This window comes from Myotis myotis, unplaced genomic scaffold, assembly GCF_014108235.1.
Source record: "Myotis myotis isolate mMyoMyo1 unplaced genomic scaffold, mMyoMyo1.p scaffold_m19_p_9, whole genome shotgun sequence".
NCBI lineage: Eukaryota > Metazoa > Chordata > Mammalia > Chiroptera > Vespertilionidae > Myotis > Myotis myotis.
In genome coordinates this window covers 87,690,738-87,796,839 of record NW_023416401.1, presented here as the reverse complement: position 1 = coordinate 87,796,839, position 106,102 = coordinate 87,690,738, and the positions used below count along the sequence as shown (strand labels likewise).

At 50.3% G+C, this 106,102-nt stretch overlaps 4 protein-coding genes and 1 pseudogene across 19 annotated transcripts; all 5 read right to left on the bottom strand.

The window, feature by feature from the left end:
* Positions 1–8,673: 8,673 nt before the first annotated feature.
* On the bottom strand, positions 8,674–37,916 carry RBM38 (RNA binding motif protein 38). Of its 3 annotated transcripts, none has more exons than XM_036322522.1 (4): positions 37,483–37,916; positions 36,671–36,794; positions 35,938–35,992; positions 8,674–10,225 (listed from the first exon to the last, which is right to left on the bottom strand). In XM_036322522.1, the coding sequence occupies exons 1-4, from the start codon at positions 37,717–37,719 to the stop codon at positions 10,195–10,197; spliced, it is 447 nt and encodes a 148-aa protein (XP_036178415.1). In that variant the 5' UTR covers positions 37,720–37,916; the 3' UTR covers positions 8,674–10,194. The 3 variants fall into 3 exon arrangements, with proteins under 3 accessions (XP_036178415.1, XP_036178414.1, XP_036178416.1); XM_036322521.1 differs by lacking the exon at positions 8,674–10,225 and adding an exon at positions 24,533–26,151 and having other exon boundaries at positions 37,483–37,914; XM_036322523.1 differs by lacking the exons at positions 8,674–10,225; positions 35,938–35,992 and adding an exon at positions 26,015–26,151.
* A 7,238-nt stretch (positions 37,917–45,154) lies between these two features.
* Positions 45,155–46,170, bottom strand: LOC118663611 (receptor-binding cancer antigen expressed on SiSo cells). The gene has a single exon (XM_036323416.1). It carries the CDS (start codon positions 46,130–46,132, stop codon positions 45,491–45,493), a length of 642 nt encoding a protein of 213 aa, XP_036179309.1. The 5' UTR covers positions 46,133–46,170; the 3' UTR covers positions 45,155–45,490.
* Positions 46,171–50,249: 4,079 nt separating this feature from the next.
* RAE1 (ribonucleic acid export 1) lies at positions 50,250–66,207 on the bottom strand. Of its 13 annotated transcripts, none has more exons than XM_036322482.1 (13): positions 66,007–66,207; positions 65,434–65,583; positions 63,466–63,562; positions 62,866–62,970; positions 60,525–60,617; positions 56,739–56,825; positions 55,730–55,816; positions 55,546–55,617; positions 54,293–54,400; positions 52,048–52,154; positions 51,890–51,965; positions 51,176–51,370; positions 50,250–50,486 (listed from the first exon to the last, which is right to left on the bottom strand). In XM_036322482.1, exons 1-13 carry the CDS (start codon positions 66,189–66,191, stop codon positions 50,400–50,402), a joined length of 1,449 nt encoding a protein of 482 aa, XP_036178375.1. In that variant the 5' UTR covers positions 66,192–66,207; the 3' UTR covers positions 50,250–50,399. The 13 variants fall into 13 exon arrangements, 12 of the variants coding, with proteins under 12 accessions (XP_036178375.1, XP_036178384.1, XP_036178379.1 ...); XM_036322491.1 differs by having other exon boundaries at positions 65,532–65,583; positions 66,007–66,087; XM_036322483.1 differs by having other exon boundaries at positions 50,368–50,586.
* A 9,274-nt stretch (positions 66,208–75,481) lies between these two features.
* SPO11 (SPO11 initiator of meiotic double stranded breaks) lies at positions 75,482–90,038 on the bottom strand. Of its 2 annotated transcripts, XM_036321084.1 has the most exons (13): positions 89,908–90,038; positions 87,680–87,793; positions 86,353–86,441; positions 85,885–85,951; positions 85,551–85,659; positions 84,893–84,976; positions 83,833–83,869; positions 83,397–83,506; positions 80,432–80,531; positions 79,867–79,904; positions 78,869–78,945; positions 76,107–76,218; positions 75,482–75,601 (listed from the first exon to the last, which is right to left on the bottom strand). In XM_036321084.1, the coding sequence occupies exons 1-13, from the start codon at positions 90,036–90,038 to the stop codon at positions 75,482–75,484; spliced, it is 1,188 nt and encodes a 395-aa protein (XP_036176977.1). The 2 variants fall into 2 exon arrangements, with proteins under 2 accessions (XP_036176977.1, XP_036176978.1); XM_036321085.1 differs by lacking the exon at positions 87,680–87,793.
* A 15,432-nt stretch (positions 90,039–105,470) lies between these two features.
* Positions 105,471–106,102, bottom strand: part of LOC118662507 — a 2,648-nt pseudogene continuing 2,016 nt past the window's right edge.

The window sequence follows — 106,102 nt, the reverse complement described above, 5'->3', positions numbered from 1 at the left end:
GCATGGGGTCCCTCAGAGTTGAGGGCCGTGCATGACTACTGGTGACACACCATGAAGCCAGCCTGCTGAGCACCTCTTCACCTTCCGAGAGTGAAACCAGAGACCAAGCCAGCAGATGCCGTCACCAAGCAGCCTGGCCCCTCCGGCCGCCCCCAATGGCTCCCCACTGGCTAATGTGTAAATCGATCTGAGGTCAGAGTGGCCCACACCATTATCAGGAAGGGCAGAGGGAGGCGGGGAGGGGCTCTGGGAGAAGTCCAGTGGTCATCAGGAGATAAGCCAGTCTCTGGCCGCTGGCCAGCCTGCTGCCAGCCTTTGCCAAGATGCCTGAAATGGCACTTCCTTGGTTCCTGTGTTCCTGGAAGGAACTCGCTCACATGGGGGACGTCTGTCTGCTCTGTTCCAGGCAGTGGGCGGGCACTTTGAGCCTCTACACTCCCCAACACATAGTGCAGGATGGAACTTGGCATTGCAGGTCACTGCGTCATGGGGGCACCTTCCCAGGACATCCTGGGATGCCTCTGGCCCATGGCAGCCAGGAGAACAGGCCCTGAGCCTGCAGACTCGGGGATGCCTCCTGGGGAAGGTTCCCGCTGATGCTGGAGGCCTCCAGATGGGAGCACACAGGGGAGGGAAAGAAGGCAGGCCCCTCAGAACAAAGCAAAGGAGCCCAGCATGGGCAACACCGCAGAGGCAGCCAGGGCCCCGTGGGCGGGGAGGTGAGTGGCAGGTGAGCGTGGGCATGCAGGGCACGGGATTAACTCACCTCTCCGAGGTGGCTGCAGACAGAGGCCAGGCCTCTTCTCATGTTGTTCAGACTCCAGCCTTTATAGATGAACAGTGCCCCACACCAAGCACGCCCCCCACCATGCAAAAGTTCTCCAAACAGACATGGCGACCAACCACAGAGCCCAGCCACACGCCCACCCCCAATGCCACCCCGTGTGGGCCCAACTAGCCTGGCAACAGTTCTGTAACAGGCCACTACCAGTATCTACATCCTGCGGAGGAGGAGCCCGAGGGTCAGAGAGAACCACCTCCCTGGGGTCACACAGCTGATCAGGGGCAAAAGCAGTGTTGAACGCAGCTCTGAGTCATGTTCAGGTTCTTCCGTCTTTGCAATGAGGCTCGGTAGCCCTCCCACCTGGCATAGCACATACGCCGAGAGCTGTGAATCATCGCCGAGCTCCCCTTTGGGCCTGGGACTCCGGGAGAGGGGCCTTGGCCTGTCTGGTTACGGCTGTGCCCCTGGGTCCAGAACCTGGCACGTGAGAGGCCTCAGTGTACACTGGCTGAACAAATGAATGCGTGAGTGAATGAGTGAATGAGCAAGCAAGCAATGAGGAGCCACTTGCTGCCTAGTTGCAGCTTTTGCGGGGAGCAGATAAGAATGTGGTTTCCAGAGTTCCGGTTCCTCTTGAGCAGCTGAAATACTCCTGTGACCTCTGTGGCCGGATCATGACATCCCCTCTCACGGTGCCTGCAGAGAGCCGGAGTTCAGCCTGCGTCCCAGGGCCCGCGGGGCCCCCACAGGCTGTGCAGCCCTGGGCTTGCTAACTGACCTTTCCATGCCTTGGTCTTCTTATCTATGAAATGGGAGTTTACCTGGCTCCCAGGGCTGAGGATTAAATGAACTCCTACGTGTCTAGGCTGGGAAGGGTCCCAGCAAGTGCTCAGTAAGCATCAGCAGTGATTATCACGGAACAAACTCGCAGAGCTCTGGAGAGGGTGGCTTCCCATCAGCCCCACCACCCCGTTCTCGGGCACGGCCAAGCTGAGCAGAGGGCACAACAGACGTTCCCATGATGACATGTCAGGGATGGGCAGAGGAGCTGTGTTAGCTGTCCAGGGAGCTGGTTTGCCAAGTTGATGCTTCGTCTTTGTGGGGGTTGCCTGGGAGGAGCCATGGTCCCCCCCTTTCCTGCCCTGAGTGGACCTGAGTCTCCCCACCCCCACTGCCAGCTTGACCGAGGAGGAAACAGAAAGAGATGAGTTCCCGGCCCCAACCAAGAGGTGAAGACAAAAACTCTTTGGGAAAGGCAGAGAGATTAGAGCCAGGAGGAGGGGGGGCGGGCTGCTGTGGATTCGCCTCGTGCTGACCGGCTGTGGCTGACCCTGGAGAAACAGTCGTCCGCCAGGCCCGTCTCTGGGCTCATGTCCCAGCAGGGCACCCCCTTCCAGGGCGAGGCATGGCCAAGGGGCCACAACCTCACACAGGGACAGAGAGGGGGGCATGAGTTTTCCGCGAATGGTGAGATGTGCAAGCCGAGCCCATCTCTTACTGGCTTCCACCCTGGCTCCTCCATGCCTCCTCCTCCACCTTCCTCCCTCGAACGGGGTTCCACAGTGCAGGGCAGAGGGGAAGTGTCCTGGAAGCAGCGTTGCCAGCACATTGCCCCAGACAGCTCACGTGGCCACTCGCACCCCCACTGCCAGGTCGGGCACCCAGTGCGTTTCGTCACCTGCCCCATACATGAGCTGCCCAGCCCTCAGAAGCTGCACTCACCGCCCTCGGAGGGAAAAATGCCCAGTAATGTGCCAGCACATTGATGCGGCCAAGTGCAACGGGGAGACCCAGCAACTCTCAAGTGACTCCTAAGCAAGGGACTCGAGGACGGGCTCCTCCAGGGAACCTGCTCTCACTCTGCTCCCCGCCCCCCCCAGCCCTCCCTGCCTCTCTGCAGCCAGTTCGTCACCCTCGATGCAGGGGCAAGAGCAGCTCCAGCCCACTGATGGCCAGATGTTGGCTGGTCATAAATCAGCCTAAGGCCACGAGGGCAGCTGCCCGATGCAGCTGGCTTATCGACCGCAGGAAACCTGAGAGCCGGGCTGCAGCTGCACAGAGTGAAGAAATGGGGCCTGTGGGGGGGGGGGGGAGTGGGGGGCAGGGGGAAGGGCACATGTGTCACCGGCAGCTGCAGGACCTTAGTTACACAAACTTGGCCCAGTAGGCTCCCTCCCTCAGGGTTATGTAACTCTCCCTGACCCTGCCGGACAGAAGCCTGCACCTTAGCCCAAACTTGGAGCCACCTAGGGAGCCCTAAAATGCAGACGCCCGGGCCCACTCCAGAGATTCTGGGCAACTGGTCTGGGGCATGGCCAGGCATCAGGACTTTATAAGTCCTTTGGGTGACTTCAAGGTCAGCCAAGGTCGAGAACACAGGCTCCAGATTCAGGAGCAAAACCATGGCCCATGTGCCTAAGGCTGGACCCCACCCAACTGCAAGGGTCACAGAGCCTGTTATGCGAGGGGGCCTCGGAGTTGCGCAGTCCACAACCTGTGCAGGTGGACACAGTAGCCCTGACAGGGACCGGAGTGGGTGTGTGGGGGTGTGGGGGGGGGGACGGGGGACGGAGCATCTAACCCTTTAGTTGAGGTTCAAATCCTGGTCCTGCTGTTTGTTCAGGGATTTGTACTCAGTCCCTCCAACCTCAGCTGGTGGTGTTGGGAGGCAAACAGACGGAAAACGAAGAATCTTGCAAATGGAAGTGTAATGACAAACTTGGTAAGTGCAAGTGTCGGGAAACACCCTCAGAACCTGTTTAGTTCTGCTGATAGAGGAACTGATAGCTGAGTTCTTAAAAGACTTTTTTTTCTTAATTTAAACACTGGGGACAGTTGGTATGTGTGACCATTTTATATGCATAGAATGGAAGGTCGGAAAGCTGTGGAGTCCCTTAGGAAGGAACAGAATAAAGAAATTTCTGAGAAATTATAAAGTGAGGGAAAGTGTCTAAGCAAATTAGAATGACCCACTCTGAAGGGAATGAGTGGAGGTTTTTTGTTGTGTTAATCCTCACCCTCGGATATTTTTTCATTGATTTTAGAAAAAGTGAAAGGGAGGGAGCGAGGAGGGAGGAGGGAGGAGGGAGGGGAGAGAGAGAGAGGAAGAAAGAGAGAGAGAGGAAGAGAGAGACATCGATATGAGAGAGGCGCATCAATCGGTTGCCTCCTGCATGCACTTGACCAGGAAGTAATTCCCTTGACTGGGAATCAAACTCAAGACCCTTCGGTGCACCAGCTTATGCTCTAACCACTGAGAACACTGGCTAGGGCAAAGATTTTTCTTTAATTTTACATTTTATTTTACATCGAGAAAAATATTTGTTTAATTTAAAATCGAGGTGTAATTGACATTTATATTGGTTTCAGGTGCACGACATAATGACTTGCTGTTTGTACACACTTGGAAACGGTCACCACAGTAAGCCTAGTACAGTGGTCGGCAAACTCATTCGTCAACAGAGCCAAATATCAATAGTACAACGATTGAAATTTCTTTTGAGAGCCAAATTTTTTAAAATTAAACTACATAGGTAGGTACATTCAACTTTAAATTCAACTTTAAATTCACGGTTTTCATCTTCCGTTTTTCTTTGCTTCTTCTTTGTAGCCATCTCAAACGGGGCACCTAAAAAATGTTTCATTTTATAATAATAAAGCCACCAATACAAAAGAATTACAATTCTTAAATTGATGACAAAAATACCTATAGGATTTGCAGCTGGTTGGAAACATACAGGTAACTTTATGCTTCGAGTAGGTACTTTTGTCACCTGCGCACGATTTGCGGACTCGACTAGCACTAACCACTGCACAGCGAGACTGCTGACTGGCTCACTCAACTCGTGCCCCGCGGCCGCCTGCACCATGTCTCCAGTCACCTGACCGACCAACACCCCCCACTTCTTCTAACGCCACTTCTTCAAAATAGACTCGCCCAGGCTGAAAACTGACTTCTGTGCATGGGCCACGAAGTTTCAATCGCACTGTACGTGCGCGCCTGCACGTGGTATTTTGTGGAAGAGCCACACTCAAGGGGCCAAAGAGCCGCATGTGGCTCGCGAGCTGCGGTTTGCCGACCACTGGACTAGTAGACACGGTCACCATGCATCATTACAGAAGGTTTTTCCTTCTTGTGGTGGCCATTTGAAGGTCCAGTCTCTTAGCACTTTTCAAATATGCAGCACAATATTATGAACTCTAACCCCCATTGTTCATCACTTCATCAGGACTTCTTTACCTAAACAGCTGGCCTTGCAGAGATCACTGGCACACAGTAGGTGCTTGGTGTCGTTGAATAAAAAGTGAAGACGCCTGCCCTCTGGAGGACAGATGGACAGTAGTCTGTGAGTCTTCATGAGCCTTTGGTTCTGACACCCGAGGCAGGCAGGCAGGCGGCAGAAATGTTTGCCAAAGGCTCCTGGCTCTGCTGGGTTTTCTGAGCGGGTGTTTCTCCGGAAAGCGGGCCTCTGGGGCAGGTTCCCAGAGATGGTGGCGGAGGGGCAGGAGGTAATCCCACCCCTCGAGGGACTGTGACAGCTCCCATCTTGAGCACTTATTCTCTACGAGCACTTTGCTAGTGACTTTACGTACATCACCTATTTAGTTGCCACAGCATCCATATTCTTCCCAGGTTACAAATGAGGAAACTGAGGCTCAGGGAGCTACGTGAGTACCCAGAGTGGTGCACTGATTCAAAAAAAAAAGGGGCCCAATCCCCATCCCTCCCTGCATTCAAAACCCTTTGCAAGGTGGCTTTGCAGCGGCAGCCATCAAAGGCCATGTATATTGCCCCACGGCTTGAATGTGAGTGGGTCTTGTGACTTGCTTTGGCCAACAGACTTGCTGGGAGTGGTGTTGCACCAAATCTCAGCTAAGGCCTCAAACAGCCTTGCATGCTTCTTCTCTCTCTCTCTCTCTCTCTCTCTCTCTCTCTCTCTCTCTCTCTCTTAGACTCCTATCTCCATCAGGAGACCAAGCCTGCCAGAGAGTGAGAGACACCTTACCCAGTTGCCCCCATCACCCTAGATAGCAGTCACTCCCCAGAAAAAGAGCCTCTAGCTTACCCAGCAGCTGAACATAAATGTAAGGGAGACCCCAGCTTACACCAGAACTATCCAACTGATGGTTCAGGTTATATTGTTCACTCACTGAGTCATATTGTTGTAAGCAACTGAGTTTGGGGTGATTTGTTACACGGCAGTAGCTAGCTGATACACCCACAATCATGCAGTTGTTACAGGCAGATTCAGGACTGAAAAGCAGGTTTGTTTGGCTGCATAATCCATGCTCTCAACCCCTGTATGTCCTGCCATCTCCCAGAAGGAAAATGAGTATAACAGAGCTCCGAGCTGCTAACATTTCCACTCCTCCCCTCCGAGGCTTCATCTACATCTTCGGGGAACATGCCTAAACCCTGTGGTCTCCTGACCTGGGAGCTCCTGCCTGGCTCTGGCTCTGTCACCCTCTTCTCTTCCCAGGGCCCAGGTGCGAACCGAGCACTGGCTGCAGCCTCATTCTTCCTGAGCCTCCACTTTGATCAGCACTATCCCTGCTTATTTGCAATGTTCGCTCTGAGTGTTGGCAGAACGAACCCAGAGTTTCCACACACACATAGCAGCAGCCACGATCAAAACCAGCTGTATGGTTTAAAAATAGCCTCCCCGGGCTGCCAGAGGTGCCAGGTCCCTGGCTGAGGAAAGAATCCAGCCCCAAGGTGGGGGCACCATCTTTAGGGAGGAATAACAGCTGTCACATTCTCAGGAGACTCCTGGGCCAGGCCCAAAGGCTTCCCTGAGAGCCGGGCCGAGCCTGAGTCCCGGGAGCAGAAGACCATAGAGAGGCAGGGATGAGAGGAGGATGAGGTGGGGTCCAGAAAGTCCTCCCGAGGGGGCTTTTCTCCTTCCCTGGTCAAGTCTCTTTCTCCTGTCCCCCTCTCCTTGTTTCTCCGCTCGTCCCCTCTATAATTAAAAGATTGGGCAGTGGAAGGATCCACCCAGGTTCCACTCTCATGAGCAGTGTGATCTTAAGCAAGTGGCTTCACCCGATGAGCCTCAGTTTCCTCATCTGTCAAATGGGGCTCCTGCCTCGCTGGGTAGTCCTCAGAGTCCACAAGACAGGACAAATGGAAAGCTGAGCAGAGTGACTGGCCAACTAGCGAGTGCCTGACAACTGTCATTTCTTCAGAGAGGATGATGATGGTGACGACCCCTCCTTCCTTCCTCTCCCTCATCCTTCTTTCTCTTTTGGGTCCCCCATCCTCTCTCTGTTCCCTTCTGGCCCCTGCCTGGCCCCCCCACAGCCTGAGGGCAGAAGAGGTCATCTCAGCTCTGGCCTGTTTTGCTAAATTCCACCTGCTGGCCTGTACAGGGGGCCTGGGCCAGGCATGCATCCTCAACTCTCACAACCCACGGGGGCTGCTTGGTTCGCGGCTGTACCCCAGTGCCTAGAATGGCCCATGGCGCATAGCAGATGCTCAATAAATACTTGCTGAGGAGCTGAAGGAATGAGCAGTACACTTAACTGTTCTCATTTTACGAATGAGAAACAGGCTACAAAAGGCTGGCTGGCGTGCGGCATAGAGTACAACCCTCGGTTCCAGAGGTGGGATTTTTTTTTTTTTTTAACTTAAAGAAATGTTTTTAAATTGATTTTTAGAGAGAGAGAAAGGGAGGACCTCTTCCATGAAACCGCATGTCAGGGCTAATCGTCCTTCGCCCTCCCGGGGCTTTGCTCTCTGAGGGTGGTCATCTTGGCTTTCTTTAAAAAATATATTTTTATTGATTTCAGAGAGGAAGTGGGAGATAGAAACATCAATGATGAGAGAGAATCGTTGATCGGCTGCCTCCTGTACATCTCCCACTGGGGATCGAGCCCGCACCCCACGCATGTGCCCTGACCAGGAATCGAACTGTGACCTCCTGGTTCATAGGTCGACGCTCAACCACTGAGCCACACCGGCCAGGCCGGCCTCCTCTTCTTGTGCAGGAGATATCAGGATATCCCGCTGCACCCGCCCACACCTCCAGGGCTCACTAGCTCTGCCCAGGCCACCCGTCCAGCCAGCAGAGCCATCCTGGCCACCTAATGGGTGTCCGCCCACACATAGCCTCGGCCGCAGCATCCGGCCGACCTGGCTGAAAACAAGAGCTACACAAACTCGATGCCCTCTGGTCTGCGGGGGAAAACCTCACCCTGGGCTTAAATGAGCGGCTGGGAAAGCACTTTTTTTAGGGGCTGCCTCCAAGTTTGGGGGGCGGTGGGGGGTAGCTTCATAGACTTTACAGACCCTTCCCGCTGACCCACCACCACTGCTGGGCTGGGTGTCCCGTGGGCCGGCCCAGGCTATACACCGAGCTGCCAGGGAGCAGAGACAGGGCTGGGCGGCCACACAGACTCCACGATCAGAAGGTCCTCACATGTGGTTTAAGGCTCTGCTGTTGCCATGTTTAAGTGGATACATTTTGAACAGGGGGTGCCCTGTTTCATTTGCACTGGGCCCCTAATTCTGTAGCCAATCCTGGGAGAGGGGCTCAGGGCCCAGCCGGCGGGCTCCAGCCCCCTGACTTCCCAGGATGGGTGAAAGGGCTTTGGAACTGGGCAACAGAGCCCACAAATCCCCCCCAGCATCCTCTGGCCCACACGGGGGCCCAGGCGCCCACACTCCTGCATATGCTCACACCTGCATAGCTGTGCTCACGGAGCCTCATGCATTCTCACATGCTGGTGTGTGTTCACATGTGCAATAGCTAGCCATTCCCAGACACAAATGCACCCTGGCACCCCGAGGCTCAAGAGAAAGCAGGGAGGGCATTGAAAAGCTAGGGACAGAGGGAGAGCCCTGGCCTCCCCCTGCCCCCCCACCCACCCGCATCTTCCCGGAAAGGAGAGGTGCCCTCCGTCACCCAGGATCCCACTTAGTCCTCAGCTCCCCACAGAGCCCTCCGCACGCTTTGTCCCATTGAAGTCCTGGAGGTAGGGCTTGTGTTACACGCATTTCAAGGATGGACAACTGAGGCTCCAAGAAGCAAAGTGCTTGGTGGAACCCTGGCAGGCGGACTTGGGAGCCCCATGCCCCATAGCAGCCCCCGAGATACCACAAGCCTCTGGCCACAGGTCATGCCCATCGGTTCCCCGCCTGCAGGGTGCTCCTCCCAGGTGCGGCTCCAGCTGATTGGGGGGGGGGGGCTCCCACTTTAGCTGGTGCTCACACCCCCTCCTGCCAGGGGACCTGTCACTGTCCAGGGGACCTGTTTTCTCTGGAGCCCCTGGCTGCCTACCTAGCCCCTTGGCCAGTCTTCCCTTTGACCTCACAGACCAGGCCCTGGAAGGGACTGACTGGTGTGACTGGTGACCCACAGATGATGCTGAGCAGCGGGACGCCCTGGAGACGTGGGAGCAGTGGGTGTGTGCCCTGTGGGGAGGGCGGCTGGGGATCCGGGAACCCCTGTCCACCTAGCCTCCTCTCTGCTCTGGTTCTGAGTGGTGCTCGCTGAATGTTCCCCATGGAACTTTCCAAAGGTTTGAAATGGAGGCTCCTCTTCCCCGGGGATGCTCACCAGCACGGCCCCTTCTGGGCCCCAGTTTCCTGATCTGAAAGTAGTGCGTACAGTGGGGCTCCTTGGGGTGGGTGGGCCTCGGAGCCTCGGGGGCGCTTTGCTAGGCACAACCCCGCGGTAGGCGTCTGAGCCGGTGCAGGCCCAGCGGCCCGGGCCTTATTTGGTAAGAGCCTGAGTTGGCAGCAAGCTGATGGGATGCCAGGGGCCCTGCATAGGCCGAGCCCTGCAGCCTGGCAGCCCGCTCTGCCCACCTGGCCTCCTTACCCCACCCCTGACCCATTGGCAGACCGTGATGGATTTGAAGGCGGGAGATGCGGGGTCAGGCCCAGGCACGGCGGCCCCCTGGAGCCCAGCCCAGGGCCAGCGAGGGATTCCCCGGCTTTTGCCTATATATGGCCGAGGAGAGGCCGCAGCGCTCAGCCAGAGGTATTGTTTTAAGAGGGTGTTTGGCATCGGGCAGTGATTCTTGGGTTCTTGTAAAACCCTGGCAGGGACATTGTTTGACAGCCTTGACAATGTGCTGGAGTCTGCAGGGGTGCACGCCCACCCCTGGGGGCGGAAGGCATGTGACGCGTCAGCTGCCTGCCTGGCAGCTCTGGCAGCCGGGGCCTCCTGGCCGGAGCACTGGGCAGCCTTGCTCGGAGACAGCAGCAAGCTCGGAGCTGCTGTGCTGGGCAACCGGGCAGCACGGCCCCTTCTGGGCCCCAGTTTCCTGGTCCGAAAGTACATGGTACCCACCGTACATGGGGTCCTAGGACACAGGAGTAGGGGCGGGTGGAGGGTGCAGTGGGGTCTCCGTCAGCAGAAGTGCCAGTCCCTGAGTCTTCCTCTGTACAGTCGCGGTTGCTCCCCTCATCCCTGCTGACAGATGCGGAACCTGAGGCTGGGAGAAGAAAAGGGGTTTAAGACTCTGGCTCTTTCTCCAGTGGGATCTCCGCAGACCAGCATTGATTCATTTATCCACTGGCCAACATGTCTAAGCTCTGCTCAGAGCCAGGCTTCATCCTAGGCCCTGGGACACCACAGTGAACCAGCTAAGACATGACCTGTCCCCAAGATGACAAATATGCCTTCAAATTAGGTAGACAGGGAGGGCCGCTCTGTGTAGACGACTTTTAAACTAAGGCCCAAAGATGAGGAGGAGGCCGATCCAGGAAAGGTGCTACAGGCAGAGGACACAGCACGTGCCAAGGCCCTGAGGCAGAGAGAGGTTGGTTGGGTCTAGGCCAGCCAGGCGGCCAGTATGGCTGGAGCAAAGTGAGCAGAGGGGAGCAGACAATGCAGCCAGAGATCGCAGGGGCAGACTATCGGGGCAGACTACAGGGTCCACGGGGGAGGGGTTGGACTTTATTCTACAGGTGGTGGAAAGCTGGGTTTTGAGAAGAAATCTAATAATATAATCCTGCATGCTCTTCTGTATCAGATGTCTATACCCGTGAGGGGAGAGGAATCGTATCCCCATTTTACAGGTGAGGAAGCTGGGGCTCTGAGAGTTAAAATGACTTTCTCAACTCTGATAGGGAAAATGAGACAGTTTCGGGGGGCTAGCAATCGGAATTAGTCCCGGTAACCTGCTGTCCACCGCAGGCAGCACTTGCTGGCCGATAATTAACTCCATTTGTGAAAGAACGTGGGAGACGGGTCTGGCCCGTCCTTGGTTCCTCCCGTGCCAGGTGTCTCCTGGTTATCTGAGCTGTGCTGTGCTCAAGGCTGCAGCTTTCTACAGGATATCTGTAGCACAACAAGTCTTTCTCTGACCCGTTTTGTTCTTTTTAACCCCTTCGATATATGGAGAGAAAATCTCATTGTCCAGGCTGTTCAGGATCTGGATCTTAGAGGCCCCTGAACCAGCAGCGCTGCTTTAATTAAAGGCTCTTTCCTGAACCTCACAGTGTCCGGCTGTCACTTCCGTGCCAATTTCACAAATTCCACATTCCGTAACAACTCATTACTATGGGACAGGACAGGGACTCTTCACTCAGTGCTGCCTGATGCCACAGCCAGGCCGGTATAAGACCCCAGGCAGCCGGGCTGAAAGGAGCAGCTCGGTGTGCCCTCAGGGGCCTGGCCTGTCCCCTTTCACCTGCTCTCCCACCCACTGCCCACCCACACTGTCTCCTGCCGGGTGGGTGATCGACGTGCCCTGGTGTGCCCAGGCCGCTCCTGGCTTTAGCATTGGAAGTCCTGCTTCCCGGGAAACGCCTCAGTCCCGCACGGACAAAGACAGTTGGTCACTTGTGCTGCAGGTGGCCCAGCCAGGGGCTCCAGGCACCACCAGGAGCTTAGAGAGAGGGGAGTGGACAGACAGATGCCCTTCCTTGCCAAACCCTCCCGCCTGCACGCCTGGCCCCATGCCCACCTGAGCCCAGGCCTGGAAGGAACCATGGAGAGGAAAGTAAATAACAACCTGTGTGTACCGCCTCACCCTCCCTCTGAGGAGGGCGACGCCACCTGCCCCGCACCGCCGGCCTACAGCAGAACAAAGGGAGGACCAGGGCTGCCGGCCAGGAAAGCAGAGCGCGGGAGCTGGCCCGGGAACTGGCCCAGCGGGGAGGGCGAGGCCCCGGGAGGAGACTCAGAATCGCACAGCCTGCCTTTGAGTCCAGAGGCTCTGTGACCTGGAGCATCTCTGGGCCTCAGTTGTTAATCCATAAAATGGGAGGGAACAATAGTTGGCAATAGCCAAGAGTGTGCCAGCTGCCAAGCTCTGTGCTCTTAGAGATGGAGAGCAGGGACCCCAAGAACAGGAGCCACTGTTCCCTGAGAGCTGGTAGCACAGCAACACGCCCACCAGCCTCAGACTGCCACCGAGACGTGTCCCCTCCAGCCCCTTCCCAGAGGATCGCCAAGCCTGCCCCATGCCATGGGCCTCTCCAAAATGTCACCACCTCCTTGAGGCTGCAGGTCCCTGGAGCTGTCCTCTATCCTCCCATTCCTCCAACCACGAGGCCACACACCGCTGCCCATAGGGCAGGGGTGGGCAAACTTTTTGACTCGAGGGCCACAATGGGTTCTTAAACTGGACCGGAGGGCCGGAACAAAAGCATGGATGGAGTGTTTGTGTGAACTAATATAAATTCAAAGTAAACATCATTACATAAAAGGGTATGGTCTTTTTTTTTTTTTTTCAGTTTTATTCATTTCAAACGGGCCGGATCCGGCCCGCGGGCCGTAGTTTGCCCACGGCTGTCATAAGGAAACACGGGTTTGGGGCATCGGTTCAACTGCTGGCTCCCGTCAAGGCAGCGTGAAGGGTGCTGGCTCTGCAGCTTGGGCCTGCCTGCCTCGAGACCAGCCACCAATGGCAGGTCCCAGAGATGGTGGCCCTCCCGCACTCTGGAACCATGGCCAGGCGTGCCTGCCGGGCAGCAGGCTCCCTTTACCACCCGGAAGAAGCAGAAAGAAGCCCTGGGTTTATTTTTAATCTTTGGGTCACATCCTGGTGACAGAATAGCCCCCCCCCCCCCCCCGCGCACGCGTGTGCACACACACACACACACACAGCTGAACGTCACTTCTGCCTTCATGGTACAGGGCAATCGCATGGGTGGGAGCCCCTACATGTCAGATGGGGCAGCCTGGGGTCAAGCCTCAGCTCCGCTTCCCAGCTGAGGACGGCTGGCTTCTGCAACCTCCTGATCTTCACCTGTGAGGTGGGGCCCGTAAGACACACTGGCAGAGGGGTTGTAAGAACTAAGGAGCCCCTGCCTGCTGGGCATCTCAGGTCGTGTGAGCTGCCCACAGGTGTTAGCACAGGCATCTGGGTGTTTGCTTGTTTGTTTTGTTTTATCTGCCTCCCACTTTCAAATAGCGCCCCTATGGATGTTTCTGTCCCCGAAGACACCGGCAAAGCATTTCGCCAAAAGACAACCTGCTGGGCCCAAGGGGCGTGGGGCTCACAGCTCCTGCTTCAGTCAGAGGACTGCGTCGGATCTGCCGTTTCCCCACACCCCTGCCAGCACCGGGCTTTTCCCCTTCGTAATTGTGTCTCATTTCATCGGCGTGGCATAGGGCTTCTGATCCATTTCTTTTTTGCCTACAAGGCTGGGCATTCGTCCATGTAACAGTTAACTGTCTGTTTCCTCAGGGATCCGTGGCTTGGTCCCTCCTTTGAATGCTTCTCCAGTGGCATCTGCCATGGTGCCTTGGCAGGCAGGTCCAGCAGGAAGGGAGCTGGGAGAGGATGCAGCTTGGAGAGGCAATGCAAGCCTCCGCCCCACCACCCCGCCTGCCTCCCACTCACCTGAGTGTCTTCAGAGCTTCCCCAGCTGAGGAAGTCCTTTCCCGGGACCAGGATGGCAGGCCCTGGGCCTGGGGGAGGGAGAAGAGAGGAGCCAGTGGAAATGACCACATTTTTGGAGCAGCAAGCTGGTCAGTGAGGCACCAGCACCCCCCTGCCCCCCAATGTCTCATTGTTGGCATTTTACACCCTCCAGCAGCCAGCGGAGGGGCACCTCTGACCACACTCCGCCCCCTCTCCACACCCCTCTCCCGTCCATCTCCCCGATTTAGGCTCCTCCTTGCCTTTTCTTAAATATCCTGTTTTCTGGTTTTGCTTACTGACGTGCTTATTTCCTTCTCAGCTCCGTGGTACAGGGGTCTTGCCTGTCCTGTTCGCCCTTGTCCCCCAGAGGCCAGAAGGCACTCAGGACGCCCGCGCCCCACGACTGAGCGAAGGAGATGGTGGGCTTCGCTCGGGTCCTGAGAAATGGATCTTGTCCACCCACGTGGCTGCAGAGGGGAGGGGCCGCCAGGGCAGCCGAGGAGGCCCTTCCGTGGGCCTCAGGCCCTGCGCACCCCCACACCCACGGCCCACAGGCTCCTCAGGGCCTTTGGGAAACGGTGGAAACCCCTCCCAGGGCCGGAAGCAGCCGGACCCAGATGGGAGGGCGAGGCCAGGTCTAATTATAGAAGGCAGGGTGTGAGAGGCCCCGCTCCTCCGGTGAGAGGAAGTGGCACCCCAGCTCTGATTAACACCCACGGTTTGTTCACTCCATGTTGAGACAGTCCCCACGGCGAGAGGAAATGTGGTGAAATGAATTCGGCTGCCGGGGGAGGTGGCCCTGACGGGACAGGGGACGCTGGCTCCTGGCTGTGGGGATGGCCCGGAGCCTGGCTGTGCGTCACAAGGGCCTCGTCCGCTTGAGCCAGTCTCTGTGCCTTGGTTTGAAAAGAAAGGGGGCTTGGTCCGGGTTCAGAGTGGGTGTCGCATGTAGTTTCAGGCGAGTCAGGAGCCCTCCGAGCCTCAGTTTTCCCACCTGCAGGATGGACTGATGAGGACAGTGGGTCTCACAGACTCTTTGGGAGGACTCATTGAGACCCAGGTCAGCCTGGCACAGGGCAAGGCACAGGGCAAGGCTCCAGAGGTGTTCGGTGTTGTCAGATGGCTGGGCGATGGGGTGGAGGGCCGTCAAAATGAGAACGTGGGCCCCTTGTTCAAGAATTACCAAGAATTTAACACACAGACAGCGGAGCGTTAAACCTGGCGAGGGGCCCTTCTGAGCCCCATGTGGCTGCCAGGCCCTCCGCCCGTGAGTGCTGTGGGTGGATGCCTGGGGTTGGGTGGGGGCTGCCGAATGGAAACACCATCAGAGCACCCCTCACAGAGGGGACTGTCCACATACAAGCTGCCTAAGCCAGACACAATGTAGGGAACATCAGGGCAGGACTCTAGCTCCCACTCCCTCTCCCATTGGGTTGGTTCTGGTGGAAATTACAGCAGAATTTCTGTGACCTTTTATTTCTTAAAGGAGAAAAAAAGTTAGTGACAAATGTTCATGTTTCATTCTGGGTAATGCTCAATTCCAGGTACTGGTAGTAGGGGGTTCATCGATTCTCTGAAGTTTTCTGTATATTTTAAAAAGTAGGCTCCAGGCTCTGGCTGATTTGGTTCAGTGGATAGAGTGCTGACCTGTGGACTGAGGGGTCCCGGGTTTGATTCCGGTCAGGGGCATGTGCCAGGGTGGCAGGCTCAATCCCCAGTGTGGGGCGTGCAGGAGGCAGCCGATCAATGATTTCTCTAATCATTGATGTTTCATCTCTCTCTCCCTCTCCCTTCCTCTCTGAAATCAATAAAAATATATAAGAAGAAGAAAAAAACAGGCTCCAGTGTTTTTAAAAGCTTGAAAGCCTGAGAAACGAGCCGTTCTCCACTAAGCTCCCGTGAGTCGGGGGCCTTGGGACGCAGTGTTAGCTGAGCGCCCGCTCTGTGCCTGGCACCGGGCTGGGTCCCAGGAAAGAAAAAGCAGGCATTTTCCCTCCAGGTGCCCAGAGCCCGGCAAGAGGGACAGAAAACAGACCTGCACATCCTGTTTGCTGGGACCCGCTCCCAGCGACCCCAACTCTGGCCTGGGGCTGCCGTGTTGCCATCTCCCCAGGGAAGCAGGACCTTGGGTGCTTTTCCCTCCTGCAGAAGGGCGGCTGGAGCCCTGCAGGAGTCGGGGTGGCACTGGCGGGTGCATTCGGGCACTGTCCTAGGTGGAGGGGAGCGCCCAGGGCCCTCCCAGCCACTACTGAGCCCCTTAGATCCGTGGTCGGCAAACTGAGGCTCTCAAGCCACATGCGGCTCTTTGGCCCCTTGAGTGTGGCTCTTCCTAAGCCTTAGGAGTACCCTAATTAAGTTAATAACAATGTACCTACCTATGTAGTTTAAGATTAAAAAATTTGGTTCTCAAAAGAAATTTCAATCGTTGTACTGTTGATATTTGGCTCTGTTGACTAATGAGTTTGCCGACCACTGCCTTAGATGAACAAGGAGAGGCGCTGCCCTGAATTTTCCGCAGCCCCTGCTGGCAGGCGCCCAGGTCCTGGCCAGCGTGGGCGGGAAGGGCTTCAGCGGGAGCCCTTGCCCTGCTGCCGGGCTGTTCTCTCGTCACTTTGTCTCTCTTGCTTGTTTTAACTTTTTATTTTGAAATAATTTTAGATCTACAGAAAATATGCAAAGATAGTCTGAGTTTTCATGCCCCCCACCAGCTTCCCCTACTATCAATATCTTACAGCATAGCACAGCTAGCACACTGAGATCTTTAGTGCAACGCCATGAGCTGGACTACAGACAGCCCTTGGATCTCCTCCCTGTGTCCTTCGCGTGGCATTTGGGCCTTGTCCCCTTAGTCTCCTGCAGCCGGGGAGGCCCCCACGCTCTCCTGGTCCTCCTTGGTCTCGCCGTATGTGATGAGTATCAGTCAGGTATTTTGTAGATTGCATGTCAATTTGGGTTTGTCGGATGTCCTCTCACGTCTTAAAATGCAAACTTTAAACGTGTACAATTCCCTGGCTTGGAGTGCAACCGGCACCGGGATCTAGCTCCAGACATTCCCATCACCCAGAAGGAAGCCCAGGCCGGCTCCTGTTCCACTCTCGCCCCTCTTGTCCCCGGTGTCTCCGTCCCCATCTCTCTCTATCTGTGACTCCATTTCCGTTTTTTCTTTCAGTTTCTCTTTGTATCTCTGCCTCTAAGCCCCTGTTTCTCTCCCACGCATTCTATTCCTACATCTGTCGGTCTCTCCCTCTCCCCCTCTCTCTCTAACTTGCCTTCTATTTTCTCCCTTCTCATTCTATTTTGCTCCATCTCTCTGTGTGCATCTTTGTCCCTCTTTTATCCTAAAGGGGACACCGGCAAGTCCCAAGAAAACAAACAAGAAGCACTGGTCAGGCAGCCTTAGCGCTCAGAGACAGCCGGGATAGGGACGATATCTGAGGGCTCCATGGTCAGGAGCCTCAGTTGGTTGGAGCATCGTCCCGTACATCAAAAGATTGTGGGTTCAATTCCCGGTCAGGGAACTTTCCTACATTGTGGGTTCGAGCCCCAATGGGAACACATCCAGGAGGCAACCAACCTCTCTCTCTCTCTCTCTCCCCCCCTCTCCCTCCCCCCCCCCCCCCCCCCCCCTTTCTCTCTCTCTAAAAGCAATAAAAACATATCCTAGGAAGAATAGCTGAGGGCTCTGGCTAGATGAGGCAGCATGAGAGCCCGCTCAGGAGGGGATGAGGATGCCAAAGCTCCTGGAACGAAAGCAGCCAGCCTGGAAGAGCTGCTGAGAGATGTCCAGGCAAGAGGGCAGTAAGAGCAAAGGCCCTGGGGCGGGAAGGAATCCCCGAAGCTGAGCCAGGGAGCGATGGGAAGCTGGACAGAGGTCTCTCGATGGCCAGACTCCCTTAGGTGGGAGCCCACATGCCTCCCCGGGCCGGGCTCGCAGGCTCTGAGGCAGAAGCCCCGGCCGGCTCAGGACAGGGCTTGTGGTAAGTCATGGCTGAACCTCCGAGACATTTCCAGCAGCCCCGCTGGGGGCCAGGCCACAGGCTCAGCACTGGGGGCCCTGAGCTGGACCCGCCCCGCCTCTGCCTTAGAAGGATCCTGCAGTGGAAAAGCACAACCCAGGCTCAAAAAAAAACAAACAAACGTGTGTGCATTGATTTATTCAACTATTTACTCCAGAAACACTTAATGAGCGCCTGCTGCATGCCCGAACCATAGACGGGCACGGGCAGTGCCCCGACTTCCCGGCTCAGAGTTTAGACAGAGAAGCAGCCTACCACCCGCTCACCCTGACCGGCAGGGGAGAAGGCTCGTGCTCAGATGGTCACTTACCCAGGGGCACGCAGCTCGTGGTGCCCACCACGTGGTGGACAAACACAGATGGCCCCGAGGAGATGACCCATGCTCACAGCAGAGCTCCTAGAGTAGAATGACATGGGTTCAAGTCCCCGCTCTGCAGGGTGTTAGCTGAGTCGCCGTGAGCATATTCCTCACCTTCTCTGGGCCTCAGTTTCCCCTTCTGCACAGTGAGAGCTGAATGAGAGACTGTGAGTGCTGACCCCCTCCCCCCCACACTCAGAGAGCCCTCCTTGACCCGAGTTGAGTTTATTAGCCCCGTGACTATTGTTCTTCCAGGATGGGGGGGAAGGAGGGGTCGGCGGGCCGGGTCAAGAGGATCCCAAGCAGGCTGGGGACCTACCAGGCATCAACACCCAGGAGTGTAGTTTAGGCAGCTGCCGGAGGGGCAGCTTTTGCAACAGCTGAATACTGGCTTGTGTCCTTAAGTCACCCAGGGCAGCAGCAGGCTAGCTGGCCAAGTCCAACAGCCTGACCCAGCCTCATTTGTGATGCAAATGGCTGGCAGTGGCTTGCTGCCAGGGCACATGGTCCTCATCCAGGGCCCTGAGCTTTTATTCTGAGAGAGCAAAGCCGGGGAAGGATGGGGCGGTAGGGGGGATCCTCCACCCTGCTCCCTTGCCATGGGGCTTCTGTGGCCATTTGCTGACTGACTCCAGATACAGTGTGACCCTAGTGGGTCCTCAGCTTGAGGTGGTGGAAAACCTGCAGGGCTGGGATCCTTGCCGGAGGCCCCGGGGAAGAATCGGCGTCCAGGCTCATTCAGATTGCTGGCTAAATGCAGATCCTTGTGGCTTCAGGACTGCGGCCTCCATTCCCTGATGACGGACGTCAGGGCGCAGGTCTTTGCTCCTAGAGCAGCGGTTCTCAACCTGTGGGTCGAGACCCCTTTGGCGGTCGAACGATCCTTTCACAGGGGTCGCCTAAGACCATCCTGCATATCAGATATTTACATTATGATTCATAACAGTAGCAACATTACAGTTATGAAGTAGCAACGAAAATAATGTTATGGTTGGGTCACAACATGAGGAACTGTATTTAAAGGGCCAGAAGGTTGAGAACCACTGTCCTAGAGGATATCCACCTTCCTTCTTCTCACAGGGCCCCTTCGGCAACAGCGGGCCAGGCCTTCTCACTCTGAATCTCTCCACCTCCCCCTTCTGCTGCCTCTCTGCCTCCAGCTGAAGGCAGTTCTCTGCTTTTAACGGTGCTTATACTGAATCCAGGCGAGACTCTGCCTGAGGTTCTAACCCTCATCCATCTGCAAAGTCCCTTTTGCCCTGTCATTTAACCCGTCACAAGTGGCGGGGACCACAGCGCTCTGACTTGGTTTCCTGGTTTTCTCTCCTTGGCAAAGGAGAGCCTCTTGACTGATCTGTCCTCCTGGAAAATGGCGACGTGGATGCGGTTGGCACACGCAGCTGAAAATCGCTGGCTTCACAGAAATTTTACTTGGTTTTACTTTCTGGGGGTGAAGCACTGTATGGGAGTCCCCAGGAATGTGCCTAAGAGCCCCCAGAAAACTCCTGCCCAGCCCAGCCCCTTGGACTGTCCCCTGTCCAGGGCCATGTTTCCAAATTTGTGCACCAGCCACCAGGGGAGCGTGGTTTGCTGGGACGCCGAGTAAATAAACCAATACTTACCCCAGAGCCCCACAGGCGGCCACTCGGCTCAGGGACAGATATGGTCAAACTTGAATTCCTCGGCCCTTGGAGGAGGGCCAGGCTGCCCAGGAGGAGCCGGGAGGGAGGCATCCCATCCCACACTCCCACGGGTGACTCTAATGATCCCAGAGGGCTCGGGTGGGGAGGGAGGTCACCCAGCCGCCTGTCCCCCTCATCAGTCTAGGTGGCCTCCTTCCCCTGGGCCTGGAGTCCTGCGGGCCTTTCCCAGGTCAGCGCCTCGCCGACTCCCAAGCCTGTGCCCAGGGCACCCACCTCTTCCTCCACGTGCATTCTCGCATGAAGACGCAGCCCTCACTGCCTCAAATGACTTCTCAGCCTGGAAGATCTTTTCATTAGAACTCTTTGGAATTCATATGTTCAGCAAGTATTAAAGTGCCCCTGCTCTGTCCCCGGCACTGGGCACCATGGCTGGGTACCATCAAGGATCAGGATGGGTATGACACACTTCTACCCCTCCCAGCTCACAGTCCAGGATGGGAGACAGGAAAATGCATTGAGAAGTACAAAACCTAATAGGTGCTTTGAAGGAGGCAGACAAGCAGGGTGCAGAGTGAGGGGAGGCAGCCTGGAGGCAGCAGAGACGAGCACACGGCCTGCATGTCTGCAGGAAGGCACTGTAAGCAGAGGGCACCCTGGGTCTCAGACAAGTGTGGCTCTTCAGAGAGGCAGCAGAGAGGTGGCAGGGCCAGCTCACCCCAGCCATGGAGGCCGTGGCAAGGACCTGGCATTTAATTCTAGGGCAATGGGGAGCCACAGAGGCTACTATGCCGGGAGCAGCACATTCTGAGTTCCCTTTTTAGAGGATGGAGTGAATTACCATAGTCAAGAGACTGGAGGCAGCAAGAACAGCCTCTGGACCCCACCCGGCTCAGGCCCATCAGAGACACAGGAGCCCGTACACCAGGCCCGGATGAGGAAAACACCCACCCTGCTCACATTTGGCTGTGTCCACACAACTGCAACATGGAACACACACCAAACATCACTTCCCAGTTTTTACCGCTCAGCTGTAAACCACAGAGCGCTGTGCTGAGAGAAGCTGAACTCCTGTGGCCCACTACTGCTCCTGCCTGCTCTGTTTCCTTCCTGCCGCGTCTTATACGCATATGGAGGTGATTTAACACAGTCCCCTTATTTTGAAAATATCCCCCCAGCAGTGTTAATTTTATAATTTAGGGGGGAAAAAAACCACCTTTATATTTAATTTCTCTAAAAATGCCCCACCAGGGGCCAGGGAACAGGGGAGCCAGTAGGAGGCCCCAGTAGCTCCGAGTTGTCTTGATGCATCCAGTTCAGCTGAGGGGCAGGCTGTGGGGGTTCCCCCCCTTGATCTCCAGGCTGCTGTGCACCCCAGTGTGTACACAGGTTTGGGGTAGAGCAGGCGAGAGAGTGGGGCTGATAAGCAGAGCCGGGCACTTATCAGGCCCCGCAGGAGGCCCGGGAGGTATCTGGAAGGCCAGGTGCCCACCCCGTGCCATGCCCCGTGCAGACACCCAGCCCAGAGCACGCTGAGCAGCTGCCTGGCTATTTTCACTGTATCTGGATGGTCCCCAACCCCAGGGGGTTCCCAGTTGGGTGTTTATGTCTCTGGGGGACAAACACAGTGTGACTCAGCAGCTGACGCGAGCTGGCTTTGGGGTGAGGGAGGTGGTGGAGCACTGGGTGGGGGTGGAGCCCTGAGCCGAGGCCCCAGGGAAGGGCAGCAGGCGGCCTCCAGATTCGGGATTCTCGGGTCCACATTCTGACTCCAGCTCTCTGGACGTGGGAAGGGGCTGAGCCTCCCCAGCCTCCGTTTTTCCATCTGTGAACTGGACTCAATCAACCTCCCACCAGTTGCTGGGAGCATTCAGGGAAAGAATAGACATAAAGCCACAGAAAGCACTCCATAAATGCCAGTTTCATGAGCTGACATTTAGCTCCAGGGGTGAGAGACTAAAGCAAGCGGGGTGGTGATTGTCCCGTTTGGCTGGAAACACGGGGTCCTTCACCCACAGGTGGACCCGGGTGGGTTTCACAGGAATGAGGGTGGCTTTCTCACCTCCACCCTCACTTACTTGCCCAGCTTTCCCTCTGGGCCCTGCGGGCCACCTCTCCTCGGGGGCTCAGGAATAGTGACTCCCTTCCTTGGGGTCGCCATTCCTCCATTTGTGCAATGGGGACACAGCGTTCCCCTCATGGATAGCGGAGGCCACCCTGAGAAATGCTGGCGCAGTGCCCGCCTGGGCCAGTGCCAAGCTAAAGCCCGTGGTCATTGTCGAAGTCTGTGACGACTACTGCAGCGACTGGTGGCTGCCTCCGGTGCTCACTGGCAAGGGCGACGTTGGAAGCTCTCTCCTGGCCTCACCACCATCCAGCGCCCTCAATCCCAGGCCCCAGGAGGATGTTTTTTTGAGGCCTCAAGGCATGTCCCAGAGGCTGCCACCGGCCGATAGCGACAGGAAATGGGCTGGCCGAGAGTGGCCCTCCAGATAACCCTGGCAGCACCCGCAACCCCCTCCCCGCCCCCAAACCCTTATCAGTTGCAGCAAATTTCTCTTCTGAGCCAGGAGCCCCATGAGGACCTCCCTGACCCTTGCCAGTGTTTGCAAACTGAGACCCAGACGGCAGGAGAGGACAGGCGGGGAGGGGCGGGCAAGGGTCCCAGTAAAGAAGAGGGAACCCTGCCTGGCAGGATGTTACCTGCCTTGACCCCAAGAACCCCGACCCTTCCTAGGCAGGGGCTGGGGGCCTGGACCACTGAAGTGGGGGTTTGCAAATCCCAAAGTCAAAGTGACTGGAAGAGGCCCCAGGAGCCCCTGGAGGGTCCCCGGACATGGTACAGGGAAGGTCCCAGGTCCACCACGAACCCCTCCAGGCATCAGGGTGACCCCATCTCACTTCAGTGCCAAGGGCTGACCACATGGAGTTGTCGTGGGGTCAGACTCAGTTGCCCAGCTCTGCGTGGCTGCTCCACTCTCCAGGAGTCCCTCTGCCCCGTTCCAGGTGGACACCGCAGTGACTCTGGTCTCGGTCCCCTCTCTCCATTCCAGGCCCCAGCCTCTCCAGGGTCAGATCTGCACAGCACACTCCAACCTGAATGGATGGCCCCAAAACTCCCACTTGTGTCCTCTGCTAGAAATCTCTGATGCCCACTGGCCATCGGCTGAACCAAGTTCAGAATGTTTGCAGGCCTCAGCTTCTCTGCTGGGCCTGGCACGGCACTAGATTCGGGGGAACAAGGCAGAAACCCCCACCCTTCTGGAGTCAGTGTTTCAATGAGGTGAGGGGCACAGAGACAGATGAGGACACAAATGAAAGGGAGGCTCAGTTCTGTTGCCTGAACCGAGACCTGGTCAGAGGAGGCTTCTGGAACAAAGAAACTTTTGGGCTGCGAGCTGGAGTTCAGCTGGTGAAAGCTAGAGGATTCAACAGCAAGTGCAAAGGCCCTGGGGTGAGTTGTGCCAGGTATGGGCAGGAGGCAACAAGGCCAGGGCCTCATAGGCCATAGTGACCACTTTGGCTTTTCCTGTGAGGACAATGGGGAGCCCCAGAGGGTTCTGAGCTGGGGGAGATGTGGATGTGAGGGTGAGAGGGAATTCAGGGCAACTTGAATCTCTGGCTTGACCACTGTGTGAAAGGTGAGTGAGTGAGACGGCGACACATTGCATGTTATGGGGCCCAGCCCTGTTCTGCAGGGTCAGAGGAGAACAAGCCTGATGCCTGGACAGTGACCGCCCCCAAGTAGGTCATACCCAGGACCTTTGAGCCTCTGCTCAGACTGACCTTAACAGGAGCGCCCATTCCATTCCTGGAGATCACTGGGAACCCTCACCCTGCAGTCCAGCTGCCATCCCCTCCCCGTCCCCCAGGTTCAGGGGACCTCCCACTGATAGAATCAGTCACACTGCACTGAGCTTGCCAGTGGCATCTGCATGCTGCTATCCCTCCCCAGACTGCGCTCACAGCAGACCGTCCTCTGGGTCTCGGCTGTCTCCCCAGCTCCAGCAACCACCTCCTGAAGTTCATCTACCTCTTCCCCTCACTGCTCCTTCTCCAGCTACCCTGGCCTCCTTGGCCTGTTCACCCTACCCCAGGACCTTTGCACTTGCTGTGCCCTCTGCCTAGAATCCAGTCATTCTCCATCACCTGTGATATTTCCTTCACAGTGTGAGCGATATTTGAAATTACTCCATTTGCATGTCTGTTGTCTATCCCACTAGACTGTTTAAGACTATCCCCAATGCTCTGCATGTGACCCAGCACACATTTCTTAGAATGAATGAATGAGCAATTTTAAAAAGTGACTGAATTAATATCCTCTCCAGCCTTAACACCTCCTCTGTGAGGCCTCTGCGATTTCCCCAGCACTGAGTGGGGCTCCAGCTAAGTTGTAGGAGATGCTGGGTCTATCCCCAGGTTGGGGCTCCTCAGCCCCAGACCAAGACCTGCCTTCCTAACTCTGACCTTGTGCCCCACCTGGCTGCCAGCACCCACCTACTTCCTCTCAGCAGCCCTTACTCAGCGCCTTCCTTAGGTCTCTGGGGGAGCTGTCTCCCTATTCCATGGGGTTCTGCTGGAGCCATCAATCACAACACTGAGCCATGGCCCTCAGGGCCCTGCTCTGAGCACGCGCCTTCACTGAGCCAGTGTGCCCTCCTGGGATTTTGGGCGACCGCTGAGCGGGGAAGCACCTGGCGGAGGGGTATCGGTTCCTTCCTGCCTCAGCGGGTGGTAATGGGGGCTGTGTCTGGCCCAGCACCGGCTCAGGAGACACTCCATGAACTGGTCAAAGTCCCGGCCAGGAGGGTCCCGGGTGTGACTGGCACCACATGGCCCTGACTTGCTTAGGACCACTCTATGCAGGGAATCGAAGGCGCCCACGTCGAGAATTATTACAGACCAGCTTCTCTTTAAAGAAAACGAGTTTTATTTTTATAATCAGAACATTCTAATAAAAATATTATTATAACATTAGCTACCGGTATTTCCTGGGACTTGACTGCGGACCAAGCGCGCCGCAAAGCGCTGGCCGGCGCCTGTCAGCCCTGAGGCCTCCCGCTCCCTGAGGTAGGTCTGAAGGAATACCCCCAGCGCCCCCTAACCTTCTGTCCACTCTCCCCACACCCCCTCGGCCAGGCTGCCCCTCACCTCCCCCTCCCGCCTCCTCAGGAGCCGTCACTGCGTGCTGGGCCTCTCGCCTCCCTCTGCACTGAGCCCAAGGCAGGCAGGACGTGTCAGGCTGGTCTCAGCCAGGCGGGGGTGCAACAGGGGACCAAGGAGAGAGGGTGGGGGCGCTCTCAGCCAGCATCACCTAGGGCCCCCTCCCTCTGTGCCTGCAGGGGCAGCAGGGGTGGAGACAGGCTTCTGAGACAACTTACTGTCGCTGAGAGACCTGAAGACGCCCGCCCTCCCAGGGACTCCTGGTGCTCCAGCGACAGACACTTTTTCAAACAGAAATGCTGTCCGTCTCCTTGGGCGGAGCCACGGACATAAGTGAGTCTCAAAGTCAAAAACAGGTTCCGCTTTCCTGGGGGCAGGAGCCTCCGCTGAAAAAATAAACTGAAGTTCTGAAACATCTTAGTAGCAAAACAAGGACGGTGAGGAAAAGGCTGCAGTGCCCGGCGGGCTGGGGAGCGCCGGCGGGCGGCCCTGCTGCACTGAGCCCGGGGCCTGCGGAAGAGCCCGTGCCGTCACCAGAAAGGAGAATCCCACGAGGCGGCTTCCCGCACACGGTCTCCCGCGTTCACAGCTTGTGCGGATGGAGCAACAACAAACAGTCAATTCACGTGCTCCTTCAGGTTTCCCTGGAGTAAGGCATCTCTGAGCAGGACAGTTTCCGCAGAGCCCGAAGGGTGCCCGGGCTCTGTGGAGGGTGGGGAGGCCTCACGGATGCTGAGGAGATGCCGGGAGACCTCAGCCCGGGACCTCAGCCCGGGACCTCAGGCGGGAGGGAGGGGAGGAGGGAGGAAGGTGAAGGGAGAAGGCAGGTGTGTGCGAGAGGAGGTCTGGCTGCATCTTCTAGAGCTCCCGCCCACTCTTTCTCTCAAAGTCCTCCCTCGAGATGTGTAGGGTCCTGGATTTAAAGGGATTTGGTCTCCAGGCCATCCAGGGTGCAGGTGGGGGTCCTGCAGGATCCCAGAGGCACAGGTGCTGGTGTGCACCCCGAGCTCGGCCGGCCACTTGCCTGGTGGGTGTGGGTGACGGGCCTCGAGGGGGCAGTGGCCTCATTGCATCCTGTCGGGCTGCAGCTGCGGAGGCTGGTACTGCACAAAGGTGGTGCCCGTGGGGGCCGAGGCCGAGAGGCCAGGGGGCACGGCAGCCGGGTAGCTATAGCCCACGAAGCTGGTGACGGAGGCAGGCGAGGCGGCATATGGGTACTGGTCGTAGGTGGCTGGTGGGTACTGGGTATAGGCTGGGCTGGCCGGCGTGTACTCAAGGAACGGCGAGGACAGAGATGGGACGGGGGCAGCCGGGATCACCACGCTGGGCTGGACGATGGCTTGAGGGTAGATGTAGTGGGGGGTCAGCCTGTGGGGCCAAACAGAGGGGTTGAGGGGGAGGCAACACGCTGGCTCCAGGTGGGACCTGGAAAGCCGGGTGCCGCTGTGTCCCTGTCCCCAGTCTGTTTTTCTGTGGCTGGAGCACGTCAACTGTGCAGGCCTGCGCCCTGGCTGTGCCTGCCACCCTCCCCTCCTCCAAGTTTGTATGCAAACATGCTCACTTCAGTGGTCCTTTCCCAGGCACCCCTCCCAACCCTGCACCCCACAGGACCACCAACATGATTGGGGGACCCTGTTGGAAAGTGATTTAGAATCCTAGGAGGGTGACAGCAGGCATCGAGGCCAGCTCGGGCCCTTCTGCGCATGGGTACCATGTGACTGCCCAGGCTGCCGGTCTTCCCTGTTCACCTTCCCAGCATCTGCCCCCCACAGCGGACACCTACAGGGCGCCAATTTACCAGTCTCCCTCCCCACCAGTGTCAGCTCCCCCGGGGGTGCTCATTCCTTTCACGGCGGGCCTGGCTCCCAGGAGCCCAGTGAGTGCAGGGTGGATGGATACATAAACGTGAGCAGAAAAGCGTGCAGCAATGATGATGGTGTGGTTCGGGAAGGTGCAGGAGTGCTGCACTGCCCAGCACCCCTGACCTGTGGTGACCGTGAGGTCCAGCCCTCAGGTCAGCCTTTGCATTGGTACCTTGTTTTACAACAGAAACACGGAACTCAGTAGCTGGCGAACGGCCCCATGGCAACGGAGAGGAGGGGCCGAGACCCCCAGACCCTCTTAACTGCCATGCTGGTCCCACCAAGGCCTCGCCACTGCACACCCGGCCTTCCAGGGTAGGGATCAACTCAGTATGTCGCAGATGAGAAACTGAGGCTAGGAAAGGCAGTATCAGGATGTGCTCACTCTGCCAACCAGCCGCTGGGCTGCCCTGGGTAAGTGGCTGAGCCGCTCTGAGCCTCACAGCTCACTGGACACAGAGGGGCCTCATGGGGTAGACAATGTGACTGTAGGCATCTCCTCCTCCTCCTTCTCCTCCTCATATCAGCACAACTTACACAGGATGGGGCCCCCAAGGGGGTGAGATGGGACCCCAACTTCCTTGCACTGTGAGATGGGCTCGGGATCCCTGCCCTGCCCCTGCTCCAAAGAGAAGCTGCTTTGAAAGGAGAAGGAAAATTTTCCTTGGATGCTCTTGTGCACCTGGCAGGGGCAGAAACAGGGACAGCGGCCTGGAGGGCAACTGGGCAGCAAGCGGGCCACCCAGGGCGTGTGCTCCGTCCCCTGGGCAGGCTCCCTCCGCGCCCAAGGGAAGCCCTCACTCCGCAATGGAGACAGGCGCACTCGGAACAGCACGGCGGCACCCACAGAACTGACGGAAACCCAGAAAAGCCCAAGCACCGTGCCCCGCGGACAAGGCAGCCCAGCGGCCCCAGGCCACGCCGCACGCGGCACGCGGCACGCGGCAGGGAGGCGAGCCCCCAGCCCGCGCCCTCCCCATCAGGACAGAGAGCCGGGCGCGGAACAGAGCTGCTGTTTATGAAAAAGGGAGGGGTTTATGCTAAATGGTGGAAGTGTTTATGCTAAAACACAAACGTGTGTTTATACACATGCTAAGGACAGGTGAGGCTGAACCGCACGAAGCGACCATTTTCATGGGTGCACGAGCTGGCCGACAGCAGCTTTACACGGTATTACGTTTTGATGCGCTGGAAAGGGCTTCAGGATCACACGTGGGTTTGAACATCCTTAGAAGGCGAATGGATTCACGCGTGCCATCAGGAATAAAGCGCACGAGTCATGACAGCCCGGAGGCAGAAACATCCCAAGTGTCTGTGCACTGGAGTGGGAGGAGGGTAAGCAGGCTGTGGTGGCTCAGGCCACGGAATATTATTCGGCCACAAAAAGGAACGCAGTGCTGACGCTGCTACAATGTTGGATGAACCCTGAGGACACTGCTGGGTGAAACCAGCCAAACAAAAGGCCACACACTGCGATTCTATCAACAGGAAACACCTACAACAGGCGAATCCAGAGAGGGAGGGAGCCTGGGCTGCGGGGCTGCGGGAGGTGCAGGGGAGGGGTGCAGGGGTTGCTCAGGGTCTCCTGGGGGTGAGGGGGATTCTGGATTACACACGGCGGTGATGGCTGCCCACCTTTGTAAAGGGGCTTAACACCTTCAAATGAGATTCGCGGTCAGGTGGACATCACCGCCTAGAGCACATAGATAGGGGCACCCTGAGCAGGAGCCAGCACCGGGGGTCAGTGCTGCTGGACGCGGCGTGGGCAGAGCTGACGCGAATGACAGCGCTGGGGGCCCCCGGACCAGCAGCAAACACCTGAGGGATGAGAGTCTGAGGCACACCTGGCTCCATGCCCCAGGTGCGCCCAGATCCCTGGTTCTGGGCCACGATGCCAGCTTCCCCCCAGTCCTTTCAGAAGCCTCTGCTGCCCACCCCATGGGAACGAGAACCTTGAATAGAGCCAGGCTGGGTTCGAATCCCACCTCGGCTCTCACCTGCCAAGGCTGTGCTCTGGGCCAGGACGTGGCGCTGAGCAGACCGTACAACCCCTGGCCTCTTGGGGCCTGGCTTCCAGGAGGGGCAGAGTCACACCAACCCGTGAGCCAGTCCTGAGACTCGGGGGAGGCTTCTTGGAGGGCGACTGCACAGCGCTGGAGCTCCACGGCCCCTCCCTCACCGCGTCCCAGTGAGCAGCTGGAGGGGTGAGCTCCAAAGCCCTCAGGCACTCACCTCTCCAGACAGGTGAGGGGCTCTGCGGCCCTCAGGCCTCCTGGGAAGGAGCAAACAGACACAGGCTAGAGCATGCCGTGGGGCAGTGCCCGCCAGGCCGCCGTCCTGGCCATCATCAGCGTGGTGCCACCCACCACAGGAATCCACACCCACCTTCCAGGACCTCAGGACACTCCTTAACTTGAGGTTATGGAAGTTTTGAGCCCAGAACTTCTCCAGGCACAGGCAGCGATGGCCCTACCCCAACACCCCACGTTCTGGCTAAACATGTGGATCCTCACAGCCTGAAGGTGGATGGGTGGGTCCAGGACCCTGCAACTGACAGCCCCCAAAGACTCTACCACACACCGCACTCAGGAACCACTGCCTAGACCAGGGCCTCACACTGTCCACAGCAGAAGTACCTGGGGCTTTACAATGACAGGTTCATGGCCACACCTGTCTCAAGGTACGGCCGGCTCAGGCAGCTGTCACATTTACCAGGTTTCAACCCCCCCTCCCCCCACCAGTGTCAGGACCAGAGCTCTGCCCCGTCGACCGGAGCTGCCCTGCTGGCGGCACTCAGACACCATCAGGGTGAACAATGTTCAAGTTGGGGAGGAAAGGGACCCCGTTTCCTGTCCCTTGGGGATACTGTCTGCATGTATTTACCTGCTTCCCTCAGGTGCTCTGCCCCACCACTCAGTATGTGAAACCCCAAGGTAACTTACAAAGCTTTTCACAGCCATGGAAAAGGTGCTGTTGTTATCCCATTTCCAAGAGAGACAAACTGAGGCTCATAGAGAGGCCTGAGTGACTGTGCAGTCCCACAGCCAGGGCACAGCAAAGCAGAGTCTGCCCCCGTCCGCCCGCCGCCTGGTACCTATGCCCACAAGCACTGGCGGTGGGCTGGGGGTGCGGACCCAGACCCACTCCGGGGCCCACCCAGATGGGAGCGGCCTGGGCACCACGAGCACCTGTCCAAGACACGGCCGTTCCTGGTGGTTCTGTCCGGCTGCACGGAGGCCCAGGACACAACACAAGACGAGCCGAGGGGAGGGGCAAGGAGGCGGCAGAGCCTGCCAGGCAGGCCCCCCACCGCCCCGCAGCTGTGCACGGGGACAGTCGGGGCTCTTCCTGTCTGTGGAATGGGTCCTGAGGAGGATGGCCTAGAGCTCGCTGTGAGCACCAAGACCCTCCCCTGGGACAGCGGTTCTCAGCACAGTGCCTGCCCCCAGGGGACATGGCCACATCTGGGACATTCTGGCTGTCGCGTTGGTGTGCCGCTGGTATCCAGTGGGTGGAAGCTAGGGGTGCTGCCAACATCTGCACTTCCCAGGCCGGCCCGCCCCAGAATTCCCTAGCACCACAGCGAGGCGAGACCCTGCAGGAGACTACAAAGTGACGGCAAATACAAGGACTTCTCACCTCCACAACCACAGGCCAGACAACCACAGTCTCCCAACACTCAAAGCAAAACTCGCAGTGAAAAGTACTCGGCCACAGTCCGGAGGACCGGTTTTCTGAATGCAAAGCTACCTCCAAAAGTAAAAATAAAAAAGGCAAATGGGCTGGTTTCACTTTTTTCTGCTCTCTGGAGACGTGACCTCAGGCCCTGCCAGGCCTCCAGGCACCCCAGGCTCTCTGGGGCCATCAGACAATAGGCAAGTGCGAGTGGTGGCAGGCCGAGATGCCCTTCCTGGGACCCCGCCAGGCCCTGGCACAGCATCTCCACCAGAACCTGCTCTTCACCCAAAAGGGCACCCCACACCAGCCTCCCCTCACCGCCAAGACCAACCCGACCTTCTGCCCATCTGCTCAGGCCCAAAGCTCTGGGATCTTCTCGGATTCCTCTTTCTCTGACATATCCCTTAAAATGTATTCAGAATCCCACCCTTCTCACCCCTGCGCTGTTCGGAGCAGCCGCCATGGCCGCGAGCCTGATGTGCTACTTGGACCCCCTCCACTCTAGCCTGGCGCCCGGCCCACCCAGCCGCCAGAGGGGCACTGTACAGACCAAGTGACCCGGCCTCATCGCTCAGGGCCACCTTGGCACTCAGAGTAAATCCCAAAAGCTCCCCCGGGCCCCGTGGCCACCCTGCTGGGCCCTGCACACCCATCTCCCACTTCCTCCCCTGCCTGGGGCCCCTTTCTCCCCACAGCGCCTGTTGCCAGAAGGGGCACGATTATTCCCTTTTCCGTCTGTCCCCATCCCCAGGACCACTCTGCGGCAGAATGCTCTGTAACCACAGCAGGGAACCAACCGTCTCACGCGTACGGCGTCCCCAGCCTGGCACAGAGCCAGCGGGTACCTGCTGAATGAACTGGCTGACTGAGCGCCCGGCTTCCTTCCTGCACCACACGGGAGGGGTCGGGAGGATGACCGGACGCCCCAGCACGCTGCAGAGCACCTGTCATGTCTACTTGGCAGACGGGGAAACTGAGGCTCAACAGGACAGTCACGAGGACAAGGAAGTCAAGAGAGGCCTCCAGACTCGTCACCCAGCTGTGGCATGAAGGGGCTGGCCCACCCAGGCCCACTCCCCCTTTGCGGGCATGTAGACCCTGCATCAGCCTGTCTGTGGCCTGGCCTCCCCCTGGGCTGAGGCTTGTGGACGAGGCTCTCCAGCCAGAGAAGGGGCTCTCCTGCCGGACCAGTGGGGCGGGCGAGGGGCTCCTCCTCCCAGAGGAACCCCAGAACCACGGGAGGCTGGTGGAGCTGCTTTCTGCTACGGCAGACAGGGACAAACAGCAGGTGTGCACGGGCCACCCGCCGCCCCCGTTCACTCCAGTGAGTGACAAACAGGAAGTGCCAGTCACCCAGACACCCTGAAAGTAAAAACAAGCCACGTGATGCCCCACAGCGGGGAGAGGGCACGGACCTCCTCCCAGCGCCCTCAGCTCCTGGCTCTGACCTCACTTCCTTCTGTGCCCTCAAGGCACTGACTCCCCAATGCACGGCCCCTCCCCTCCCCCAGCTTTTACTTCATATTATGAAATAGTGAAAGACTCCCAAGAAGTTGCAAAAATAGTACAGAGAGGTCCCCGGATGTGAGGTCTTATAACCCAGCGCGTTACCTAAGCCAGGAACCAACACACACGACTATTAACCAGGCTCCAGGCCTGGTGGGGTTTCACCAGTTTTTGACGTGTCCTGGTGTGTAAGTCCCACACTGTCACACAGCCCATGCAGGGCTGTGCCACGCCCACGAGGAACGCCCTGCGCAGCTGCACCCCCAGGAGCTCTCGGGCCCTCGCATGCCCTGCTGGCTTTGTGAGTCTGGCTACCCCATTGGAGTGAGCCCCTGCGACGGGGCCTGGGTCTTTCTTATTCTAAGTGTCCGGGCACAGGGCCTGGTATACAAGAGGCGTTCAACAAGCACTCAATGAATGAACGATTCTGGGAACAGCCCTGTGCGTGCGGCCCAGGCCCGAGTGCTCCACATCTCCGTCACCCCCGGCCCCTCTCCTGTCCTGGTGGTGGGGCGCTCCATGCAGACCCTGCACATGCACATTCGCGGCTGCAGGTCTCCACGTGGGCAACGGGGACCTCCACACAGAGATGCAGGGCCCCGGACACTACAGGCCAGGAGGTCTGTGCAATGCCTGGGAGAAGGTCCCATGGGGTTGTCAGTCCCAGGGAGTGTCCCTAAGGCTGGCCAGAGGGAGGGGCTGGGCCTCATGGAAGGAACCAGGGTGTCGGAGCCCCTAACTTAGGGCCCCCACACCCACACTGTGAGAGCTTAGGCAAGTTTCTCCTCTGGTGCCTGCACTGGAGGCTGGAGTGACACCCTGTCAAGGGCTGCCGTGCGACTCGTCACTGACAAATCCCAGGCCTTCCCATGGGCCAGGCCCCCATTGACCGCTCAGCACACAGGCACTCACTCAGCTGGGAGGCATTCCTACCAGCCAAACAGGGAGAAGAACCCAGAGAGAAGGGGCTGGCCTGGCCTCGAACCCAGGCAGACCCCAGGGTCCTCGCTCCAGCACCCAGCACACCTGACACCCAGCTGCCCCAAGACTCCCTCTTGTCATCTGGGCCCCCAGGGCCTGGCCCCACGCCTGGCACAGAGCAGGGCTCACGGAAAACGGGTGTGGGGTCCACAGCATGGCCCTCTTAAGAATGGGGCGGGTAGGCTGTGCCCAGGGAAGCAGCTGGCCCTTCAAAAATAACCCGGGGGCGTTCCAAGTGCAGGCAGGCCCAGGACCAGCCTCAGATCCTGGCAGTCCTTAGGCCCAAGTGTGAACAAACACCATTCGACACCAGGAGGGCCCTTCCAGGCCAGACCCAAGGCTCTCCAAACTGCTCTGACCCTCACTCCTGCCTGCAGCTGGCTGACTGTCCCACCAGCCAGCAAAGGGACGCGCTCCGGCCTTGATCAAGCCACTCGTCACCTGGCCTCGGCCCCGTATGTGGGTACATGAAGGAAATGCAGTCGGCGAGTCAGGTCCTGAAAGATCCCAACAACCTACTTCTTTGGTGACTCTTCCCACACTGACATGTATGGCCCCGCCAGGGGAGGAATTCCAGAAGCCTTGCCCAAAAGCGGGGCCGAGGGATCCTTCGAGTGTCCGGGCCTATGGGGACCAGGAAGTCCAGCCAGGCAGGGGAGGGGTTAACTGGTTTACAAACTGAGCTGCCCGGGCTCCGGCTCCCACAGTGCCCTCAGCCAACAACAGGCCTGGCCTCGCTGCCAGCCCGGAGCTGACAAAACTGACCGCTGAGTCAGGCCCGGCCACACTCCCAAGCCCGATTGTTTGCAAAGACAAAAGGGACGCTGACAGCCCAACTCCCGGCTGGGCAGGCGGGCACTGGGAGAAGCAGCTGACCCCGCAGCCCAGCCGGCCTCCTCTCCTGGGCAACGCACCCAAGGGCCTCACCCAGGCCTGGACCTCACCAAGGCCTGGTCGGGGGGAGGCAGCGAGATTCTGAGAGACTTCAGTCCACCCACCGATGGACAGTCCTTCTAATCCCTTGTTCCTGTTTGGGTGTCCACCCCCTGGCAACCAACAAATAGCTGGAGGCCTCTTCCCCGTCGTCACAGGTATTAAATGGCCAGCCAGCAGATTCAGTTACAAAACATTGTCACCTGAGGTGGGGAACGCATGGCGGCAAGATCTGTGACCGACCCCAACTACCTTCACAGGGGTGACACTCTGGGGACACCAAGGGGCAAGGTCAGGCATCCCTCTCATCCCCCACCCCCACCCGAGAACAGGGGTTGAGAGTGTGGATTCTAGAGCTGGCCTGGGTTTGAATCCTGCCACTCCAGCCACCCTAGACCGGTTGTTAACCTTTTCCTCAACCTTTCTTTGCCCCAGTTTCCCCATCTGTGAAGAGAGGATGTATCAATCCCCATTTCAGAGGGCAGGCGTGAGGACAGGAGAGATGTGGCAGGGAGCACCCAGCCCCACGTGCCGGCACCGTGTCAGAGGAAGCTGGAGGCTCAGGAAGAGGACATCACTTGCCAAGATGGATCCAGCTGGTAAGTGACAGAATCAGGATTTGAACGTGGGTCTGCAGGATCCAGAGACCAGGCACCGACAGTTACTAGAGTCCCAGAGACAGCTGCGATGGATCAGACTTGGGTGGGGAAGGCATTGTTGCATTTTAAGCAGGAAAGAGCTGCATGTGCCTGAGGCTCACGCCCTGATCTTTGTGCAGCTGGCCCTGCCCCGGGGCACCTGGTGTGGATCCTGGGAACACAGCCAGGGCTATGAAAATGAGGAACGCCCTCCTCGTGTGGCCTGAACCCCAGAGAGGAAGAACCTGGGGTGATGGCAGGAAGACTGAGGTGTCTCCAAAACCCTTCCAAGACAGCTGCAGACCTTTACGCAGGAAACCCAGAACCACCTGTTCTCAGCCACCCTCCAGGCTCCCCCCCAGGAGGGCAGACTGGAGCTGAGCTCACACACATGTGCAATCCACACCAAAACCACATGCAGGCACCCCGAGTCTGGGCGTGGAGCAGTTCCTCCGTCATCTGGCTGACCTGCACAGTCCACTGGGCCTGGTTTTATCCCTGCTCTGGTCCTTGGTCCACACGGCCTGCCCCAGTGCGCCTGGATGCTCCTCACACTGTGCCTCTCTCCAGGGCAGGGGCACACACGAATGCGCACAACTGGTCTCTAACAGCCTAAGAAGTGCTAATGTTCTAAAAGGAGCTGCCTGTTTTGCAACTGTCCTCCCGCCTCCCACATAGAAACAACCTCCCAACCCCAACAACAAGCTCCCTGCACGGGGCGCACAGCCGACATCAATCACGGGGCTGGAAAGTCAGACGGCATAGCAAGCTCCTTTGTGCCCCTGAAGTGTGCATGTCCTTCCCCAAGCAGCTGCCAGGCCTTATATGTTCTAAGAAAAAAAGCAAGGGGGGGGGGGCCTTTTTTGGACAGAGGAGGGTGGGACACGCTGCTCCAAAGCATGTCAGACAAAAGGCCCACCGGCCAGCCCACTGGGGCCAGGGACATCTGGCCTGATCCTGGCTCACCTGCTCCAGCTTCACAAACGTCGGACCCCGGCTGGCAGTGACCTGCTGCCACCATCTGTTGGGCACTGGAGGTCAGAGGGGCTCCCCGAGAAGAGCCCAGCTCGCCAGTTCCTAAGAACATTAGCAATACTTCCAGAGACTCACCGCCCCAAGCCACACGGTCCTCACGCCGGCACTCACAGCAATCAGAGGTGCTGCTCCTGTCCCCATCGCGGTGAGGAAACAGGCAGAGGCGCCTCTGTCAGCTGCTGGAGGCCACACGCTCGTAAGGGGGAAGCTGGGATCTGAACCCAGGCTGCAGGCTCCAGCCCATGCTCCCCACTCTCTGAGGTGTGGCCTCTGCCAGGGGTGAAGAACTGAAACCTGTCTTCTCTCAGTTCTCCCAGCTTGTCCCCACCCTCTCCCACCCCAAAAACACAATCATGTTTCTGAAAAGTTGGAGATGACCAATGGTTCTCTAGACACAGAAAGGGGGCTGCTGATGGCACAACCAAGGCAGTGGGGTTGGCAGTCCTAGGATGAAATGGGCACCCACACTGGGAGGCCCAAGAAACCCCCCACCCCCGTCTCCAGCCAGCCAGTCCACTCACCCATAGGTCCGCTGGATCAAGGTGGGGTGCAGCTGCTGTACACCGATGGCAAAACCTACAACGAGACCAGTTAGGGGCTAGGCCAGCCGTGGGCAAACTATGGCCCGTTTGAAATGAATAAAACTATTGAAAAAAAAGACCGTACCCTTTTATGTAATGATGTTTACTTTGACTTTATATTAGTTCACACAAACACTCCATCCATGCTTTTGTTCCAGCCCTCCGGTCCAGTTTAAGAACCCATTGTGGCCCTCGAGTCAAAAAGTTTGCCCACCCCTGGACTAGGCCTTACCGGGGATGCAGAACAACCCAGGCATACAAGTCCAACCAAAAAGGATAATCCACTTCCTTGCCCCTCCCAGGCTACCCCCACGTGAACACCAAAGCTCCCAGCCGAACAGGTCAAGGGACCTGGGGGGTAGCAGCCTCTAGGCTTTGGTCCTTCTGACCTCAGGTCCCAGAGACCAACTTCCTGTCTCCTGAGAGGACACCTAACAACGGGGTGACGCACCCTCCTCACCCTGTCCTACAGGCACATGCAGCTAGACCAGCTAGATGCAGGGGTCCAGCTCCCAAGCTAGGGGATGACTGTCCTGTGATGGCTCTGCAAGCACATGATAGCCGTCTGCCACTCCTGGGGCGGGCAGGGCAGGGCAGGGGGGGTGTCACTAGGCAGATACCAATGCTGAATATAGCAGCTGACAAAAGCCTGGGAAGGGAAACAGCCTCTCACCAGAATGGAGGCTCCTCGGCTTGGCGCCCAGATAGGCCAGGTTCACGTTGGCCTTGCGGCCGTCGATGTTGGGGTTAGGGTCTTTGCAAGCCCTCTCCGCTGCCGCCCGGTCGGCCATAGTCACCTGGAGAAGCAGAGGCGTCAGAGGCTTCCCTTGTAGGGTGCAGGGCAGCGGGCTCCACCCCCCACCCCCGTGACCCCACACCTGGGGCCCTCCCACAAAGCTGCCCCCTGGATTCCAGCTCCTCCCTCCAAGTTCAAGTGCGAGGGGCAGCTTGGGCTCCAAGGACAGAAACAGCCCCCAGAGAGAGGCAGGGGCCTATCCATTTCCCATGGCAGGGGTCTGGGGACACGTCGTTAGGAGGACGAACTGTTCACTTAAATTGATGCTCACTGGTGGCGGCCCAGGGGACGGTTGGAAACTATGGGGGGAGGGGCGCCAAAGGGCTCAAAGCGCCCGGGGGGAGGCTCCGCTTTTCCCTGGCTAGCTGCTCCAGAAAGTCCCGAGAACAGTCGTCTGACCCCCAAACCTCGCCACAAACTCCGAAGTTCTAACTGAACACAGCGGGTCCCCTTTTAAGCCGGGCGTGGGGTGGGGGCAGGTAGACCCAGCCGCGGGTAGCGGGGGCGGAACCGGCTGGAGCGTGAACCGCCGCCCCCGGAGTCCGAGAGGGGGCAGCAGGTGCCGGCGCCGGCTGAAGGCGCCCCGAGCGGCCGCGGGGCGGCCGGGCGTGCGCCCGCCGGTGGACTCAGCGCCCCGGGCCAAGATAAGTGCAGGTTGGGGTGCGCGCCCGGCCGCGGGGGCCACTTACGAAGCCGTAGCCGCGGGACTTGCCCGTCTGACGGTCGGTGATGACCACGGCCTCCTCGATGTCCCCGAAGCCCTCGAAGTACTTCCTGAGCGAGGCGTCGGTGGTGTGGTAGGGCAGGCCGCCCACGAAGATCTTGGTGAACGTGGTGTCCTTCTGCGAGCCGTGCATGGCGCCGGGGGCGGCCGGGGGCCGCGGGAAGCCCGCGCTCGGGGCGCACGGCGCGGGCTGCAGCAGCATGGGGGGCGCCCTGCGGCCTACGGACCCCGGCCGCGCGGGGGTGCGCTCATGGGCGACGGCGCGGGGAGAGCTGGGCAGCAGGGGCGCCTCCGGGCCGGTCGACTCGAGGGCCGCTCCCGCCGTGCACGCCGCGCTAAGCTGCGCTGCGCTCCAGCCGGCGCTGCGGGCACTCTGCGCCCCGGCGCCTGCCCCCGGGCTTTGTAGCCGGCTCCGCCCCCAGGCAGCCTCGGGCCCGCCCCCGTCCGGCCCCTGGCGCGCGGGGTCCGCCGGGAAGCGTAGTCCGGGCCCCGCCCCGCCGCGCCCGGAGCGCAGGGGGAAGCATTGGGGTGGGGTCTGACGCCGCGGGAGCCCGCGCATCCGGACGTTTCCCGAGGTCCTACTAGGTGCCCGCGTGGTTCCAGGCCTCTGACCTCGTGGAACGCAGAATCTAATGAATTAGATATGGGCAATTATTAGACCATGGTTAATGAGTCAATATTTATCCCATTGCTACTAGAGTACAGCGGCATATGCTAAAGGTGAAATGAATTTTAAAAAAATCTATAGATATAATTCATTCGACAAATATTAATCAGGTCATGGGGGCTGCAGGGATGCACAAAACACACTCTAGCCCCACGGAGCATCTATGACTAAGACAATCCAACAAGTAAAAATATACAATATATAATCTGGAAAGAAATAAATCAGGTTGCTGCTGCAGGAGGGACTCGAGTGGTCCCGGAGGCCCCCCTCCAAAGAAGGTGATGGGTCAGGGGAGGTAGTTTTGGGCTCGTCAGAAGTCTGTCCCCAGCCAAACCGGTTTGGCTCAGTGGATAGAGCGTCGGCCTGCGGACTGAAAGGTCCCAGGTTCGATTCCGGTCAAGGGCATGTACCTGGGTTGCGGGCACATCCCCAGTAGGAGATGTGTAGGAGGCAGCTGATCGATGTTTCTAACTATCTATCTCTCTCCCTTCCTCTCTGTAAAAAATCAATAAAATATATTTGAAAAAAAAAAGTCTGTCCCCAACCTCTGCTGCTGTCAGAGATCCCTCCTTGTGTGTGGGCCACCCTTGGAGAACAAGCAGAGGCTGTCCACTTTGCCTTTGTTCCTGTCTCCCACAGAAACAGGCCCATCAGGCAGGTTGGCTACAGAATTTGCAGAGTTCAAAGTTATTAGGAAATTCACATTTGATGGGAAAGCACTTAACCAAGTGTGGGGCCTTTCTGAGCATCCAGCCGTGGGGCTGTGCAGGTCACTGCCCTCAAAGCTGGCCCTGGCACCAACTTCCCCCACCAGTAGGTCACACCATGATGCCAGGCCAGCTCTGGGGGCCTCAGACCTTCTGCATGTCCGGGCACCATTGTGACCCCTGTACTGTTGGGAACTGGAACTCTAAGTGGGGTCACTTCTGGCCCCAAACCTATGGACTTCTCTCTGGACAATGGGACACAGGCTGGGGTCTGTGGGGACACTAGTGACACCAGGCAGGCTGAAGAGGAAGGGATGCAGGCGAAATGTTTATTGAGGCTGTGTTTGAACCCAGGTCCACTCAAACCTGTCTCAAGCCCTTGGACTCCCTCACCCCAAGATCCACTGGCAGCCACTGAAGTCTGATCCCTCCTTCCCAAGCCCCTGGCCCTAACCGCCTTCCGCTGGGTATGGAACTCTGTCTTCAAAGAGCCTACAGGGAACACACTTTTCTGTGTCAACTCATTTCCCCTTTCTCTTGTCACTCACTGTCCCTCCGACTCGCTGGGCACAACAGTGCCTCCAGGCCTTTGCCACATCACCTGGCAAGCAGAGGGCCCTCGGGAAATACATGAGTGAACGCACAACGGAGCAAAGGAGGCGAGGAGAGCTCTCAACCGGGAAAGGGCCCCTCCGACCGCCCTTTTTGAAAACTTTGATTACAGTGTGACTGGCACTTTTCCTCCCTGGCTGCTGGAAAATCAGCCACCATCCGTGAACGACACAGTAACGATCGAGTCCAGGAAGTTCGTGAACAAAGGACTTCAGGGAAAACAAATGGCCATTGGCGTCCTTCGCCCTGGGAAGGCAGCAGTCCAGTACCTAAGACAGAAATTCAGGGGAAACTAGCCTAAACGCAGTGTAAGACCACACCGAAGTCATCTCTGCATTTGGGTTCAGAACCCATTTTGGTGGTGGCAAGACAAACTGGCTTTGTGATTCCTTGGATTAGGAACAGAAGCATGAACCCACACATGGACTCACAAGACATGGCCTGTATGAAAAGAAGACTCAAGAAACAGAGGAAGGAACGCAAGAACAGAATGAAGAAAGTCAGGGGTCTGCGAAGCCAGTGATGGAGCAGGCAAAGAAAAAAGAGTAAAGATTCTCCAGTGACTTCATCTGTGGCGACTGTGCAGATTTTTCACGAGAGGATTAATACACTAAGAACTTTTAACAAATAAAATAAAGTGTGACCTACACTTGTTGCGCCAGGGAGGACGGCCACTGCTCGATCACGTGATCTTTTGCAAGCTGGGTTCTTTCGCTGGGCCTCAGTTTCCCCTTTTGTGCCAGACAGGTTCTGAAGCCTTGGCCAGGAAGGGCTGGGGCAGGAGCCGCGGCGCCCTTGGCACACTCCCGGGCGGGGGGTGGGGCGCGGGCGGCGGCGACACGGGAACTACAAATCCCAGCGCCGCCCGCGCCGGCCCCACCCTGCCCCCCCTGCAGCCGGGGAGGTGCTCCCGCGGGGCGCGCGGCTACGGGCGCGCGGGCGTCTGTGGAGCACGTGCTGGCGCCGGGGTCCGGAGGTGTCCGCCAAGGTCCCGGCCCTGGGCGGCCGCCAGTGCGGGGCCACAGGGTCAGAAAGCGGGAAGCACGGGGCTCGGCGGGATGTCGGTCCGGCTCCGGGCGGTGGGCTCCCTGCGTGCACCTCGCCTCCCGCCCCGCCCGGAAGTCGCGGGGTAGGGGTGGAGGTGGGGGCTGCAGTGTCTTAAGAAGCGGATGCCCAGGTACGGGCTCGTTAACTCATTCATCCCCTGATCCCTTAAGCGTCGGCATCGTCAACCTCTCCGACTGTCCGGTAGCCCCACGGCCCCAAGTGTCACCAACTTCTACCTGAGCCATTTATTTACCCAATTCATACTTAATGTAATGAGTGGGCCATCACCAGCTGGCAGGCAGGCGGGCTTCTGGGCCCGAGGGGTACTGCACGTGGGAAACAAACGCGCCTCCCCGCTTCCCGCAGCGAGCTCACATTTCAGGAGGAGAAAGAATGACTAAGTTGAATATTGCATTTAGGCAAGTTTTCCAGGCAGTTGCTGAGAAGGGACCAAGGAAGAGGGGAGAAGTGACAGGTGTACTTAGCTTCTTGAAAGACCCCTGGGAAACGGTGAGAACCAGAGCCATGAGAGTAAAGGGAACGGCAGAGGGAACAGGAAGGATGAAGGCTCTGAGGTGGGAGGTACAGCCACCAACATTTATCGAATACTTTTGAGTGCTGGGCGCTTGTATGTGGCTAATTCTCACCACTAGGAGTAATGAAGGCCAGTTGCCTTGGAGTGCCCGATTTGGGCCAGGCCCTTGTCTGGGTTACTTACTGAGATTAGGTGGTTTAATCGCAAAACAGCCTTTGTCGTCGGTGGTACTCTTAGCCCAGTTTAAGCTCAGAGTGGCTTCCCCAAGGCCACCAAGGGTAGTAACAGACTGGCCAATCCATGATGCCAGTTTGTCCTGCCCACGGCCTTTAAGGAGGCCTTGTCTCCCCACTTGAGGGCTGGGCTGGTGGGACCTCAGAGAGGTTAAGTGATGTGAGACCCAAGTGGAAATTCGTTGGGCTTCTGTGAAAGCGTCCAATTTCTTCTAAAAGAAACAGTTGCAGCTGGCATTAGCCCCTCATGCTCCTGCTGCTCTGAAGGCGGGTGGAATGTCTGGAGCTGGGCAGCCTCTGCCACATGAGGCAGAGTCCAGGAGACTCACAGACACCAGTCCTGATTCCACTAAACACAGGACATTTGGCAACGTCTGGAGATATTTTTGGTTGTCAATAGGGAAGGAATGGTATTGGATCTAGGATGTGGAGGCCAGGGAAGCTGCTAAATATCCTACAGGACACAGGATGCCCCACCACAAAGACCTATCTGGCCCCAAACGTCAACAATGCTGAGATTGAGAAACGTGTGCTAAACTGATGCCAACGACGAGGCTCCTTGTTATGGAAGTCCTCCTCCTACTCCCCAGCCCTGGAGGCCCGGTGGTTTGGGAGGTCAGCCTGGAGGTTGATCTTGGTCCTGTCATTTGTGACCTTGGGCTGGGCTCTCCCTCTAAAGCCCAGCCCCTTCCTCACAGGGGTGACCAGGTGCCTTCTGCATTGGGGGCTTGGGAGGGCTGGAGGGAAAGGGCACAGGCGGAGTCGCTGGGGGCCAGCACCCAGAAACTGCGTCTGCCCTATACACATACTGCCCTTCGTCCCCTGCGGACGGTGTGCTGGGCTCCCAGCTCTGGGTGCAGCAGATGGAACAGCCCGTCCCCTGCCTGCTGCCCACACGGGATGTCTGACACTGAGTCCCACTGCACAGACTTTGTCCCTGTCCCCATGGGGAGAGCCTGGACTCAGGACCCTGCTCTGGAAGGTTGGCCTTTGTCTGAGACAGTGCCTGGAGGCGGGTATGTGTGTGTGTGTGTGTGTGTGTGTGTGTGTGTGTGTGAGAGAGAGAGAGAGCATTTGCCATGGGTTGAAAAGTGTCCTCCAAAAAGTAGGTTCAAGTCCTAACCCCTGGTAGCCATGGATGTGACTTCATTTGAAAACAGTTTTTGTAATATAATCAATTTAAGACGAAGTAATATTGAATTAGTATGGGCCTAATCCAAGGACTGTTGTTTGTATAAGAAGGCCACATGAAGAAAAGGACACACAGGGAGAACGCCATGTGACAACAGAGCGGAGGCTGGAGTGATGCAGCTACAAGCCAAGGCAGGTCATGGTGCTGCCACACCAGGAGCTGAGAAAGGCCTGGGACAGGCCCTCTCCTCCTCGTGCCGTCAGAAGGAGCACAGCCTGGCCGACACCTGGAGTTTGGGCTTCTGGTCTCCAGAACTGTGGCAGAACCAAGTCCTAATGTCAAGCCACCCAGATCAGGGTCATTTGCTGCATTAGACCCAGGAGGCTAACGCTGGTGGGAGAAGAGCAGGACAGAGCCCTGGGCAGAGGGAACCACTGCTCAGCCTGGAAAGGGGTCCAGCTAAGGACCCTTCCACTTAAAACATCCCCCCCCCCCCCCCCACCCCCCGTTTAATTCCATCCGGGCTCTCTACCCCATCCCCCACTGGGAAGAGGACTCGTGCCCACCTTCTCTGGAGCCCTCCTGCCTGCTCCTGCATCAGGGCCTTTGGCTCAGCCAGCGGCCAGGCCGGGTTCCATCATCCCCACCTGCATCTCCTAGGCACCTGCATCTCCTAGGCACCATCTGGCTGCATCTCCAGGATGGTCTGTCTCCCCACTAACCATCAGGTCAGGGAGGACGGGCTGCCGATGGCTTTGTTCACTGCGTGTTCCCGGTGCCCGGCACATGGAAGCGCTCAGTAGATGGGTGCTGAGTGAATAACACCTTCCAGAAAACTGACATTGGGCAAAGCCCGCCTATCTTACGGGAGACGTGAGCAATGCGGGGCTCCTGTGGATTTAAGCCAGAGCGGCCGCCTCTTCGTCTCAGAGCTCGGCTGCAGGCTGCGTCCCATCATCCCCACCTGCACCCTCCTCACCAAACCAGAGGCCGGAGGAGCCTCCACTGAAACATCAACATAGCAGAGAGGAAGCGCGAGAGGCGTGGGGCCGGCAGGCTTTCCCACGGCAGCCCGCCGTTTCAGCTCTGCAGGGACCTGCCTCCTGCGTTCCCTCCCGCTGCTCCGTGAGGAGGTAAACATCACTGTCCCTTCTGTGCAGGCAGCGCTGGGCTGGCTGAGAGGGCGGAGGGCAGGCCAAGACCAGACAGCCCTGCGTTTGTGCCCTGCACCTGCCACACGTGTTCGCGACAACCTCTCGGGGCCTCAGCTGCCTCAGCTATAAAATGGGCATAATGACAGTCACTTCTTCACAGGGCTTTTGTGGAGATGAAACTAGACAGTACACAGAAAGTGCTGAGCGCGCTGGCGGCACGGAGCTCGGTAATGCAGAGCCCCGCAGTTTTCATGTTTTTACTGGAGCGCATCCGCTTCAGCCTGCACAGCAGCCGCGCAGGTGGGGAGGTGGCAGCCTCGCCAGCCCTCCCACACGTGCTGTCAGAGGTTCAGTGGCTCAAATCCCTTCCTTCCCTACCTCCCCAAACCAGGGCTGCAGGGCCCAGCTCCGTCACACTGAGAAAAGCCGCCAGAGCTGATAGGATTACAAACACGCACGTCCTGATCCGAAGGCTACAGGCTGTTCAGTTTTGGCCACTTCACGGGGAGGCAGGTGTGTTGGGAAGCCCCTTTGCCCAGTACATGTGCGACTAATACCTGGGCTTCGAAAAGTCTGACCCAGCGCCTGTCCCTGCGTTGGAGGGAGGGCGACCATCTGCTGGCCGGTCTTCCTGGTGCGCGCTGCTGAGACCCTGCCCCAGCAGGTGCAGCCTGGCCGGCGAGTCAGACCACCGGGAGCCTGGTAGTGTTTCTGAAGGCTCCTGTAGACACAGCGTGGGCATAATCTATCCTGAGGTGGGGAAGGAGGTGGGACAGCACATTACACTTGGGAATACTGTGTTAGCTTGGGCTGCTGTAACAAAAGACCCCAGACTGGGCAGCTTCCACAACAGAATTTACTTCCTCACACAGTTCTGGAGGCCAGAAGTCTAAGATCAAGGTGTTGGGAAGGTCACGCTGCATGAAATTCGAGCAGGTAAAGAGCCTGACGGACACCCTGGGCCTCTGGCACCAGGAGCTGCGAATCTTACAGTGGGAAGTGCTGGTCATCAAGACATTTTTCTCAGAAAATACCAGCTTCCATTGCTTCAAAGGCCAACCCAGGAGCCAGGAAGATCTCCGCAGGAAGGAAAACAAAGGGAGGGAAATGATGGCAAACTTGGTGCATGAGGAGGTGCCCGAGGTCAGGAGCGGCCAGGGCTCGACCTGCAGGGGAAAGGTGGCCAGTCGTGGCCAGAAGTCCAGGTCAGAGTAAGGAAAAGCCAGCCTCTCCCAGCCCCCAGGCAGCCCAGTGGAATCTTGTCGGAGTGATATGGACACAGTATGACAGGCAATCGGGCCACATCTGACCACTGAGACTCACACATAGGAAGAGGCCCACACTGTGGCTGGTGGCAGAGAAGAGAGAGATGTGCGGGCACTGCCATGGCCCTGATGACCCAAAGGGCAGCGTGGATTTGGACCCATGGAAGCCTGGCAATGGACAGTTTCTTCTTAGTACTTTGTCCGCTTCCTCTCCCCGCCCCCTCCCCTGCTCCACACCCATGGGGAGAACCTACAAGAATGCATGCCAGTTATTTTTTTTTTTTTTTTTTATTTACACCCATTTATTCAGCTAGAAACACCAGCTTGAAGAGGTTCTGGTATATTCCATTTGTAATAATTTGCTTACAGCAAACAACTGTCTTATAATGGAACATGTTGAAGAAAATATTGTCTCATAAGTCTTTTTTGTTCTTTTGAGTCTCAGTCACTACAAGTTCAAGGTACTTTGACAGAATCCTAGTGTCCTGAATGGCCTGATGAATGCATTAAATCAAACAGTGTGTTTGTATTCGGGAAATACTCTTAGATTCATACAAATGTTGCTTGGGTTGTGGATTTCATATTTCTCCCACTGGCACTATGACATTTGAAGAACATTTGTTATGAAAGTTTCACACCAATTTTGTTTTGCTCCTTTTTCATTAGCCGCTGTGCCTCCTTTTCCATTTTCTTTCTTTGCTGTTCCGCTGCTCTCTTTTCTCTGTCTGCTATCTTCTGTTGCCTCAGAACTTCTTCTGCTTGCCAGGCTGCATCTTCCTCTTCTTCCCATGCATTGGTATTTTCCTGCCAGGTATCCAAGTCACCTAATTCAGGTGATTGATGAATAAATGGCATATCTTGTGTAGCTGCTAATCTACTAGAGAAACCTGTGCTACCATCTGGGACGCCAAAATTTAATGGTTCTCTCTTCTTAATAATGATTTTCTGAGTTTTCCTTATAGTTGGTGTCATGTCCTTAAAATAGTCAGGTTCCAGTTGTTCCAAAGCATTTTGTTGTGTTGCCACATTCCCATTCCCTCCTTCAATCTTTATACTTGTGGGAGCATCTTCATCCCAGGAAGTCCACTCTTCAATATCTGTCTGTTTTGGAACTGATGAATAATCAACTGTAGTTGGCAAAGTTATTTGGTCTCCACTTAATTTCCGTCCTCTGCCAGATCTGCATATTAATCTCTTTAGGAAGGAGAACAATGTCGCTAAGCAGGTACAAACTTTAAATAACCGAAACTGTGTGATAGCCATGATGGGAACCAAAACCAACCAATCCTCGGGGCCTTGGTAGAAATGACATCTCTAGGAAGTCAAAAGACATGGCAGACACCTCAGCTATGTCAAGGGGAAAAGATTCACCTGCCCCTCCCCCTCCCGCCCGCCCGGCGGAGGCTCCGAGCTGCCGCCATGCCAGTTATTTTTTTAAGGGGCTGACTTACTTTAAGCAAATGTGCAAGGTTTTTATTTGCTTTGTAAACAGTCCTCACCTTAAAAAGTATTTCTCAATACACTGATGCGAAATTCACAATAGACTTACATACAATAGGCTATAGAATGATTTACTCTGTTGTATTTGCCTTGTGGTAACACCACCTATTATGATAAAAACTCTCAAAACTGCAGTCACAGGGTTCTCCCACCTTCTCCCGCCTCCTGTGCCCAGCTCTGTGCGACCGGGAGCCTTACTTATAGCAGGAAGTCCTGCAACGCGGTGTTGCTGGCAGCCTCTGGCTGTCCCCTGCACCTCTCCAGGACATAGGTGGCTTGTGTTGAACTACCTTTCTAAGCGCTGCCAGGACAGACTTCCACCAGGAGCTCTGGACCCAAGGTCTGGGGCTTATATAGGGGGCTTGTCTAAAGGTCTCCAAGAGAGAGGGAGTGAGAGGAAATTGGCTTCAAAGTATAAAAATAAGAATCCCAAACGGATCAGTTTCATTAAACGTTTACAAATGCAGTATGTAGATCTCACTAGTGTTCGAACACATTCAATACATTTGAAAACAATTTGTCACATAACACTTTTGAGAAATTCCCCAGTATTCAAGGTGATTGTTAATAAATCATTGTCAAGTGTAGAAGTTGCCAAATAATTTCAGAAGTAAAACATGAAAAAATCTGCAGAGAATGTGCCTGTACGGTGGGATGAGGGTGCATGTTAGTATTTGATGTGATGAGTGCAGAACCTTCAAACGCCAGGCCTAGGGCAGCAAGGTCCCAGGGAGAGGTCCTGCCAGCCAGTGCAGCTGCACATCTAGTAGCCATGGTTACAAAAGTATGATCAGGTGAATTCATTTTCTTATTCAAAATATCACTCTTTTTATACCAAGTCTTTGAAATCTGCTGTGCATTTTACATTTACTTACACCTCAATTCCCACGTAAGCCTAGAGCTTCAAATTAAAACTCGGCTTAAAATAGCCATTTGCCATCAATCCCCATCTGGGGAGATTTGGGTTTCATAATCTTTCCCAAACCAGGGGCAGGAACGGTGCTAAAGGGTGAGCGGGCGTTCAGTGTCTCCTACACCACCAGCAACCAGGCCTCAAGGTCCAAGAAGGAAACCAACGGGGACATTAACTTCTTAAGTAGGAAAATCAGGACTCTTGCCTCTGAAATGTTGTCGCTTTCAGCTTTCCCAAAGGCCATCAATTTTTCTAAAGATAAAAATGTATTATTTTAAAGAATATTCTTCTCACAGGATAAATAATCCCTCCATTTCACTTTCCAAGTATCTTACAAACTCAGTAACAAGAGCAAGCCGGGAGCCTACATTCATTTCCTCTAATAAAGTCCCTGAAATTGAATACAGAACCTGTCCCCCAATAGCGGTATTGAAGTCATTGGCGCCACCTGCTGGCTGCACCAAAGCACAGCATCCCTCTTGGGGAATCCTCTTAGATGTGGTGCCCATCCGCATTTCTCAGGAGGGGACAGCAAGGACTCTTTGCAGTCAGCGGGCACTCACATCGCCCCACCAAATCCCACCCTGGCATCCTTTCGTCCAGGGTCCAAGGCCATGACAGATGGGGTCAGGCAGGCGGGACTCAGCACACCCCCGACGAAGGTGGGCTCAGACACCTGCTGCACCCCAGAGGGCAGACTCCAAGACACGCATGCTCCCACAGAACACCGTTTCCACGCAGTTACCAGGAACAGTCAGACGGGCACCTTCCTGTGGACAGCGCCTACATCCCTAATGATGCGTTTCAGCATCGTCTCAGTACGTCGTCCATCCCACCAGTTCACGTCCACTCAGTAACCGAGAAAGCCTACTACCACGGCTGGGAAAAAGCCCGGAGAACCAGACGGAAAAGGCAAGTGAAAGCAGAATCCAGGGGCTAGGCTAATGTCCGCTAAAGACCTTCTCTCCTCTTCTGTATGTTGAAAATTCGTTTTTATTTTTATTGACTTGAGAGAGGAAGCGAGAGGGAGACGGAAACATCAATGAGAATCCTGCCTCCTGCGCGCCCCCCACTGGGGATCGAGCCTGCAAACCGGGCCTGTGCCCTGACCGGAATCGAACCTGAGGCCCTTCAGTCTGCAGGCCGACGCTCTATCCACTGAGCCACACCGGCCAGGGCCATATGTTAAAAATTCTTACAGTAAAATGGGGTAAGCGTGGGGAACACTGTGTCTTCACCATGAGCTTTATAGACCCCCCTTTTTAACTGGGTATACAGATTTTAAATGGCAGAATGATGACATTTCTTAGAGTCAAGATTGTTTCTTTTTGAATAGAAGATGCCATTAAATTTACCAGTAGTTACTGAGCACCTACTGAATGTAACATACGTACTAGCGTCTGCAGGGACAGGGAGGTTTAAGGCGGAGAGTTCCTCAAGGCTCCCTGTTTTTTTGTTTTTAGAGCAAGAGACAACGGGTGGAGGGCTCCCTGGGCTTTTGAGGAAACATGAAAACAAGTATCTTAGAAGTTTAATGATTTCAACAAAAACCTCCTGGTTGACCATCAGCAAATAAGTGGTAATCTTTTACGCTCCTGGTGGGCAACAGCGGCAAACTCACTCCCGGTTCCTGGCAGCCCAAGTCCAACCTTGGACTTGTGCAAATGTTTCCAATTTACCAGTTACAAAAACTACCCCCTTGGCAATGTGGCAAGGTCCAGTCTTGGAAAAGAGCACTTCCGAAAGCTCATGGCTTAGACTCATTATTTTGCGGCCATGTTCAACTTTGGCTCGTAGAGAATGTGGGCACGGAGCTAAGCGAAAGCTGTAAATCTACTCCCACTCCTGTGAAAGGGGCTCCTGAGCTAACCAAGCTCGACTCCCTCACTGCCATCTTTTCTACCTCTGTCTCCCGTCCATAAAGCCACAGGGCTAATTCATAAAAGGGAAAATAAGATGCAAAAGATTAACTTGAAAATTCAAGTTTCCTTTTCTAGTGCACATGCCTTTTTCTCTCGCAAAAAATCACTTTTCAGGGTAAGGCAGAGCTGAAGAGTTAATGGATCTGAATTCATTTGTGCTCCACGTACCAAAGAACTTAAACTGAGTGCAGATAGTCTCTCCCAGTAGAAAATTTTATTGTCATTGCTTTTGATGAGTAGGTAAACACATTGCTTACATGACGACACTAGATTTCCACACTCAGCAAGTTAGTTTACACACCAGCCCCAGACAGTAAAGTGTAAGAAGCATTTGGGATCACAGGGTAAAAACACAATAAGCTCCACAGTCAAACATCAACTTGAATTTCATTTGGTACTTACCAATCAGGAATTTTAAATTACACGAAATAAAAAAGCAGCACCCCATAACTATCACTAGGGCATGAGTAAAGAGCACTTCCCTTGCAGGGAACTGGGGTTCTAACTTGGCCACACACACACAGCACCCACTCGGGCTTTGCCTAAAAAGGCCCGTCCCTCAGTCTCCAGGTCAGCTGCCCAGCAGAGGAAAAGCACTGGATGTTAAAGCCGGGAGCGGAAGGACAAGGAAAGCGCATAGAAACTCTGCTGGCCATGCTGGCAGGGCTGTGGCTAGACATTCCACTTGGCAGAAGGCATTTGCAGCCCAGGATTCCCACCTTTCCCAAGTTTTGAGATCCTGGCATTTCCCAAAGGGCGTCGGAAGTCACAAATCAAAACCCACGACGATGCTGAACAGGGATGATCACTTCAGAGCTCACTGGGCGCCCTCCGGGCGAGGGAGGAGGTGGACAAAGGGAGCTCCGAAGGCAGTCTTTAAAATGTTTTATTACAAAGTACAGTACAGTGTTTGTAAAACGTGGCCCAGTGTCTCTAGAACACACTGCTGAACTGAGCACTGCAGACCAGGGGCCCACGCGACTCTACCTCGGTAATGGCCTTGGTCCCCGTAGTCAGAGGACTCCTGTAACAGGCAGTGGAATGGAGAGACACAGTCACTGCGGGCCGAGGGAATCGGCCCAGGACACTGTTTCCCCAGGGGCTGAATCCACACCATGGCTCACACCACCCAAGCCGGCCCTGACCCGCACACATCGGGCCGAGCAGAGAGCGGCTCCGGCCGCAGGCGTCTCCACTACTTCTTGTTCCTGGGCTTGAGCTCCTCGGCCGCGTTCCGCAGGAAGATGTAGTTCTTCTTCTGAGGGTTATAGAACTCATGGCCCTGATGGGGACACACAACAATCTTATTAGGAGAAAGCAGAAGTGAGCACTTTGTGGGCACTCCTCACGCCAGGCCCAGCGCTACGTGCATGAAGCAGTCTCTGGAGAAGGAATGGAGAGAAAAGCCAACTGTTCAACAGGAACCTCCGTCCGCGGAGGAGGCTGGGACTTGGTGGGATTTGCCTTCCATGTCCCACCTGGAGGAACCACCCTGTACATGCTTGTCTTGTAGGTGCCGAGACGCTAAGCTGCCACCCCTTTAATAAGCCAAGATGGCCAGGCCGGCGTGGCTCAGTGTCCACCTATGAACCAGGAGGTCACGATTCGATTCCCAGTCAGGGCATTTGCCCAGGTTGCAGGCTTGATCCCCAGTGTGGGATGTGCAGGAGGCAGCCGATCAATGATTTTCTCTCATTGATGTTTCTCTCTCCCTCCCCCTTCCTCTCTAAAATCAATAAAAAAATATTTTTTAAAAAGCCAAGATGACCACCCTCAGAGAGCGAGGCCTGGGGAGGGCGGTGGACAATTGGCTCCGACGTGCGGTTTCATGCAAGAGGTCCTCTCATCCATGACCTCACCGGGACAAGGGCTTGGCCCAGGACGAGCTGCCCAGACCCAGAAGGAAGGGAAGTGGAAGTGGTTAGTGTGCCTGCTGTGCGTGGAGGGGTGCGGTGGGCTGGGAATGCTCACCTTGGACCAGTCGTAGCTGGAAGCGTAGGCAAATATGTTTCCGTTGTGATTGAAGCAGCAAGCCGATATGGGCTGATCTAACTGCTCCGAAGTTTTCAGTTTTGTTCTGGCATCTTTGTCCCAGAAGCTGAATCTACCATCAGATCCCACCGTGGCAAGGGTGCCATGCACAGGATGGAACGCGATTCCATTGACCTGCAGGGGTCGACACGCACAATTAGGGGCAGACGGAGGAGAAACCTGCTTTCGCCAGCTCGTGCTTCCTGCTTGGAGCTGCTGCGCCTGGTCACAGGGACAACTAGCCATGCTCCCTGAGCCACCGCCAGCCCAGGACCGATCGTGGCTCTTGTTACCACACAAGTCAACAGAAGGTAACAAGTGCGCAGCTAGTGACCCAAGGCACGGCCTCAGAAAACGCTCTTCTTCCTCAGCAAACAGCAATTTCTCAGTATAAGCCAAGTGTATCAACTGTCTACCAGCACCTTGAAGGGGGGGTACGCTCCCTCAGCAGCCCTGAGCTTGCATTCAGAAGTAAAGTCAGAGGATGAAGAGTCAACATGTTCACAAAAACAGAAAACAGCCCCACGGAGGCAGCTGTTTCCCCCGGGCCGAGAGCCCCACATCGTCTCTAATACTATAATGACTCAGCCACCCACCTCCCTGTCTGGTTTCTGGGCGCATTCCGTTCTCAAGGTTAAGTTTCCAAAAACGTACCGCATAGATGTCCTGAGGAGCTGAAGTGTTGGTTCCGTTAGATCGGTGACATTTAAAGGTAAAGTTATCTTTGGCACTGAAAAACAAAGGCCCCAGTTAAGTTTCCCTTTTTTAGAAAAAGTCTTGGTTGAAAATGCACCACCGACCGAGCCACTCACGGGTTTGGGGGGTTGATGTAGTGGATGGCCACTCTGCCCTCGATGCTTCCCAGCGCGAACCCCGTCGGCTTGTTCTGCTTGTCTTTAAAGATGGCCACACATCGGTGCTGTAGTTTGAAAAAACAAGACAAGCACATCCTCACAGCGTAAAATAAAACATTTCATATATTCCTCCAGTAAGCACTATTTTCTGACTTTCTTCTGAAGAAACCGCAGGCCATGTGCTTTGATCCAGTTGCTCGTTCTCTGCCACCCCCGAGGCCTGGCCGCCACTCCAGCAACGCTCACGACCCTCAGGACCCCATCTGACCCTTCTCTGGTGCTGGCCTCTCATGGGGAGGGAGGAAGACATGTCAGTGTGATTCTTAGCCCAGCACTGCCCGGTGGGCGCCCTTCATCGTGACCCAGTGTTCTGTGCCTCTGCCCCTCACGGGAAAAGGGAAGCAGTACCCACCTGGCTATCACTGGGGACCAAGGGTCCAGTGGGACAGTGGCCGAGCCAGCACTTTCTAAACCACAAAGGGCAATGCCGAAGCAAGTCACTGCACCTGACCCAACCCTGCGTCTGGGGGCCCAAAGGAGCAGGGCCGGGCACCTCTGGGTCTTCCCTTCCTCCTCCTACTCAAGACAACCTGGCCTAACCCAGAGGACCACCCACCCTGCCCAAGCTGGACACTTTAGCTTCTGCGGAGGTCAGGAGGTGCGGCCCTGAGCAGCATGAGATGATGGGAAAGAGCACTTTGTTACTGTGATGATGCAGAACACACAAATGTCCCACAAAAATGGAAAGTGAATGCTGGTTCCCTTTTGGTGCCATTTGCTCTTTAACCCACTGTATGCCATAAGGTTCTGTAGACGCAAGCAGCAGGCCTTCCACACACGCCATGCGTGTCTATAAAAAAAAATGTTTTCCCCAAGTGGCAGCCCTGACCAACTTTAAAATCATTTTTCGTGAGAATTTGCAGCTGAAAATATTCAAGAACACCCAAATTGTGAGTAACATATTTATTTTTATAATGTTCATTGCAAATTGATTTTTTAAAATTCAAACTATCGTGGCAGTGGGGATGGTTTCCGTTTTGGATGCGTGGCAGTTAACTGGTTAAAAACAAATGAACAAAATAGCAAGCCCATTACTTCTGTGAGTAAAAAAAGTTAACAAAAAGAGACAAAGGTCTGTAAGTACTTAGAGGACAGGAGGAACCACAGCTGGCCAAGCGGTGCCCCTGCCTGCCCCCCCAGCTCGGCACAGGGTCTAATGCCCGCACACAGGCAGCAACCACACAACTGGGGTACGATTTACAAGAACACATCTGCACGGTGACCCGGGGAAGACAGGCGGCATTCCTCAAAAGTGAATGAGCAGGTGCCTGCAAGTGAAGCCAGACCAGACTAGGTTGTATCAAGGAGTTTGAATTTACCCAAAGAGCAACGAATGTCAGTTAGGGGGTTGAAGCCAGGGCACGGCAGGGTCCGCACACTCAGGTACAGAGGATGGACTGAAGGACCTAAACTCTTCTTGTCACTCAACTGGTTAGGGAGAGGGGTCCAGGTGGTGGGGTCAAAATAAAGTTTGTTTCCTAGGATGAGTGAGGCTTGTTGTATGCTCATGTTGCACTAAGCATACGCGGGGGAGAGATGGAAGGTACAGGAGGGAGCTGGCTGATCAGTGGCTGGAGGTTCCTGAGAAGGCCGCAGGGCAAGGGTCCTGCCCTGAAACCGGCCCTGGGAGAACACTGTCTCCACCTGACAGCTGGGGATGGGCAGGAAAAGGCGCAGGCAGGTTTTTGGATTCACAGGAGGAAGATAAGGAAGCTCCCAACCACCAGCTTGTTTTCTGAGTAGAAGCTGATCTGAGCTCTGAGACAAAGGGGAAAAGAGAGGGAGAGTCTAGGGGACCCAAGAGAGTGAAGATCTAAGAGCCCGTGGCTAGTGGAAGACAGAGCAGGAGACAAAAACCTAAGCAGCGTCAGGGCACGACGAAGGCACTGTGGAAGGTGGAAGCTATGAGCTTACCATGGAGCCAGTCCACTGGGAAGTGGTGTTATTCAGTAGCACCCAGCTATCAGGGGGAAGTTTAGGGGAGACAGGTAAGCTGGGCTCATCCAGCAAAGAAGAGTTTTCACTCGCTAGACATTTGTTTCCTTAAATTGACTCCCTTTGAAAATACTTACAGGTGTTTAAAACCATACGCGGGCACAGGATGGGTCTAAACCCCGGCTTCTTGATCTGACTTCCGACTCACCTGGTGTTTCAGGGGAGATTCTATCCTCCTGAATTCAGAAGGCTGGTTCTCTAACTGATAGACTATCAGTCCCCTCTCCGCAGTTGCCACCACAGCCATAGGATAGATCTGGGGAATGGCGAGAGCAGAGACAGGACTAAACAGAGGACTGTGCTTTTAAAAGAAGTCCACTGCCCCCCACCCCAGGAGTGTGCTGTCTTTATACCCAAATATTATATCAAAGTTTTTTACAGTCATAAAAATAAGTCTGAATTTTTTCTAAGTTTAAAACCCAATGATATCAACATGCTTTAAGAAAACATAAAATCACATTTGGATAAAATCATTTTTTAAAAGACTAGTTTCTTTAAAACTATCCTATATAATAAAAGGCTAATATGCAAATTGTCCCTTCGACTGGGAGTTCAAACAGGGGGCAGGGCTGGCCGTAAAACTGCCCACGGCCCCTCCCCCCAGCCGGCTGGCCTCGATCGGGGCGGACCCCACCTATGCATGAATTCGTGCACTGTGCACCCGGGCCTCTAGTAAAATATATGAATATTTAGAAAATATACTTAGGAGTAGAGAAGAAATAAAAATCACCTATGGCTCTTCAAATAGTAACAGTCGTTAATGTTATGACAGTTTTACTCCAGTCTTTTTTCTGAGCATTATACATGTATGCATGTGAATGTATGTTTCTATATAATCCATATCATTAACTCAAAGTGTGTATTCTAAGAATACTAATGACTGTCTAATATTCTCTCAAATAAACCTACCCCAGGGTTCACTTAACCATGTCTGTCTTGCTTGCCCTTTAGATCACTTCCCATGTTTCACAGTTTTATAACAACAGAGACCATGTGCAACCTTCTTGTTCCCATGACAAATTTCTGTAAGTGGAATTGCTGGGCAGTTGGTACAAAGCTTGAAGACTGATGACTAAATGGATGGAGAAAGTTCTTCATTTTCTCACCCACAGACACAGTCCCCACAAATCTAAAACACAGAGTTACTGCCCGTTTTCCTACAGCCACACGATAAAGGTCTTACCCTGATGGCACATAGCTCTCTGCATATATTCAAATGACAAGTGACCAAAAACCTGACACCCACTATTTAGTAATTCTGGAACAAATGCAGCACAAGATTCAGATTTAAGATGACTGAGGCAATCTGGACTATATCCCCCTCTAATTGCAAGATGTCATAAGGTCAGAAAAGCTTTTCTCTTTTAAAAGGAAACATGTACAAAGTTAGAAACGCCTTACCATGTCGGCACAGTAACACCTCTCAGGGAGCTGCAAAACCATCATGGGATTTGATGATCGTGTATCCCAAAACTGAAAGAAAAAAAGCCAGAAAGCGACTATTCAGAGCTAAAGCCCAAACAGTGTAAGAACAATGAGTGCATGTTGACCTGGTTGGGCCACAGGGCCCCTCAGCGGAGTGTACCTTCAAAGTCTTATCCCAGCTCCCGGTCATCACGCAGCTGTAGTTCGGGGCTTTGATCCAATGAATGGTTTTCACAGGAGCATCATGCTTTCAACAAGACAGAACCAAAACAGATGAAGGTAAATGTAACTAGTGCTAACAGCTTTAGTTCTGAAAATCCAAAGAGAAGGAATTAATTTAAATATTGAGGTCAAACCAAACAAAAACTGAAGGGTATTTTAGCCCTTCACCATGACCAAAACGTTCAAGTAACGTAAGAGCCCATGTCTCCCTTGCGTTCGCATGAACTTAATTGGATTTTACCCACAATTAACTAGCATGTGAGAGTGAGAGGGAGTCCCTCCTGGGAAATCATCAGAAATAACTAGTAGGGGACTCCACCAAGGTTTTACTTACTTACTGAGGTGACACAAACTGAGAGATCAGGAGCTGCCTCTTGCACACAGCACTGTGGCCCGAGTGCGGAACACCTTCCTGACACCATCTCAGTGTCCTCACAGGTTCCTGGCTCTAGGTTCTCTCATCCTCGTCGCTTCCACCTTTCTTAGCAGACTTCACACAAGAGCCTGCCTTGTCCCTAGTGGACTACAAAGCTCTGGGGCGTGTGGAAGCATCTCCTCACCGTTGTACCTCCCGGGGACAGTACCTGGCATACATCAGGTATTGGATAAATACTGGCCCAATGAACAAGTGAGCATATGTAGCTGGTAAAAGACAAGCCACCCACGGGTGCTGAGTGTCAAGCGAGTGAATGTTGAGGGTCACCTGTCACATGTGTCAGATTTAACATCACTGACTCCTCATGACGCTCTCATCTACACATACACGGGAGACCCTTCACAGAGCAATCTGTGGAGCACGAGTACGAATGGTCACAAACCGTCCGTTGTGCTAACCAGGGGGTTTCTGTCTAAAGTCTAAGTGAGTTGGTACAGTCAAACCGCATCTCTTCTGTAAGAGAATTCTAGAAATGGAATTCTAGAACTTGCAGAGGGCAGGCTCTCCTTACCTGTGCGATCTGTATCGCTTGGTTACTGTTAAGGTCCCACATTTTGGCAGTTTTATCACATGAAGCCGTAAAAACTTTGCTCCCATCCTACAGTAAAAGGGAGAGAACCTGTCATGCTAAGAAAAAGAAAATCTCTGTCTATATGTATAATTAGAAGGGGCTGAATGTATTCAGGCAGGTTTTGCTCTGAAATTTTTACTTTTCCAATTATATGGGGCCACTATATTATAAACGACAATGTCATATACAAAACACATTTTCAGCTCCATTTTTATTATTGATTTATTTTTTATAAGACATGCTATGTACACAGGATGAACAAATTCAAAGGCACGGTGAGGACTCTGCCTCTCCCACTGACCCAGCTCTCCTCTCAGAGGCAGCCAGGGCCCTGACACGTCCTCCAGGAACAGACAGCGTAGCTGGTATCTGTGTCAGTTAACCAGGAGCCACTTACACTTTTTTCTTATTTTAATCAATTTCAAGCCTTCACGAAAGTTGCAAGAATAAAACAATGAACACCCATAAACCCTCCACTTAGATCCACCAATTACAAACATTTGCCGTATTTCCTTCTTTTTATACACACGTGTCTATACTCATTACTACTTTTGTTCAGCTCCATATCTAATAGGATTCCAAAGGGCATGCAGTAAAACGACACTAATGTTCAATAATCAGTGGTCCTATGTCAATTATAGGATATTTTAAAAAATAGCAGTTCTTGTAAATGGTTTTTAAAATATTCACATACAGAACTCAAAGTAGGCCATTCAAGTATGAAGCACAAGATAATTTTTACTGCTTGGCTGGCATGGCTAAGTGATTGAACTTTGACCTATGAACCAGGAGGTCATGGTTCGATTCCCAGTCAGGGAACATGCCAGGTTACAGGCTCGATCCCCAATGCGGGGCGTGCAGGAGGCAGCTGATCAATGATTCTCCCTTATCATTGATGTTTCTATCTCTCTCTCCTGCTCCCTTCCTCTCTGAAATTAAAATATACATACAGCTCTAACCGGTCTGGCTCAGTGGATAGAGCGTCAGCCTGCAGACTGAAGGGTCCCAGGTTTGATTCTGGTCAAGAGCATGTGCCTTGGCTGCAGGCACATCCCCAGTGGGGGGTGTGCAGGATGCAGCTGATTGATGTTTCTCTCTCATCAATGTTTCTTACTCTCTCTCCCTTCCTCTCTGTAAAAAATCACTAAAATATATTTAAAAAAATACACACACACATACACACACACACACACACACAAGCATGCACTGGTGGGGTCCCTAGGCGTGGCCTGCGGACATCCCCCGAGGAGTCCCAGATTGCAAGAGGGTGCAAGTCAGGCTGAGGGACCCCACCGGTGCATGATCGGGGCTGGGGAGGGACCATGGGAGGGCTCCAAGGAGTGTCTGGCCCATGTCACCCAATGTTGCCCAGTCCCAGTTGGGCCCGGCCAACCCAGGGAGTGACTGCGGGAGGGCTCCAGGGCATGTCTGGCCCATCTCACCCACTCCCCATTGGCCGGACCCCAGCAGCAAGCTAACCTACCAGTCAGAGTGTCTGCCCCATGGTGGTCAGTGTGTGTCATAGCTACCAGTTGAACGGTCGTTTAGGCTTTTATATATATAGATATGTCCTATATATGTAAAAGCCTAATATGCTAAGTGTCCGGTCATCCAGTCAACCAATCAAAGCGTAATGTGCTAATGATATGCTAAGGCCACTCAACCACTCGCTATGACAATCACTGACCACCAGGGGGCAGACACTCCAACTGGCAGGTTAGCTTGCTGCTGGGGTCCGGCTGATCGGGACTGAGCGAGAAGATCGGGACAGAGCGAGATGGGCCGGACACGCCCTGGAGCCCTCCTGCATCCCTCCCTGGCCCCAATTGTGCACCAGTGGGGTCCCTCGGCCTGGCCTGAGCCCTCTCACAATCCGGATGAGGGATACCGCCCCCCCCCCCCAGAGTGCATGAATTTCGTGCACTGGGCCTCTAGAGTGTGTGTGTGTGTGTGTGTGTGTGTGTGTGTGTGTGTGTATGTATATGTATGTGTGTATATATATATATATATATATAAAGATAATTTTTACTAAAAAGAGAAAGCACTAATTGGAAAGTCCAGACCAGTGGTTGGCAAATTTTGTCTTAAAGTGCTGGCTATTTGTTTAGTAAATATTTCAGTCTTTGTAGTTCACCATTGCAGCTCTTTAGCTCTGCTGCTGCTGCAGCATGAAAGCAGCTGCCACACCACGTAAGTGAATGAGTGTGGCTGTGTTCTGACAAAACTGTTTACAAACACAGGCAACGGCCCCATTTGGCCACAGTTGGCTATTCTGTTGTAATTATTATCTTCATTTCATATGGGAGCACCATGCAGATAATGCAGCTGTCACAAACGTTCGCTACCTGAAATTCTCATCTGTTTCTATGTCGGTCCTAAGAGGTCACGAGTCCCGCGAGCACAGGACCTGCCGACCTTGCCTCCTCTGAGTGCCACTACATCTTGGTGCTCTGGCGTGCTAGAGGGCCTGGTCGCTATATGCTGAATTAAATGCTATTCTCTGTTTAGTTATTATTATCTTTATTGGATATGTGAGGAAACAGATACAGACATTATGTATCTTGCCAAAGTAAAAAAGCTGGAGGAGATAAAGACAAAATTTGAACCTACGCCTGAACGAGACAATGCTCACAGCTCACTTTTCCTTTAAAATTCAGCTCAATTCTTGCCTCTTTAGTGACACATTCACAGCACCCTTTCAAATTCTTTAGGCTCCCTATGTTCACACCCACCCCAACCAAGACATCCTGCCTCTAGGACAGCTCACTGTCAGAACTCCTCACTCCGAGGTTTGAGTCCTCCACGAGATGAGGCACAACTTGGGAAAGGGAACGGACTGCATCATTTGGTAAATGCCAACAGCCACTCAGTAACATCCGGGCAGCAGAATTCCTGTCAGTTACCTCTACTCCTTAACACACTTAAAAGAAAGTTTACAATTCTGAACCATTACCCAATCAGTTAAGAAAGACAGGCAAATTAACTTAGAAATAATTGTATCTGTAACAAATGCATCACTTTTCAGAATGTTTGCATCTACCTATTGCCACATCTACCAACTTCCGACTCAGTCAGGCCCCTGTTTTCTTTGTACCGGTGCAGCCACCAGGCAGGAGAGGGAGAAGGGCTGGGCTGTCAGCTCTCCCTCGCCCCCTGCTACTCCTTCATCCAGGGGGCAGGCCCCCCACAGCTGCAGCTCTCTCTGTGCCTTGCCACCTATCCTTCACCTTCATTCAGTTCTCCTCAATCAATAGCAACAACAAACAACAACAACAAAAACCTTGAACACGCTTGCTTACGTAGCTGATAGTCAGGATCTGGGAGGGAAAGGGAATCCCCCAAAAACCAAATGTCTTCAAATGTCTAATAACAGAAAAGAATTTATTTTCTAGATAGTAAATTTCTAATTTTAAAACAACACAAGTTCATGGAATATTTAGAAGTAGGAAAGGCCTCAAGAAAAATCCTCTGTTCAAGGTAACATGTCAATAAAATAATGGATTTTTTATGCAACAAAGCTTTCATAGAGATTAACTAAAGCCAACAATGATAACATCAGGAACATCAATAAATTACTATTATTTACACTCAGAAATCTAGAATTCCTTCAATGTGTACACATACCTATTATTTGTGTTTGGGGTTATATAAAAACAGAAACATACAAACATTCTGACTACACTGTACTTATGTAGAAGAAAACATGAGAAATCGAATGACACTTACATCACTCCAGCAGACGTCGAGGACAGGCCCCGTGTGCATCTGCTGGGCTTTAGGAATAGTCTGTCCACTGTCCTGAACTTCCCAGCAGCGAACCTATGGTAATAAGACATGTTAATGCAAACATAGCAATTTATGATAAATTATATGCATTTAAAACTAATAACTAATGGAGTACAATTAAAATATATATGGACTTCGATCAATCTTATTAAAATCTTAGAATAAAGTAATTGAAAAGTATACACAAGTAGTTACTTTCCTATTCCTAATCCACTTAAATATACAAATTCGTTTGCTTCCACCTAAAACCGCAGATAGTTTTCTCAACATAGCTATGAGCTACATCTGTCTTTTAAGGCAGAATGTCATCATTACCATTCAGAGAATCAAAACCAAAGTGGAAACTTAACCTTTCTTCTCTGAATACTTCACTTTGACTTTTTGTATCATTTTCCCCCAGTTACAAAAGTAATGCATTTTTCTTAGAGATTTTGTAAATATGACAACAAAACAAAAATCACCCTCATCCCATGGACAACTAGTTGGCAGCCGTGTGCTTTCAGTCTTTCTAGACACACATATTTTCTTCGAAAAACGAGACTGCAGAGTATCTTCATTTTTGTAATTGCAGTTCCCCTCAACTGCATTAGTTGCCAATAAACATTCTTACATTTTTTGGGCAGAGAATCAACTGAAGTCTTTCTAGAAACTCCATGTAAAATCCAAACCTGCTCAACCTTGACAACCTCCTCCCCAACTACTTTCCTCCCCTCAGCCCCTCACTGCCTGCTTCCCTGTTGCAGAAACCTTTTCAAAAACTTTAAAAAATGGTATCCCATCATTCCGACATAGCATAAATTACCATTACTATTAGATAGTGCAATTTTGAAGTTTTCCTGCATGAAGACCCTCAAGGGTCTATGCTTAGATCCTCCTCAGGCCCCGAGGGGAATCGCTGAGACAGGATTGCTTAAGAACTGTACCACACACACACCTACCAGCACACCATGTAAGGCTTCAGCTTAGTGTTGTCAGCACCAAGTGTAATTCCTTTAACCTTCTTATTTTTGTTAATTTGATAGAAAAACAAGTCAATTGTGTAAATGCGTGTTTAGCTATTTTAGGTGTGGCTGAGTGGTTGAAGTTTAATGGATCACTTGAACCTCTTTGTGAAGTACCTCTTCACACCCTTTGCTTATTTTTCTACCAGTTTTATTCCTTTTTGTGTACTATGATTTTGTCTCTTTTTTGTACACAACAGGTAAGTACAAGGTCTATGCAGAATCTGCGCTATATCTAAAGTTAAGAGAAGTTTGCCATGTGCCTGAAGAACATGCTCAGGAGGCCTCGGTGCACTGTCATGGACAACACGCACCCCCAACGAACACCCAGTTGATCTGGGAATACACTTCCAGGTTCTGACCTAGAGGAGGAATTTCTGAGCCAGCTGTGTAATTGTGCTTCAACAAAACTCAGTGTACCAAGAACTGACGTCTGCCCACTCAGAAGGGTTTACACCAGTGGTTCCCAACGTGGGGCACATGCCCCACAGGGGGGCAATTCGAGAATGAGTAATTAACAAGCGTAATATGCTAATTAGACCGGATGTTCTTCCAGGTGAAGTCAGGGCTGCGAGGGAAGCCTGGGTCCCGGGTGCCAGAGGGAAGCCGGTGCTGGTAGCCAGGGGAAGGAAGGCCTACTCTTGCACGAATTTTGTGCATCAGGCCTCTAGTAAATATATATTGTGACATATTTATGCATTTCAATTATTATGTTTTGAAACTTTATTTGCTATTATTTTCATATTCATATTTTTTTTAACAATTTCTTAGTGATTTCTTCCTCAGTACTTCAACTGTCCTTTTGTTCTTTTCTTTTTCTTTTCCACGGAAGCCATGCTCTTTGGACGCTTGTTTAGACCAAGTTAACGGCCTTTAGGCTTCCTCCACGGGAACGGAAGTCATTTTTTTAATAAGAAGAATTACATGTCACAGGGGCAGCAGGATTTTAGAGATGCTAGGGTGGGGCATGGCCAAAAAAAGGTTGGGAACCACTGGCTGATACCTTCTAACTCAGCGGTCGCCAACCTTTCGGACCTCACGGACCACTGGTTGGCAACCACTGCTCTAATTTATCTAAAATTTATTTATTTAAATACAGAAAATTGTAAAAACAGGAGAGTTCCCATCACCCCACACCCAGTTTCCTTCTTACAATTGTCAACATGGATAAGTCTTAACTCAGCTTCAACCGCTTGGGAGAGGATGGAGCCAAAAGGAAACCTAACTCCACCCATTCAAAGAGGCATGACTTATAGAACACACACATAAGGAGCACTTACATCGTTAGCCCACGATCCTGCAATAAGAAAGTTCCCTGGCAAGGTTGGTGGGCTAAAAGATAGACAACCAATGCTATCATCAGGAGAGGATGTCACTTCAATATCCTGGTGGGGGAAAGGTCAACATTAAAATGTATGCATCATCCCAGTTTCCTTCAAAATTGCTTTCTTTCTCACTGAACCTCAGGGTGGAATTCCCTTGTGCTCAAGAACTAATGGAATCAGACCTGTCTTACTTGGCTCAAAAAGGGTGATGAGAAAGAAGCCAGTGAAGGCACCAGCACAACCACATTTCCAGATGAGGGCCCACCATCTTGCCCTCAAGTGCTGATCACAGCTGCTGCCTGCCCTCCCTCCCTCCCTGCAGAGATTCTGATTCAACAGTGTAGGCCAGGCCCCAGGTGATTCTGGTGACTGGGGCAGTGAGGGGGACAGGACAGCAGGTCCCTATGCTCCAATGTTTGAGAAAGCAACCCGACAAATTTCCAGAGCTTCCACCCCAAAGGAGGCTCCCCCACTATCAGTTTCTCCTGCTGCCACTGCTGTGGGAGACCCTGCCCTGCCCTCTTCAGGACAACCCCAGGATGTCCAATGTGGTACCTTCATAGGGTTGTGGTTATCTGTAGTTGTGCTGCCAAACATGCTGGTCCCACCAGTTCCAAAACCAGAGGTTGTTCCAAACAGACTCATTTTGGCTCTAAAACAAATAATGGAAAATGTTAAGGACAGGTCCTTTTTTAAGTTATAAATACCACCGAGAGGCAATACAAAACTAATTAAGGTGCAGAAGGGAAACAAAGAGTACATGGCTTGACGCTAGGCCTCTCTCTATTGAAGAGATCTAAATATGTGAGAGTGCTTTTTAAAAATAAACTTCCTATTTTAGATTTATAGACATTGTAAAGACAGGAGAGTTCCTATACACCCACAGCCAGTTTCCTTACACTTGTCACCACGGATAAACCAACGCCGACACATCCCTGCCGTGCTTCAGTCCCAGCTAGAACTGACTCGCTCAGGCTTTACGGCGACGCCGCGCTGAGCACCAGGATACAACCGCAAACCAGCAGCAGGTCCCACTCTTCCCGGTTCCCACTGAGTGAGAATCCACTTTCTTACTAATCTCTGCTCGTTGGTTTAGGTCAAGATCTCCATGTGAAGTTACTTAGAAAAGCAACCAGTCCTGGCTGCGATTTCTTTGTAGGAGTTTTTCAAAGTAATCCACTTTGGTCTACGTGAGCACCAGCCTCGCATATGGGTGGATATCTGCCAGCAAGAATCTCCCATTACGAGTTTTTTTAGTAAACTCACCAGGTTTTGGACCCTGCTCTCACCAGGCCTTACTTTCCTGCTTTATAAATACAAAATACTTTCTCCAGGAGTACTCTGAGGATCACACGGGGTTATCCGTGTAGAAAGGGCAGTACCTCGGACTTAGTGGGTACAATGAACTACTTTCCTTTGCAAGGAGAAGGTCTGTGTACTGTAACTCCCTGGTGACTCACGCGTGCTGAAGCCACTTTTTCAATTCTGTCATCGGCTAGCAAAATTTTAAGCCACGAAGCCTACCATGTCAGTCACCTCTCCCAAAGGAGTCAGGGAGCTGAGTGGCATACTTGCCAACAAGGGTAACATCTCTAAAAAAAGACAACACAGAATGGGAAACTACTAGGCATTTTGGAAAGACATTTGCGTTTCCCCAGCTCCATGAACAATAAGCAGGCGCAGACATGCTGGGTAAAAGCAACAGCTCAGAAAGCAACTTTGCGAGAGGCCGTGGAGCGTGCGGCTACCGCTGCCTGAAACGTCAGCAGTGTACGTGGAACGCCAGTTAACTGCACGGGCGAACAAAGCCGTGGCCAGGCTGCTGCCATCGAGCCCAGGAACTACCCATATCGCTTTGGCCGTGTTATTTAGCCTTGACTTTCTCATCCATAAACACAGTCACTGACATCCATTTCATAGGGTTATGAAAACCCGGTGAGCACACACAGGGCCTGAAACTTGACTCCCATTCCCTCCCCCGCTTCAACCATCAAGATGGGAGAGAACACTTCTGCCATTAGGAAGGAGCACAGGCCATTCCAGTACGTGTCGGCCTTTGTGGACCACGTGGTATGCAGGACACTGGGAGCCCCGAGTCCAGAAGGCACCCGCCCGCCTTTCACCTCCCCCACCGCCCCCCACGCTGCCCTCCTCCCGCTCTGCACCCACACGCTCCCTGCCGGCTTCCTTTCTGCCCCCCACGGCGCTCACCCCTCGCTGTGGCTGGGGTAACTCCCCCTCCCCCCAACCTCCAGCTGTCTGTCAAAAGGTGCCCCCGGGGAACTTTGTGAGGGGACCGAATGTTCTAAAACTGCACCGAGGTGGTGTCTGCACAACTATATTAAAGTCCCCAAGCTCATCAACAGGTACACACAGGTCTAACTTACAATAAAGCTCTCAAACCTATGTTTTTTAAGAAAGGTCACCTCCTCGGAGGCCTCTCTGCCTTCCTAATTTAACATCGCCAACCTCCGATCACCGCCCCCCGGGCCCCCCTTCCCGTCCCCGTTTCCTTCATAACACCTGTCACGACCTGGGATGTCTTTGCAATCAACCTCTTTCCCAGGAGAATGCCAGCTGCAACGCGCGGACACCTGTCTGGGTTCTTGCCTCGCACACACCTGGCGCTCAGCACAGGGCCTGGCCGGGGCAGAGTGTGAGTGTGACCAACACCTGGCGGAGGAAGATAGAAACAAAAGACTTCGTTTCAGAGTGGTAAGCGCAACGGGGCAATGAGGCAGGCTGACGCGGGGTCTAAAGGTGATGGCTTTGGGTAGCAGCGCCGTCAGGCAAGGTCTCTGAGGGGGTGCAATGCGTTTGACGAGAAGCCAGGGTCGTGCAGGGAAGGGCGGGGGCGACAGACGCTGCCTTCAACTCTGTGGCCCTGCCCGTGCCTCAGTTTCCCCACCAGAGACATGAGGGGGTTAGACGCGAGGTGACCGCCGCGGCCCCTTCCAGCTATGACGTCACTCCCTGGATCACTAGGGGGGCTTTTCAACAGGCCGGGTCGTCACGGGCGCCCTGGGCCGGGGAGTGGGGGCCCGGCCTCGGCGGCGCCATGGCGGCGGTAAAGAGGGAAAGCGGCACGGGGACTACCTGAGAGTCGCACGGCGGCGAGACGCCGGCTGCAGGGACCGGAGGGACTCGGGAGCTTGCGACCCCGCTCCGGCACGAAGCGGGCAGGGGCGAGGTGGCGCGAACAAGAATGCTGGGAGCCCGGGATCTCCCACGCCGGCGGAGGAAACTGCCCCTAGTGCTGTGGGGACGTCGTGCGTGCGCATCCGAGCCACTTCCTGTGTCGCCCGGAAGGCAAGAGATAAAAGGCTCCTCCTCCCGCCAGGCGACGACACATGCGCACAAACGCCATTGACGCTGCGAGGAGATCCTCGTGCCAGCAGCTTGCGGATTGGTGGAAAGTTCCTGTGCCGATTCTAGTAACCTAGCGACCTCTGTTAAGCCCGCCGCCGGCCGGTGGAGGGTAGTGTTTTCTCCTGTGAGTTAAAAGTCAGGCACAGTTCTGATCGCCGGATGGGACTCTGCGCGGGTTCCTGCCATGACTTCCCAGTTTGCGAGAGGGGTATCCTGAGCCGTCCTAGCTCTCTGGACTTCAATTTCCAGCTGCAAAATGTCTAACTGAATTCAGGGCTGTTCTTAATTTGGTTCAAGTGAAGTAATACACGTGGAAGGCTTTGGGTAAATGTAAGGTTCCATAAGAATGTTAAGGGGCTGTTATGACACCGGTGCCAACTGTGAATTTTTCAGCTGCTTTTCTTCCCCTTTCAGGGATGTCCAAAGTCGGGGGGCCGGAGGAGGGGGCGATGAGACCTTGTTATAAAATGCACTTTCAGACGGTACATGGTGGCCCCAAGAACCCACATTTCTAGCAATTGCCCAGCTGGGGTTTCAGGACCTTGCACTTCAGTCCAGTACCAAGGATCGAGACATGAGATCAAGTATTCAGAATCCCTTCAGGGAACTTGAGAAAGCTTTGATGCCTGGGCCTCATGTTCGGATTCTGATTTAGTTGCTCTGGGGTGGAACTGAGGGAATTAATTTTTTTTTTTTAAAGTTCCCAAGCGATTCTAGGATGCAGCCAGATTGAGAACCTCTCCTCTAGATAATAATAGTTCTTTTGAGCACTAGATGACCCCTCTCCTATCATTTCCCGAGCAGCCCTATAAGGTCGGTATTCTAACAATCCTCATTTTACAGAAAAGGGAAGTGTGGCTGAGAGAGGTGACATGACTTGTCAGAGACGACACAGCTGTTAAGCAGTAGAGCCAATAATGTCTACCCTGTGCCTAACTCTTCTACCTACAAAACGTCAGAACCTTCTCCAAGTCCTCCCTCCTCAACCACACCTTTCCTCAGTCTTTCCCAAATGAATCATCTTGTTCCAGCTCTCTTTAAACTCAGAGCCTTCTCAAAGCTCAGTGCTTATATTTGGCCTAGCAAAACTGTATTTGCCTTGTCCAGCTTCCTAGGTCTTAAACATTGTGTCTTACTCCCATGTACATCTTTTGCAGCACCAAGCACAGTATCTTACATACATTCAGTGTTAATATTTGTTGAATGATATTGTTCTGCTAGTATGTACAAAGAATCTTCCATAAGTATCTATTATGATACAGATCCTTGCATAATACTGGTAGATCCAGCATACTTTTAAAAATCTTTCTGCTACTTAGGGTTCTTTTTTTATTATTAATCCTCACCCCAGGATATTTTTTCCATTGCTTTTTAAAGAGAGTGGAAAGGAGGGAGGAAAGCAGGGGGGGGGGTGGGGGGGGGAGAGAAACATTGATGTGAAAGGGACACATCCATTGGTGACACATCCTGCATGAGCTTCAACTGGGCCAGAATCCAACCTGCAACTCAGGTCCATGCCCTTGACCTTGACTGAGAATTGAACCCATTGTTCTTCAGTGCTCAGGCAGACACATCACTGAGCCATACCAGCCAGGGCTACTTAGGGTTCTAATTGACAAATTGCTTTTGCACAGACTCTCAGTGAAGCAACAGCAGCAGCATGCTCACCAAAATATAATAGTAACTAACTTTCCTTGACTCTTCCTAAAAGGTATTATTCAGCCACATACTTTTTATGAATTATCTCATTAAGTCATTGCAATGACTCTATAGGATAGATATTGTTATCCCATTTTATGGTTGATAAAACCAAGGCCAAGAAAAGAAAAAGAAAAAAGTAAACAACGACAACAAAAAACCAAGGCCCGGTGCTAACTTGTCCCAGCCACAGAGGCAGTGAGTAGAAGTGGATGTGGGATCCAAGCAGCCTGCTTCCCAAATCTGACTCTACACCTCCACAGAGGTGTGGTGAGTATCACACTTTCCCTGCTTAGAAACAAGAAGGGGATCACCACAGGTATAAACCACAGGGGTATGATTACTGAGCCATAGATTATAAATGAAAAGTTAGTAAAAGTAAACAATAATTAAAATTAAGTTTTGGTCATGGCTATCATTCACACTGGTAAACCTTTCACACAGGGATAGTATGAATGACTGCAGTTTATATTCCATTGCCATGTGAATAAAATTGGAGTATGTTTGTAATTTTGTGTTAGTTCCTTTGTATTTGAAGTGATCTTTAATTCTTAAATTTTAATTAAAAATTTTAACGTTTAAGCTTTTGTAAATAGCTCAGTTGCAAAGAGGCACACGTTAAGTGTAGCTTTACAAGGAATTAGGGGCATCCAAAGCTGGAGATAAGAAATGGATCCCTGCCAAATACTCAGTGTCACACACAGCTCCTCCCAGTTTTCCCCAACCTCTTCTGTTGTGTCTCAGACTTTCACCCCATCCCTTAAAACAATGACTTGAAAAATGTTTTAAAGAAATGCGGTAGGATTTGAGAGAACTGTAGCGCTTAGGCCAGCAGAGGGCGACACAGGATTGTTTCCTTGGGATGTATACCTTTATTGGTGAACAGGAGTAATGTTTCTCAATACTTTCTACAAACAAATTCCATTGAAAATATTTTTTTAGTGTACAGGTACATGTGGCTTAGCTTTGAAAGCATTTTCTTTTCAGCACCACTGAACAGGTATCTATATCAAACAGTTCAACTGGACACTCTCATTTAAGGAAGTATTTTTTTTGGCCTATTTTGTAGAAAGTGCAATCATGGTTTCTGAAATAATTTAGCATCATCAATGATGACAGTTAAATTTCCCAGAAACGTGAAAGTTTCATTTACTAGGGTGATTATGAGCCTTCAAGGAAAAAAGATCCTCTGGACATCTTTTTGTTACACAAGTTTTTATTACTTTAATTATAAACAGATTCCAATTCAAATGTTCTTCTTGATTAAAATTATGGAAATATTTAAAATAAATGCAGTAGATGATGGTAGAGGGGATGTCTGCTGTCAGTTGCCATTTAAAAAAGCTGCCTATTTTACAATGATGCTTTTTGGAAACAAATCTTAAGAATTAGAATTCTAGATCAGAGGTTGCCAATTGGTGGTCCACGGACCACTGGTGATCCGTGAGGTCCAAAAGGTTGGCGACCGCTGGTTTAAGGAAACCTTTGGAGCTGTGGTCACCAACCGGTGGTCCATGAGATCCAAAAAGTTGGCAATCGATGTTCTAGATGATTCCCAAATAGCTAATAACATTAATTTTTCATCTGTATCTAATAAAGATGGATAGTGATGCCAAACTATGGGGTATTTTTCTCTTTCCATTTTCACTTCCCAAGTAAAGATCATTATTACTTTTAATCCTCACCTGAAGAAATATTTTCATTGATTTTAGAGAAAGGAAGTGGGGAGGAGAGAGAGAGAGACATCTGTGTGAGAGGGCAGCAGCAGTTGCCTCCTGCATGAGCTCTGACCAGGAATCGAGCCTGCAACCCTTTGGTGTATGGGACAACATTCCAACCAGTTGAACCACCCAGCCAGGGCAGTAAAGATTATTTTAAGTAAATTTCCAATCATAAACTTGAGATGAATTTAGTTATCCAGACTGAATATATCTGCAAGCCTTTTTCAATTTTATTTTTGAATTTTAATAACTAGTGTAGATTTTTTCATTCCTTCCCATTTTGACAGTATATACTGATCCAGAGATTCTGAGGCTTAACCATATATTTCTAATCTTCTTTACAAAACGTGAAGTTTAATGATATAATTAAATGTTAGCCGGAGATATATGGTTTGAATCCACAGAAAAATATTATGATTTATAAAATTTTTTCCTAGAATTTTTAGTCTCACAAAGCAAGTCAACAGTGTATCAGAATGTTCTCAAAATGAAATATTTAGTTCTGATGTGACCAGGGAATATAATAAAATTGTTAACACCACAGGCTTGGCATGGGGGCCTTGATTTGACATCAAACCAGCAATAATAATTGTAGACCTTTCCCAAGCAGTGTGCACGCCTGGCCACATGGAGCACTTTACGTGTGCCAGTGTCATGGTTAAAGCATGAGCTCTGGAGCCAGACCCTCTGGGTTAAGTCCAAGCTCTACTGCTGAGCAGTTGTTACCCTGGTGAAGTTAATTAACCTCTCTGTGCCGTTGTTGTCTAATCTGTAAAATAAGGATGATAAGAAAGTTACCTAGTTTACAGGATTTCCATGACCATGACATTAATGTTATAAAGCAACTAGAAAAGTACCTGGCACAGAATGTGTTATGGGAGGTATTTTCTTTTATTATTATTGTACCTTATTTAACTGTTACTAGAACCTCTGGAGTAGGACCAGCTTTCTGGGTGTGCAACCTGTGCAGTCACACAGGCCCTGTGCTCAGAAAGGCCCTATATGTGGCTTAATCATCTGCTGCTTTTATCTTGAAATTCTTAATAACTTTTGAAGATGGGACCCTACACTTATATTTAGCATTGGGCCCTGCATATTCTGTCACTGGTCCTACTCTTGAGGTAAACAGGATTATTGTCCCATTCAGCCACGTTCTGTCTACGTGGCTTTGGACAAGCAACATCCTCAGTGTTCTCATCTATAAACTACAGGTGTAATAGGTTCTTGGGAAAGCTAAATAGGATAATGTGTAAGCAGTGACTGGTGGGTATAAATTCTTAGAAATGGTATCTGTTATTAACACTAGAGGCCCGGTGCACAACAATTTGTGCACTCGGGGCGGGGGGGGGGGGGGAGGGGGACGACCCTCAGCCTGGCCTGTGCCCTCTCGCAGTCTGGGACCCCTTGGGGGATGACCACTTGCTGGCTTAGGCCTGCTCCCTGGGGGATTGGGCCTAAGCTGGCAATCAGACATCCCTCTGGCAGACCGGAAGCCCTCGGGGGATGTCCACTTGCCAGCAGGGAGCAGACCTAAGCTGCAGTCAGACATCCTTAGTGCTGCTGAGGAGGCAGGAGAGGCTCCCACCACCACTGCTGTACTGGCAGCCATCAGCCTGGCTTGTGGCTGAGCAGAGCTCCCCCATGTGGGAGCACACTGACCACTAGAGGGCAGCTTCTGCATTGAGTGTCTGCCCCCTGATAGTCAGTGTGTGTCATAGTGACCAGTCATTCCTAGTCTTTCTGCTATTAGGGTCAGTTTGCATATTACCCTTTTACTATATAGGATAGAGGCCTGGTGCACGGGTGGGGGCCGGCTGGTTTGCCCTGAAGGGTGTCCCGGATCAGGGTGGAGGTCCCGTTTGGGTGCCTGGCCAGCCTGGGTGAGGGGCTGATGGCTGTTTGCAGCTGGTCACACTCCCTTCAGGGTGGGGGTCCCCACTGGGGTGCCTGGCCAGTCAGGGTGAGGGGCTGAGGGCCATTTCAGGCTGGCCAGTGACTGAAGCTCCCAGCCTCTCCTTTTTTCCTTTTTTTTAAATTCTGGGATTTATTTACCTTCTATAATTGAAACTTTGTTGCCGTCACTGGAGCTGAGAGCAGGCTCCTGCTCGCTCCAGCTCTGAGGCCACGGCCTGCTGAAAGCAGGTATCTGGGGTTTGTTTAGCTTCTATAATTGAAACTCTGTAGCTTTCGGAGCTCAGAGCCGGGCCGGGGCAGGCGGAGAACCTTGGCTTCCTCCATCACTGGAGCAAGCAAGCCTCCTGCTCACTTCAGCTGCGTGGCCGCCGGCTGCCATCTTGTTTGGATTAATTTGCATATCATGCTGATTAGCCAATGGGAGGTGTAGCGAAGGTACGGTCAATTACCATGTTTGTCTATTATTAGATAGGATTCACCTTGGTAAAATAAACAGCCCAACATTTCTGTACTTCTATAAATACATATTCTTGCTCACAATTACAAGAAACTTCTCAGTGCAGTTAACAGTTTATTGAAAGTACAAAATAAAATCGTAAAACTCATCTAGAAAAATTAAGATAGGTTTACAAGGGTGAAAGATCACATCCTGACTGTTACAGAAGGGCCTTATTAAAATTTTAGACTTCTGTAAATATTGAAACTGGAGAAGTTTTTTGTTCTATAAACTTAGAGAATTTAGCTGACTTGAACTTGGGTGAGAACTGATAAACCCTTGAGAACATTTAAAAATACATATTATTAATAAAAAGTATGCTCAAAAACAAAATAAAGCACTGAAGACTACACACACCCAAATATTTATTCACAATAAATTGTATTAATTTCACAAGTGGATGAATGAGGTCTGACCCCTAAACTATGAAAACAAAGGGAAATGTAACTAAGAAGAAACTGCTGTAAAACCCTCTCAAATTTAGGTTATTATTAATTTTTGTTGCTAATAAAATACTGTTTTAACATTAGTTGTATTGTAGACAGTAAATCAAATATGTATTTTAAAATATATCTTTATTGATTCCAGAGAGGAAGGGAGAGGGAGAGACAGAAACATCCTACATGTCTCACATTGGAGATTGAGCCCGCAACCCGGGCATGTGCCCCTATTGAGAATTGAACTATGACCTCCTGGTTCATAGGTTGATACTCAACCACCAAGCAGCCGGACAAATAAAATATTTTTGTACACTTTGATTACACGTATAACATATTTTTTCAAATAAAATTTAAAAATCAAAATAACATTTTTTTTTAATAATTTAGAACATAGGATAGAAATCAGTCTCTATAGAAAAAGGTAAAATGAAGCCTTCTAAAGAAAATTAGAATATAGCATTTGTTGAATATACAATTCAACAAAATATACGAATGAAAAATTATTTTACATCTATGAAATTAAGAATATATGTTTTTTGGAGAAACAAGATGGTGGCGTTGGTAAATGCAGGTACTCATTACCTCCCAACCACATCAAAATTACAACTAAAATAAGGAATAACTATCATTCAGAACCACCTGGAAGCTGGTTGAATGGAAGTCCTACAACTAGAGAAGTAAAGAAAAACACACATTGAGATTGGTAGGAGGGGCAGAAGCGTGGAACGGGCTGGTCTGACACCCATGTGTGCTATTTTTTAAATTGGGAGGGAAATCATCCCTGTGGAGATTGCCAGTGAGGAGCAAGGGGTCCTAGCCTCACACCAGACCCCCAACCCAGGATCCCAGAGCTGGGAAGAAAAGTCACATAACTTCAGGATGTATAAACCAGCGGGGCTTGTGGCTGTGTGACATGCAGGCTGTGGAGACCAGGTGTCCCTCTTAAAGGGCAAATGCACGAACTTACTTGGACTCAATCTCTCTGAGCTCCAGTGCCAGGAAGCGTTGGGGGACCCAGACACATACGGGGAGGAACTGGACTGTTTGGCATTGTTGCAGAACCTCAGGGGTGGCTTTCTCCCAGACAAGGGTGCTCACAGGGCCATTGTTCCTATGTTCCTTGTTATAGGGCTGATTGGCAGGCATATCTGAGTCTCCATCAGCCTGGCTCATACTGTTTGCTCCACTCTGGTGATTCCCTGAGACCCCATCCCATCCAATTTGCAGCCCCACCCAAGCTATTTGCAGCAGCTTTTCCATATGAATGGCCTGTCCTGGCTTAGGCTTCAGACTTTGCTAAAACAAACACAGGGAAGCAGCCAAAATGCAGACAAAAAGAAATGTCACAAATGGAAGAAAGCAAACTACTAGATACAGAATTCAAAATCACAGTTAAAAAGTTACTCAAGGATCTTCATGAAAGCTTCAAGGGACTTAGTGAGACTTTCAAAGATCTTAGTGAGAATGTCAAAGACATGAACAAGAACCAATCAGAAATTAAGCATTCATTAACTGAAATAAAGAATAATTTACAGGGATTCAATAGTAGAGGATTTCAGGAATCAAATCAATAATTTGAAATATGAGGAAGCAAAAAACACCCAATCAGAAGAGCAAAAAGTAAAAGAATCCAAAAATATGAAGAAAGTGTAAGGAGCCTCTGGGACAACTTCAAGTGTACCAACACTCACATTATGGGGATGCCAGAAGGAGAGAGAACAAGATATTGAAAACCTATTTGAAGAAATAATGACAGAAAACTTCCCCTACCTGGTGAAAGAAAGAGATTTACAAGCCCAGGAATTGCAGTCCCAAACAAAAGGAACCCAAAAGAGGTCCATACCAAGACACATCATAATTAAAATGCAAAGGGTTAAAGACAAAGAATCTTAAAAGCAGCAAGAGAAAAGCAGTTAGTTACCTACAAAGGAGTGCCCATATGACTATCAGCTGATTTCTCAACAGAAACTTTGCAGGCCAGAAGGGAGTGGCAAGAAATATTCAAAGTGATGAACAGCAAGGACCTACAACCAAGATTATTCTACCCAGCAAAGCTATCAATTAGAATTGAAGGTCAGATAAAGAGCTTCACAGACAAGAAAAAGCTAGAGGAGTTTACTACCACCAAACCAGTATTATATTAGGAGGAGGAGGAGAAGGAGAAAGGAGGAGGAGTAAGAGGAAGAGGAGGAGGTGGAGGAGGAGGAGGAGGAGGAGGAGGAGGAGGAGGAAGAGAAAAAATATGAACAATAAAATGGCAATGAATACATATCAACATTTGAATCTAAAAATCAAAATAAATGAACAAAACATCTAATGAACAAAATAGCTCATATTATGGGGGTGCCAGAAGGAGAAGAGAGAGAACAAGGTAAACTGTGAATAAAATAGAATCAGGAGCATGGAAACATGGAACAGACTGACGAATCTCAGAAGAAAGGGGGTGTAGGAAGAGGGTAACCAAAGAACTTATCTGCATATATGCATTACCTATGGACACAGACAATAGAGTGGTGAAGGCTTGGGGCGGGGTGGGAACCTGGTGGAGGGAGGTAATGGGGGGAAAAAGGGACATCTGTAATACTCTCAAACAATAAAGATTTTTTTAAAAAATATATTTTATTGATTTTTTACAGAGAGGAAGGGAGAGAGATAGAGAGTTAGAAACATCGATGAGAGAGAAACATCGATCAGCTGCCTCCTGCACATCTCCCACTGGGGATGTGCCCGCAACCCAGGTACATGCCCTTGACCGGAATCGAACCTGGGACCTTTCAGTCCGCAGGCCGACGCTCTATCCACTGAGCCAAACTGGTTTGGGCAACAATAAAGATTTTTAAAAAAAGAAAAATAATTTTTTTCCCCCACAACAGTATTCTACTGAAAAAAACTTAGAATCCTCTTGAAATTGTAAGATATATTCTGATACATTTTTATATCCACCCTCCAAATTTTAATTTGTTAGGTAAGTATACTCTGGAAAGATAATCTGATGATAGGAAGGTCAAAGCTTGAATTTCTGCCTTCATTTTAGAGTCTGCCATTATTTCCATCTGTCAATAAAAGTAAAATATAGTCATACCAGAGTTCTTTGCTACAGTTCTGGCAACTCAACAAACTGGTAAATCTAGACTTGTTTTATTCTCCAAAACCATGGGCAATAGTCTTTAGAGTCAGCCAGAATATTCTAGAGCTGCAACAACTAAGAATATGAAGGGACTAATCAGTATGGATGCCTTCAATGACCAGGAAAAGTCTGGCGTCTTTCTAACTACTTTCTCTTCTTTTTTCCTTTCATAAACTATGATACAGCCATAGACAATGGGTACATAACTATGATGAGGATAAAAATAGACCAGCTCCACCCAGGTGATCTTATCTATTAGCATCCATGATTTGATGTTTCAACAATCATGTATTATCAAACAATACCCACCTTAGTGGTTGGTTACATAGATTTCAAGGAGGATGTTTTCAAAATATTGTGTGAATGACTGCTACTATAGTAAAAGGCAATCAAACATAAAGCACTTGAATTTAAAAACAACAACAACATACTTCTTTTCTCCAAAATGGTTGGCAAGTAACATAAGGTCTCTTCAGGATACTGTCAAGTTTCATTTGGTCCCGTTTTGTCAATGGAATTAAAGTATCTTTAGGTATATTTAACCTAGAAAAAAACAGATGAAAAAAATTAGTAAAAAAATAGTATTCCTATCACTTGAAGGTCATGTTTCATTCATATTTACTGTACTATTCCAAGAAATTCAGAAATTATGGATAAGAAAATTAATACAGATATACCCTTTAAGTCCAAAATTTTGGGGTTCTGGCATGTCCTAGACCAAGAAGTGATCAAGTTCACAGTGGAAGTCTGTTCTAAGTTGTTGGTTTTCTTCATGCCATACTCATAGGATGATAGGAAGACAAACATTGGTTATAAAACAAATGATGCCCTGGCTGTTATGGTCTCAGTGGTTAGAGTATTGCTGGAGCACTGAAGGATTGAGGGTTAGATTGCCAGTCCAGGGCACATAACTGGGTTGCAGGTTTGATCCCTGGTTCCAGTAAGGGTGCATGTGGGAGGCAATCAATGGATGTGTCTCTCAGACACATTGATGTTTCCTTCTCTCTCTCTCTCTCTCCCCCCCACCCCCATTCCCTTCTACTCTCTCTAAAAAAATCAGTGGAAAAAATATCCTTGGGTGAGGATTAACAAAAAAACAAACAGCCTGGCTGTGGTGGCTCAGTGGTTGAGTGTCAACCTGTGAACCAGGAGGTCACAGTTCAATTTCTGGTCAGAGCACGTGCCTGGTTGCAGGCTAGGTCCCCAGTGTGGGGCATGCACGAGGCAGCCGATCAATGACTCTCTTTCATCATTACTGTTTCTATCTTTCTCTCCCTTTATCTCTAAAATTAATAAAAATATTAAAACAAACAAACAACAAATGACGATAGCACTAACATCACATATATGCACACCAAGGCAGCTCCAGAGCTCCACAGTTTTGAGCAGTGAGGTCCAATACGTGTGCCACAGCGAGACTCACTGTGGGATTTTAGTTTCCACTGAGTACTTGATTCTTTGTAATCACTGAGAATTTTCTGGTCCATGGAAGTTAATCATTTTTCACTTATGTGCATACATTGCACATACATGCACACCTACCTAGTTTTAAATTAAAAAAAGTAAAATACAATTTTATCTTGCTATGTGTTTAAAAAAACAGACCATGAGAGGTCTGGATTTGTGGTGTGGACTACTTTTGGTCATAAATCCTGGATTTCCTGGGAGAGCTCCAGTCGTTTTCAATGTCCCCATAATTATGACCACTTGCCAGTGGCAGCTCATGGAAAGGGTGACAATTTGATTGAAAGGAGGCCTAGAGGATTTCCCTTGAAGCCATGTTTGTGTAGCTACTACACTGTTTTTATCTCTGATTGTACATTTACTTGGAGTGACTTTTGACGGCACTAAAGGAATTATGAGTCACAGCAAGTTTTTCTCCAAGCCCTCCACCTTAATACTTATCAGATCATTTGTCCTAAATTTGTGTTAGAAATAATATCCATACAAATACATCTCCTTCCTAAGGGATTTGGACCATGACATATTACACTAAACTGAACAGAACTTTGATTCACTAGAGTGTAAATATTCAAAGATCAAAAATTAAATGTTTTCTCTTGTGCCCTTGTTTTATAACAAGTGGCAATCACCCAAAACCTGTTCATATTCCATATTTAGAAAACAAGTGCCCATTACCAAAGTTCACGCACTGTTTAAAGAAATCCAATCCACATGTTAAAGTTCATTCTCACTGGCCAATTATAGTAATAATTAAATATTTTAAAATATCCCATTAGCAGAAATGAATAGTGATTGTCTTATGCTGAGGGACAGGTGGGATTATACTCTCCAGGGAAAGCAAAATCATTAACCCATCCAGAGGGCAGTCAATGCCTGGAAAGTGTGCATACCCTTTGACCCAGCCATCCTGGGAATTCAGCCTGTGGGACTCATTAAAGCTGGAGGCAAAGATTCAGTTACAAGAGGGTCCATCAAAGCGCTATCAGAAGAGATTTGGAAACAACCCAAACCTCTGACTTTGAGGGATTGGCTGAGCAAGCACATGTAGAATGCGAACTCAGTAATATAAGACATTAAACTGAGGCTGGAGGAGAGAAATGTATTTATTGATAGGGAAAAGTGATCTCAGCGTGTTGTGTGAGAAAAGGAGATTACAAGGTAATATTAGAGTATGAGTCCATTTTTGTGAAAAGCTATAATTATGCACAGAAAATAATCTACAAGGGTAAAGCTGTTCACCTGTAGGTGATTTTTATCTTGTTAGTGAATATTTTTTTCTATAATGAATGTATATATTAGACGTGATAAATGAGGTTCTCAAACTGTATGAATTCTAAAATTGAAGTTTTTTATGACATTAAAAATTTAAATCTATGATAAAACTGATTCATGTCAAATGATGTTGTCAGTGATGACCATTTAACCAGATTCAATGTCTTATGCTTTCCAAGTATAATAAATTTCAAAATATTTTAATAGTAAAGGCAAAACAAAAAATGTTTTCTAGCTAGCTGAAGGTTCAATTAACCAAATTAAGTTGGGCAGTTTAGTAGTTGAAACAGAAACATTGATGAATTTAATTCATAATTATATAGTACTTAGTCACAGTGAACAATGTAAATAAAAGGCATTAAGGACTTTTCCCTTGTAGTGTGACTTTTGAGGCTTATTGTGACATGTTACAATGAGTCATTATTTTAAAGATACCAGTTTTACAAGCCCATCTAACCTTTTTATATCTGAAGGGAGGAGACCAAGCCATCTAATAGCTGGGACTGTGAGATTATGTGCTTCAAAAGACATAGACTAAAATAAAGAGCAAAAGTGCATTAGGTAAAGCTAAATTTCAGAGAACTAGCATACTCATTTTTGCAGCCAAATTTTTTACTTAGCAATAACAAATACTAAAGGCTTCACTCCTCAGAGCCCGCAGAAGTGAGAAAATCACTGAAGCTTCGCTGAAGGGTTTCAAACTGCTCTATAGTATTTCTGGATTGATTTTCTATAAAGTAAAGCTACAAAGGGATCCCCCTGACCTGCACTTATTACTGTGTTACTCTGATTTCATATGTCAACACCTTGCTTCCACATCCTTTTCATCTGCTCTAGACACAGACGTCAGGGACACGACACTCACGGAGCGCACCAGTGGCTCCCAAACTTGACTATGCATCAGAACCACTTGGAGGGGCCACCCCCAGAGACACGGATTCAGTGGATTCAGTAGGTCTGGAGAGGGGCTGAGATTTGCATTGCTAACAAGTTCCCAAATGACACTGATGATTCACTAGTATGGTCCAGGGCCACAATTTGAAAACCACTGGTGTATGATAGTTCAGACTCTAGTGGTGAAATTGGTCCTTATGGTGGGGGAAAGGGAATTGGCTAGGTCAGAATTCAAGGCTACATATAATGTTCAGAGTATTCTTTGCGATCAGACAATGTTGTTACCCTGAGACCCAAGGTTACTTTAGCAGCCAGGAGAGTGGATAGTAATGCCTCCTGTCCACAGCTAATCACACTCTGTCATCTGTGGTTGCACTGGTCATGCTGGAAGCTGGAATCACAGCCACAGAAACAGACTGGCCCTAGACCAGGACAGTAGCTCCCCTGGAAACTAGTGAGGGACCGCCACTTACTAGGGCTGATAAGTAAATGCAGAAATAACCCCAATGAATATAAAATACCTTAATAGTGAAACTAAAACAGCAACTTTTCTCTACTTACCATAGATCCGTACTTATAAATGCACATTATTTCTATGCCTGTTAAAAGAGTTAACTTTAAAATTAGACTTTTTGTCTATTATAGGTTAGATAATTTGCACTCTCAAATTATGTCTAACATCTGAAAATTTTATTTTTGTGGACATTACCAAAGAAGAATTTATTGTTCAGTTTAATATGGCTAAAATAGCAATACATCACCTCCAATGATAACAGTCATTAAGTTTAATCTAATAATCATATTCTTTAAAAATATTTATGGGCCCTAACTGGTTTGGCTCAATGGATAGAGCGTCGGCCTGCGGACTGAAGGGTCCCAGGTTCGATTCCGGTCAAGGGCATGTACGTTGGTTGTGGGCACATCCCCAGTAGGGGGTGTGCAGGAGGCAGTTGATCGATGTTTCTCTCTCATCGACGTTTCTAACTCTCTATACCTCTCCCTTCCTCTCTGTAAAAAATCAATAAAAATATTAAAAAAAATTATGGAAGTGTTCTAAGAGCAAAACAACATAAAACTACAAATATGATTTAATTCTAACTGTTTCAAAATATAAACCATAAATCACCGTGCGGATCAGCATCTACAAGAGTGAAAATGGGGATGTGAAATGTGTCCCACAGCTTCTTGACTAAAAGTCTGGTGTTCAGATCAGGCACTCCCTTCCCCTAAAAGCAAGATAAAAATTATGCATTTTAATTACAGTAGAATGGAATCTATAAAACAATATCCTTATCTTACCAATCATGTAAAAGTTAGATTCCTCACCTTAAATTTCAGATGGTGGAAGACTAGTGTTGACTGTGAAAAATGCACAATATGTACAACAGGGTGAAAAAGCCCATCTACATTCATACCTTTGATTCAGTTACTCCAGTCCTCGGAAATATTTCAGTAGAAACAGGAATAATGAAAATTCTACAGACTTGACGGTGTTCACTGCAGTGTAATTTAAAATGACAAAAATACTATAAATAGCCAAAATATCTAACAACAGGGACATGGAGAGGCAGCATTGCACAGTGGTGATATATGTACCAGGTGCGGGGCCAGCAGCCTGGGCTGGCATCTCGGCTCTGCCACTTTGTAGTATGAACCTGAGTAAGTCCTCAAAACTCTGCGGCTTAGGGCTCTGTAACACCTTACGAGGTTATAGAAATTATTTAGTAACTATAAAGCACTTAGAAGAGAACCTGTCTAAACTTTAGGATTTAATAAACCTAAGTGGTGGAATAATATTATGAAGTTATTAAATATTGTAGGAAAGTAGCTTACTAAGCATTGCAATAGTGTTAAGAGAGAAAAGCAGGAAACCAAAGGGGTCAGAGAGGGAAGACAGTAGAGAGATATTAGGATGTGCTTCCCATTGGACAGCTTTGCGTTTGAATTCCCTCTGCCATTCATTGGTGGGTGACATCGGGCCAGTTTCTTACGTTTCATTGAGCTGTGGCTTTATTTATAAAATTTGGGTAAACATGCCTGCCACACAGAGTTGCTGCACTATATCAATGTGGAGCTGGACTGTCGGAATCCGAGTCCTGGTTTTAACCAGCCATAGCCTTGTGGTGAATACCCTCCTGCATCCCAGTGACCTGATATTAAAATGGGGATGACTAGAATACCTACCTCACAGAGTGGCTGAGAGACTTTACAAGTTGCTATGTGACAGACAGCGAAAGTGGACTCAATGTAAAGTGCTCAGTAGGATCACTTGGTAGATAGTAGCGTATTTTTATTCTTTTCTTTGGGAAAAGAAAACATGGGTGTGTGGCGGAGAAGTCAGAGTACCAAAGGGCATCCAGTGAAAAATGACCCCTTCCTAGCCTGACCGCCCATTTCAGCTCCCCTCTTCACAGGCAACCACTATGGGTCCACCTGGGTGTGACCTGGGCGCATACATTCTAGTCCTTGTAAGCTCTACAACCACTATGATATTATCTTTTCAACCCAGATGTGACAGAGCCGTGCTTTCCGTGCGCCTCCTAAGCAGTAGGACCAGATGTGAACGGGGACCCAGGCCACTTCAGCTTTCTTTGTCTGCAGTGGACTGGCTTCCAGGCAGCCCAGCGAGGTGTGAAAGGGAAGGGGACGGGGCCAAAGAGTGCACCACAGAACACCCCTAGCAAGAGATCACTCCCGGGGTTTAAATACAACCTCTATTGTTTATGAGGTCCTAGTCTGCATTTTCCATCTCCACTTCCAACTAGGTACCACTAGGATTCCCTATCATCTCGTATTTCTAAAACTACACTCAAAATTTTTCTTCCACAAAGAACTGAGCCTTCCTGCCACTTGTCCTGTGACTGTCTATTGATAATGTAGCTTCCATACATCACTTCAGGGTCACTTTGACTCATTCCTCTATCCTGTGGTCACCAATTCCTTTTGAATTGGCATTAGAAATGCCCTTTGTTTCAGTCCTTTCTCTCTAACCATATCTTACTCCTGACGGCCTCCTGACAGGCTCCCTGACTCCAGAGCTCTCCGTCTCCATCTAGTTCAGTGGTTCTCAACCTGTGGGTTGCGATCCCTTTGGCGGTCGAACGACCCTTTCACAGGGGTCGCCTAAGACCATCCTGCATATCAGATATTTACATGACGATTCATAACAGTAACAACATTACAGTTGTGAAATAGCAACGAAAATAATTTTATGGTTGGGTCACAACATGAGGAACTGTATTTAAAGGGCCAGAAGGTTGAGAACCACTGATCTAGTTGATGAAGCTGCCACAAGAATCCTCATCATATCCTTTCTCACCAACCCCAAACCTTCTGTTTGGATGCCACTAAGTCAGGATGCCTCCTTGGGTGTGGCCAGGCCTCCCAAGCCTCCCTACCGCTGCCTGACATCCTACTTCCTCTCCAGGACAGCTCTCCTCCTTGCTTCCACAAACACAGCTCACAAACATCACAATTATTGTTAATCTAATAAGCCAGAATAATTTTGAATAGATGAGCTTTTTTCCCTTTATAAACCTAGGTTTTTATAAAGTAGGAGAAAGCCGGGACAGCAGAGGGGAATCTGATCTATTTTGTTATTCTGTCATCATTCCACCTACCCACACCCCAAACTTCCTTTATTCTAATCTCTTTCTTTCCTACTCCAGCCCATATCATCCATCAAGTTTTACAAACTCCTCCCACATTACCCTGTAGCAGGAAGTTTACTACCCTTTGCTAACTGATGTCGGTAGTTCCCTGTGTGTTAACTCAATGTAGTCTCCTGTGTTCTTTGCTGTTCTTTAAACATTTAGCTTTTTTTAAAAAAGCAGGTTCCTTTTGACTGACTTGATGAAATCACTTGGTACACAAACCTGTATTAGGAAAACGAGGAGTAGCCCTTGTCCATTCAACCCTGCCCCAAGCTCCGCTGTTACTGTATTACAGTTGAGGCAAGTAGCCCTTGTCAAGTAGCATCATACTGGTAAGAGAATGTTGTCCAAGCTGTATAGATGACATCATAAACCCCTCTTGTCAATCACCAAAATACTATGCTAATCTTGGGATTGTAGTAAAGGCATATAATATACCGTAACCATGATGCATGGAGACATTTTGTTGCAAAAGTTGTCATCTAGCAGTCGCTGAAATGTTGCATCTTTTTCTACAATTAGTAGAAATTTCCCATTTGTAATTAAATCTGTGAAGTTAAGGCAAATTTAAGGAAAGAGTATTTCATTTAACCAGTAACTAATAATGGTGCCTACAGATCAATTCAACAGCAGCTAGAGGTGTAGTATTTTTATTTTACCTTGAAATATGTAACATATCTATTCATATACATAGTTGTCTGTCTCTCCTACTAATGGTGAGTTCCTAAAAGAATCCTATAGAAGGGACCATGGAGTGTTCATCTTGACCACTATAGGGTCGCTTGTTGGTTATACATCAGAAAGCTTGATTTACCAAAGTAACGAATGCATAAACATTCTAGAAGTTTAAATAGTTTTCCCATTCAAAGGATACTCCGAATTCCTTGAATATTAGATGGCACAGCAACAGCCTACGTTAACAAAACAAGACAATTTTTTAGATACAAAGAAAGTATAACTACATTTTAAAATTTATCACAAAAATCCAATATTTTCATTTAAAGAAAATATACCTGTCATCAGAAGTTTACACCTCAGTAAGAAAACAAAAGGAAACAGATTTATTCTTCAGTAAGAAAACAGACACGATCCAAACTACTTTCCAGAATTTCTTGGAAACTTTGGGGATATGTGCCTTAAAGGGCAGAAATGGATGAAGGAAAGACTTCCTTACGCAGGTTCTCATAGGCATCAGCTTCCTCCTTTCCAAACTGGTGAGCTGGCCCTTTCAAACTGCTGTGCTTGTTTAGTGTTGCGGGCCTTCTATGCACCAGAGCCGAGCAAAATAGTTTAGGTTTAAATAAATTAATTTCAGAACCAGAAAACTTTATGAAGATTACCTAAATAACCATGCTAAAACAACAGTACGTTTTTGAAAGAAATGTGTACATTTATTTCAATGACATTTAACAAATGACATATTTTAAAACTATACCTATTCATATACCTATTCATCCTTCAGTTTTATTTTGTTTTTGTTTTGTTAATCCTTACCCAAGAATATTTTGTCCACTGATTTTTAGAGAGAGTAGAAAAAAGGGAGGGAGGAAAGGAGGGGAGGGGGAATAGCCGGGGGGGGGGGGGGGGGGGGGGGAGAGAAAGGGAGAGAGAGAAGGAGAGGGAAAGGGAGGGAGCGAGGGGGAAAGAAAGAGAAACATCAATGTGAAACAGACACATGGATTGGTTGCCTCCAGCAGGTGACCCAACCAGGGCTGGGATCAAATCTATGCCCTTGACTGGAATCAAACCCTAGAACCTTTGGTGTGTTGTGGGCTGACACTCTCACCACCGAGCGAGCAACACTAGCCAGGGCCTTCGGTTTTATTTTAAAATCTTAAGCTCCAAATTACATAACAAGCAGGAAATAAAATACATTTCTAAAACAAGGGATCTGAAAGGGCGTTAAAGTACGTGAAAACATTACGGATACTTACTGTTGCACAGCTACAATTTACTTTGGTGCCATCTTCCTCTATATACCCTAAATTGCCAGCAATTAAACCCTTTGATGTAGATAACTAAAAAAAAAAAAAAAAAAAAAAAAATTGAAAATGTTTTCATGACTGTATTTTATGCTTCAAAGTATGTACATTCCTCGTGTATACCTAAAATATATGTATTTTTACCTCAGATTGTACTTTAAGAGATAAAGGAAAAATATGTCAGAGTATTTAGGATTGAAAAACATTTGGTAATTCATCTATTTTGGTTCATTCATCCAAGGAAAAACATTGAGACTAGATATTTAAATTTATAGTGAGAAAAATATAGTATCAAAATTTATCAAAAGAAGGCACAGATCACATTTATTTTTTTATTACAATTTTTATACAAACATTTTGTCTTAAAATAAGATGCTTTGTCCGGCTGGTATGGCTCAGTGGTTGAGTGTCAACCTATGAACCAGGAGGTCATGGCTGGATTCTGGGTCAGGGCACATGCCTGGGTTGGGGGCTCAATCCTCAGTAGGGGGCATGCAGGAGGATTCTCTCTCATCATTGATGTTTTTTTGTCTCTCTCCCTCTCCCTTCCTCTCTGAAATCAATAAAAAGATATTTTAAAAAAAGATGTTTTGTATTAAATGGTACTTACTATATGTAAACACCTCCTCGGCACTTTTAACATACAGGAAATGTCATTGATGATGCTGTCCACAACAGTCTGGTTACCAAAGAGCTGGCTGTCAGTGTAATATATGTCTCTATAACAATTTTAAAAACATTTTTTAATTAACCATATTCTCTTTGAATATAACAAGGATTGGAGTATTATTTAAAGAAAGCTTTAACTGGATGAAACACACATATAAACAAAGTAATCTATTACCTATACTCTAGTTTGACGTAACTTTTCAAAACATATAATGCAAGTCAATTTAAGTCTCACATTGCATTTTAAAAAGTAATTTACCAGAAAGTATACTTACCTTTTGGTTGCATAAGTGTTGCTCTGCACTAATTTATAAATCATGGACAATATTTTAAGAATTAGAGCTGGAAAAAAAGATGCAATAAACAAGTTATTCATCATTGCTCTGACTAATTCAAAACATTTAACTGTCGCCAGTTACTTTCCATAACATTACAAAAAGTAATCTTTCCAAAACAGAAGTGTTAAATACAGAATATAATTGCCTGAAGAATCAGATAAAATTAATTGCTCAATGAACAGCAAAACTGAGAGAATACTTTTCCGCTGAGTCATGTACCTTGAAAATTTATTTTGGAATTACAATTAACTTCCATGGTTAATGACAATGTAAAATTCTATACATTTATTTCAAGTACAAGGGTGGTCTATGAAAGAAGAAGTAAAATTATTTAACTAGGAATAATGAAAATCCTTAAGATAACCAAATCCATTTAATCCTAAAAGCTAAGAAAGATTAACTTACCAAAATTTTTAACTGATTTTAGTGAATCACTTTTGATTTTTCTTGTGGTGCAATGAGATACCATGTGAAGACCCACAGAATCTTCAAATCTGTCATTTTGTTTAAAGCAAGGGAATAAAAAGAATTAATTTCCGAATACCAAACAATATACACTTAATTGCCTCATCTGCATATAATTTAAATTCACACTTCTTTGTAATGTAAGCACTAAAGCTTTAGGATAATCTGATTATAAGCTTAAGTAATTCCAGGTGATAATTGGGTAACTGGTCTTGTGACATATAGAGGCACTAAAAAAAAGTGTTTAAACTAAATGAATTATAGACCTTTGATTATGATGTGTGTCTGTGAATTTCTTTCCTGGGAAGACATTTAGTGTATGTGAACTACTTTCAAATATTTCACAATTTTATTAGCGTTTTGATAATTTTAACAATTTATTCATTTAATAATGTTACTCAATTTAATAAGTTTTGAAGTATTTAATTTCTGATTTACCTCCAAAGTTACATTAAATGAAATGATTTATATTAGGTTGTTAAATTGAACTACCAAGCCTGTCCTAAAGGGGGCAGAAAGCATCAGGCAAATAGGCCAGTTGTCAGGGGGCTTCTTACTTACTTTGTAAAATATGATTCAAAAGCTTACATTTTATATTAATTATATTAATTATAAAATAATAGTGACACTGGGCCTCAAAATTACTTTTATTCTGTTTCTGTAACTCACTGATAACTATTTTTGTAGTGTTTTTCATTACTTAGTGGAAAGATTCTACAGGCTGAGGACCTCAAAAAAACAAACTATGTATCTAAGTTCCAGGATTTCAATAAAGCTCTTCGCTGATTTTACCCACTGGGACACATGCCTTAGCAGGGGAAGATCTGCTGGGAGAAAGAGCCTTTGAAACATGCTCTATGTTGAGGACACATTTATTTTGGTCTCTGTATCAGGACTAGTTGTAGTCCCCTGCACAAGTGGTTTACTTTCTCAGTATAGATGAGAATTGCCCCCTTCGAGTGCTGGGAAGCTTAGATCTCAGTTTGGAGCCTATTTTTAGCAGAACTGTAAGACTTTATCATATGCATTTTGAACTCTAACCTCTTTCAGAGCTCCACTCTTTCTTCCTAGCATTATTTTCCTTTTGCCTTATCTTTCACTCCTACTTCTAGTTTATATAACCTGCCTAAATGGTATGTATTTTGTAAACTTCCTCATATCCTCTTTGGCATGGTAAAAGCAACAAAAAAATGAAATCTGACTAGACCTCTAACTTCAATAAATTCAAATAATGACATTTACAAATTTTAAAATGCAAAATGCCCACTTTATATTTCCCCAGCTTGATCTGTTGTCTATCATGAATGCAGGTGCTTCGTTTCTTGCCAAGCTTGTGATTACGTCTTGGATAACCTTTTCTATAGATGCAAGAACCTCAGAACTGAAACAATAAACACACTATGATTCGATCTTAATTCTAAATTACGCCTTTACAATATGTAACATTTCCCCAGATCAACATGGAAATCATTTTTTGTTTCATTGGTTGTTTTTGAAGACTAGGTAACCCATGTCAATAATGACATCTCTCACTAAATTCTAATGTCAGTACTGCATTAAAACAACATTACTTATAGTGGTTACTTAAGAGAAACTTCATTTGCTTGTAATTTTACTTTACAAACAATTACCTACTGAAGTAGTATCTCGCTTTTAGATTAATGACTAGACAATACAACTTATAAATATACTATAGGCCCGGTGTACAAATTCGTGCTCTGGTGGGGTCCAGCTGGCCTGCCGGATCAGGGCCAATCGGGCTGGGCTGGGGGGAGGGGACACAGGCGTTTGGCCCGCCCCCTGGTCGAACTTCTGGTTGAACTCCCAGTAGATCTGGTCGAGGAGACAACTTGCATGTTAGCCTTTTATTATATAGGATTTTAATCTACTTTTCATGTTAACTTACTTAAGTACAAATTCATTGGCTTAAAATAATACTGTTTCAATTAAAAATGATGTCATATTGACTTTGATTTTAAATTTTTCCCCCAAAACTGCAGTGCAAAAGTATTTCAAAAGAAACACTTCTTTTTGTAGCACATTTCCCTAATTGATCTCGTGCCTTAGGTCAGCCCATTTGAATTTCAGTGATACTAAGAAGAAGAAAAAGTTTTAATCACTACTACAGAAAGACTTGGCAACTCTTACGCCACTTTACAGCAAACTTTACAGCAGTTTTCTGCCAGCTGACTTTTAATTTCACACACCATCAGCTTCAAAAACACGCTGTTCAGTTACAAGCACAGTTAGCATATTGCCTAGGATGGCAAATAAAATCTAGCCGATGGGCAAAATGTAGATAATTCTAATTTCCACAGGAACTTGCTGTCTTCTGAAACGCAAGTATCAGAAAATAAATTTTAAAACATTTAATATTTTCTAATCTCGACAGGTAAAAACTGACTCAAATATCTCATTAATTTTTTCCAGTTTGAAAAAAATGTTGCAGGGCAATACTGTGACCAACTCTGAGATACAATCAGATTAAATTACATCTTAAATGTAAACAAGGGACTTCCACTCCCTACTTCCCCTCATCCTCATAAATTCTCCCCTCAAACTAAATCCTTATGTAAAAAATGGTTTGCTTGTGGGTTTTTCTTTCTTTCTTATCTTGTGTGTGTGTGTGTGTGTTTGATAGTTGGTTTGGCTTACCAAAAAAACCCACAAAAAACAAAAAAAAACACCAGCCATTTGCTTGGGCTGAAAAAAACTGCCGATAAACCAGAAAAGCAGATCAAGGAAGCAAAACAACAGCGCATTTGAAGTAAAAGTTGGCAATAACAAACATATTTTCTGTAGTTAATTCCAAGTTGGGTGGCTGTGGGATCGCTTTAATTGATCTTATCAGCACCATACTCTGAGCTTTATTGATATTAAAATCATTTAAAATATGTGTCCTGTCTTCACTTCCAAGAAAACTGTCGTTTTGCTATAAAACACTTAAAACGTGTTGGCTTCCTTGTTCACTTTTATAAAACACACTTAGAGTGAGAATTCACATTTATTTTCTCTCACTTGCTTTGAGAAAGAAAATCCTGAAAACGGAGGTGAAAATGTTTATCCCCCCGAAGTTTTCTTTAACTATGCCCTGAACTTCCCGACCCAGAGGATCTCGGGAGACCCGGAAGCCCAGTGGGGGTGCTCCCAGAAGGGTCCAGAGTGGGAACATTCTAGAAGGCCCGGGGGTGGGGAGGGGGAGCGTGGGGGCGTGGTCACTAGGCTTTGGGAGTCCAAAATAAGAATTAAAAGCTGAAAAGGGAAGGAGCGCTAAGGAAGGCGCCTTCTCGGGGTTCTGGGCTGGCCCCAGGCCAACCCCCCCCCCCCCCGCCCCCCGTGGCCTCAATACCGGAGAGGTAGCCTTTGGCCTAAATGGGAAAGACCGGAAGGTGGAACGGGGCATTTCCCTACAGAGCACCTCGCGCCCCCGGCAGGCCATGGAACCTTCTCGCTTTCCACGTCTCCGGCGCATGCGCCCCAGCAGAACCCTTGTACCTGGAGGCCAGGTGGGTCCCCCTGCCTGAGGTCTCCCCACCACCTCTCTTCAGGGCGGCCAGCAGGGAAGCCCTGTGCTGGTCCAAAACCTCGAAAAACGAGGCCTCCGGCCCCATGGGCGCAAAGGCCATGAAGACTGACGCCACTGAAAATCCCCAGGTGCACGAATCCAACTGGGCCCCAAATGGCTCCTCCCTGCGTGGGGAGGGCGCGCGCTTGAGGCTGGCCCTTTCATGCGCTTCCCGGTCGAGGCCTCCTGCACATGCGCACACTTTACGCCCTCCCAGGCGGGCTGTACGGCACATGCGCATAGCACCCGCCTTTGAGTGGCGTGCGGGACAGTCAGGCCCGGCCACACCCGAGGTGGGGAGTGTTGGGTCCTTCCTGGAGCGCCGTCTGGCAAGCAGCGGGGACCAGCAAGGTATGCTTGGGATGTTGGACCTAGATTTCATTGAAATCGTTGTGTGGGCTTTTGTTGTTTTGTTGGCCTGTTTAGGGAAGAGGTACCAGAGATTTGTCATTATGGCACATAGTTATGGCAGTTCAGCTGTGTGGCAGATGCAGTGCTAGGCACCGGGCTCAGCTGTGCGCAGAGCAAACCACGTTCCTGCCCTCAGGACGCCGATGTAGGAAGCGCGGGCTTGCAGAGCCCGGTTCACCCAGCCTCTCTCTGTTGTCTCCTGACCACCCGGAAGGTTCCTCCTGGGCCCAGGGCAGTTTTTTGTTGTTGTTATTGTTTTTAATATATTTTATTGATTTTTTTACCGAGAGGAAGGGAAAGGGATAGAGAGTTAGAAACATTGATGAGAGAGGAACATCATCAGCTGCCTTCTGCACACCTCCCACTGGGAATGTGCCCGCAACCAAGGTACATGCCCTTGACAGAATCGAACCTGGGACCCTTCAGTCCGCAGGCCGACGCTCTATCCACGGAGCCAAACCTGTCAGGGCGCCCAGGGCAGGTTTGCAGGTGAGGGTAAAGTGAGGTCCCCAAGTGCAGGCAGGACTGGGTCAACATTTAGCGAATTAAAATACGGGACACAGATAATTTCGAATCCCAGATCAACACCAAATACTTTCATTTTCTTTTTTTTAGGGTAACTAGATCTCATGTAATTTCTAGGACATGCTTTTTATTAAGAAAATGTTTTTATTGCTTTCAAAGAGATGAAGGAAGAGGTAGAGAAAGGTAAAAACATCAGTGATGAGAGAGAATCATTGATGGCTGCCTCCTGCAAGGCCCCCACTGGGGATTGAGCCCACAACCGGGACATGTGCCCTGACGGGGAATGAAACCGGGACCTCCTGAGTCATGGATGGACGCTCAAACACTGAGCCACATGGGCTGGGCTCCGGGACATGTTTTTACAGATAATGTATTGTTCTGAAATTCAAATTTAGCTGACCTGGGGCATTCCATCTAGCAGTCCTGCCATCAGATGCCTTGCACACTGGGCGACCTGCGCCTTTCTTCCTGCCCTCACCGGGCACAGGAGAGGGATTTTGAAGTCCCAGGGAAGGAGTCCTTTGTCTGGGGGCTGACATCCTTGAGAGAGGACAGTGGGCAGAGACCCTGGAGCAAGTTGGCTCCCAGGCTTGTGGGGTCCTGGTCCTGCCTGGCGGGGGCCTGGGGACTTTGCCCCAGAAAAGCCACCGACAGCAGGCCCACTAAAATACCTAGTTTGTTTTCTCAGTTCCTGGTTATTGGGTAGTTTTGAAACCTGCTTTTTCATGATCAATAATGGCCTTCCTCTGTTCATAATGATGGCTGCCTGCCAGTGCCAAGCGCTGTGCCGAGGGCCTTTGTTATCACATGTACTTGCTCACCATGTACCCTGTGCGAGGAAATGTTCGGTACTGAGGGCACAGCTGTGAACAAGGCAGGCAGAGTCCCGCCCTTCGGGGTGAGTCGGGGGGTGGGGGGGGCTGGGATTAGTAGATAAACACAGAATAAAGAAGTGATAGGATCAGAAGTAGATTTACATTAACAACCCTAAGCTGTATACATTTTTATCTCCATTTCACAGATGAAGAAACGGAGGCATGGAGAGGTTGAGCCACTTGTGCAGGATTGTACCACAGTAAGTGATGGAGCCAAGAGGCAAATTTGGACTCCAAATTCGAGCTCTTACTGCTGGGATAGGAGGCACTGCTGATGGTCTGGGTGGGAACACATCATAATATTGTGCAGGTTTCTGGTGTTGGGATAATGAAAGGGCCTGAGTTGGGTGGGGGCACAGGGAGGAGATCAAAAACATTGGCCTCCGTGTTTTCATCTTTCAGATGAGGGCATTGCAACAGGTGGGCTCTCCTTTATTATCGTCAATGCGGAACAGTGAGGCTCTCCTTTGAAGGGAGAGGCCAAGTCAATGACATCTGCGAGATTTGTTCTCTGGGAGGTGCTTTTCTCCTGGGACCAGAACCATCCGTCCACTTGTCTCTCTCATGAAGACAGACCCTTCAGTATCACATGTCACTACACTCAGCTAGGAACCAGTGGCCTCACTAAATCTGCCATGAAATGAAAGGGCCTGAGCTGGGTGGGGGCACAGGGAGGAGATTAAAACAGTGAAGGGAACAGATGCATCATAAACCTGGCATTCCTGCAGGAGAAACCACAAGGTGCGGACTTGAAAGGTTCCCACTGTGGCAGAGCGAAGTTGGAGGCGTCAGCGCATCCTCCCAGGCAGCTGTGGCTCTGCCTCCAGGTATCCAGCCCACTCAGGTAACTTGCATGCACGGTGTGTGCACTACCTCCACATCAAAGTCAGCCGCCCCCGGCTGTGAGAGGAAACCAGAAAAACATATTCCACCCCTAGCAACAGACTGCAGCTGAAACTGGCAGATGCCACTTTGCAGCGCACTGTACTGAGTTTTTTCTTCCTGTGGACCAACCACTGTCCCTGCTGCAGCCACTCACTGCTCTACCTTGACCTGTCCCCTCTGATCTTGGAAATCCTTCAGATCCTGGAATTGTTCCTTTTTGTCCCGGCCTTTGCACTTGCTCTTCCCTTAGCAGCTTGGAATGCTTTCTCCTTTTTCTCTTCCTACTCTCTGCCTCCCTCCCCACATCCAGCCTGGCTCATTCTCCTGTGTCCTTCAGATCCCGTCTCCCTGGACCTCCCCTAAGGAAGTCTTGACCCCCTGGTTTCCCCTGTCTCAACATGTCTGCATTCCTCTACCCCGTCAGCCCCAGGAGGGCAGGAGCTGACTCATCCTCTGCTCCATAGGCCCCCTGCGCTTGCACACGCGAGGCACTCAGTAGTATTTGTTGAATGAATGAATGATTCCCATGGGGTTATCTTTGTTCTCTATTTCTAATATTCCAGGCATCTTTCTACAATGCCTAAAGAAACATAATTTTTTATATGAATAAGACCCTACTCTACATTCTTCTGATATTGCTGCCCCTGGTCATAATAGTGACTGCAGTTTGCTGCCCCTGGGCCAACACTGCACACATAAAAATCTCAGTTACTCCCCCTGCCCATTCTACAGGGGAGAAAGCTGAGGCTCTGAGAACTAGAAATACAATTGCTGAGTGTTCTAGAGATGCAAATGACAGCACTGACAGTTTCTCTGCTCTCAGTTCCCATATGGTATTGCCTCGAAGTCAGGGTAATTTAGTGTTGATGAATTAATTTGCCCATGTTTCATAGCCAGTGATTATATAGCTGGGCATATGTTGTAAAGCAGATCAGTTAGAGAAAGTTAAACTGAATTTTAATAAGATCACCTAAATATTTGTAAGCCTGTAGGTCATCTTACTGATGAAGGTATATTTGTTTGTTTTTATAGAGGAATTGCTATGATGCATCATCATGGACCCATCACCAGTTTCCATGACTGTAAACTCCTAGTCAAACCTTTCCATCTATATCCATCCCCTTTCTTGCCCTCCCTTAAAAAAAAGGGACTCTTTTAAAAATAGCCATAATCCCATTATCATGCCGAAACATATGTTCACAATCATCTCTTAATATCATCAGATATTCCATCACTGTTGAAATATCCCTAATTAATTCATGAATTGTTTTTATAGGTTGTTCTTTCCAAGTGCAGATAAGGTCCACCCATTCATGGCTGTTAATTGATAAGTCTCTTAAGTCTCTTGAATTCTACAGGTTCCTCTCTTTTCTTTCCTTGCAATTTATTTTTTAAAATATATTTTTATTGATTTCAGAGAGGAAGAGAGAGGGAGAAATAGATAGACACATCAATGATGAGAGAGAATCATTGATCAGCTGCCTCCCAAGTGCCCTATAGTAGGAACCCAGCCCACAACCTGGGCATGTGCCCTGACCAGGAATCGAACCGTGACCTCCTGGTTCATAGGTTGACGTTCAACCACTAAGCCATGCTGGCTGGGCCTTTCCTTGCATTTATTTGTTAAAGGCACTGAGTCATTTGTCCTAGAGAGTTTTGTGTGATTATGAGTTTATGGATTGCCCAGCCAGTATTGCACAGTGGTTGAACGTCGACCTATGAACCAAGAGGTCACGGTTCGATTCCTGATCAGGGCACATGCCTAGGTTGCGGGCTCGATCCCCAGTGTGGGGCATGCAGGAAGCAGCCAATAAGTGATTCTCTCTCATCATTGATGTGTCGATCTCTCTTTCCCTTCCCCTTCCTTTCTGAAATCAATAAAAATGTATATTTTTAAAAAAGAGTTTATGGATTGTGCCCTGGCCTATGTGGCTCAGTGGGTTGAGCATTGTCCCGTGCACCAAGAGGTCGCTAGTTTGATTCCAAGTCAGGGCACATATCCATGTTGCAGGCTTGATCCCAGTAGGGGGCGTGCAGTAGGCAACCGATGAAGTTTCTCTCTTTCCCTCTCCCTTCTCTCTCTCTCAAATCAATAAGAACATATTTAAAAATTAAAAAAAAAGATGGCTGGCCAGTGTGGCTCAATGATTGAGCATCGACTTATGAACCAGGAGGTCATGGTTCCATTCACAGTCAGGGTACATGTCCAGGTTGCAGGCTCAATCCCCAGTAGGGAGCATGCAGGAGGCAGTGAATCGATTCTTTCTCATCACTGATGTTTCTAGCTCTCTCTCTCTCTCTCCCTTCCTCTCTGAAATCAATAAAATATATATCAATATATATAAAAGCCTAAGCAACCGTCCAACTGTTCGGCCGTCTGACTGGTAGCTATGATGTGCACTGACCACCAGGGGGCAGATGCTCAATGCAGGAGCTGCTGAGCTGAGGTGACTTGGCAGCTGTGGTTCTTGGGTGACACCCCCAGAACCAGAGAGGAGGGAGCCTGATTCTGGGGTGCATCACCTAAGAACCACCCTTTCGCAATCCGGGACCTCTCAGAGGATGTTGGAGAGTCGGTTTTGGCTCGATCCCCGCAGGCCAGGCCGAAGGACCCTATTGGTGCATGAATCCGTAGATATGGCCTCTAGTCTATAATAAAAGCGCAGTATGCTAATTAGACAGACAGCCAAACGACCTTCCGGATATCCTTCCGGACATCCTTCCTGACAAAGCTGCAGGGGCCAAGGCAGAGGCAGTTAGGGGCAATCAGGCAGGCAAGTGAGCAGTTAGGGGCAATCAGGCAGGCAGGTGATTGGTTAGGATTGCGAGAGGGTGCAGGCCGGGCTGAGAGACCACCCCGTGCATGAATTTCATGCAATGGACCTCTAGTATATATATAAAAGAATTTGTGGATTGCAACCCTGTAGTATCATCTAACATGTTTTCCCATTCCTGGTAGTTCCTGTAAATTGGTGATTAGATAGGGGTTTGACTGTTTCTGGTTTAATTTTTTTTCTTTAGTAAAAATACTTCATAGGTGGTGTGAAATATTCATGACCTCCAGTGGAACCCTCCAGGACTTCTACGGCTGGGGCCTCACAGTGGAGAAGTTCTGAGTAAGCCTGAGCCTCTTATTAGCAGAAGGAGAAGCCAAGCCCTGGAAGTTCAATGGTGTTCACCAAAACCCCAGCAGAGAAGACCAGCCCAGAGGAGGAAATCTGGGGAGAGCTTTAGAGTTGTCCTATGGATTTGCAGGGAAGGTCCCCTCTCTGATTGCTAGCACACTGGGTGGCTTCTTGCCACCAGCCTGAGTCATCCTTTCTGCTTTTTATTTCTCTTTTTCTCACATCCCAACTGGGCTGCTAATTGCCTCATCACACCCCTTCTTTGTAAGAATTGTTAAAGCAATGACCTGGAGACACCCTACCACAACTGTCTTCCAGGCCTGCTCTGGTGTCTAACCTCTACTTTATTTGAAAAATCAGTTGACACTAAATAGAGACTTGATTTAATTGAAGGAGACTTGAAAATATTGCAGTTCATTCTTGTCCTCCCCGCTGCTGCTGCTTTTTCTTCTTTTCTTGTTTGTTTTCCATTTTAAAAACTTCTTGGCAACTGGTTTTGATAGAAAGAGACCTTTTACAAAAGACCAGAAGGCATATCTGATACCCAAAGTCAAGGTGATAAAAAAGTCCTAAAGTGTTTCCCCTCCATTTCCCAATCTTTACTGGGCACAAGCACACAGCGAAGGGCTTTCTGATTTACACAGTGACAAAGCTGTGATTCTTCCAGCGCTCAGAGACAAGCGCCATTCCAGTGCCCAGGGCTCTTCTTGGCACCGGAGGTTCAATAGAGAGCGAGATCACCAAGCGCCCACACACACATGGAGAAGTCAGATTATAAAGAAAAACTACATACATGACACGAATTCAGTGAATTTAAGGATGTGTTTCAGGGAAAAAGAATGCAGGTATTAGGAGAGCGAGTGAGTGGACAGAAACAGCAAAGAAGGTGGACAGAAGTCTCAATAATGAGGAAGAGCCAGACATGGGACGGTGCTGGGAAGGGGGTGGGGGGATGGGGGAAGCACATGCACAGGTCCTGAGGAGGATGTGCTTGGAGAGTTTAAAGATCAGAGAGCAGGCCAGTGCTGCAGAGGGCGTGGGTACAACAAGGTGGTCAGAGAGGACAAGGGCAAGGGCCACCCTGGGGCCTATCAGCCAGGAGGAGGAATTAGGACTATATTCTAAGGCAGATTCCAACTGGGGCAATTTCATCCTCACAGGACATTTGGCAATGTTTGGGGACATTTTTGGCTGTGACAACATGGTGGCAGGAGAGCTATTGACATCTAGTGGGTAGAGGTCATTGCTATTAAACATCTTATAGTGCACAGGGAAGCCCCATAGCAGAAAGTGAGCTGATCCCAAATGTTTACCAGTAAAGTGCCAAGGCTAGGAAAGCCTGGTGTAAAGGCAGCAGGAGGCCATCAGAGAATTTGAAGCAAGGGAATGATGTAATCTGTGCTAAAAAAGGAGAATGGATGGCAGGGAGTGACTGGGGAAAGGAAATCCATTTGTTCAGTTGACAGTGCATCAGGGCACTGTCCTCAAAGCTGGAGAGAAGGCAAATGTTTTGAAATTCTTTTTATTAAAGTAAGCTATGGTCAAACATGTTTTGGAAATGCTGTATACTACATTAAGATAAGCAATCTAGCATGAATTTTAGAGCAAGATTACCTGGGTTCAAATCTTGGCTTTGCCACTTTCTTTCTTTCTTTCTTTTTTAATATATTTTATTGATTTTTTTTACAGAGAGAAAGGGAGAGAGATAGAGAGTTAGAAACATCGATGAGAGAGAAACACCGATCAGCTGCCTCCTGCACACCTACTGGGGATGTGCCCACAACCAAGGTACATGCCCTTGACCGGAATCGAACCCGGGACCCTCCAGTCCGCAGGCCAACGCTCCATCCACTGAGCCAAACCAGTTGCAGCGGCTTTGCCACTTTCTAGCTGCATCGTTGTCTCTGTGTCTCACTATCGTCATTTGTGAAATGGGGATACTCATAGTGTTAGTGTGAGGAGTGAATGAGTTATTATATGCCTGGCACATTGTAAATACTCAATAAGCATTACCCATTATCAAAATACGTTCCTCTCAGGAGTTTTATGATGCACTGCTACAAGTTGAAGGCTCTGAGAAGTCAGAAAAGATATTACTGATTTACTTATTGATGTGAACTTGCTTAACCTGCATTCGCCAAACCTGTATTTATTTTTTCATGAATACAACTCACAAACACTCAGAAAACCAGATCCCTAGAACACATTTTAAAAACAGCTTTATTGATAGCGGCAGAGTAAGTGGATGCTTCATGGACATGCTTCCAGGACCAAACTGGAATGACAACTAAAATACAGAAAAACTTTCTGAATAATCAACGGAAGACTTGCTAGAGAGAACCTGGATAACCGAGGATGAGGACGGAAAGTGGAGACTGCATAGAGACTGGTAGGAGGGGCAGAGGCACAAAAGGGCTGGCCAGGCTCCCACAGACAGCAACTGAAGTTCTGGAGAGATACCTCAGCTGTGGGGGGTTGCCACTGAGAACTCTGGGGTCTGTTCCCCAGCAGAGAGCACCAGATCTGAGAAGGATAATCACATAACATCTGGCTGTGAAAAGCAGCAGGGTTGCTGTCTGCCAGGGAGAGACAGCTGGAAATGCAGACACCCTCTTAAAGGGCCAACACACAAAATTCCTTATGGAGCTACTCACCTTGTTCTCCGGCAGGGGGAAGGCAGAGTGGACTGGAGCTGTGTGAGCAAAAGCGAGGCTCTGGGGCTCTGGGGTCAGAGCTCAGAAAGCAAACACCCTGGTTTCCTGTACTGAGTCATTCCCTCACACTGCAGAGGTCTTTCTGACACAGACAGTTGCTATACAGATGGCTTTGCCTTGGGAGAAGACAGTTGATCCATTCTATTGGAAAACCCTCTTGCCCCATGGTGCTGAGTTGCTCAGGCCCATTAAGAGACTGAAAATAACAATGAGCCTCTAGGAAGAAGCAATTTCCTCACCCTGTTGAAAAAACTCTTGCCACACCTGTGGACAGCTGCCTGAGAGCAATTCAAGATGGCATTCTATCAGTCTATAGGCAGAGGTGGTCTCTGGAGGATTTGAGTCTCTGCCTGACCTATTTAGTCAGAAACAGCATTTGACACTGTCCTCCACCAGAGTTTGAGAGGTGTAGCAGATCTACTTAATACTAAATCACAAACCCAAAAAGGCAGCCAAAATGAGGAGACAAAGAACCCCCAAATGAAAGAACAAGAGAATTCTCCAGAAAAAGAAATGAAATGGAGATAAGAAATTTATCTGATATGGAGTTCAGAATAAGATGGTAAAGATGCTCAAAAGCATGAGAAAATATATAGTAACTATGAAAACATAAATAGAGAATGACATAGCACAAATAAAGAACACATTGGAAGGAATACATAGCAGATTAGGGGAAGCAGAGGATCAAATCAGTGAATTAGAAGACAGGGTTGAAAAAAATCACTCAATCAGAGAACCAAAAAGAAAAAACAAAAACGGGAGGACAGCATAAGGGAGCTGTGGGACAACATGAAACTTAACAATATTCGAATAGCAGCTATGCCAGAAGAGGCAGAAAGGGAGAAGGGACAGAAAACATATTTGAAGAAATAATGGCAGAAAACTTTCCTAACCTGGTAAAGAAAAAGGTCACATAAGTTCAGGAGGCACAGAGAACCCCAAGCAAGAAGAACGCAAATAGGCCCACACCCAGATACATCATAATGAAAATGCCAGAAATTAAAGACAAAGAGAGAATCTTAAAGGCAGCAAGAGAAAAGCAAACTGTTACCTTCAAAGGAGCTCCCATAAGGCTGACACCTGATTTCTCATCAGAAACTCTACAGGCCAGAAAGCAATGGCATGAACTACTCAAGGTAATGGAAAGCAAGGATCTGAAACCAAGATTACACTATCCAACAAGGCTATCATTCAAAATAGATGGTCAAATATAGAGTTTCCTGGACAAAAAAGGCTAAAGGAGTACATCACCACCAAGCCAGCATTACAAGAAATATAAAAGAGACTGCTATAATGAGGAGAAGTAATAGAGAAACCTAGGCATACGGAATTAAAATGGCAATAAATAAGTACCTATCAATAATAACCTTAAATGTAAATGGATTAAATGCTCCCATCAAAAGACATAGGGTAGCTGAATGGATACAAAAACATGACCCTACTATATGTTGTCTACAGGAGACCCACCTCAGAACAAAAGACACACACACACAGGATGAGAGTGAAGGGATGGAAAAAAATTTTCCATGCTGATGGAGAAGAGAAAAAAGCTGGAGTAGCAATACTCATATCTAAAAAAATAGACCAAAATGAAAGCCATCACAAGAGATAACAAAGGTCACTACATAATACTAAAGAGATCCAACAAGAGGATATAACCCTGGTAAACATATATGCACCCAATATGGGAGCACCTAAATGTATTTTTAAAAAAACTTAAAGATGACTTTAAGGAGAGATCAACAACAATATAGTCATAGAAGAACTAACATCTATACTCCTCAAACTATTTCAGAAAATCCAAGAGGAAGGAACACTTTCAAGCTCTTTTTATGAGGACATCATTATCCTAATTCCAAAACCAGATAAAGGCACTACAAAGAAAGAGAATTACAGGCCAATATCCCTGATGAACATAGATGCCAAAATTCTCAACAAAACATTAGCAAATTGGATCCAGCAATATATTAAAAAGATCATACACCATGACCAAGTGGGATTTATTCCAGGGATGCAAGGCTGGTACAATATTTGCAAATCAATAAACAATACATCACATAAATAAATTGAAAGACAAAAATCACAGGATCATATCAATAGATGCAGAAAAAGCATTTAACAAAATCCAACACCCATTTTTGATAAAAACTCTCAGAAAAGTGGGAATAGAGGGAGCATATCTCAGCATGATAAAGGCCATATATGAAAAACCTACAGCGAATGTCATACTCAATGGACAAAAACTAAAATCATTTCCTCTAAGAACAGGAATAAGACAGGGATGTCCATTTTCACCATTCTTATTCAACCTAGTACTGAAAGCGATCAGACAAGAAAAAGAAATAAAAGGCATCCAAATTGGGAAGGAGGAAATAAAACTCTCATTATTTGCACATGACATGATATTATACATAGAAAACCCTAAAGACTCCACCAAAAAACTACTAGACTTAAGAAATGAATTTGCCAATGTAGCAGGATACAAAATGAATTCCCAAAAATCGATGGCTTTTTTATACACCAACTAGAGGCCCAGTGCACGAATTCATGCACACGTGGGTTCCTCGGGGTGACCTGTGTGGATAGGGCCCCAGCTCATGCCCCCAGGCTTGCAGCCCCGCAGCCCCGCAGCCCCACCTGACACCCTGCTGTGGCCTGGCACTACCCCCTCACCTGCTCCACCATCTCCCCTGTGGGATGATTTGATTGGGCCAGGCCCCCCGCCCAGCTCCCTCAGTGCCTGGGAGCCAGGCGACAGTCCTATCCCCCGCCGTCACTGTTGGTCGGTGTCTGTGGGTCGATCGGCCGGGTGATCTGGCCCCCTGTTCTCACCCGTCTTAGCCTGGTACTGCCCGCTGACTTACCATTCCGCTGCAGTCCTGCTCTCATTGGGGCCCTTGGGGGCTGGCAGCGCCTCCACTGTCGCTTGCTGCCAGTGCCACGTTGCTGACACCCGCCATGTTCCGCACCGTCCCCTGGTGGTCAGTGTACATCATAGTGAGCGGTCAAACTCTCAGTTGAACAATTTGCATATTAGGCTTTTATTATATAGGATAGGATAATGAATTCTCAGAAAGAGAAACAAAACAAACTATCCCATTTACCATTGCAACAACAAAATTAAGATACTTAGGAATAAACAACCAAGGAGGCAAAAGACCTGTACTCAGAAAAATATAGGACGTTGAAAAAAGAGAAAATATAAACAAGTGGAAGAATATACCGTGTTCATGGATTTGTAGAATCAACATTAAAATGTCCATACTACCCAGGGTAATCTACAGATCCAATGCAATCCTCATTAAAATACCAATGGCATATTTCACAGATCTAGAAAAAATACTCCAAAAATTTATGTGGTATCAAAAATGAGCCCAAATAGCTGCAGCAATCTTGAGAAAGAAAAACAGAGGAATCACAATACCAGATTTCAAGTTATACTACAAAGCCACCGTAATCGAAACAGCCTGGTGCTGGCACAATAACAGGCATATAGATCAATGGAACAGAACAGAGACCCCAGAAATTGACCCAAGCCATTACACTCAATATTTGGCAAAGAAGGCAAGAGCACACAATGGAGCCAAGACAGTCTCTTCAATAAATGATGTTGGGAAAATTGGAAGGCTACCATCAACAAATGACAAGTGCTGGTGAGGATGTGGAGAAAAGGGATCCCTAGTACACTGCTGGTGGGAATGCAGACTGGTACAACTATTATGGAAAACAGTGTGGAGTTTCCTCAAAAAATTAAAATGAAACTGATACTTGACCCAGTGATCCCACTTCTAGGAATATATCCTAAGAACCCTGAAACACCACTCAGAAAGAATGTATGCACCCCTATGTTCATAGCAGCACAATTTACAATAGCTAAGATCTGTAAACAGCCCAAGTGCCCATCAGTAGATGAGTGGATAAAAAAGCTGTGGCACATTTGCACCAAGCATGTCAAACTCAAAGGCTAACACAGGCCAAATAAACAAGGTTTAAGTTTATGTGGGCTGCAAAAAAACAAAAGCTTCAATTTTCATAGAAACGTAGGTTTATTTCGATAGAGACATGCTGAATACAAGGGGCTGAAATAAATGAGTAATCATTAACATAAAATAACATTTTAATAAAAATTAACATTTTTCCTGAACATTAACTTACCACTCATTAGCTAATGTTATAGTTCATTATTAATAACTAGGGGCCCGGTGTACGAAATTTATGCACTGGGGGGTGTTGGTCCCTCAGCCCAGCCTGCCCCCTCTCACATACTGGGAGCCCTCAGGGGATGTCCTACTCCCTGCTCCCCCTGGGGAGCGGGCCTAAGCTGCAGTCTGGCCTCCCTTTGTGGGAGGCCACCGGGCTGATCAGAGGAAGGCTCCACCCCCATCACCCCGCTGCTGCAGCCACTGCCAGTCACCGCAGCCACCAAGGTGTTTTCATCAACACGGACTCCAGTCCCTTCACCATGAAAAAATGACAACTTACTTTATGCATTTTCAAGATGTGTCTTTCATAGGATATGACATTTCTTTATTTTTTATCCTCACCTGAGGATATGTTTCCATTGATTTTTAGAGAATGTGGAAGAGAAAGGGAAAGACAGAAACATCAATGTGAGAGGAACACTTTGATTGGTTGCCTCCTGCATGAGCCCTGACCTGGGCCCCAGCCAGTGAGGAGCCTGCAACCTAGGTACAAGCCCTTGGTCAGAATTGAACCCAGACCCTGAAGTCGGCAGACCGAGGCATTATTTACTGAGCCAAACCGGCTAGGGCAGGATATGACGTTTCTTAGCCCTCCAGCAGCGGACCTTCGTTTTTCTCTCCAGGAGTGTGGTGGAAAAACCTAGATCACCTTCTTGGATTCTTATTACCCAAGTTACTAAGAATATTACCAGTGGCATATAGGGAGCTTAGCCAATGAACGGTCAGAAAAGGTGTTTCCTCTGTAGTTCACACTGATCCCCAGCTCGGCCCCTGCCCAGGACTCAGGCCTCTGGCCGGGCGTTAGGCCTGGGCAGGGGACCCCCAGCCCTCTCCGATCGCAGGCTCTGCCCCTGCCCAGGCCAGGGGTACATTAGGCCTGGGCAGGGGACCCCCAGCCCGCTCCGATCGCCGACTTCGCCCCTGCCCAGACCTCAGGCCTCTGGCCAGGGCATTAGACTTGGGTCAGGGACCCCCAGCCCCATGTGATCGCCAGCTCCACCCCTGCCCAGACCTCATGCCTAGGCCGGGGCATTAGGCCTGGGCAGGGGACCTCCAGCCCGCTCCGATTGCCTACCCAGGCCTAAGGCCTCTGGCTAGGGTGTTAGGCCTGGGAAGAGGACCCCCAGCCTGTTCTGATCACAGGCTCTGCCCCTACACCAGACAGAGGGGTGTTAGACCTGGCCAGGGGACCCCCAGCCCACTCCGATCACTGGCTCCGCCCCTGCCCAGGCCAGAGGGGCGTTAGGCCTGTGCAGGGGACCCCCGGCCTGCTCTGATAGCCTGCCCAGGCCTCAGGCCTCTGGTCAGGGCGTTAGGCCTGGGCAGGGGACCCCCAGCCTGCTCCAATCCCAGGCTCCGCCCCTGCCCAGGCTTTAAGCCTCTGGCCGAGCCTTAGGCCTGGGCAGGGGCCCCCTCGGCTCTGATTGCAGGCTCAGGCCCTTCCTAGGCTGCTCAGGGCCCACACAGGGCCTACCTCGGAGTGACCTGGGTGCCCTATGATGTTTCCAGACCCAGGCCACTGGTGCCTAGTATGCAAATTAACCACCATCTTAGTTGGGTTGATTTGCATATTCACTCCTGATGGGCTGGTGGGTGTAGTGGAAGTATGGTCAATTTGCATGTTTCTCTTTTATTAGATTCGACTAGAGGCCTGGTGCACGAAATTCGTGCACCAGGGATGGGTGGGGTGGTCTCTTAGCCCAGCCTGTGCCCTCTTGCAGTCCAGGACCCCTCCCTCCTTACCGCCCACCTGCTTGCTGCTTCCTACCACTCGGCTTGCTGCTCCTTAGTGCTGCTGCAAAGGCCTTGGGTCTGCTGGGTGCCGGGCCTGCGGGTTTGTGTCTCTGATACCCCCAGCAGCCCCAGCACCTTGATGGCGGGGCTTGGGGCTGCTGGGTGCTGGGGCTGCGGATCTGTGTCTTTGTTCAGGGCCCCAGCAGCCCCAGCTCCAAGGTGGTGGGCCTTGGGGCTGCTGGGTACAGGCCCCCCCTGCGTGTTTGTGTCTTCTATCAGGCCCCCAGCAGCCCCAGCACCGAGGTGGCGGGCCTTGGCAGCTGGGTGCCGAGCCTGCAGATTTGTGTCTCTGATTCTGCCCCCAGCATCCCCAGCTCCGTGATGGCGGGGTTTGGGTCTGCTGTGCCGGGGCTGCTGGGTGCCGGGCCTGCGGGTTTGTGTCTCTGATCAAGCCCCCAGCAGCCCCAGCACCGCCTAAATAACTTAAGGGAAACTTTATTTAGTCTTCTTTTAAAAGCAATCTAGTTTAAAAATGAGTTGCAGTTAAGAGAGAACAAAGAACATGGTACCTAAGAGTGAGATAGACAGGAGAGGCTGGGCACTGGTCAGGGGCTTACATGCCAACTGTTCTCCACCTGGGAAATGATGTAAAATCGGTTTCTTTAGTTTTCTGCTCAATGGTCTTCTCCAGCGAGTGGAGTGGCATCTGCTCGCTTCTCCTTGGGGCCTGGCTTGGTGGTCGCCTTGGGGTCTGGCTGCACTCTAGCGGGCTCCGCACAGGCCTGCCTGCTCCGCCTGGCCCTGTTCACACGTTGCTTACCCGAGTCATCCTTGGGCACAGCCCCGGTCCATCACCTCCTCCTGTGTCTCCCACCGCTTCCACAGGGCCAAGAAAGAGGCTCACACAGAGTTCAGGTCTGCAAGGAGCTGGTCCTCTGCTTTCAGAACCTTCGGGATCTCCACTTGCAATTGTTCCCTTCCATGACCTTCCTTCCCTACCTCCGGCATCTTCCCAGAGCACCTCATGCCTGCCCTCCAGCAGCAGGTTGTCTTTGTGGGCTTTCAGGGCAGCCTTCAGGGCCTAGTGGCCCTTCCGTGTTGGGCGCCGGGCCTGAGGCCTGCCCGGGAAGGCGGGTGGCTCCCCAGCAAATCACGCTGCACCAGGCGCACGTGCGCCCGCCCACGCCCTCCAGGCCTGCGCGGCTCCATGCTGTGCTCAGGGCCTGGGAGTTAAGCAGCAGGGTGGTCCTGATGCGGTAGAGCTGGGCCAGCATCAGCTTCCTTTGCTGGGCAGAGATCCCGGGGGGCGGCTCAGGCCGGACCCTGGGGGAGGTCCCTGAGGGCAGCTCTCTGCTCCTCCTGGAGGGCCCTTCGGGCTCCCCAGTCAGGCAGGTGGTCCTGCCCTCCATCTCTGATGGCTGGGAGCCACTGCCAGGGCTTGGTGCGCCCCCGCAATTCCAGCAGGGCCCAGCTTCGTGAGGGGAGCCCCGAGTCCTAGTGCCGGTGGCTGTGGCAGCCAAGCAGAGTTCCGACAGGCTGTGGCTGGGGGCTAGGGGCTGGGGGCGCCCCCTGGGTGGCGGTCCCTGCCAGCAGCTGCAGGAGGCTGGCCTCAGATTTGGACTTGAGCAGGTGGGGCAGGCGGGGCAGCAGCTGG

Coding starts and splice junctions, on each gene's coding strand:
- RBM38 (XM_036322521.1), bottom strand. CDS start 37,719: ATGCTGCTGCAGCCCGCGCCGTGCGCCCCGAGCGCGGGCTTCCCGCGG. Junction 36,795..37,482: donor AGTCCCGCGGCTACGGCTTC/GTAAGTGGCCCC, acceptor CTGCTTCTCCAG/GTGACTATGGCCGACCGGGC. Junction 35,993..36,670: donor GCCGAGGAGCCTCCATTCTG/GTGAGAGGCTGT, acceptor GTCTCGTTGTAG/GTTTTGCCATCGGTGTACAG.
- LOC118663611 (XM_036323416.1), bottom strand. CDS start 46,132: ATGGCTATCACACAGTTTCGGTTATTTAAAGTTTGTACCTGCTTAGCG.
- RAE1 (XM_036322482.1), bottom strand. CDS start 66,191: ATGCGCACGCACGACGTCCCCACAGCACTAGGGGCAGTTTCCTCCGCC. Junction 55,817..56,738: donor AAGCGATACAGATCGCACAG/GTAAGGAGAGCC, acceptor TCTTGTTGAAAG/CATGATGCTCCTGTGAAAAC. Junction 55,618..55,729: donor GCTGGGATAAGACTTTGAAG/GTACACTCCGCT, acceptor TTTTTCTTTCAG/TTTTGGGATACACGATCATC.
- SPO11 (XM_036321084.1), bottom strand. CDS start 90,038: ATGGCCTTTGCGCCCATGGGGCCGGAGGCCTCGTTTTTCGAGGTTTTG. Junction 85,952..86,352: donor AAAATCAGTTAAAAATTTTG/GTAAGTTAATCT, acceptor CTTTTTTTCCAG/CTCTAATTCTTAAAATATTG. Junction 78,946..79,866: donor TTTATAAGTACGGATCTATG/GTAAGTAGAGAA, acceptor TCTTTATTTTAG/TCTATGTCTTTTGAAGCACA.